The 136930-nt window shown below is 53.4% G+C and overlaps 9 protein-coding genes across 12 annotated transcripts in view; 2 read left to right on the top strand and 7 right to left on the bottom strand.

The window, feature by feature from the left end:
- The window catches only part of KAZN (kazrin, periplakin interacting protein), a 39913-nt gene extending 2205 nt beyond the window's left edge, over positions 1-37708 (bottom strand). Inside the window, exons 1-6 of the mRNA XM_070956088.1 lie at positions 37510-37708; positions 6077-6268; positions 2840-2976; positions 2224-2394; positions 1348-1537; positions 453-583 (exon numbers count right to left, since the gene is read on the bottom strand). Of these exons, the coding sequence (XP_070812189.1) occupies positions 453-583; positions 1348-1537; positions 2224-2394; positions 2840-2976; positions 6077-6268; positions 37510-37708 (1020 nt within the window). The remainder of the gene's footprint in view (positions 1-452; positions 584-1347; positions 1538-2223; positions 2395-2839; positions 2977-6076; positions 6269-37509) is intronic.
- Positions 37709-37771: 63 nt separating this feature from the next.
- On the top strand, positions 37772-38425 carry LOC139326133 (nematocyst expressed protein 3-like). Its single transcript, XM_070956267.1, has one exon. The coding sequence runs from the start codon at positions 37772-37774 to the stop codon at positions 38423-38425; it is 654 nt and encodes a 217-aa protein (XP_070812368.1).
- A 24870-nt stretch (positions 38426-63295) lies between these two features.
- Positions 63296-84727, bottom strand: PRDM2 (PR/SET domain 2). 3 transcript variants are annotated; one of them, XM_070955952.1, is made up of 9 exons: positions 84674-84727; positions 83494-83564; positions 79635-79752; positions 78856-78959; positions 78511-78663; positions 75331-75463; positions 71374-71490; positions 65544-69936; positions 63296-64760 (listed from the first exon to the last, which is right to left on the bottom strand). In XM_070955952.1, exons 2-9 carry the CDS (start codon positions 83500-83502, stop codon positions 64748-64750), a joined length of 5040 nt encoding a protein of 1679 aa, XP_070812053.1. In that variant the 5' UTR covers positions 83503-83564; positions 84674-84727; the 3' UTR covers positions 63296-64747. The 3 variants fall into 3 exon arrangements, with proteins under 3 accessions (XP_070812053.1, XP_070812052.1, XP_070812054.1); XM_070955951.1 differs by lacking the exon at positions 84674-84727 and adding an exon at positions 83899-84038; XM_070955953.1 differs by lacking the exons at positions 78511-78663; positions 78856-78959; positions 79635-79752.
- A 2501-nt stretch (positions 84728-87228) lies between these two features.
- On the bottom strand, positions 87229-99469 carry PDPN (podoplanin). 2 transcript variants are annotated; one of them, XM_070956128.1, is made up of 5 exons: positions 99384-99469; positions 95487-95584; positions 93860-93944; positions 89183-89294; positions 87229-88900 (listed from the first exon to the last, which is right to left on the bottom strand). In XM_070956128.1, the coding sequence occupies exons 1-5, from the start codon at positions 99451-99453 to the stop codon at positions 88894-88896; spliced, it is 372 nt and encodes a 123-aa protein (XP_070812229.1). In that variant the 5' UTR covers positions 99454-99469; the 3' UTR covers positions 87229-88893. The 2 variants fall into 2 exon arrangements, with proteins under 2 accessions (XP_070812229.1, XP_070812230.1); XM_070956129.1 differs by having other exon boundaries at positions 89189-89294.
- Positions 99470-102446: 2977 nt separating this feature from the next.
- On the top strand, positions 102447-105062 carry LRRC38 (leucine rich repeat containing 38). The gene is made up of 2 exons (XM_070956213.1): positions 102447-103056; positions 104806-105062. Exons 1-2 carry the CDS (start codon positions 102447-102449, stop codon positions 105060-105062), a joined length of 867 nt encoding a protein of 288 aa, XP_070812314.1.
- Positions 105063-108732: 3670 nt separating this feature from the next.
- CFAP107 (cilia and flagella associated protein 107) lies at positions 108733-110930 on the bottom strand. Its single transcript, XM_070956187.1, has 4 exons — positions 110604-110930; positions 110351-110464; positions 109332-109509; positions 108733-108938 (listed from the first exon to the last, which is right to left on the bottom strand). Exons 1-4 carry the CDS (start codon positions 110712-110714, stop codon positions 108733-108735), a joined length of 609 nt encoding a protein of 202 aa, XP_070812288.1. The 5' UTR covers positions 110715-110930.
- A 306-nt stretch (positions 110931-111236) lies between these two features.
- Positions 111237-114899, bottom strand: LOC139325995 (arylacetamide deacetylase-like 4). Its single transcript, XM_070956069.1, has 4 exons — positions 114723-114899; positions 113912-114131; positions 113081-113144; positions 111237-112429 (listed from the first exon to the last, which is right to left on the bottom strand). Exons 1-4 carry the CDS (start codon positions 114897-114899, stop codon positions 111655-111657), a joined length of 1236 nt encoding a protein of 411 aa, XP_070812170.1. The 3' UTR covers positions 111237-111654.
- Positions 114900-118360: 3461 nt separating this feature from the next.
- LOC139326073 (arylacetamide deacetylase-like 4) lies at positions 118361-123569 on the bottom strand. Its single transcript, XM_070956172.1, has 4 exons — positions 123396-123569; positions 122550-122766; positions 119730-119793; positions 118361-119141 (listed from the first exon to the last, which is right to left on the bottom strand). Exons 1-4 carry the CDS (start codon positions 123567-123569, stop codon positions 118361-118363), a joined length of 1236 nt encoding a protein of 411 aa, XP_070812273.1.
- Positions 123570-131286: 7717 nt separating this feature from the next.
- LOC139326078 (arylacetamide deacetylase-like 4) overlaps positions 131287-136930 on the bottom strand; it is a 6098-nt gene continuing 454 nt past the window's right edge. The window contains exons 2-4 of the mRNA XM_070956183.1: positions 134883-135099; positions 133709-133772; positions 131287-132061 (exon numbers count right to left, since the gene is read on the bottom strand). Coding sequence (XP_070812284.1) covers positions 131287-132061; positions 133709-133772; positions 134883-135099 — 1056 coding nt within the window. The remainder of the gene's footprint in view (positions 132062-133708; positions 133773-134882; positions 135100-136930) is intronic.

Here is a 136930-nt window from a genome sequence, read left to right as displayed (position 1 = left end):
TACCGATTCTGTGAGTTTGCTACCGAGTGTGCGCTTTGCACGCGCCCGCACAACACTAAAAAACAAACATTTTGAAGCCTTCCGAGTCTGCAAAGGTTAAGTAGAACAGCGGGGGGGGGGGGGGGAATCTGCTGTGCCACGCAAATTAGGTTAGTTAGAAAGCAGGAAATCCGATGATTCTAGTTAATATAAATCTCGCGTTACAACTGATTGTCGCCCAGCTGATTGCCTGAACCAGTAGCATTTCACCCCTGATGCCCGCCTCCTCCCGCTTCCGAAGAGAGTGTGCAAGATTCGGGGTCCTCCTTTTAGCTCTGTGTCCCTTTAAAGCAGCTGCCTCCCACCAAACCTCCCACCCAGCCCGCCAAGGGCAGCAGAGGGGGCCCCCCTCCCCCCAATGGGCTGGAAAAACAAGAGTTAGGAACAGCCAATGACCTGCAGACGCGTCTTACATTGCAGAGGGAATGTGTTCTGTGCCGAGGCGAGTTGATGTCACTCGGCGTGGATGATCGGTCCCCTTCGGCCGCCGAAGCATCGGAGATGATGGAAGGCTGCCGCGAGTGGCACGGGCTGACTCGGACCCCTGAAATGCAAGGGAGGAGTGGGGGGGGGGAGGGGGGAGGGTTAGAGGATGTACACGGCTTTGCTTGTGACCAAGAACCGGAGCCTGGAATTCACACTGAAACTCAGAATCTCGGAGGGGTGGGGGTGGGGGATTATTCTGTTTCCTTACTTATAAAAACAATGTACTTTCCTTGGCATGTTATTCACTGTAAAACTTCAGGAACTCTCTGTCCACTTATTGGTGTTATTGTTTTTCTGAAAACCTGCCTTTGCTTTAAATAAACCAGATGAGGAACGAGGGCCTAAGGGCTGGGCTGGGACTGCGGCTTCTGCAGAACTGGGGACACCAATTTTCTGCACCCAAATGGCCCCTCGGTCTGCAGGGTCCCGTCTACAGCTTGTGTCACTTAACGACCATCCTGTTTAGCAACTGTTCAAGGGTGGTGAAAAAATAAATTGACAACTAGCGCTGATTACTCTTCAGGGTCCCAGGCTGTCCAAATCACAAGTTGCAATGATGCAATGCCTCGCTTAGCGACGGAGCCGCTGGTCCTACCTGTGGCTAAGCGAGGACTGTCTCCACCTGTGGGTGACGCCTGGCAGCACCTGCTCTTCCTCTTCGGGCAGGGAGATTGAAAGGGGCAGTCGCTCGCCTCTTTCTCCGTCCCAGACGGTGTTTGTCAAACTTGAGAGCCCTCGCTAACTTCACCTCCCTCTTCTCACGAAAGGGTCTGTTTTGGGACTGACCTGGGGGTGGGTGGTGGGTGGTGGGGTGCCTCTCACCTTGCCGGTCCACCGTGTGCTGGGGATGGGCGTGGTAGAGTGTCTGCTGGCTCTGCCGGATGGCAGCTGTGAGTGGCAGGTCGGCTTGCATCACCCACTCCTGGTTGCCGTTCAGCACTGTCTCGCCGGGCATGGCCAGCGAGTGCCGCTTGGGAACGTCCTTGGTCAGGGTAGCTAAGGACTGCTTGGCCTGCGTGGGAGGAGAGGGCAGCAGGACAGTGTCATCGCCTGGCACAGCCAGAGATGCCCAGTGTTGAAGACAGCACCCCCCTCCCCCAAAACAGGCCTGCAGCCCACCAGACTCTCCCGGGCTCTTTGCCATTCCTTCCAAGAGGCCCTCCAGATGTGGATTGGCGGATTCCAACTCGGGACTGGCAACATCTGGAGGGGAGCGGCTCTGGCAAATCCATGTCAAGTTAACCCGGTTGGTTTAATCCCAGTTTGGGAAACAAAATTAGGGATGGCGGGAGATCGTTTGTGAAAGGAGAGGCCAAATATTCTCTCTTTGCCAACGATTTTCTCTCTGTCTGTTTGGGGCCAAAGGCAAATGCAACGAACTGCAAAGGCCATCATCCTGTGCGGTTCAGCCTTGTTTTTCCCAAGAGCGATCAGCCCCCCCCTTTCCCTCTCCCCCCACGACTGGCACTCTCAGAGTCATAGAGACAAAGCCCTCATGAACCAAAATCAGAGCCTTGGGCTCTGTGCAGCATTTACTGCTTCCGAGAAGGCTGGATTAAATGACCTCATGGAGCCCTTCCAAGGATCCCTGGCGGGGGTGGGGGCAAAGGGCCTCCCTTCTGTGAGGGAGGGCTTCACCTGGGCCACCTCCAGAGAGCCTCAGCAGGAAAAAGGGCCTGGGGTGGGGGATGGCCTCACCATGGCCAGCTCGGCCTCCAGCTCCTTCATGCGGTTGTCCTTCAGGTCCAGCTGTGAGCGGAGGGCGCTGGCGTGGTCCGTGGCCTCCTTGGCCTGCCGCCTCAGCTCCCACTTCTCCCGCTCCAGAAGGTCTTTCTCTTTGGCCAGGGCCTTCACCGCATCCTCACTCTCCTGGGGGGGGAGGAGGCGCAAGGAGGGGGGAGTGGGCTTTAGAAGATTTGAATGCACCACTCTGGGCGGGGGGGGGGGTGAGCACTTCTCTGTGGGCCTTGGGGTGCCTCCCTCTGAGGCACAGCCCTCCCCAGGGCAGAGCTCCCTCCCACAGCCAGCTTCCTGCCAGGCAGACCCCCCAACCCCGAACGAATGCCCCATATTTAGCCCCTCCACCGTCCCAGGGCCGGGGTGGGGGGCTGAGAGAGGCCCAAGTGAGGCGCAGGGGTGGGGTTTTACAGGGAGACCCCGCAAGCCTCAGGGCGGCATAGCAGGTTCAGCCCCCAGACAAAGAGCCCTGTGGAGTCTGTAGGCCGGCAACTCAGAGGACCTGCTGGTTCTCCCTGCCTGTTAGTCCCCATTGCTTCCCCCACCCGATGGGGTGTGCCCCTTCCCCGCCCCCAACCTTCCGGTGCTGCTCGTAGTTGCGGATAAAGTCCCTCAGCTGCTCCTCGCGGCTCTCCAGGGTGCTGTAGAGCTGCTGCATCTGACTGGCCAGGTCGCTCTTCTCGCCCTTCAGGCGCTTCCGGTCCGCCTTCATGGCTGCCAGAGGAAAAAACGCAGTTTTAGTCATAATAGATAAATAAAATGGCTCAGCTGCACCCGTGTCTCTCTCTCTCCCCCCGCCCCCCCCCCCCGTCCTTTCATTCTCTTCACCTGGTTTTAATTCTGATTTTGATGGGGCTTTTCAGTGCTAGGTGACCTAGCCCAAGTCTTGGACATGAACCCAGGGCTCAGCAGGCAGGATTGACGGGGCTCAGAGGGGTGGGGGTGGGGGCAGAAGGAAGGAAGGAAGGAAGGAAGGAAGGAAGGAAGGAAGGAAGGAAGGAAGGAAGGAAGGAAAGATCTAAGCAGGAAGGCAGAAGAGGGCAGGCCCTCCCCAGGATCCCAGCAGGGCCCTGTCACCTGGAAGGGGCCGACCTTTTCTTAAGGAAGCGTCTGGTGGGTGCACGGAGGGCCCTGGGGTCCACACGGTGGCCCCTAGAGAGGCGGGGAGGCAGAAGGGGCTCTGGATTCAGCCGCCTGTGCCAGTCTGCCTGCCAGGAACGAGGAGGGGGAGCTCAGGCCTCCCCTGCCCCATCCTGCCCCCAGGGCTGCTGCCCAGAGGGCCCATCCACACCTCCCTGGCTTCCCTTACAGGGACCCCCACCTGCAGTGGTGAAATCCAATTTTTTTTACTACCGGTTCTGTGGGTGTGGCTTGGTGGGCGTGGCAAGGGAAGGATACTGCAAAATCTCCATTCCCTCCCCACTCTGGGGCCAGCCAGAGGCGGCAGTTGCCGGTTCTCCAAACTATTCAAAATTTCCGCTACTGGTTCTCCAGAACCTGTCTGAACCTGCTGGATTTCACCCCTGCCCATCTGGGCACTGCCCGGCCACAGCAGAGCCCTGGGCCATCACTTGAGCCCCTCCAAGCTGTGGGGGCCACAAATGGCTTCAAGGAAGGCAGCACTTCCCAGTGAGACCCCTGCCCTCCGTCTGCAAGGTCTTGAGTGAGCAGGGGTGGGGTGGGGGTGCGGTGGGTGGAGTGACCGAGCAGGGACACAGCTTTACCTTCAGCACCCCCCCCCCACATCTCCATGGGGCCTCCCCAGAGAGGGAGGGGAAGGGGCTTTTCCTTCTTATTTGCAGTGGGAGGGATCCCTGCAGAAACTTCTTAATGAGGAAGGGCAGCCAAGAGGAGGAGGAGGAGGAGGCATTTGGGAAAAGCCACCCCCCCCCAGGGCAAGGCTTGGTGGCAGAGCCCCAGAGGGGCTGAGACAAAGGAGGGAGGGGTGTCCTTTCAATCCACCGCCTGGAAGCTGTCCGGCTCCCAAGGGAAGGGAGAATGTGGCCATGGTTGCCATGGAAATGGGGGGGGGGGGCGCTCTGCGAAAATGCTTCCATTTCACTTTGTGGAAGCCAAGCAGCAAAGTGGGGAGGGGAGAGGAAGTTGGCAGTGGCCTCTTGGGGGTGGGGGGAGGTGGGCAGCATTTCATCCCCGGGGGAGGTGGGGATGTGCCAGCTTCCACCCAGAGCTGGATGGCCCTTAGTAGATTCTGGGCTGCCCAGGCTCCCTCCAGTCTCCAGCCATTGCGGGGGGGGGGGTCACCTTTTGGAGCGCTGCTGGGGCCCTTTGAGCCTTTGGTCTCCGGCTGGCAATTTTGGTTCCTTTTTTCTTTTCCAGGGGAAAAACTTCTCCCCCAAATCCCAAAGTCTGGGAGCAAAATCTTGTTTGCATGCAGGTCCTGGAGTCTGCCCAAGCCCCCCCTCCCCCCCCAGCCACTGGCAAAGGATCAGAGGGCACCTCTGCCAACTCGCCCATCCTTCCGCTCTGCGAAGAATGGGCACAATCCAATGCCAACATCCAAGGGGGGGGAGCCTGGAGAAAACAGGGGGGCTGGGGGGGGCTTGCATCAGGGAGTTTTCTGCCCCAGCCCCCCAAGAGGGAGGGGGAATGCGGCGGCTTCAGGAAGGATACTCCCCCCCACAAGCAAATTTTAGCTCTGTGCTTCCAAAATCTCAAGGATGGAAAAAGGGGAGCCGAACTCTTACAAGCTGGGTCATAAGGAGGGGGTCCCCAAAAGGCTGTGAAATGCTTCTCCCCCCCAGCTAAAACAGAAAAGCATTTGACAGCATTTAGAATTTCCTCCCAATTCTTGGGGTAGAAAGGGGGCTCAGGCCCCTCCTGATGAAAACATTCACCCCCAGAACTTCCCACCCAAGCAGGAAAATATGTGGCAGGGGAGGGTTGGGGGGGCTGGGAGGGGAAACGCTGGAGGTCTGTAACTGCTTTTCTGGATTTAGAGAGAAGCCATGGCTAAGAATGGGCCTCGTTAGTTTAATTTATTAAGATCTTTTACTGTTACAACTAATGGGCACACTTTATGGGGTGAGTTTTCACCATACTTTAATCTAAAACAAATTACTAATTACAAGAATTGAGAGGGGGGTCTTCTCCATCAGTTGGAAGGGGCGCCCAGAAGAAACACAACTGCTTCTCATTTTTCATTCAAGGGGGGGGGGAAGCCCCCACATTAATGGATTTCCTCCCTCCAAGAAAACAAAAAGCCAAACACAAAGCAGCCTCCGGGAGAGTCAACAGAGGATCTCCGCTTGGTCTCAACTCCATCGGTCCCAGGCAGGGATTTACCAAAGGTTACAAGCGGACTTGGGCAGAGTCCTCCCCTTGGCCTAAATGCCCCCTTTTAACCCCCTGCTCAGGTGTGGGGGCCCCTTTGATCTGAAGCGGCCTGGCCCCCAAAATCTGACTTTTGGTTTCTCAAGGGCTTCTCCTCCTCTTTCTGCCTTAGGCAGGTAGTCCTTGACTTACAGCCACTTGTTTAGTGACCGTTTGAAGTTACAAGGGCGGCACCTGTAGTCAGAATGTGGGCACTGGGCAACCAGAATGTCTGTATGACGGCTGCAGCATACTGGGGTGGGAAGATGGGCTATGGGCCCAGAACTGCCCTTTCGGGCCCCCTTCCCTGAGCCTGGCCAACTGGCACTGGGGCAACTACTCACTGGCTTCCCTGAAGGCTCCGTTGGGATGGCAGAGCCTGCCTGGCCCCAGGGCCTTTTAAGCGGGTGAGGCAGGGAGGGCCGAGGAGGGCGGAGGCAGGGAAGGGGGGGGCTGGTGGCAGGAAGGGGCGAGGGGCTCTTACCCTGGAGGGCCTCCTTGGCCCTGGCCAGCTCCTGCTCCTTCTGGGCCAGCTGGACCTTGAGCTCTGTGGCCGGGAGGATCTCGGAGGCCTTGTCCCCCTGAGTCTCCTCCAGGTCCTTGGTCAGCATGTCCTTCATTTGACGGAGCATATGGATCTCCTCCTGCAGCTGGCTGACCTCTTCCCGCAGGAGGACTGGGGGGGGGGAGGGGGAAAGAGAGAGAGAGAGAGAGAGACAATGTGGGCCAGTGGTGAGAGCAGACCTCCAATGGAACAAAGACCGGCTCCCTCTGAGCCACCGGGAAAGCATTTTGCCACAGGCATCCCCCTCCCCACCGGCTGCCCCCTCCCTTTACTGAGAAACCACCTGGCATGTTGGGGGCCTCAATTTGCCCACCTGTCTGCCAAGCGGAGCGTCTGAGGCGACCCCGAGAGCACATCATGCACAACTGTGGTTTTCAAACTGGCCACCTTGCGATGAATGGACTTCAACTCCCAGAATTCCCTAGCCAGTTTGGTTGTATTTTGAAGGAGACATTCAAAAAACGGAGCCCACCCTCCCTGGGAACAGCCCCACTCTCGAGCCCGTTTTGCTGCCTGAGCTGAGAGGGGTGGGCGCCAGCTTAACTGAGCCCCCAATTACAGGTACATCCCATAGCCCAGCCATTATGCACCACGGGCTCATTTAGAGTGACTTAGTTTTATTGTATAGCGCTATAAATGACACTAGTCCATATTGTCTGTATGTATAAAACAGGTGTCAAATAAAGGCTAACTTGCCCAGATCTGTAAATGTCACAGCAAATTTATCTGATTACAACTTCCAGATTTTATTTAACCGGATTTTTTTTTTTTTTTTAAAGAAAAAGGCTCCTTTCTCCCTAAGCCAGTTCAGAGACCCAGTTGGTGACTTAAAAAAAGCAAATAAATCAAAGAGGATTTTTTCCCCTGCTTCTTTTACTTTCTGGCGGACTAGAAACCTCCAATGGCCAATTCTTCCAAAACTCTTTTCTGCATTAATTATACACAGAGAGAGACACACACACACACATACGCACTCACGGGCAAACGCCTCACAAAGGCATGACTTCACCTCTTTCTCATTAATTGCATCTTGGGGATAACTGCTTCCTGCCCCCCCTCCCTCCCCACCAGAAAAGAGGCCGAGGCCAACCGACAGCAACGCCCGGCTGGGAAAACACACCTGGGGGAGGGGGGGGGGGGTTGGCAGCTCTTCTGCCCCGTCCTGGTGGGGCGAGATGCCCCACAGCTAGAAGGGACTGTGGACTTTGAAGGGTGTGAAATTAAAGGCAGGGGGGACGGGAGAAGCCCCCCCCCGCCCCCCCAGGTGAAAGGGCTCTCCTCTCTGGCTCAGGGCTGGCAGCGCAGCAGGAAGGCGGGGCTTTGCAGAAAATTCAGCATTTCTGGCATGAGCAATGCTGCAATTATTACGGGCTGTGGGGCTGCCTTAATTACACACCACCATCTTGCTACTGGAAAAATAGGGGAGAGGATCTGATAGAGAGCCAGTTCCTTGGGGGCCAGCCCCACTGGGCTCAACGGGGCCGCTCTCGGGCTGAGCAGGCAGCTGCCTCCGCCGCCCGGGGCCCCTCAGAACGGGTGGGATTCCAACTCCTATCGTCCCCAGCCTGCCTGCCTGCCGCTGGGCACGCGGGCTGAGTGTTGGGACATGTTTGGGCTTTTTAATCCCTGCTCTCCAATCCCCGGCAAAGCCACCCGGGTTGCAAAGCAGCCCAAGTCTGGTCTTTCCCCCCCCCACCTCACCCCACCCCAAACGCTGGAGAATTGGGCACTGCTCCCCGTGCCAAGCGGCCACCCGTGCCAACTCCTGTCCCTTCCTCTTCAGGGGAAGGAAAGAAGATCTGCTTTGGGAAGACCAGGATCCCACTCCTGTTTTTGTGCTGTGTGTGTGTGTGTGTGTGTGTGTGTGTGTGTGTGTGTCTCAATCAGAATCAGATCCGTTTCCTTTTCTTTTCAAACACTTGGGGTTTTTTTCCCTCCAGAAAAAAGAAACTCGCTCTGCATTCCTTCCGCCCCCCCATGCCCCCCCCATCCAGGGACTCGAATCCACCGGCGGAATTTCCTTGGACGGAGCAGGACAGGAAGGGCAGTGTGTGTGTGGGGTGGTGGGAGGAGGGGCTGTGTGTCTCTCCTGGCTGCTCTCCATTCCCATCCACAGCAGCGTCCAAGAAACAATAAACTCTCCCTCGCATTTTTGAGATGCTTCCCTGATGAAGAAGGCCTGGGTCCCTTTCGCTTCTTCCCCCACCCCATGGGGAACATCTGAGATCTGGGGAGGGGAGGGGGCAGGATTCAGGAGGGCTTGTCAAAGAGGGCAGGCCAGCCCTTAAGCGCAGGGCTAAGGGGGGTTCAGGAAGGCGTCAGCTCTCCAAGGACGGACACCCCCCACCCAGTTCCTGGCTCTGCCTTTTTAATGATGCTCTGCTGAGCCCCCCCAAAGACCGCCCCTCCTCACCCTCGGATCCAAAGCCCAGGATTCTCCCCTGGAAGCCAATCCCTGGGCGAATGCCAGATCACAGGGATGGGGGGGGGTCTCTCCCACGTTTTCCCACGCTGCCTGGGATGCAGGAGAATTCCCAAGCAGGGGGCGGTTTATTCATCCGTTCCCTCCCCACCCCACAAGGAAAGGCAGGCAGGTGGGGGGAGGAGGGCAGGATCTGGGGGAGGAAGCATGGCTTGGGAGGTGCCCCATGGCAACGTCCCTTCTCTGCCATCCAGACAACCTTCTCCTGGAGAGGGACCAGTATCCCTGCAAGCACTTTGGTGCCTTGTGCACTGAAGATCCTGGATTCAAGGCTGGGATAGCGCAGCGGGCTGCCCAGACCCTGCTCTCCACCAGCCTAGTGCAGGGGTCAGCAACCTGCGGCTCTGGAGCCGCATGTGGCTCTTTCATCCCCTCTGCTGCGGCTTTCTGCCACTCAAAATATGCGTCACAACCACCAATGTGCGACACCCACCAGCACATAATTTATTGAGCGAGCGTTTCAACCTCCGGTAGGCCAGCCATGGATAAATCAAAGAAAAGAAAAGTTTCAGAAGAAAGCAGAAGGTTTAATTCAACTACATATGCTAGTTTTGTGGCCGCTCAAGAAACAGTCAGGCACGGGAAGGGTTTTGTGGCTCCCGGTGTTTTCTTTTCTGTGGGCAACGGGTCCAAATGGCTCTTTGAGTGTATAAGGTTGCAGACCCCTCAAGCCCCCTCCCTCTCTGGCCCTCCTGGCAGAAGCCGAACCTAGGCTGGAAGACCTCTTGGGGGGGGGGGCAGATGGAGGAGATGGACCTATGGGCAGCCCCCCTTCTCCGGCAGCCAGGACCATGCATGGCATCCTCTGGCCAGCAGCACCCTCAGCCAAAAGCAGCCTTCTGCCGGACAGTTCGGGTGTCCTGCCAATCCGGAGATTCAACTGGGCCCCGATGCAGGGGTCTCTGTGCCCAAGGAGGTGGGTCAGGTCTGTGCAGGAGGCCAAAAGCCACTGGGTGGAGGCCACGGGAGGAGCCGCTGAGAGACACCAAGGAGGAGGAGGAGGAGGAGGCCAGAGTCAAGATGAGTAACCCAGGAGCAGCCCAGGACGCCTTCAGGTCCACCCAACCTGAAAGGGACGTCCCAGGAATCCATCTGTGGTGTCAGGACGCCTTTGCCTGAGTTCCACCCGTAAGCCAAGTTTCTGCCAGCAGATGTCGGCTTGTGAGTTGCCGCCTCTTGCTTCCTTGAGCTTTGGCTGCCCTCTCAGCCTCGCACGGCCCCAGAACCCCCACCCCCACCCCCCCAGGCTGGGTCCCCTGAAGTCCAGGGATCAAGGCGACATCTTGGCTCCTGGAGCCAAATGACCAGCCTCCCTTTCCGTTTTCTTTCCCTATCTGGCTCTCTAGGAGCTCCCTTTTCTCTTCAGCTTCATCAAAATGACAGGACTTTATGCCCGTTTCTTTGAAAACAAAGTCCGGCCCAAATTGCAGCCCTGATCTTGGGAGAAACTCCGGAGGGCCAAGCCTGGTTCGTGCACGGAAGCAGCAACAAGCCCACATTTAACTGCTGCCGAGGACGGGGAGCCTTTCCTGCGGGGGGGGGGGGGAGGGGGGCGAGGGGAGGGGGGAAACCAGGCCATTTGGCTGGCCAGGCAAGCCAACAGAGAAGCCGAGGAGGCATTTCCCGTCAACAAGGGGGCGGAGGGCTTGTGGGCCGGCCTGGAGACCGTTCAGGGAAGTAGCTGCGGGCACCTGCCTGGGACGGCCCCTCCCCCCGGGCATTTCTGCCAGGTACCCGGCCTTCTTTGCCAACAGGCTTGGCCGCATCCATGCAAGGCCAACGTCTTCCCCTTCCTCTGCGCCCCTGTGGCCCCTACAGCAGCAGAGACATCACCCCCGTCTCAATCGGGGGTGCAAGCCGAACGCAGCGAGGGGGGAGGGGGTCAATTCTGGCAGTCCCGTTCAGCAACTGCATTCGCTTTTCATGGCACCACCAGCAAAGTCCAGCTCACGCTTGCCCAGACCCACACATTTAGCCCTGGCCCCCCTGAGAACGTAACTCCTCCCTATATATTTCCAAGGGGAACCCCCCCACCCATTTCTCACCACGAGGAAAAAGAAGCCTTCCCTTACCAGCCCACTTCATTCACCCTAAGACAGCAATTTAGGTTTTTAAATAGATATTTGACACTAAGTTAAGCACACAAGGCACTGAGCCCAGTCTTTGGCCAAGCCAACGAAACTGTCGGACAATCAAATCAGACCAGCCTCCCAGCGCACCTGCTGAACTGGTGGCTGGGCTGATCCCAGGGGAGCAATGTGGGCTTCTGAACACATCCTTGACCGAGTGAAGCACACCGTCAGAGATCCTGGGCCAAGCAAACCAATTGCCCCACGTGGAAAGTTAAAACAGACCAGGGAGACATGCGTGTCTGGGACGGTTATCTGGGTGTGGCGCACAAAGAGACACGAAGGCTGGCCAGGTGCAAAGTGCAGGCTGAATAACGCAACCTCCCCGAGCGACACCAGGGAAGCAGGCGGGCGCCCTGCCCCCAAAGCCCCCAGCAAAGCTTGGACAGGCCAGCCAGCCAGCCAAAGGGGCGCCCTCCGCCTGGCTCCTGACCCGACTAGGCCGGCTCTGGGTGGGTGGGGAGGGTGGCCAGCGGGAGGCCAGTGCGGGCCCCTAACTCTGGGGGGCAGTGGGCCTTTGGGAAGGGGGGCAATGGAGGGCTCACCAGACAGGGTGACGTTCTTGCACAAGGGCGCAGCTGCAATCTTCCCTTCAAAGAGGGCCCCGATTCTCTCGAATTTTAAATGCAATCAACACGATGAGGTCACCAAAGTTTTCATACGTTCTGATCCCAGCAAATGAAAATAAATTCTGAGTTTAATGGGTTAAACAGCCCAGGGGAGTCCCTGGCGCTCGGAGGATGTTCCCTAGTTGGGTCACAAAATGTCCAGGACAACCCAGCTCAGCCGGGACAAGCAGAGGTTCCCCTCTACTGTTAATACATCAGCCCAGGACCGAGTTCGAAAGCCGTCTGGCCAAGCAGTTCTGTCCTCCCTTGTCCCCTCGACTTCAGAAGGTGCTTGTGAGTGTAAAGATCGGGAGGGACTAAGCGCTCCTCCGGCCACCGCAGGAGAGTTCAAGAGTGGACTTGCAGCTTCCAGACCGTTCCCGCCCCCCCCCTCCATCCCCGACTCATCCCTCCTGAAGGGGGGGGGAGAGACCCAGATAAACACTCAGGTCAAAAGGGAGGCCAGCTCCACCTGACCAGCCCTGGCTACAGGTGTCTTCCCAGGTCAGAAAGAGAGCCCACCCAGGGAAAGCGTGGAGCGAGCCCAGCGCCTGAATCCTGGACCGCAAGTCCCCCCCCTCCCCAATCGTAACTACACAGCAACATCCTAAACAATGCAGCTCCAGGCTTTTCCCACAAGGCACCATTTCTGCCAAAGAGGGTCAAGCCAGGAAAGTGAGTTATATCTCGGGAGGGGCAAGGGGGGAGCTGAAAATAAGGACCTTTTTCCAGGAGGGCCTGGAGAAGTCCTCCTTTGAGGGGCCTTCCTATTCCCCCCCCCTCAACGTAGAACCCAGGACTTTGCTATTCAGCCCAGCAAATTCCAGAAAGGCCTTTTTCCTTCAGTCCCAAAACTTCCTGCAGGGACCCCAAGTCGTCCTTGGGCTAAAGTCCAGCCTCTCCCAGTTAAACTATAACTTTTCTGGAGGTGGGGTGCAAGCAGGGGAGGGGGTGGGCGAAAATATTGTTGCAGCATTTTTTTAAGACACAGTGGCTTTGCAGGAGAGAAAGAAACTCTCCCTCAATGTAGAACAGCCCCCACTCTCTGTGTGTGTGTGTGTGTGTGTGTGTGTGTGTGTGTGCGCGCGCGCGCGCTTGCTTCTCACAAAGGCATGAAATAATGGTTTGCAAGCAGGAGGCTGGTTTCAAATGAGAACCAGACCAGTTTTCTGACACAAAACAAACAAGTCCTCTTTGTTTCCCTGTCCTCCAATGCAGTAGCTCTCCTGGCCTCCTTCTAAGCACCTAGTCCTCATGGATCCATTGACAGAGGCCTTGGGTGGCTGTGTGCCATTGCAGGGAGCCTGAATTTCAGCTTGGCTGGGCTGAAGGAAACGGGGCAGCCGGGATCCAAGGAGAAATGAGGCACGGAGGGGGCTGTTGCCTCCCCCAGGCAGCTGAAGGAGATTACGCTGCCCTCCCTGATGATTTTACTTTTATTCATCAAACACCTCAGTGGGTTGCTTTTATTGCTAGAGTAGCTTCCTTACTCTCCCCTCAGGCATTTCTGCAGCCCCCTTGGTGGGCAGGGAGACCCACAGCTTCCCTTCCACCCCATTTCTCTGGGAGAACTGCAGGTGGCCCCTAAGTCCTAGCAATTTCTCCAGTTCCTCTGGAAAGGCACTGGCCAGGGCGACCTTAAGTGGCAGAGAGTTCCACAGGCCACTCCCCGGCAGCATGAATGGACCTCCCGAAAGAGACACCCAATTCTATGGCGCGCCAGAGAGAGAAGCCGCGGCACAAACAATACCGCAACATCGGGGCCTTTGGGGGGCCTGCTGGGTGCCAAAACCCAAGTCAGACCCTGGCACAAGGCAGCTGACGTGGCCCTGCGCTTAGCAGTCTGAAGTCAAAGCCTCCCTGGGCCCTCTGTGCCGATGCTCACGTCGCAAAAGCCATGCCGTTCTATGCCAGGCTCCTGCCGCCTTCGAAAATGATCTGCAGGAGGGGACTCCGGTACCCATCACTACTGGCCAGCGGGAAGGCCGCCCAGATTCCGGGAGGGCACACCTGGCCTTCCTCAACCCTGAGCCAAAGAGAGGCCAGCAAGGACCCACCTCAGAGGGCTTCTGCCCCACGCAGGGTCCCCCAGGGACCCCCGCGGCTCCCGGCCACAACGCAGCCAGCTGACATGGCGAAAGCTAATTAGCCGTCAAAGGCAGGCACCATCCCACAAACCCATCAGGTTTGGCACTCACCGCAGGAGCCCTGCCGCAAACCACACCTCCCTCTCGGCTACCGATTTGGAAACTCCCTGCAGGGCACCTTCTCCTGCCCGCCAGCTGCCCAGAAGACACCCCCTCCCCCCCGTCCCGAAGGGGCTTCCTGGTCCTCCGAGGCCTGAGAGAAGCCTACAAGGTGGGAGTGCCCAGGGCCATCTCCCCCTTCCCCCCATCCCCGGGACCTGCTGCTGCCACGGGGCTCTGCCCCTCCCCAAGCTCCCCTCCCCCGGCACCCTCTCCCCACGCCAAGCCCCCTCCGACTGCCAGCAGAGCCCAAAGAAGAGCCCACCAAGTGTGGGAAGAACCGGAGGCTGAGAGGCAGCCCGGAGACCGGCCCAGCCCCCTCGCCCCCACCTACCCGGCCTGCTCTCCTCGCTCTCCGATTTCATGCTGGGGGGGGGCGGAGGGGCTGCTCTGAAGGCCAGTCGGTCCTTCCCTGCCTGCCTGCTGCGGTGGCTGCTGCTACTGCTGTTTTCCCCTCTCTTCCGCCCGACTCCTCCCCAAACCAGCCGGAAGGAAGGAAGGAAGGAAGGAAGCACCGGTTGCGCTACCTGGAGCCCCGGCCTGCCTGGGCTCAACAGGTGCTGCTGCTGCTGCTGCTCTGCCTGTGCCAGCCGGAAGCTCTGCCGGGCAGTGGCAGGGAGGCGGCTGCCCGGCAGGCTGGGCCATGGGCCGTTTACCTGCCCAGCAGGCCTCCATGGGAAGTGGGCGGAGAGCAACAGAGCCACCAACGGCGGCGGATTCTGCCTGCCTGCCTGGTCTCCTCTCCACGAGGGAGGGAGGGAGGGATGCAGCGGTCATCAGGAGATTTGCCTCCTTCCCTTTTTTTGAGGGGGTTCCCACCTGCATGGCCCCTTGGCTGTCTGCACTCCAGAAGGGCAAAAGAAAGAAGAAGGCTGGCCAGGGTCTCGCTCTGGCTCAAAGGACAAGCTGCGTCCTTCTCAGGCTGCAGTGCGGGGAGGGGGGAAACCCCAAAATCCCTGGGTCTGTGAAACATGTTGGGCTAAAAACCTGCAGAGTTGGCGGGGGTGGGGGTGGGGGAGTATTCCTGGGCAACCGCGCCGAGAGGCAAGGATCGTCCCATTCGGACTAAAACATGACCTGTTCTAATAGGTCCTTTCACCAACACCATGAGGACTAGGACCTTGCTCTCTGTGCAGGAAGACGCCTGCACTAGACAGGTGGCAATGCTCTGCTTTGCCAACCAAAATTTCCAGGCGTGACCCCAGGTGGACCATGGATGGCGCCAGCCCTCTGGGCAAGGAAAGCAACGCTCGGACGGAGCCCCGCTTTGCCCTTGAGAGGGACGCCTCACACTTATGACTGCTGCAGCTCCCCTTTCCCCGCGGTCGCACACTTTGAAAGTGGCGTGGATGTACCACCGTGGCAGCATCCCAGACAAGCAAAGGGTCTGCTTAACGACTGCCTGGTTCACTTAACAACTCAACTGCAATGACCCACTTAACCTGCAATGACCCAGGGCAAAAAAGGTCGTAAAATTGGCCGTGACTCACTTAACAACTGCTTAGGCTTAGCAACAGAAATTTCAGACCCACTTGTGGTCATAAACTCTGTGCTCCAAGCGAGACAGCCTCACAAAACTGAGCTGGGCTGGAAGATGAAAAGGGCCAGGTGGGAGACCCCCTTTGACACACACACACACCCGCTGCAGGTTGGGGACCCTGCCCTAAAACCTCCCGCTGAGCTCCCCCCCTTCCTTCCCTTTGGCAAGGAGCCACCTGGGGGGGGGGGGAGAGGCAGAGAAGAAAGCCGGGCCCCTTCAGGGACTGCAGAGCCGGCAGCAGGCCAGAAACATTTTAGGCTGTGGGAATTCCAGACTGAAAGAGCCCGGATGAGAGAGTCGAAGGCACAAGAGACAAGAAGGGAGAGGCGCAGGGCCAGTTCGGGCTCCGTTGGGGAAACTCTCCGCTCTGCGCCCCCCCCTCTCCCCCCCCCCCCCCCCCGCTGATAAGAGGGCGCAGAGGAGGAAAGCAGCTGTGCCTTTTCCAGGCCCAATAAAGGCCCAAGTTTTGGCTTGGCTCCACCCGGTCAGTGATGCTGAGCAGCCCCTTCCTCTGCCAAGGAAAAGGGACGGGAAGGGAGGAGAGCTGCACGAGTGAAAACCTGGGGCTAAGGGATCTGCCTTCACGGAGACCCAAATGGTACATCAGAACCCTCCTTCAACCTGAAGGAAGTCAGAGCCCCCCCCCAATCTATCTCATTTTGGGGGAGATGCGCTGAGCTCAGCTGCTCCCCTTTTACCTGCCTGGCTCTTTAGATTTGAAACTGCTTAGGCAGACGCACAAAGGGGCTGAGGGAGGCGGAAAAAATCCCTCCTTTGGCTGCTGGCCTTTTTATTTTTCTTGTGTGGCGTTTACTCCGACACAAACCCGAATTCTTTTGTCTGTTCCTAACATCCAATCTATATGTTGGCCTACAGAGCCATCCCCACTCATCTCCACCCCCACCCCCACCCCGTCGCCTGCTTGAGCAAGGGGTTGGGCTACAAGACCTCTGAGGTCCCTTCCCGCTCTATTCGGCCTGTCTGCAGTTCTTTCGGAGTGTTTTCCTTCCCTCGGTGCTGTTTCCCTGCTGACGTTTCTCTCTCTATGTGTGTCACACCTTCTGCAGTCTGGTGGGTGGCAATGAGGAAACGTGTTTGTTGCTAAACCACTAAAACCTGGATTATTTCCTCCCCTCCCGGGTATCAGGGAGCCGTTAGTTCAGCATAATTCAGGTGCTTTTCCTGGTCGGTCTTGAGGCTGCTGTGTGGTCCTTGTCTTGTTTCCAGAGTCTTCACTGGACTAGTCTAAAGCTCACAGGCAATATTTAATTTCAGAGGATTATTTCAGAGGCACTTTTTCACGTTGATCTGGACTGCCAAACCACTCCAGTTGAAAACTGAGTCAGCTCTATTTTCCCAGTTGATTTGAACCATTGGATCAAACCAAACACAATTTTAATCTTCTCGCTTTAATCATTTCCTCAATCCTGGGAAGAGGTGTCCTTTTCTAATGTGGAAGGAAGGGCTCGTTCAGGGTGAGGGGCTGCTGACTGCTGTTCTCCAGGGAAGATGTTTAGGGGCATCGGTATCAACGGGTGATGAGGGGAGGGGGCTCTACAATCTGGAAGAGGAAACCTTGGACCCCTCAAGCTCAGCCTCTGGGCTTAAGGATCACGCTCTCCCCCCCCATCAGGACTCAGGGATGGATCCTTCCCTCCTTCAGAACCACACACACACACACACCCCAGGCTGGGCGGGAAGAGGGCGCTCAGTGGGCCTGCGGAGAAAACATTTTCTCCTGGGGCCGAATATTATTCCTGCACTGGCTCCCACAGTATCTATTTCCGTTCTCCTTCATCCCTCCTGTTTTATTTACCATGGGAATATTTCATTTTTAGCTTAACAGCCTCCTGCTTTTATGGTGGTCGCCTGCCAAAGGTGGGGCCACGGTAAGAAAACATAAATAAACCAGAGGTCAAAGAAGATAAAAATAGGGGGGGGAGGGTGTCAGGGCTGGGCTGCAGAGGCCAATTCTCTATTCTGCATTAAATTCTGCTTCCCGGGCTACTTTTTGAAGAAGGAACCGCAGGCTTAAATTTAACCCAAGGACATTTCTACACAAGCACCAGGATAACAACAATAACAATAATAATAGGGCCACCACAACAACAGCAACACAACTTCCTGCAGCTACAGGTAAAGCTTCGCAGGGGAAGTGGAGTTAATCAGGGGGCATAAGCCCCTTCCTCGGCAGCAGCACGCCAGACTCACTGCTTTCTCCCAGGGTGCATCTTTGTGTATGTGGGTCTGTGTGTGTGTGGTTGTGACTTCTCAGTCTAGCCGACAGCTGGCCTCATCAGAGCCAACCACCGCTCTGCTCAGCCCAGCCCACACTGGCACCTTGGCCATTCCTGCTTGCAAGCCCCCCCCCCACCCCCAGGCTCCCCATCAGCTCTGGAACGTCTCTGACCAGGACACAACTCTCATGGGTGGGGTGGAGGGTATACTTGCATCCCCATCTGGAGCAAGAAGGCCAGGGGGGACAGGCTCTCCCCGATGGCTCCAGTTCCTCCGTTGACCAAAACTTCCAGAATCCACCTTAATTTGGAGAGACTTGGCGGTGGACAGGGATGGCCTAATGCTTGTATTACTGCAGTTTTCATTTTAATTAGCCATGCACAGTTTAATGGTTGTAACCTATTTTTTGTTCTGAGCCACCCATACCCCAAAGTTGTGACAATATATAAATGTAAAAACAAGCCCCGTTTACCAACAAAGAAGCAGAAATTATCCACACATTTCATATTAATTAAAAGAGTAAGCATCTATCTCAGGGTAGAACAACGTTACCTAGAATAAATACCAATTTTCGGAGGCGCCTCCTAGCCCGCGAGGTTAACCTGAGGTGGAGAGATGGCTAATTAAAGGACGAGAGGGCAGGAAAGGTGCTGGTCTCACCACAGGGGAAGGTGATCACAGGGCCAGCCCTGCCCTTCTTGGCTCAGCCGACCTCACAGGAAGAAACAGAAGGAAGGAAGGAAGGAATCCAGGGCCCAATCCCTGGAGTTAGCCAGAAGGAAAGGTACCATAGGAATCAAACAAACAAATCACCACATTTACATCCTGTGGTGGAGAACATATTCATTTCTGGCAAAATAAATAAATAAATAAAACCTAGCTTCCAAAGGTGCTTTTTCAAAAGGCAGCTAGACTTTCTGTGCTTTTTTCCCCCCTCTCTCTTGAAAGCATTTTGCTTCTCATCTAAGAAGCATCTTCAGTTCTGCCTCAGCCATGACTTGGAAGACTGAGAATCTCCACAGACATAAAGCTGGCGTCCATTTACTGGACCCCTGAAGAAGAGTCGCAATATGCCTACTTTGGAAGAGATCACTTCATGTCTGAGCGCAAATCCTTGATTGACCACAAGCCGATAGTGGTCATTATTATTATTGCCACTTTTCAATGATGGTCCAAAAGAGTGCCCGGGTCAGGGGAGGGCTGTTTCAGCACCATGGAGAGCTGCCCGCCTGTCCTGGGCTCCCACCAGGGGCCAAAGGTCAGCTGAGACCCGGCACTCTGTAGTGGCAGCACTACAGTTCCCAGCAGCCCCAGCCAATCAATCATGGTAAAAGATGCTGCAGGTGTGTTCAGCCACACCTGGTAGGCTGCACACCTGCTCAGGGAATAAAAAGACAACATGGCATTCACACAGCTCCCTGCTCATTTCAATAAGCTGCACATTCTGTCTCCAAGAAAGCCGCTGAAATTCTCTTGCTTTGACCAAACTGAAGGAAAACTGATGAGGAAAGGTGCCGGAGAAATTTCGTGCAAGGTTCTCCCCCAAATACCCAGCTAAGGATTGGGCCTTGGAAATCAAAGGGCGGTAGATATTTTGCAAGGCTGCCTTTGGCTTGTTCATCAGAGAGAGCAACCAATGCCGAGTTCTTGCAAATGTTCAGACGCTCAACTGATGATGGAAGGAAACATGCCCAGATCTGAATTTTGCACCTCTTTGTTCACCTCACTGAAAAATCCTCTTGGCTCCCCGAATGAAAGCTAAGACATTTTACTCATTCATATGACATTCTCTGATATCAGATGCAGCTGCAGGAACAATCCCCCATTTTGTCATCCTTAATTCAAACACTGGCCTCTCTTTCTAAAAATGGGGATTTTTCAGGTCAAGTTCCTTTCAAGCTCACTCACACAGAGATGGATTTTAGCCTTTCATAAAGAGTTTCTGTCTTCCCTCCGAAGGGACAGAAAGCTACACGGTAGTAAAGGAACATCCACCACACAACGTCAATTCCAGCCCCAGGAAGCTTTTCGGCTGATTTATGGCCTTACATTTCAGAAGGATTTGCTCGACATGCATTGCGGAGAAAACCAATTTCCCAAACCTTTCCACCGAGAGAAACACCGGCCCTGGCGCTCCTCTGAAGCTGGGCGGGGGTGCGGTGGGTGGGTGGGTGGGTGTTCCTCACAGGGCTGAAGAGCACCATCGTCTGCAGGAAGCAGAGCCAGAATTGCCACTGAGCAGGGGCACCTCAGGAGAAACTGTGTGCGAAGAAGATGCAAAGTTTCTTTTTTTACTTTTTAAAATCACCAAGTGGCAAAATGACCTAAACAGTGAAAAGGGAGAAACGAAGAGACACCAAACCTGAGAGCTCCAGATGTGCCCTTCAGAAAAAGCTGGAGGAGGAAATCAGGGTCCTAGGAGGCTTAAGGAGTCCTTGCCGAAGGATGTGGGGCTATCACAGAGGAATATTCTGCACCCTGCTTCCATCTCCCCAAAGTTCTCTTGGGTTGGGGGGGTTAGAAACTATCAGCTATCCACAAGAGAACCAACCTATAAGGAATTGTTCATTAATGGGATTTTTAAATTTCCTTCCTGTATTTTATAGATCAGCATAATACATCAGTTGCCCATAGCTTTCAAAGATGACTTTACCAAAAGAGGGAGGAGGAGTTGGAGTTGGAGTTGTGAAATCCCAGGGTTGAGAAAAGAGACCTGGGGGATCTTCTGGTCCAGTGCAAGATTCCTTCTATCATGTTGGACAAATGACATGTTTTCTTGGGAACCTCCAGTGATGGAACTGCCTGAACTTCAGGAGGAAGACTGCTTAATAGCTGAGGAGGAGGAGGAGGAGGAGGAAGAGAAAGAGGAGAAACAGGAGGAGATTTTGTCAACAGGTGGCAGCACACAGCTGACCTTGAAAAAGGGAAGCCAGGTCAGAGCCCATTAGGCAGGGGGTGGGGTAGGGTGAAGAGGCTACCAGGGAAGGAGAGGGGCTCAGCCCACCTTGGGAATTAAAGGTGCTTCCACCCAAGGCAATGATGGCAAACCACTTCTGCACTCTTGCTAGGCGAACGGGACGGAAGCGGTCAAGAAGCCCCTTGTGCGGGGTTCAGCTCTTGCCTCCTTCAGCCCTTATGTGGCACCATCGGGAAATCCAAGGATGTGGGGCTTGGAAGTGGATTTGGGGTGGGGGAGGGGGCAAGCTGCTTCTGTACTGCGGCTGGAGTTGAGCCCAGCTTGAGAAGTTCTAGATCCCTGAAAAACATTCCACTTCCAGAAGGCCGAAAGCAAAGGGCCCATGGGTGGGGAAGATTGCCAGACGTGTTAAAAATCTCCTCTGCAGATTTTAACCTCTGCTGTTTCAGAGCTGGGAATTTGGAAGAGGGCGGCAGAATCTCTCAACCCCAGAGCAATAACCTCAATGAATCTGGAGTTTGACTTGGCTGCCTCGCTGGGTGAAGGACGACGCAGGAATAAAATTGTATCAGGAAATCTCTTTTGACATCCAGGAGCAAGAAAAATTAATAAGAGGGCTAATTCTCCGTGCGGCTTAATCAAATCAACCGATCCAGCACCCCGTTCCTGACTTGACTGCTAATTTAATCCCCACGCGTGTTTTCTTCATTAAAACTATGGCATTCGTCAAAAGGAAGACGACTGGATTGATTAATCCAATTTGCTGGGTTTCAATCGCTGAGTGACATCCCACTCCCCACCCCAAAATAAAAATGGGGATCTGGGACCGAAGGGACCTGGGAGCCAACAGATGCTCCCAGGTAAAGACAGTAGTGTGCTTTTACGATCTGGGTGTTACGCTTCCCATTTGTCAAGCAAGGAGGATGGGCTCTGAAGTTCCCTCCCACCCCCCAGCCAGTCCAACCAGGGGAACTTCATCCTCCCAGGGCCGCTGGAGAGATGCCCGGGAAAAATCTTGCCTGTCTTGGCTTTCTGGTTTCTGGGTGAACGCTCAGAGGTTATTTGGGGGCCCAGGAAGGGCAAAGGGTTGGTGATGGAGCTTAAAAAAGGCAGGAGGGAAGAGAAAGGGACCCCTGTCCCTTCTGGAAGAGCAAGGAAGACGCTTAACCCCAAACAGAGCACCCCATTTCTGTAGAGTAGCCGAAGGCTGGGCAAGGGAAGGAAGGGCCTCTCGCCTACTCGCAGGCTGGCCTCTGGAAAAACTAAGCAAGGAGGCAGCCAACCTAGGAGACATTTCTTGAGGGAACAATTAAGCAGCGGAAGGCTTCCCTCCAGAAGTTGTGGGTACTCGATCACTAGAGGTCTTCTGGAATGGTGCAGGGTCTCCTGCTTGAGCTGGGGGTTGGACTAGAAGACCTCCAAGGTCCCTTCCAACTCCATTATTCTGCTACTGAAACCAGCACCTTTTTCCACGTCTTGTGGCAGCCACGCATTGCAAAATGCAACTTGGCCTCGGCTGAAAGGTTTCCTGGAGCTGCGCAAGGAGGATCGATTGTCCCTCGCCCAGTTTGGTACTCAGGGGAGAAAAAGTTATTTCCCCTAGTTGTTTTTGTTCCGAGCTGAGAGGGGCCTCTGTGCTTCTCTCAGCCGTGCTTAGAAAGCATCCTGGCAGATTTGCAGCTCAGTGGCCGGTCGGGCTTTTCAGAAGACCTCAGCTGAATTGACACTCCGACCAGAATATTCTCTCCGCAGGTGCATTTGTGGGCTGACGGGGAGGGCGAAGGTTTGCTACCGAAAGGGGGAAAAAACCGAAGGAGGCAGAAGCCATGATCAGTCTTCACCCTTGAGCCCCAGATTTGAAGACGTCCAAACCGACTCAGCTGCAAAGCTTCCTCCTCCACCGGCCCCTGCGTGGTCCAGGGGGCGACTGCTGACACCCCCAGCAGCATCCCCATACTGATTCGGACCACGGGCCTTTTTGGGGCCAAGGAGCTTCAGCCATGGAAAAAGAAAGATGAAAAGCAACCAAGCAGAACAGAAAGGGACACCAGAAGGGACGGCAACCGAGGCGCCAGGCTAGAAAGCGGGGAGATGGGGAGTTCCGGTCCCGCCTTCGCCATGAAAGTCGGCTGGGTGACCTTCGGCCAGTCATACACTCTCAAGCCCAGCCCACCTCACAGGGTTGCTGTGAAAAGGGGAGGAGGAGGAGGAGGAGGAAGGAATATTGCTTTTTGTTCACTGCCAGATTCACCGAGGACAAGGGAGCCCCTGCAACCCCATGGAGTTCTTATTTTGGCCATGATTAAGTCAAGCTTGAAAGGAAAAGCATTCACACACCCCCATGAGACACAAGGACACACACACAGAAACACGGCCAGTTCAAAACAGTGTCGTTGGGGGTGGGGCGGCCTATACATAAATAAAAACAAGGTCGAGGGATTTACTGGTCCCGCTGGCCTAAGAACCAGATGCCATAAAAAAAAAGACCTTCCCCCAAAGCCTCACATATTTTGCTTCCTCCAGGCGGCCCCCTGGGGGACTTTCACTCCGGGAGCTCCAGGCGGACAGAGAAATGGGGCACATCAAAGTTTTTAATTACTTGCCCCCCCCCGGCCCCAATCCTTGGCCCGTTCTCAGGTGTGGATGGCAGCAGTGCCGGGGTGGTTTATCAGTGCTAAACACAGGATCCTCCTGGGGGCCATTCAGGCGACAAGGACTGCCAGGGAAACGGGCAAGAAATTAATTTATCCGACAGCAGCACCGCTCTCACCCCCCCCATAAATAAGTAAAAAGAGAAGGCAAGGGAGATGGGGGGGGGAGAACAAAGCCTTGGTTCAGCCAGAGCCAGGATCTAGCAGGGGGGGGGGGGCTTGCAAAGGGGTCATTATCTGCCATTGGAGGGAGGCGGAGAGTGGAGAAACAAAGCTTATTAGGAAGCCCCCCGAAGGTTAAATCATCCAGAGGAGGAAGGTGAGAAAGGAAGACACGGTTTGTGGGAAAATAACAGCCACATTTGGTGGTGGTGCAGTGTCAAGGCAACCATGGGCAACTTTCCTCCTGCAGGGGCTAGTTGTGACTACCTGGTATGTTCCAGGGGGAGCCAGGAGGGGGTGGAGGAGGCTTTCCCTCCAGCCCCATTTCAGGGGGAGCTGAACCCTATCCCTGGGCTGTCCCTAAAGCAGGGATCCCCTGAGTTGGCAAAACAGCTCAGTTCAAATTGGATCTGACCGAGAGGGAGGCTCAGTAGAAGCACCTCACTGAGGACTAGGAGCATAGGCTTTCCAAGCAGAGGGAAGACCTGTGGGAGTGCAAGGTCAGGTACTGGCGCCTGGAGGCTCAGCGGGCTGAGATGGCCAGCCAGTTCCAGGCCATGATGCAGTCCCACTGGAAAAAGGCCCTCCGGCTCTTCGCCACCAGCGGTGCTTCCCTCCAGCCTTCACCCAAAGCCTCACACCAGGAGGCTGAAGCAGACCCCGAGTTAGAATTTCTGCCCCCCCCTCCGACCTGAACAAAAAGACCCCGAAGGGGGAGACTCTCTGAGGCAACACAAACGTTCATTGCACGTATCTGTCCCAAGGGCCGTAGTTTGAGTACCCCTGATTTAATGCAATATAAAAAATGCAAATATTTTTCTATCTCGTGGACCACCAGTTGGTGACCACTGCCCTAAAGAGTCTGCCCTCCACCCTGGCAGTGAGCGCTTGGGGCTGGGAGGTCCCAAAAGCAGCCAATGTGGTCTAAGGAGGGCCCAGGAAATGGGACTGGCCAGTCAATGGTTTCACAAGCGCCCGGCCTTCCTTCCTCTCCTCACTTCAGCCGGCTTACTGGCAGGGACCGACTCCAAATCCGTCTTGCTCTGCATCCGTGCTGACAGCCGCCGGGCCGGGCCTGCTTAGTGAGGACAAAGGGCCGTCAGGAGTCGGAGATGCTCCTTAAGAGGCACAGAAGCCCTGGAGCCTGTCAGAGGAATAACCTTCGTCTCTGACACCCACGTGGGAGAAGTCGCTGATACGCAATGGCCCCTTGCCTCACACGGTTGTTCTCCACAGTTGTAGAAGCAGCCACAGGAATGGGAAGAGGTGAAAACGGCTTTCCATTTATAAACTCACTCGCTCGCTCGCTCACGCAAAGTATGATTTCTCACCCCAAAATCAATCCCATTAGGTGCGTCTTATCCACCACCAACACATCCAAGACATTTCACCTGTGGAAATAACAGGAAACCGGAGGCCGCGTATTGCATCGTTCCTGTTTCTCATCCTGCAACTATAAGACAGGCAACTGAATGCTGGCTGCTACCCACCCACGTGGGAGTAGAATTGGATTATTTGGGGAGGAAAAGGTGAAGTCCAAGCGAAGATGAGGAGGGTGGTAAGAAGGGAAGGCCAGAAGGGACCAGAGCTGCTCCACTTATATAATTCACTCTGCTAAAAAGTCACCGATTCCTGGCTGACTTTGGGTGGCAGAATACAGAGTTAAAAAAAAAAAAAAACAAGGCACAAAACCTGAGAACGAGGAACAAACATCTTTTCAAATCCAAGAAACAGCCAAGCCTTTGAGAAACTTTTGTGAAAGACGGCAGGCTGCGGAGGGGGCTGTGAATGCGCAGGGGATGCTGTTCCAGAGGGCAGGCCCCAAAACTCAATTAGCACCCAGAAGTCAGGTTGGGTACCAGCAGGGGCAGACACCCCCCCCCCAAGTGCTTGGATTGCCGCACTTCAGACCAGTCTACAAAATTACAGAATAACAGAGTTGGAAGGGGACCTTGGAGGTCCTCTAGTCTAGTCCAACCACCTCTCAAGCTACCATTCTGGAGAAATGGCTGTCCAATCTCTTCTGGAAGGCCTCCAGTGACGGAGGACCCACAACCTCTGGTGGCAAGTTGTTCCACCGACTAATTGTTCTTAGAACTTAGAATAACATTGTCGCTTTGAATGTACACTGATCGGCATGCATTAAAATGAAATTTCATTGCATCTCAAAGGGTCTCCACCTCTAGTTGTTCTGACAACTGTCGGCTGAAGCATCCATGCAGCTTTCAAGGTCAAAAACACCCCCCAACTCAACGCCCCTTGTGATTCCTTCTCCAGCACAGCCAGGGGCTGCTAATGGGATGTGCCAGTTGTATGAACAATAGTCTCCCGTCCCCTGGTGGGGGGGGGCGGGGGAGTTTCCTTCCCTTTTCATCTACTGCTCCTGTGTGGCCCCGCCCACTTTTCCTCCACAATCCCCTTGAAAACTGGATGGGGTGGGCCGCATGGCAGCTGAAGGGGACAGGAGACTATCGTTGCATGGAAGGGAGCGCAGGCTGGCAGCGCTGGGCACAGGAGATGAAATGCTGGAGGGGGGAGGAAGGAGACCCAGTTCAGCTGCCAGTCCAGAGGGAGACCCCCTCCCCACCCACCCTCAAATTCAATTCTTCCCTGCAGAGCTGCTGCCAGTCAGAACTGAGAACAGACAACTGACTCCCTTGGAAAGGGAGGCCAAAGGCATGGAGCTTGATAAATCCATGATCTGCCTTGCTTTGGTGCTGCTTTGAGGAAGCCTTTCATGAGGACTAGAGCTTTCCTTGGCTTTAAAGGCGGGCTCAGAGCTTCGTGGCTTGAAGGTAAGAGCGGACGGCCGGTGTGGCAATTCACAGCAGCTCTTCCTTTTCCAGAATAAAGCTCGACAAGAGATGTCCATCCAATTCCTGACCATGGACGAGCCTTGAGGTGCCCTGATTGGGCGAAGAGTGCCAGAAGAGACCGCTTTATGCACCAAACAAGCAGGGATTTGTCACCCAGACACACAAGGCCTTTGCAGATCAGCTCATTTTGGGGAGAGGGGGGGAAGAGCCCACCAACGCTATGTACTGAAGCAGAGCCCCAAAGCATCCGAGGGTCCTTGGCACTGGGGAGGGGGAAGCTGTTCATTACCCACACCCAGAGCAACAACGCTCCCCCCCTCCCGCTCCCTTCACCTGGAGGCTGTTGACGCCTCATCAACTCGGAGGCTCAACCAAGCTTGCTCCAATTAATCTCTGTCTGCTGTTGGCCAACTCAGACCTCTATCTGGGTTTATTCCGGTCACCTCCCTGCTGGCAGCCCCCCTCCTTTACAGATCTGATGGCCAGAAACACCCCAACAATCCAACTGCTGCAGACTTCCCCCCCGCCCCCCCCGCCACCAAAAAAAAAAAAAAAAGTCAAATGGGACCAGGGAATCCAAAGGATGCTGGAATGGTGGGATTAAACCAAATGAAAAAGCCAGGAAAAATTTTAAAAAACGAAAACCCAAAACCAGCAGAAATTCATTGCCGTTAAATGACTGAGCACACTTGCATGGCAATCCAACCCTCTCTTGCTTCTGTTCTGCCTGGTGGGTCAGCCTCCTGCCCCCCTGCGCTGGGCTCTCATTCACCTCCAGCTCACATGCAGGGTCTTGACCGACCGGCCGGCTGTCCAAGAGTGTGCGGGGAAGGCAGCCTGCTCCGAACCCTGAAGCTTCTTCTCAAGAGGAAGAGGCAAAGTTTCCTCCTCAAAGAGCAGCTGCAAACAGCTGGAAAGGACCTTGCCAGTCCCTCTTTGCCCTGCCCTGAACTAATTCTGCAGTGGGCGCTCCTTCACTCTTCACTCAAGGGGAACTTGACCCTGGCCAGGAGGGCTACGTTCCTCTGAAAAGGTCAGCCGGCCACAGCTTGGGACCGAGTGCCTCTCCTCCTAGGCTGGATCCGGCATTCTCAGGCAGACCTGGCTGCCCTGGGACCCTTCCCCTCAGCTGCCACCTCTGGCTGCCCCCCAGATTCTTCCCTTATGAGGTCTCCTGCACCTCGGCCCTATTCTTCCCCTCCCCTCCATGCATCCCCTCTCCCCCCCAAAAGCCTTCAGGCTCCTGGAAGCAAGAGGGGGAAGGAAAAAGGCGAGCCTGGGTCCTCCTCCATGGCGGGGCTCTCCTCATGGGGCTGCCGATAAAGAGGGCAGCAGGCAATGAGGCCATCTGTTCTAGCAGTAATGTGGGCTGGGGGGGGCGCGGGGGAGTCCTGTGCTCCCTCCTGGGCACAAGGGAGGAGGATGTGCTGACCATAGCTCATTGTTCACCTGTCATCACATCCCGAGTGGCTGAGGGGGGACCAGTATGGCAGGGCCAGGGTGGGGGAGGACCCCGCCCCCGCCCCCATTAGGAAGGCCACTAACTTTCCAAAGCAGGACAGAGAGCAGCCCCCCAGCCTCGGATGCTTCCCTTGGCTCACCTGTGCAGATCACGGCTGGGAGGGGGCCGGGGTGAGTCCCAGATCCCTGGAGAGAGGCTCTTGTTTCTCTGCTGGCAAAGCCCAAGCTCAGCGCTCACCACGGCTGAGCTCTGGGGAGCCAGTTTGGACCCATGGTTTCAGGGTCTTCAGGACCTGCCCAACCCAGGTCAACCCCTTAATTCTGGTCAGTCTGTCAGTCTGGTGCTCCTCCCCAACCTGGGAAGGGCCAGATGTGGCTCACTGACCTCCTGATCCTGCAAAGACACAGAGCTTCGGTGGGGTGTCTCTCCCCACACCCACACCCCGAAAATGGGAACCGGGTTCAATGGGTAGTTTAACAAAATGGGACTTGGGAGAGCCCAGGCTTCACTCCTTCCGTGACCTCCCTGTGACCAGGGAGGGGGGACATCTTTGGCACAGGAATGTAACCGGAGCCACCAAGTTTCCAAGGTGAAATGGACTAAGAGCAACCAGGGGCTGCGGGAGAGGTGGGGGGAGGGCATGCGAGGTCAGGAAAGGGTCACACTCTGACCCTCTGAGCACCCGAGACGATGGGGAGGTTGATGGGGCGAGCGAAGACCTAGCCGCTCTCTCCACAGGCACCTGGAGAGCCAAGGGCACAAAGCCACTAAGCCACAGTGTAAGTGTGTGCCACACGCCACAAATGGCTCCTTCCCTTGAAGGACAGGCTGGGGATACCCAGAAGATGGCAGTGATTTCCTGCTGACCTCTGAAAGGGAAGGCAAGGGGGGATCTCCCTTGGCTGGACCTCCACCATCCCACTCCCCCACCCTGAAGAAAAAAAGATCCCCTAGAAACCGTTCACATCACATCATAAAGACACCCGCACTGGGCTCTCCTCGACACACACGGGACCTGCCCATGGCTTCTACCGGAGCTTCCTTGTGTTGTCTCCGCAAGCTGGCCAGAACTGGCTGCCTCGTGTGAGGGGTCTCCCCCGCCCTGTCTCCCCCATGCTGGGGGAGGGTACCCAGGCCCTGCAGGCTACAATCTGGAGCCCGAGGAAGGCTGCCTCAAGGTATCCCTGGATTTTGCACAACAGAAACAGGCTGGGCTCAGCCGGATGCTGAAATCAGAAGCCAGAGCTATGGGTTAACGGGCGCCCTTGCCCATCGAACGGAGCAAAGGAGGAGATTGCTCAGGCAAGGATTTCTCTCTGGGAACCAGGGGGAGAAAGGAACCGGCTGGGAAACATCTGTGAGGAAAAGCATCTGGAAGAGGCCCCCAGGGAGAAGCGGAGGCAGAGACCCTCCCTGGCTTTTGATTAGAGATTAGGTGGCTTCACTGCAGGCAGAGAGACAAGAGACAGAGGGAGGGAGGGAGGGAGGGAGAGGGGGGAGAGACAGAGAGAGAGGGAGGGAGAGAGAGAGAGAGAGGGAGGGAGGAAGGGAGAACCAGGATCCTTTGTTTCCCTTCAATGAAGGCAGAAAGGCTGTTTCCTTTCCAAATCCTTACCCGGGGACCGTCATGCTTCTTTAAGCTCCCATTGGGTTCTGCCGTCGCAGCCCAGAGTGGCAGCGCATGCCTGGTGCCGGTGCCAAGGCTGAGCAGCCAGCCTTGCCTGCGCTTCAGGGCTGCCTCCCTCGTGCTTCAAGTAAGGGTCTCCACGGAGGAGGCTCGGCGGGAGAGGCCTGGGCCCGGCCTTCGCCCATCGCCCTGCTGCCCAAGCAAATGTGGGAAGGAAGGCCGAGGGGAACCAGACCTGGCTGCACAGGCTGCATGTCTCGGCACACCTGGGTTGCGGCTGCAGGTGCAAAAGACGTTGACGGCCCTGCTGGCTGGACTCTTAGGGAGAATCGCTCCCAGGGAGTCGTTTTTCTAATTCAGACAGGCAAACGACAGCAAAATGTAGCACGCCTGAATCTAGAGGAGGGTGCCAGGAGTGGCATTTAGCACAGAAAATATGTGTGTGTGTGGGGGGGGGGGGGGCTCTTGCAGAAGCAGGGAGGGAGACCAGAGGCAAAGAGAGCTCAAAAGACCTCCTCCCCACCACCCCCAAGTACCTCAGATGACTCTCAGGAAGAGGCTGGGCCCCGGAAGTCCTCCCCCCCCCCAATTCGATCCAGAAGACAGGGGCACATTTTCTTTCAAAGCACCAAACGTGGGCACTGTGCAGCTGGTATTTACTGCCACTCAGCTGAACCGTGAGGCCCTACCATAATTACCCTGGTGAGTCTTGTTCAGCACATTAACTGGTACCAGGGGAGGAGAGACAGGAGTGGCACTGAAGGCAGCATGGCTGGCCGGCTGGCTGGAGAAATGGAGGCTGGAGAGCCCTGGACATCTCCAGCAGGACAACAAACTGGGTGGCATGCACCCCTTTCCCTGGGGGTGAGGAGGAGGAGGAGGAGGGGGGGGATAGAGTCCTGTTTGGGTCCCATCCATTGAGCACCGCCGTCTCAAAGGGGCCCTCTGCACTGCGGTGGCCTCTGAAGCAGGTCTAGGTGGGCCCTGGTTCAGGCACTCTCGGAGGGCTGGAGTGGCCATGGGCTTTTTTCCCCCCACTCTCCACTTGTTTCTAAGCATCGCCCAGAGTTGTTATGCAGTCGGACAGCCTCGCAAATGTGACAAACAAGCAAGGAAATAAATAAATAAACAGTTTGAAACAGCTTTGCAATCTGTTCAGAGAACTCAGACTTTGGGGGTAAGCTAGAAATAAAAGCATATGGCCTCAGGATTCCTTTTCTTGGGCTTCTTTTTATCATGCAACATGCGGGAGTGTGCGCACATACCGAGAAAACCCTCCCTCCCCCGAATTGGACCTTCAAAGCATGGGACACCTTCAAAGGGAGGATTCTGTCCAGTAGGAAGGACTCTCCTTTCGGCTCTTGGGCCCAGAGAAACTTGCAAACACCGCAGCAAAGAACTCCAGAAAGTCTGAAGTGCAATCAGAAGAGAGAAATAATTCTGTACGGCCTGAAAAATGTAAGGTATGGGCTAGGCCTCTGAACACAATGCAAACCGAGCTGATAAACCTAGTAAACCATTCCTGCAAAGGTCTGTGCTTTGTCTAGATGTCTTTCCATCACCACAGGAGGCTAGCTAACCTCAGCCAGAGGTTGAAAAAAAAATGGCCCGGAGTGTTGGACTTGGTTAGGACTTCAACGAAAAACCACCAGGAGGTTGGAGGCTGAGCTTGGGGGTCCAAGAGCATCCCGAAAGCCACACCTTTCCCCATCATGGCCCAGAAAGCATCACCGATACATTCCAAAGACACCAATGACTTAAAGGAGTCCCTTGTTGAGATGGGAGGAAGGAAGGAAGGAAGGAAGGAAGGAAGGAAGGGAGGGAGGGAGGGAGGGAGGGAGAGAGAAAGAAAGAAAGAAAGAAAGAAAGAAAGAAAGAAAGAAAGAAAGAAAGAAAGAAAGAAAGAAAGAAAGAAAGAGCTTTACCTGCCATAATTTCTAATATGCTCAATAATAATAAGCACAATTTCCTTTTAAAAGTTTAAAATGGTTGCCCTTTCTATCAGTGCTTCACAAAAATCAAGGAAATCATGATGGGAAAAGCGCTGTGAAATCCCACTTCATTTGGCCTTGACTAGGAGGAAAGAATGAGAAATCTGATATATATAGGCATTAACTCCCTTTCTGACATGTTCCCAGTGGGCAGATCCTGTTTTCCCTCCCCTTGCCTGGTCTGTTTTCAGATCCTCAGAGGTCCGAAGGGGCAGTTTCTTTTCAACAACAGAAAGGGGTTTCTCAACCTCAGAAACTTTACTGGTGTGTGGATCCCAACTCCCAGAACCCCTCCCCCCGCCAACTGGTCCATTTCCCCAAAGGGTCCTTTGCAGAGAGCAAATATTCCCTTTCTCTCCCTTACCTGGCAAAGGGCCCCCGTGGTTCCCAGAGGATGGCAGCCCGTGTGTGCAAGCAGCAAAAGGGGGGCTGAGCACGGGGGTGGGGGTGGGTCAAAAGGGTTCCTACCCAGGCCAGCCAACCTGTGGGGGGGGGAGGGGGCTCTTTTCTTTTTCTGTTTTTGAATCAAGTTCTATTGATTTTTTTCTTTCACACCCACCCATATAATTTATGAGCAGAGTATTGACCATATCATATCTTATATAACTTGTCATCTTCCAATACATTTTATTACATAGTTACAATTTCTGCCAAAATATTTTTCCCATACTTTATCTTAATACTTCTATGCTTATTGTACAAACAATATCTTCTGCCCTTAAATTCTAATTTCTCCATTATTAATCATATATATTCTTTTCACTTTCATATTAAATCATTCTTCATCCTAATAAATTTAAACATGTTTGGGGTAGCTTTTCTCCCATTTCATCTTTTTTATTTTACAACAATCCTTCTTCTCTCTTTCCCTCCCCTCCCTTCTTTTATCCTTTCCTACTTTCTTCTTCCCTCCTCTCCTACTCCTTCTCTACTTCCCCTTCCTTCCTCCCCCTCCTCCTTTCTTCATCCCTTTCTAACCTTCTCTCCTACTCTTATTTCCCCTCCCTTTCTTCCTCTCCTTTCCCCTTTCTTCTATTTCTCTCTCTCCTTCCTCTCTTCTCCGGGGAGGGGGCTCTTTCAAGAGACACACCAGGCTGCTGGTCCATGGACACATGCAAGGTTTACAGAGAGCACAACAGTGGCACACACGCAGCCAAAGAGCTCGCTCTGCACCACCGAGACAGGCAGCAATGAGACCCCTACTTGGCCCCTTTAAACTGTCACCCGAAAAGAGCTGATCCGCCTTCACTTTAGAAGCTCTTTATTAACTTTCTGATTGTTCTGGGCCTTTGTCCGGGATCTCTGTGGATCTGTTTGGGCTGAAGATCCCAGATCCACAGCAGTGGGCCGAGCTGGTCCAGGCAGCGGGGATGCCCAAAGGCAACTCCCCCCCCCATCTGCTTTCGTTCTGGGCAGGGCACAGTGTGGGGGCCTTCCTTCCTCTGCTTCTCCCTCGGTCATCACCACCACCAAACCGGTCAGGCCCCTGGAACCGCCGTCCAGAGCTCCAGGGCAGTTGCAGCAGGAAGCCCTCCATGGCCACCATGGGTCAGCCACGTCCTGAGGCACAAACAGGGATGGCTCGGTTCCCAGCTTTTGGCCACGGATCAAGGACGTGCACCTCTTCCTTGCAAGTTTCCATGACCCGCTGGACACCTCCTTCCCGAGGGTCCCACGTGCTGTTTGAGCCTGGCTGGGAAAACCACAGAGAGCTGCCCCTAACAGCCCCCTCTCCAACCCTCAATGCCCTGATGTCCGTGGCCACCCTGGCAGGAGACTCGGTTCCCGGGCAAGAGGTGGGCAGGAAGGAGGGACTTCCCTGATCTCACAGCCAAACATCCAGACTGTTTTGGACCTCAAGTCTCCCAGCCCGTCTGGCTGCTGCTCCTCTTTGGACCAAATAGGCAAAGGGAGGAAGGCAGGAATCCCCCCACCTGCCCCCCACTTCCAAAGCCTAGCCCAACCTACCTTGGGGAGTCCCTTCCCTATCTGCTATTCACAGCCCCTGCCTGAAGAAAATGGATTTGCCCTCCCCCCCCAAGGAACCCACCATTGCTGAGCAGGATCTTCACTGGAATCCTCCCCCCATAATTATTCTTCAGGATGAAACGCCTCAAACCCCCCCCCCCCGCCCCGCCTCCCCTCAGGTGGCTGTGGAGGATTTTTATGAGAAAAAGGGGAGAGTAGATTCAGGGCAACCCAAAGGAAATATGTCAAGTTTAGTTACTGATTAAAACTAAATACAAAACATTTCTTTTTTCTCTCTCCCCTCCCACCCACCCCCCATTTCTTTTTCATAATCATGTTGATTTTAGTTCAGCCTCCTCAAAGGAAATAAATCACCGTGTGGTATCTTTTCCGTGCACTCTTCCCTTTTAGTGGGGTATCTCCTCAGAAGACATAAACGCTTCCTTCCCTCAGAGCCCTCCCTGAGAGGGAGAGAGAGAACACACACCCGTTTAATTACAGGCTGGCGTGCCAGGTTTCTATTACACTTCAAAAAAGGGAAGGGGTTCAAAGAGGAACAGTTTTAGATTGGAACAAAAAACGCTCTTGGCTTTTTTGACGTTTCGATACACAGATGTGTTCTTTCCTGGAAAACAGGACTCTGCAGGGTGGATTTTTGAGACAACCGGAAAATGCAGGCTGGCCTCTAAATTAAACCAATGGCAGCAAGAATAGGCTGGAATCAAGGTCTGTCCTAGGAGAACAGCTCAATCCTGTATTAATGCATCACCCCTGCCTCCCCCAGCCAAATATCTCAAAGCAGACAGACTACAGATCCCATCGTCCTCCAATGAACTGCTCTCTGCCCTGATTCCCATCGGGGCAAAAAAGGAATTTGCAGGATCAACACAACCCTAACAGACGCCACACCAGGCTGACCTCTCCATGCTGAACTTCCCCTTCCCATATTTGCAACTGCTTCCAATTTAATCATGGCCTGCAAATTTAATTAACAGGCTGTGTTTACCCCTTCAAAGTATCTTGTTAGCGAAGTCGCTGCGCCAGAGTGCCAGGCTTTCCCAGAGACACAAGATGCCAACGCCGAGATGTCCCCCTCCCCCCCCCTCAAAAAAAGCCACAATAGGAAGAGCGGCAATAAAACAGGAACGGCAATACAGGCATCCCCTGGAAAAGCCCGTTTCAATTGTCTCCCTCCCTCCAAGTCAGAAGAGCCACTTCAGACATTACAGAGGAGACCCCTGTGCGAAGGTCCTGGCACAAGCTTTGGTTGTGTTGAATGCAGTCGCTGCAACCCAGAAGTGAAGGTTAAGGGCTCTGCAGGGTCCACAAACCACGATGGTCACAACCTGTGAAACGGCTAAGCCGTTCAAGTTGAACTCTTGGCCCAAAAGCTTGAAACGCATCCTAGCAGACATGGGCTACATACCCATGAAAGCAGCAGTCACCAAGTGGTGATCCATGGACCACTGGTGGTCTCTGAGAAAATTTTGGTGGTTCCCAGAAAAATTATTTGCATTTTTTTATATTGCACTAAATACTATTTATCTTTTTTTAAACATTCGTATTAGTGGTCCACGGGACTTAAAATTATGAATTTAGTGGTCCCTGAGATCCGAAAGGTTGGTGACCCCTGCTTTAAAGCAGCCTCATCTTTCTTTAGGCCTGGCTCCTGACACTCCTGAGCCCCCCTCCAGATCACCACAGCCTTACGCACCCAGGAAGAAAGGAAGTCAAAGCAGCAAGGATCCAAATGTAATTGCCCACTCCCGTTGTGCTGGATCGGGGGGTGGATGGGTGAGGAGGAGTGGATTGAGGGCAGCCACTTGGGACTGGTGCAGGTGCACCTCTCAGGCCAGGAGTGGTCAAGAGCTCAGCTGGGCCACCTGAGACCACCTGTAATTGGCCTTGAAAGAGCCTCTGTTGCAGCTTCCAGAGACCCCCAACCGTTGGTGCCCAGCTACAGTTCAATGCCCAGCTTGGCCCAGCTTTTAGGAAAAACAGCAATTCCCCAGACTCAAATTCTAGGGGGGGGGAACCTTTTCTTGCACAAGACGGGCGCTTCCCTACAGGGGCTGGCAAAGGCCTTAGTGCCCAGGCCAGGGTCACACAGCAGGCTAAGTCCACCCCTCACAAACCAAACGGCAGCTTGACCGGAAGTCAGGCTGTCTCAAGGTGCCCATGCCAGGGAAGCCTGGCTCACCAAGGAAGGGCAAGAAGAGGCACAGGGCAGCCCCTGCCACAGGAGTGTCCCTGGGCCCCAGGAAGGGGGAGGGGTCTGGGAGACACCTGCCCCCTCCCTGCCTGCCAGTCACCAATCCTTTCTCCCTCCTTCCCTGCAAAGCAGAAACCTCTCTTCACAGGCAGGCAGACTTCCTCTCCGTAACAGAGGCCGGAATGGAGGAAGACGCTTCTGAGCGGTCAGAACGCAGCTTCCCTTCAGATATCCAGCGGAAGGGAAGGGTGGAATTCCGGGCGGATGGTTTTGTGCCGAGTGGCAGGATATTCTTGGCCACCTGATCATTCCCGAGAGCCAACCCCTCCCCTCCCCCACCCCAAAATGCCCTTCTCCCTGGAAAGAGGTTGACAGAGCTACTTCTCCATTTTCCTTACACCAAATGGAAACATGCAAGAAAAAAGGCAGATAATGGAGCTCATCCTACCTCGCAAGGCTGGAAGGGTGAGTTTCTAGGCCTCCTCTTGGTCAGTTCTGGCCCCCAAACTTCAGAGCAGGGACCTGAAGAGCTGCCAATTGGCAACATGTGGGCCTTTGCCCGTGACTCCCAAGGGCAGTAGATTTGAACCTCTTTCCAGATTCAACCTTTAACCAGGAGTCTCTGCCTTGGTTGGGGGGAGGGGGGGCACATGCGATACCTTTCCCTTTAAAAAAGCACTGGGAAAAAGTGAGGGCCCCCATCCCTTGGGAGGCAGCCTGTCCGATTTTGAACAGGCAATTAAGAAAAGATAAAGAGTGCATCCGTACTAAAATGCTTCAGTCTTTTCTGCAGCAAATGATGGAGGTTAAGGAGGAAGAGGCTTCCTGGGTTGCTGTGGTGGAAAAGCCCCCTCCAGTGCTTGGAACAGGAAGAGACCGGTACCCTTTTTGGCAAAGGCAGCAGCAGACAACTTCCTTCCAAGATTGCTGGCAACCCCCTGGGGGAAGGTCCGAGACCCCCGCAGAGGGCTGGACCTGCAAAGACCACCCCTTTCCCAGGCCTGCTGAACCTCCCCTCCCACCAACTGTGCACCACAGGCTCAGTGGAGGGACTGGAGCCCCTGAAGGCCATGCCTGGCCTGCCCCACCACCTCCCTCCCACAGGTGCCCACTGCAGTTTTCTGGGTGCTGACGGGCCCTGGCACAGAGCAGCAGACCTCAGGAATGGTCGGGTGATGCCAGCCTGCAGGGGGTCAGACCCTCCTTAACCCCCTTCAGCGGCACTAGGGAGTCTCCCCCAGCAGAGAGCCCCTTCTCCTGCTTCGGCTGATTTCTGAGCTGGATCCCCATCTTGTGCGAGGGGTCTCAGCCTCTTCTTCCCCCTTCCGTTAGCTCCACAACCATTTCCTTGGTTTGCTTTCCATGGACACCAATCACTCTCCCACACACATTTTTTTTACAACGCTGCCGCCAAGCTTCCCCGAGAAGCCCCAGCCGAGACGCCCTCATGGCTCCATCTGCCAAGTCCTCCCACCCGCCTGCAAATCCCAGGAAGAGGCGATTTCCTAAGCAGATTCAGACTTGTTACTAGAAAGATAAACAGCGGAGAGACAGATCCTTGAATTCGGTTCCAAGCAAGAACGCCTCACAATTCAGCGGGCGGGCCCTTCCCGGTTCTGGGCGGGGAAGGGGGCCACCCTGCACCTCCCAACCGCTTCCCCAGCGGCTCCTCTCTGCACGTTGGTCACTTATACCCCACGGGCATTGGGGGGGGGGAAGCAAGTAGCCAGATGCTGCCGCCGCTTCCACCAGAGCCTCGCGCCCCATGACGTCATCGCTTCAACCCTTCTCTGCACAATTCCCGGCCTTCCCCCACCCGCGGAGGGCTCCTGGCTCTCCCTCCGAAGAGCCCCCCCGCCTTGGAGGCCGCTCCGATGCCGCCCTCCCGGGCACCCCTAGGCAAAGGGGCTCCGCGGCCCCCGCAAGCCCGGCCGCTCTGCCGGAACACCCGAGGTCCAGGAGCGGCCCCGGCGGGATCTCTCCCACCAGCCCGGCGGAGCCCGCGCGCCCCCGCCGCCGCCTCTCTCGGCCAACGGCCAGGTTAGCGGGGAAGAGCCGCTAGCCAGGAAGGAAGGAGGGAGGGAGGCAGCCCGAGCAGCGAACCCGCAGCTCGCCAGGCCGAGGGGAGCCGCCCGCGAGCAGAGTCCCCGCCCGGTTGCAGGTCGCCCGCAGCTCCTCTCGAGAGCGCGGCGCAGAGACGGGCGCCCGCCGGACAGCCTGTCCAGGAGGCCCCGCGCACAGAGCAGCCCCCGTGCCCGCCCGCCTCCCCCTGTTCCCGTCCATTCCGTAGGGACGGCGCTTACCTTGCAAGCTGGGCTGCGCGGGGTCCGGGCCGCCTCCTCCCGCGGCCATCTCGACGGCGCAGGGGGGCCCGTCGGCGCTGAGCTCGGCCAGTCTGCGGCTGGCGGCGCCCAGCTCGGCTCGCAGGGCGCTCACCTCCTGCCCGGCTGCCTGGAGCGCTCCGTCGATGCGCAGCGCCAGCTGCTGGTTCCCCTCCATCATGCCGGCGATCTTGGCCTGCGGGGGGGACAAGGCGGCAGGCTTAGCCGCTGCAGCAGCCGCCGCATGGCGCGCCGGGCCCCGCCGTCTCCGCCCGCCGCTCCCGGGGCCGCGACGCCCGCCCGCCCGGCGGCTGGGGCTGCTCCCGAGGCCGGCGGCGCGGCTGGCAGAAGCGCGGCCGGGGCGGGAGGCGGCGGCGGGAGAGGAAGCGCGGCGGGAGGGGAGGAGCTGCCCGGCCGCCCCGCCCCCGGCTCCTCCCGCCCCGCCGCGGCTCCTCCTCCCGCCTGGCCAGAGCAGCGGCCGCCACTCCCCCCCCCCCCCACGCTCCGAGGCTGGGCTCCCCTCGCGGCTCGACCTCACCGGCCAGGGGTGGCGCTGCGCCCCGAGCGGGCGCCGGAGGAGTCCGCGGGAAAGGCGGCAGGCGCAGCAGCGGCCGGTCGGGGTCGGGCCGGATGCTCGGAACAGCCGCGCGGTGCGCCCGGAGCTCGGGGCCGCGGAGGGGAGCGAGAGCGCGGCTGGCCGGTTCGGACTCGGAGCTCCTCCGCTTCTCCGAAGCCTCGTCGGGAGCAGCGAAGGGAAGCTGCCGCGGCCATTCCCGACGATGACGCAGCAGAGACCCCCCCTCGTTTGCCCGTAGCGAAGCCCTTGCGGCCCCTCCAGGCCGGAGCCCAGCCCCCGGCGCCGGGCAGGGAAGTCTCCACGTCGGTGGCAGCCCCGTGAATTTCCGGGGTGCCCGTTCGGTAGGGCCTGCATGAGCACATCGCGACGGTCCCCGGTGCGCTGGTGAGCTTCGGTTGGCTGAATTCACACAACGCGCTAAACCAAATCCTCCGTTTCCAGAATTCTCTGAACAAAAGTTAACCGGCCTTGATTCCACCGGGGTTAGAAACCTGGGTTGCTGGGTTCACACAGCATAAGGGTTGCGTCGCACAGCCCGAGGCTGGGTCCTGAAATTAAGACATTGGAGACCCCACCCCTTCAGGAAGGTTCTCTGGCTGCAGAGGCAGGGCAGGGGGTCCTCTACATATGACCATAGTTGGGTGCAGAGTTTCCACTGCTAAGCAAGGTAAGTGAGCCATGCCCGATTTTAGGACCTTTTTTCCATGGTGGTTAAGTGAATCACACAATCGTTGAGTGACCCCCAGACTTTGCCTGTTGCAAGCTGGCTGGGAAGGTCACAAATGGTGATCACCTGACCTGGAATCCTCCTTCCACCCCCACCCCGTGAAATGCAAATTTTTTTACTACCGGTTCTGTGGGCGTGGCTTGGTGGGTGTGCAAGATCTCCATTCCCACCCCACTCTGGGACCAGCCAGAGGCGGTATTTGCCAGTTCTTCGAACTACTCAAAACTTCCGCTATTGGTTCTCCAGAACCTGTCTGAACCTGCTGGATTTCACCCGTGCTGCCGCCCCCTCGGATTCCTCCCCTCTCCCCTTGGAGCAGAATCCATTCAGAACAGGTTGCCCCAAACCTCGAGGTTACTGTGAGGCCGGATTAGACCAGAGTGAAATGCAGCAACTCAGACGAGGACTTCACTGCCATAAAAATGCAAAGAAGCCACAAACCACAATTCCTCATCTATTGAGGCCGAATTCACACATCGCACAAAGTCACAGCAAAACAACAACATTCAAAGATTGCAATCAGTTAAAAGTTCACTGAACTACGGTTTCTGAACTTTGCACAATTGGTCAAAACCTAAGTTGAGGAATGCTACACCACCACCACCACCACCAACCCCTCTCACACCTGTCAGCCCACTCGACTGACCCACGTGGGCCCAGGCCACGTGATGAAAACCTGCCTTTGAATTCCAACCATCTTAATCCCAATATAATTAATCATAATAATTCATACCATAAACGCTTGGCATTTGTAGCAGCCAGCTAGCATAGGGCCGGTCAATGGTTGGCAGCAAGATGCCCACACCATGGAGTTGGCAGCGGGTTCCCTGCCCTGGGGCCATAGGCTGGCAGAGGAAGAGCCACAGCTAGCCCTGGAAGGGGCTCCGCCTCAAGGAGCAGCTACTGCTGCAAAGAATCCTCCCGGCCTTTAAAGGGGGTCTTTTTGCATGGGGCAGAAGAAACCCCCCCTCCCCCACTTAGGAGGCCTACGCTATTAAACAGCATCATGTGAGACCCTGTTAAATGTAACCCTGATCTGCATTTTCCGAGACTCGAGCAAGGTTGCTAAATCTCACCCACGGCTTCGATAAGCCAGGCTGAGTTCAAGGTGGGACTAACGGTTACAGTTCTTATGCCTGAGAAAGCATTTCTCCCAGTCTGGGCTCACACCACCATAACACTGAACTTCAGTCAGGAAAGTATTCACACAACACGCTGAACCCAGTCACAAAAGACCCACCGGTTGCGCTCGAATAATGTGCAAAGGTTGGGGTTTTGTGGAAATGCAGCCTTGCACCAACACAAAAAGTTATGCAAGGAAAGTGTGTCGCGGCTGATGGAAACGGCCCACATCACACAATGCATGACAACAGTGGCCCTCAACCTTTTGGGCACCGGGGATGGGCTGGCTGGGTGGAGGGAGGCTTTTCCGTGGACCGGAGGAGGCGTGGTTCCACGTGCTGCCTGCATTCCACTGATGGGGCTTCGCTTGTTTGCATAGCCCGGTTTTTGGCATGCCGCGGCCCAGTGGCAATCCACAGACCAGGGCTTGGGGATCCTGCACTACAAGGAGGGCACATCCCTTGGCTCCATTTTCTCTTGGTCTTCTGTTGGGCGCCGTGAGCTTTACCACCCCTTTGCTCACTGGCTGGCAGGGTCCCTAGCCCCCCCCCCCCAGTGCGTGCAACCCCTGCAAGGGTGACACAAACAGCAGCACTTAATGGGATACAAGAGTGAAAATTATCGAATGCACAGGGGAGTAATCACATCAACTGCCTAATTCCATTTTAATTAAGCTTACATGAGATTAAATGAAAATACATCAAGTTCAGGTTTTGTCCAGGCTCTCCCCATTGAAGGATGCCAGGGACGGGCGAGACAAGGTGGGTGTAACTGGCACGAGGCCGGATCGGCTCTTTTCCCAACCTGCGCGTTTCCCCCTCTGTGGGCAATACACAGAACGTGCGTTTAGATGTAATTTATCAATTGACCAATTGCTTAAAATGCTAACAATAAATCAGGTGGGTATTCCTGGCAGGCAGTTGGCAGGGGGCTGCCCTTCTCCCCACACCTTGCAAAGACGGACAGGGCAGCCACCTCGTGCACCTCTTAACCAGCTTCTGCTGAAGCCCCAGAGATGCCAGCCCTGTCCTCTTCCCCAAGAGTGGAGCTGTGCCAGAGTCATCTTGCTCCGGAAAGCCCGCCGTCTGGATCGGGGCCAGTCTGGCACTTGGTTCGCTCTGTAGTGCTGCTTGGCTCGCTTATGCTTGGAAGTTGTGGGAAACCGGCAGTTTGGTAGAGGGGGAGTGAGGTGTGCTGAACCCCCAGTCAGAGGAGGAGACCCATACTCAGCCCAGTCCAACCCACAACGCCCCCCCCAAGCCTCTGTCGGCTGCCCTCAGCCAAGGTGGGTCCCACCTGGAGCCAGACTCGTGCATTTGGCGATGCAAGACTTGGTTCGGGGTGCCCTTCTGCTGCTTTCTGGCCAGCATCCCATCTCATGGCCAAAAACATGGGGGAGCCAATGACCATTCCCCCCCCCAAAAAAACTCTGCCTGCATAACCTGCAGATCTCATTCAGGTTGTCCTCCAGAGGAGATGGAGCCCCAGGCGCATCTGGGTGCCCGTGGGGCTGCCCCTCGCCTCCTCCATGGCGACTCAGAGCTTCACCGCCTTCCTGCTGAGCGGGGGCTGAAGAGATACCTGCGGTTACCCTGACAACGGCCATCTTCCCATCTCTTGAGGAGCGCTGGCATTGGGGGACCTTCTCTTCCCCCCTGCAGGAGTAACCCAGTCCTGCCACCCACCTCAGGAGGAGAGGGATGGCATCCGAGTTAGCCATCCGGGAGGGCTTCTGCCCCATAACCGGGCAAAAGGCTTTCTGCTGCTCTCTTCAAGAGGCTTTAGCGGCCTTTAGCAGTCCTGGGAGTCCTGGGCCGGGGGGGGGGGAGGGGCTTTCACACCTCACTCCCTCCGCCACAGTGTAGTTGACCGCACTTCCAGAGGGGACCCCTCCTTCCCACCTCTTGGCCGTCTCATCACTAAATCAAGGCAAGAGCCCCCCCACCCCCACCCCAAGTCTCTTTCCTGAAAGCCTTGCAAAGCAAATTCTCCTTCCTTGACTCGGATCAGGACAGGGGGGTGGGGGGGGGATGCTGTTTTTTCCAGCCGGTGGGGGAGGGGGCTCCCTGGCTCCCTTAACCGGCTGGCTTTGTGTCTGCACTGCAACTCCGGCCAATGACTCCTCCTCCTCCTCTAAGCAGAGTTAATGGATTCTCCCCCTTCTGGGACCCAAGGAGCCTCCCCTCCCCCTCCCCTCCGGCTCCCCTGCCAATCTAACAAAGCTCATGTCAGGGGATTGTTTTATGCATTCAAAATATTTGCTGGGGATCCAATGGCAGCCGTACATGGTATGGCACCAATGGCTGATGGTGGCTGCAGGAAGCCAGAGCGGCTTCTGCTCGCAGGCAGCTCAATGGCCACGTTTGCTGGAGGGAGGGGGGGAAGAGGGGGGGTGCTGGGTTCCCTTCCTCTGACCTTCAATCCAGCTGGAATGCTTTTAGGAGGCTTCCCACCCCCCCTCCCCGCTTGGCCAGAGCCACCCATCCCCTGATGACATCAAGGCTGGACTGCCGTCATGCAGTATTTCTGGGGCTGGCCTTGGAGGCTATTCTAAAAAAAAGCAAGAACTCCTGCCAAAACCACAGGTTGGATGTTCCTCGGTTGGGCCCTTGACCAGGACCGGCCCCTTAAGACAAAGCAACTGCCACATTCCCATTGCTGACATGGCCAGGAGCGACACCCCCTCCCCCACCATGGTGTTAATGTAAGAACCTAAGAGAAGGGCGAACTGGGACCCCCCACCGCTCCGCATGTGCGATCCACAAAACCCCCAGCTTTCCCCTTGCCCATCCTCTCCATCCTCGCCTTTCCGCAGGCCCCGGTCAAGGGAGGTACAATGGCAACACCTCTGTGTGTTTGCCCGGACAGAACCTGGCGTGTTTGTAAACCCTGGTTATGGCTTAGTTGTTCGGTCTCCTGCCACAGGCCCATAGACAACTAGCCGTGTGTGGCGTTCAGGTGCCCTGTGGCACCTGCAGCTGACCTCCCGCATGGGCCAACCTCTCCGTCTGCAGCTACTCTCTCCCCCTCCAGCTTGGCCAGCCCAGCTTGGGAGCTGTTCCGCTCACACACACACACACACACACACACACACACACACACACACACACTTTCTCTCTGAAAGGCCTAACAGCTTCCCTGTATTCTGCAGGGAATACTCTCTCCCCCTCCCCAGGCCAGCCCAGCTTGGGAGCTGTTCCGCTCTCTCTCTCTCTCTCTCTCTCTCTCTCTCTCTCTCTCTCTCTCTCTCTCTCTCTCTCTCTCTCTCTCCCTCCCTCCCTCCCTCCCTCCCTCCCTCCCTCCCTCTCTCTCTCTCTCTCTCTCTCTCTCACACACACACACACACACACACACACACACACTTTCTCTCTGAAAGGCCTAACAGCTTCCCTGTATTCTGCAGCAGAGCGAGCAAAGCCCCCCCCCCCAGTCCTCTGCTCTCTGGCGTTTCCATAGAAATAAATGTTTGTTTCCATCTGTTTCTGCCGGAGGTGGCTCCCCTTTGCCAAACAGCTGCCGGCTGCCCCCCAGCAGCCCCAGGCAGCCTGCAGAGGGGCCTAAGGCCTGGCCCCAGAAGAGCTCTATGCTGGCCTGAGGGGCGGCCCAGAGTGTAGGAGCTGGGCTGCACCCACAGGGGCGGGTGGGCATTCGGCCTGACAGCAGGAGGCATCGGGGCCATTTCCTAGGCTTGGACCCCGGGGGGGAGGGTTCGGGTTGCCCCCAGGGTGGACCTCTTGCATTATTTATCAAGATAGCAAAACTGGAAAAAGTGGCCACTCCCTCCGAAACATCCCACCTGAAGACATGACCAGACTGATGGGGAGGGAGGGAGGGAGGCAATTCCCTCCCTGGGTGGTGCAATGGGGCGCTTTCTGGGTACACAGAGGCCTTGGGAAAACAGCCCCTCTTTTGGACTTTAGCATCCGCAGGGCTTCAGCTCACCAGAAGGCTGAAGAAGAAAATGTTCCTACCGGCCTGGCCAAGATGGCCCCGGGGAACCAAGCCCGTTTCGAGTTGCCTGACATGTGCCCAGCGCCCTCTGCTTTGGACCCCGTCTGGCTCTTCCTTCACAAACCTCCTTCCTCTCCTTTCACGTTGGGGCCTGATTCCCGAAGGAGGCGGACAGATCATCGGGGGGCGGGGGGGGGCGGGGAGGGGCTTTCTCTCTCTCTCTCTCTCTCTCTCCCTGAAGAAATTTGGGCTGCAGCCACGCTTCTCCCACAAAAACATCACAAAGCCACCTCTCTAACCAAGCGCTGTGCTCCTGTGTTGCGTTCTGCAAACGACACACACTGCTGGGGCCCCCTGTTCCTTGTGGTGGGGTGAGCAGCGGGCGGATGTATTAGCGGTGTCTCAGTGCAAAATTATGTGGCTTGTTTTGGGAAAGAAAAGAGGCAATTTGGCTGTAACAATTTTCACTGCTGTCAACGGAGCCCATCTTCAGCTAGCCCAGGGGTTAGCGACCTACGGCTCCGGAGCCGGATGTGGCTCTTTCACCCCCTCTGCTGCGGCTCCGTCACTCAAAATATGCGTCACCGCCAATGTGCGACACCCACCAGCACATAATTTATTGAGCGAGCGTTTCAACCTCTGGTAGGCCAACCATGGATAAATCCAAGAAAAGAAAAGTTTCAGAAGAAAGCAGAAGGTTTAATTCAACTACATATGCTAGATTTGTGGCCGCTCAAGAAATAGTCAGGCACGGGAAGGGTTTTGTGGTTCCCGGTATTTTCTGTGGGAAACGGGTCCAAATGATTCTTTTGAGTGTTTAAGGTTGCAGACCCCTGAGCTACCCATAATACCACTAATTCATCCAGGACACGTGTTCCTCGCCGAGAGTGTGACTGCAGACTTGTATCCTGCCTGTCTGCACTCAAGGTAGGGAGCCAAGACCTCAGACCGAGGGTCCAACAATGCCCACCTAGTGCCCTAGAGGCGTGATGGCAAACCTATGGCACGTGTGCCACAGGTGGCACGCAGAGCCATATCTGTGGGCACGCGAGCGTTGCCCTAGCTCAGCTCCAGCGCACATGTGCATGCAGGCCAGCTGATTCCAGGCCCAGCAGAAGTCAGGAAATGGGCTGTTTCCGGCCTCCGGAGAGCCTCCAGCGGGGTTGGGGGAGGCTGTTTTTGCCCTCCTCAGGCTCCTAGAAAGGCTCTGGAGCGTGGGGAGGCGAAAAACAGGCCTTCCGGTCCCATTGTGCCATTGCGTGCCAATAGCAGGGAGAGCGCAGGGGGTCGCATGCACATGCACGGTGGGGTGGGGTGCACTGAATTATGGGTGTGGGCACATGCATATGCGACACCCCTGCGCTCCCCCCGCTTTTGCCATGCGATGGCAAAAAGGTTAGCCATCACTGCCCTAGAGGCTCTTCTGATCCGGCTGTCTTAGATCTGGGGGAGGGGGGGATTGGAAGGGGACCCAGCAGCTGCTCTATCCTGCAGAATGCCGTGGGGCGAGTGGGCCAGCAGCAGCTCTCCAGGGAAGAGGGAGGGAGGCAGTTTTTTCAGCAGCCCCCTCCACAACATCTCGGACTGAATCCGGACACTGCCGAGGGGGGGGGGTCTATGCTGCACCATGGGGGCCCCTAAAACAAGTAGGGGCCTTCCCCCCCTCCCAAGTCCCCCGTCAGTCTGCCTGAAGCATTAACACACGTGGCATCAGTCATCATTCAAAGTCTATACAACACAGGAGCTGATTTTATCTACTCTGCTCAAACCTGACTCTTTGTTCTCCTGGTCCACCCCCCAAGTGTGGAGCCCTTTGGACATAATTTCCTGTTGTCTGTCAAATGGACGCCGATGACCGATTGATTCGGAAGCCATCCCAGATGTAACTGTGGCCTAAAACTTGGCCCCTCCCTCTCGCTTCATCCTGCAAACCGGGCAGGTTTTTGCAGGGAACTGTGCAAACCTTCATTGTGTTGTTTTCTTGCAGTGTTTTCCCAATGTGGAGATGGAACAGTGCAACGCAGGGGGAAAAACAGAACTGCAATCAGATACCAGAATGATCACAGCCAGATTTTGTTTTTCTCACAGCATAAATGTGGACTAAGATTGTCAGAGGGGGAAAATGCTGCACCAGAGTGGAAAGAACCACAAATGTTGGAAAGCTGCAAATCAGCCACAGTGAAATTAGTGGCCTTTAGCACGTGTGCTAATTAAACACGAATTTGGGAAAACTGGAAGCTGGGAAGGAGCCAAACGCCTGAAATAGAACCATGCCTAATTCAGAACAAACGAAGGTGCTGGAGAGCTCTCCTCCGATCTGGCTAATGGGGAGAGTTCTATAATGTAGACAAACAGATCAAAGGGTCGTCTCCACCCGCCCCACGTCAGCCTTTTCTCCCTTCAATTCTACTGACAGGCAAAAAATCCGCTAAGTGTACCAAGAAGCCCAGATGGTCCCCCTCTGCCTTCCTTGCTTGTACTGGCACCTTTAATAATTAAAAGTCTCAAAAATAGAGAACAAAACCGTTTTTGTTCTGGTCTCCAGCAACAGAAAGGAAGCAAAAACTCACAGAGGACTGAATATAAACCACGATGCAAATAAACCACTCCTAAACCAAGCCCACGGCAGGTTTTGCAGCCTGCTTCATTTATAATAAAACTCTTTTAATCAATTTATTTATTTATGGGATTAAATAGGGATTTATTTATTGGGATTAAATTAATCAGGATTAAAGCAGGCTCTTGAGCCCCCGATGATTTAGACCATGTGGTTTGCAAATATTTGTATGTCTCTGAAATATAAATGTGATACTTTGTACCAGGACATGATCACTAATATATCGTATTTGCTTAATAAAGCCCTCCACCCACCCAACAGTTGGCATGTGTCCCTGGCCTTCTGCCTGAGAGGCCTTGCTGGGCAAATGCCCCCTTTTGATTCTGCAATCCAGGCTTGCCTGAACCTCCAGGCAGAGAGGGCTTCGCGGAAGACCCAATTTGGAAGACAATAGAATAAGACGGAGAACTCCGTTAATGAGCCACGCACAGCAGGGGCACCCAGCACCATGGGGGGCGGGGATGCTCACGAACTGAGGTTCAGGGCACTCCGGGATCTGGGGAGGACTAGGCCTTGGCGCTCTCTCACACAGAGAGATGCCCCAGATGCTGGTAACCAGGAAACCAGAACCCAAATCCCGGTTGTACTGAGCCGCAATGCCAAAACAGAGCACTGGCCTATTACACCTGCCACGTCCTCCTTTCCGGAACTCTTTCCCGTTTGCAACTTCATCCAGCCCGGAAAGTCTGAGGTGAAGGACAGAAAGAAAGAGATCTTAAGAGCTACACACACATTTATGGAATGACTTCTCTGAGGCGGTTTTTTTCCCCCTTTTCTTTTTCTTCACCTAAAATATTTTCACTGCTATTGTCTGGACAGCCAGCAAGACGATCTGGGCTTTTGTACCAAAGACATAGACAGCGCACAAGGAGAAAAAGGAAGAGAGGAGGGAGAATAAAGGGCTCTGCAAAGACGGCCTTCCGTGAGAACGAACAGATTGGGTGCCAGTTCGATATTTATCCCGGGGGAGCGCAGTAAATTGAGGACTGCGGCAGCAAAAATTTGCTTAACTGCAAAAAAGAAAAAGAAAGAAAAGAAAAAGGCTAATTATTTCCACAGCAAACCACCGGGCCACAATGTGCATGTTAAGCAGGCAGTGGGTTTCCTGCTTCCTTTTGGGTCGTGTGGAGCCTCAACCCCTCTAAACCCAGGTTGAGGTCACCTGGCCCGAGGAGTTCCTGCCAAGGCCACCCCTTGGGGTCTCAGTCCCGGACCCAGAGAAAGCACAGCAGGCGGATGCTCCCCTCATGGACTAGCACCTCCCCTGGGGGTGGGGAGGGAAATCTTCCTCTGCCTCCTCTTTCTCCTGCCCCCACCCTCCATTCTGCCACACACACACATTCACACACACACACAAACAAACAACTCTGCCATATTCTCTTTCATCAGCTGGCTGGGAGAAAGACTGGTACTAGTTCTAGTACCGTTTTACAAAGCCTTAGAAAGACCACAATTGGAATATTGCATCCCGTTCCCTAAAAAGAGTGCAGAGAAGAGTAACTAAGATGATCAGGGGATTGGAGGCTAAAGCATATGGAGGAAAGTTGCAGGAACTGGGTATGTCTAGTCTAACGAAAAGAAGGACGGGGTGGGGTAGACATGATAGCAGTCTTCCAATATTTGAAGGGCTCCTACAAAGACGATGGGTCAAACTGTTTTCCAAAGCACCTGAAGGCAGGACAAGAAACAATGGTTGGAAACTACCCAAGGAGAGAAGCACTAGAACTAAGGAGAAATTTCCTAGCCGTGAGAGCAATTAACCACTGGAACACCTGGCCTTCAGAAGTTGTGGGTGCTCCAGTGGTGGGTTGGCTTGAGTTTGGACCGGTTTGCAAGAACCGGTAGTAAAACTGGCAGGAAGCCCTGCTCACTGCCCCGGATGTTGTCATCGGCGATCTGAGCATGCACAGAAGCAAGGCATGCATCCGAGTGAGCCGAGCGCGCGTGATCCCGTTGCGAACTGGTAGTAAAGATAAGTAGAACCCACCCCTGGGGTGCTCCATCACTGGAGGTTTAGAGATTGGACAAGCATTTGTCCAGGATGATATATAGGGTCTCTTGCTTGAGCGGAGGGGATTGACTAGAAGACCTCCAAAGTCCCTTCCAACTCTGTTATTCTATGTTCTTGTAGGAAAACTAAGGGAAACTTCAGCATTCATCCCAAAGCATTCCTATCATCATCATCGTCATCATCATCGTCATCATCATCATCGTCATAGTTTGTCACAGTCACCCAGATGTTCAGACTGGATTTGGCATTTTTATCTACTTGGTATCCAAGGACCTGGGATAGGTAGATGCAGATATGTTACAGATATCATTGCAGGGTTGTTGTTATTATTATTATTTGTTAACTTTATTTGCCGCCTCTCTCATGGCTTTTTCTATATTCTTTGGCACAACCCTGACTGGTGGCTTGTTCAGCAGCAAGAAACACTTGGCAGAGGTGAGGAGAAGTGGTGGACCCCGAAAGAAAGCTACGACTCCCACTTTCAAACCAGAGAATGTTTTTACACCGGCTTCCAAGAATGTGGCCTTCTTTTGTCCAGAAACAGTGCAGAGAAGTTGGCTGATCAGTCTGGAGAGACTTCCTCACAAACTGCAGAAGACAAAGAAATATTTGTCTCCCGGCAATCCCGAATGACATCCAATAAATAATCAGGGAGGGAGGGATGATGGGGAGGGAGAAGAGCCCTGTGAAAATAATTGAAGAGCTTCAAGAGTAATCAATGTTGGGAAAGGGGCAAGGGAGACCCATAAACCCACCAGATAAAAGCTCTCTGTTTGGAGGCCAGCAAAGGGAAGAAAAACTCAAAAGAAAAACTCAAGGCAAAGATAAGCAGGAAAATTTAATTATTTCAATAGTTGTTTGGTCTCTGGCTAGCCAAAAAAATTGCAATTTCAAAACCACACAGGCACACACAAACATGGAGGCACAGAGAGCAGCAACAGCTGCTTAACCACAGAGAGGAGGGGCCAGCTGGGTGGGCAACCAAGCACCAGAAGGACCAGGGAGAGGACAGGGGCCATTTTGCAGCCCCTGCTTCAAGGGCTGGTTGGACAGCAGGGAGGCTCACGGCTTGGCGACCTTCCCCACGTCTCCTTCTAGAGAGCACCCCGGATTTCTGGGCTGACCTAGGTCTGGAGACCTGACCCCGAGTTTTGATCCAACACTGTTGGAGGGCATCCTGACAGGGGCAGAAACGGGCATCGGGGAGGCCCATCCATCCATCCCTCGCGTTCAGCCGCCTGTTTAAGGCTGACCCCCGACTCAGGCAGGCCCCTCACGGGCCCCCTCCCTGGATCAGCGGCAGGTGAAAGAGAGAGATTTGATGGTGCAGAAGGCAGGAATTGCCTCAGAGAAGCCTCGGTTTTTCTCTTCCCAGCCGGCAGGCACAGCGGGCAGTCAGGCTGTCTTAAGCATGTCAGTGCCCTCCCAGTGGCTGCCGGAAAAAAAAATCCCATTCACTCTGGATCAGGCAGAGCGACCCAGAAAGCACCACCTGGAGGCCTCCAGCCCAGACTCAGCCAGCCGCAGACCGCACACCCATCTCTGAGCGAGACAGAGAGAGCCCAAGGGACGTTTTCTGAGCCACCCTTAAAGCCAGGACCTGGGCGAGCAGGTGCTTTCGTTTGGGCTCTGCCAAGGTGCCACAGAAACCGAAATGAAAAGCATGAAATGGTCTTCCCACGTGCCAGCAAGCCTGGCCGGGGAATAAGTCCCAGAGGGAAAACTCTGGTGCTCAAAGCATTGCTCTCAAGGAGCCCTTTCAGCTGCCCCATCACTGGAACCCTGAGGTGAGACCTACGGCTGTGTTTCTCCTTTAACGGGCTAGGTGGCAGCATTACGGTGACGGTACGCCATTCAACAGGGTGAGTCATCGTCATAATGATAACCAATGGTTATGGCTCCACCTGAGGGGGCCAAGCTGCTCACAGCTCCCACAGGGTTTTGGGCAGCCGTACAATGTGCAGGAAAAGGGAGGTGGTGGTTCAGTGGCTAAGACGCTGAGCTTGTCAATCGAAAGGTCGGCAGTTCAGTGGTTTGAATCCCCTAGTGCCGCATAACGGGGGGAGTTCCCGTTACTTGTCCCAGCTTCTGCCAACCTAGCAGTTCGAAAGCACATAAAAAATGCAAGTAGAAAAATAGGGACCACCTTTGGTGGGAAGGGAACAGCGTTCCGTGCGCCTTTGGCATTGAGTCATGCTGGCCACATCTCCACAGAGACGTCTTCGGACAGCGCTGGCTCTTCGGCTTTGAAACAGAGATGAGCACCACCCCCTAGAGTCGGGAATGACTAGCACATATGTGCGAGGAGAATCTTTACCTTTACAATGTGCAGGAGCCTCTTACTAAACAGTCCCTTGAATGCAACACAGGGATGGTTGTGCGTCTGGTTGCATATTTTTTGTACGTGTGTGGGTGTGAAAGAGAGCGCACCTAAGTAAAAACATTGCACAACCGAGTCAGTTGCTATCCTTTCACAGGGGCTGCTTCTGCTCCCACCCCCACCAGGCCAAGGCTGCTTGGTCTGAAGTAAACCAAACTGCGGTAACACCTTCCTTGCTGTCAAATGGCCACCTAGAGCAATGTGGCGAGTTAAATAATACCAGCCAGAGTCCTATGACATGGAGGCCGAATCCGCATGGACCACAGGATGGGCAAAATGCTCGGCTCTTCATCAGCTGTGGCCCTTGTTGGCTGGCCAGCCGGCAATGAGGCTCAGAAGTGACACCAAAGAAACGTGGAAGTGCCACAGAAGAAAAACAGAAGCCGCCTCTTGAGGAAGCTCCTTCCGGAGCCCAAAGCCGGAGACCTGCTCAGGCCTGGGGGGGGGGCCCGAGTGAGTGTAAAGGAGAGGCAGCCCTGAGGGGCAGAGCAGATGAGGGGCGATTCGGCCACCAGCCTCAGAAGTTCCCTTGCTGGTTCCAGGACCATGGAGAGCAGGCCGATGCCCAGAGGGTCTCTCAGAGCTGTTCTTGGCTTCTGACAGAGGAATGGGAGATCCACTCTTGGGGCAGGCAACATGGGATCTGGTGCTGGCTAGAGGCCTCCATCCTGCTCCTTGACCTTTGTGAGGGAGGTTTCAAAGCATCTGCTGCTGCACCAAGAAACAGCTAAATGTCTGCTAAGGGGCCGTAATTCCTGCACAAAATTAATAACAAATCTTCCTTGCCTCTCTTCAGCCTCCATGCCCATTTTCAGAGCCCCAACCTCTGCTAAACATTTCTCTCCATTTTTTTTCCTGCTCGGGAAACACAGCCTGAAAAGGACGAATTTGCATTTCAAATCATTGTTTGTTGTTATGACAACAGCAGGATAGATTCCCCCCCCCCACCGCTCCATGTTTTCCCTTTCTGGGCTTTTGAACTACTCATCATCATCATCATCATCCACATTATGGTGTACAAGTAAAAATTTAAGATCTGACCTTGCCCAGAGAACGCCTACTTTCATTTGCCTACAACCGTGGAAAGCAGAGGACAGGAAAATAAAGGAGAGACAGGTCGGTGGGCAGGGGACGTGAGGTGGGAAATGGCCCAGGAATAATAAGCCAGGCATCCCCTCCTCTCTGGCCAGAGAAGAAAAGGCCTCTTTCTGGGCAGCCGAACCACAGCAGAGCTGTGCCGAAGCCCCTCTTGCTCTCTCCCTTGTGCTCTTTTTAAAGGGAGGGATGGGCTGTGGATCCTCAGGGCAGGTGGGTTCTCGCCCTGAGAGCCACATAAAGCTGTGATCTCTTGTGGATTTAGTAAGAGCAAAGCCTCATTCCGTCAGACTGAGCAGCCCCAGTGATGGTTCCAGCTCGAGTCCTCCAGTTCTCAGGCAGATGGATCCTCGCAAGGAATGGAGAAGGAGCGAGACACCCAAAGGCTTCTTCCATGAGGCTGGATCTCAAGGTGAGGCCTGCAGACCAGTTGCCTCCCTCACCCGGTAGCAGTGTGGCTGCCCATTAGCTTATCCTTATCCTTGGGTCAAAGGAACAGGTGCCACCCCGGCACAGAAAATCAGAGCTCCTGCTTACTGGACACCTGGCTTTCCCAAAGGTGCTTTTTCAGGTGAAAGAAAGCAGAACTGGAGGTCACTGAGGCCTCAACGTGTAACCCCAACTCCCCTAATTACATGCTATGGATGCCCCTTCTCCCTCTGGAAATGCTCCCCATCCCAGGTGCTACAAGGAGTATTTTCCAAAGAGTGGGGAAAGCAGCCACAATGGTGCCACTCTGCTCGGCAGGAAGGTGGGCAGGTGCTGGACAAAGACTGGCTGAAGCCTGTAGGAACTCTTGGGGTGACTCTCCCTCCAACCCTGTGCTGTGGCTGTCCTGTGAGTGAAATGGGGTGGGGGTGGGGGGCAGATTTCCCTATGAGACAGTCAGAGTCCATTTGTCTACTTGGTGTTGCAGTTTTTTGGTCAAACCCATCCCAGTTATGCAAATATACGTATCTTCCTAATGTATAGCATAATGCATTTATGTACATGGCTTTTATAAATATTTGCATTGCTGTGCAGATATTTTAACACACACACACAGTATGCTGTACACATTGATATTGTACACATCAGTGGTGGGTTTCAATTTTTTTTTACTACCGGTTCTGTGGGCATGGCTTGGTGGGCGTGGCATGGCTTGGTGGGCGTGGCTTGGTGGATGTGGCAGGGGAAGGATACTGTAAAATCTCCATTCCCACCCCACTCCAGGGGAAGGATACTGCAAAATCCTCATTTCCTCTAGATCAGCTGGGACTTGAGAGGCCAAGAATAGATGGGGTGGGGCCAGTCAGAATTTTTACTACCAATTCTCCAAACTATTCAAAATTTCTGCTACTGGTTCTCCAGAACTGATCAGAACCTGCTGAAACCCACCTCTGGTACACATGTAATTTTACGAATGTTGGACTGGTGAAGTTGGGTCTTTTAAACTCATCTCTGAGGATTTTATTGACATTTCAGTTTTTGTTGCAATTTCTTTTACATTAAATTGAATGATTAAAAACACAAAAAGTACGTTTCAGCACAATATTAACCTAAAAATCTTACATAAATCTACCCAGGAACCAGCCCTGCCCTCAAGGCATCATTTTATTATTTATTTATTTATTAATTTAATTTGTATACCGTATTTGTATATATCAGAGTCCCAGATTCCCCCCACCCCCCAGGGCAGCTGCAGAAAGAGCCACTGGAAAGGAATTCTGCTCCACCCACCTCTTGGAAGCCATGGGGAAATGCAGCCTGACCGGCCTTTCACTGCAAGTACCTCCCTCCAAAATTCACAGGTAAATTGCCCCCTTTGGTGCCACAATTTGCTTTGCTTCCTTTATTAAAAAGAAACCAAACAGTCAGAAAGTTTCACTGAAACTAAACACATTACTACCTGTATCAAGTCTTTTCTATCTGAAAAATTACAGGAGTTGAGATTCCCTCTTTTTTTTAATTAAGGTGGCAAATGTCTCTGGCAAATTAATCAAGGTAATTGCTCTCCAAACACTGTGATTTATTCTAGTGGCCTTAATTAGATCTTGATGGCCAACTGTGAAAATTAGGGCCTGTAATTCACAAGTTGTGGCAAGACGCTGATGTTTATTAACCTCGTGGCTTCAAACCCAGAACATTTCAGGTTTTCAAGCACCTTCAGAAAAATCTGCCCATTATATCCAATTCCCAGATTATATTTTCTGCGTTCCAGAAGAAAAATATCCAGGCGTAGAACAAGTCAAGCCAAAAGGACGACCCTTATGCAGGTGGGCCCCACCTTGAAAAGGTCTCCAAATCCCAGAAGACAAATTTGAAAACATCTCAGCCAGCACAGAGGGACAGGGAGTGGGGGCGATGGGGAGTGTTTCTGTTCCTTTCAGCTGAAGAAGAGGGAAGGGGAGGAGACCTCCACCCTAGGAAACTGCTCCCCTCCTGTCCTCAGGTAAAACCTGGCCAGGAAGGTGAACAGGAAATGAAACTGCAGTTCACTGGTGCTCAAAGGTGAGAACATGGCCCTTCCCTTTTGAAACTAATGGTTAGTGCTCACAACACCCCCTGCATGTAGGCCAATAAAACGGATCACTCCCCTCCTCCTCCTTTCCAGAAACACACAGGTTAACTAACCAGAGCTGAGCAAAACTACAACCTGTGCCAAAATTAACTGCAACGATGGGGGGGGGGTGTCCGTGGGGTCAACCTCACTTCCCAATACCAGCATTCCCTGCCAGGGGATGGTTGGGGGGGGGGGCTGAACAGGTCCTGGAGCTCTGTGGGAACCCTGTGCCCTGTGTGTGTGTGTGTGTGTGTGTGTGTGTGTGTGTGTGTGTTTCTGCAGAGCTGGAAATCAACACCCACACCAAAGGAACTCCTCTCAGGCTGAAGGAGATAAATAAAACTGCAGCTCAGAGAGAGATAAGGCAGCAAGACGCTCTTCATGCCATTTACAAGAATTCCTGGCTGCCAACCATATATTGGAGAATCTAAGTAGGTTTCTCCTGAACTCGGGGCAGGAGTGGGGTTTGGGCAGAGTGCTTTCTGGCCCTCCAGAGGCAGCGGAGGTGGGTCTCAATGCCTGGGTCTCTGGCAGAATTCATGTTGCCACACCCAGGTGTGTCTTTTGCAAGGAGGACTCTTCAAGGGGAGACCCTCGGCCACTTACGGGAGATGCCCACGGAGGGCAGAGGCAGAAGAGGCCACAGAACATCTGGAGTCCCATCTGTAAGGATTTCTCAAATTGCGCTTGCATGGAAAGGAGGGCTGGGCTATGCCGTCCTTCAGGCTAGGCCATGGGGGAGGGTGGGACACCGGACGGCTTCAGCTTAGCCATGTGTGAACCCAGCCAGTCCGGTTTCAAAACCATGGTTTAGCGTGTTGTGAGAAGCGAGCCGATTGTGGCTTATTCGGAGAGAACTGGACTTAGCAGGGTGAGTGGATCCCGCATATGGAGTGGAGGGACCTGACACACAGCTCTCAGGAGATCCGCTGGCTCCTCCGTCCTGGGGCGGGAGGGGGCTTACCTGGGCGTCCATCAGGAGCTGGGTCATGAGGGACATGGACCTCCTCAGGGTGCTGCTCTCGCTGGGCAGGAAGGCCTGCTGGGGGTGGCCGCCGTCCTCCTCCTCCTCCAGCGCCTTGGCCTTGTGGACAATGAAGTCGGAGATCTGGTCGTTCAGTGTGCGAAGCGACTGCACGGCTGAGGAGAAGGAGGGCAGGAAAGAGGGGTCACCTCCAGGCAGCGGCAGCTGGGAGAAGGGGGGGGCTCCCGTCCACCTCCCACCAGGAAGGCGGAGAAACAGAGAGGAAAGGCAGCGGAGCCATCCTTACCGCACCCCCCGCGGCTGCGGGAACGGGGCAAGGGGGCACAAGGGTGGCTGTGCCTGGGAGGCGCCGCCTGCCCCTCTTCATCCCTGCGCTGAACCTGGCTTGAAAAAGGTAATCGGGATGCGAGCCCCCCCCCCCCCCCCCCGGCCCGGCCAGTCAGTTCCCCAGGGAGCGGAGGGAAGGCCTGGCGGGCTGTCAGCGCCACCCGCCCACTCCTTCAGGGCCGGTCCTGGCCGAGCAGCGGGCGAAGGTCCCTTCCTTGCGGAGAGAAGGCCGGCCCGACCCCTTCCGAAGTGCCGAGGGCGGCGGCCAGGGAAAGGGTTCCCCTCAGACGCCCTCGCCAAGAAGACCGCCCCCCCGCCTCTCCGACGGCATCCCAGGGGGTCTCGGGAGGGGGGGGGAAGGGCGGCGGCGGGGCTCACCGGCTGCGCGGCGGGATGGTTCCTTGAGGCCGCCGGGTAACCCCCGCCGATTGTGCTTTACTTTGCCCATGAGGACGGGAGCTGGACGGATTCGACTCGGTCTCTTCCCCGACTGCCCTCAGGCGCGCGAGGCTGACCTGCGAGCCAAGGCCCGAGCGGGGAAGCGGCCGGGCGGCTCCCTCAGGCTTTTCCCGGCCGGCGACTTTGAGGCTTCCCCCCAGGGGCTCCTCCGCTCCCACCACGCCGGATCTGTCCTGGGAACAGGTCTCTCCGCACAGCCTCACCGAAGCCCCCCCACAAGACCGTGGCTTTCGGGGGGGAACGTCTGGTGAGTCTCGCACAAGGTTCATGTTTAGCAGACAATATTGTTGCACTTGCGCCCCACCGCAAGGCCCTACGGGAGCCCCCCCTCCCCCCACCGGGCGGTAGCCAAGTGATCCTGAGGGAGGGAAGGAGGGAAACCCAGTCGCCTGGCCAATGTCCAGGGAGGCTCTGGCCTGGCCCTGGAGGGAGGCGGTGCATCCTGTGGGGGGACAAAGGGCCCAGAGCTGAATGCTTTCTGGCCTCTTCTGGAGGTTACCGACTTCCCAGACCTGGGCTGAATGTGGTCAAAGGAGCCCTGGGGGTGGATCAGCAGGGGCCTCAAAGAGACCCTTTTCCACCCTAGAGAATGAAGAGAAGAGGAGAAGAGAAGAGAATTCTTTATTGGCCAAGTGTGATTGGACACACAAGGAATTTGTCTTTGGTGCATACGCTTTCGGTGTACATAAAGAAAAAATAAAATACGTTCATCAAGAATCATAAGATACAACACTTAATGATAGTCATAGGGTACAAATAAGCAATCAGAAAACAATATCAATAAAAATCGTAAGGATCCAAGCAACAAAGTTACAGTCATACAGTCATAAGCGGAAGGAGATGGGTGATAGGAACGATGAGAAGATTAATAGTAGTGCAGACTTAGTAACTAGTTTGACAATGTTGAAGGAATTATTTGTTTAGCAGAGTGATGGCGTTCGGGGAAAAAACTGTTCTTGCGTCTATTTGTTCTGGTGTGCAGTGCCCTATAGCGTTGTTTTGAGGGTAGGAGTTGAAACTGTTAAGGACCCAGTTTGTGGGGGCAATTAGCTGACTTTGTATAAAATATACAAACGTATGAAGGCTATTGCTTAATGCACTGTAAGCTGTCCTGAGTCTCCGGAGAAGGGTGGCATATAAATCAAATTTAAAAAAAAAACAAAAAACAGTTTATGTCCAGGATGCGAGGGGTCTGTAAATATTTTCACAGCCTTCTTTTTGACTTGTGCAATATACAGATCCTCAGTGGAAGGCAGGTTGGTAGCCATTGTTTTTTCTGCAGTTCTAATGATCCTCTGAAGTCTGGGTCTGTCTTGTTGGGTTTCAGAACCAAACTATATAGGTGCACATGACAGAGAAGCAAGAGGGTCCGCCATAAAGACCTTGAGCAGAAGAAGGCTGGCCTTTCTCCTCTTGGACAAACCCCCAGAATGGTGCTGGCTTCCAAGCGAAGGCTGCCTTCTCTTGCCGTCCCCCTTCCCGGCCCGGTGATGGGCTGGAAGGGAAGGAGCCTTGTTGGCCTAGAGGCAAGATTGAGATTCTGCAGGGGCCGTTCCAGACGCCTAGCAACGAGACAAAGCCACCTTCTTCTCCCCTCCAGCGGTATCTCCCAGAGGGCCTGCAGGGGAATGCGGAAACCCGGAATTCTCTTCCTCAGCCAAGGCAGCGCATAATGCACCCTCTCCAAAGCTGACCCACAAAGGAAGGGGGGCAGGAGAGCTGCAAGCACCCTGCTGGGGAATGGGACTCAAGCATGTGTCAAGGAGTCAGAAGCTAATGCCCCCAAAGAGGGTCCCCCCACACCACAGACACCCCAGGAAATGCGAGATTAACCATCATGAGGATTGAAAGGAGGGTCTTCTCCCCTCCTTTCAATCCTCTGTGACAGCAACAGCCAAGAGCACTAGAGCTCTATGTGTGTGTGTCAGAAGGCTTAATGGTCCTATCCAAGGGAAAGAGCACAGAAGGCAGGTGACAGCTTCAGATCTCAGCTTTAATCCTTCATCTCGACAGTCCTACCAGTGGAGAACTTTCCTCCTTAAAAGAGGAAGAAGAGCCCTTTGTGAAGGATCTTGCCACGTCCCCTATAAATGACCCTCAACTTTCCTGAAGCTTGACCCCCTGGAGTGAAGGCTCAACTTTAACAACTGTCTTGCTGTAGCCTGAGCATCCTGCAGAGAAGGAGTGAATTTCAGGCCACCACCTGAATTCAGAAAAAAACCAAGAATTCCACCTGGCAGGTGGACAGATTGTTCCTTCAAACCAGAAGCACTTTTCTTCCTCTTTAAGGTCAGAAAGGTTAAGGTCTTTTGGCTTCTTCCAAGCAGCCTCTGTCTCCCTCTTCTGGTGCTCCCTGGCTCTCACACGCCCACTGGATAAAAACACCTTCCAGACCTTATCGATATCCAGGAGATAATCCTTGCAGAAGAGTTGTCCGTGGTTCTGATCAGCGCTTCACCTCCAGAGTTCAGCCCCTATCGGTCAGTTCTTGAAGGGGGCATCCAGAGTCTCTTGGGAAAGTTGTCTGATCAACAGCAAACCTCTGCTTTTCCTTCAAGGGCGCACGAGGGTCTTTCCCTCTGATCCTGGCTGGTTCTTTTGACTGCAAGTATATCCAATCCTATTATTCTACGTTCTAAATATAGCCTACTCAAAGCTCCCTGCAAGATTGCAAAGCAGGACGCCTTGATCTTTATAGGCAAAGGCAGGTGTCAACTAGTCAAAATTCACTGCTGCAGCAACTGGTAACCCCACAGCTCTCCTGTGCCTGTTCAGCACATATGAATCAAAGCCTTGAAACCTTTTGTCTCTCACAGGAACAGGAAGGAAGGCAAAGGACTTTCCCAAAAGCTTGTATTGGCAAAAGTAACTCTCATTCATCTAGGAATCTATGCTGGTTAAAAACAATTCCATTGTCAAGTATTTTTAATGGATTTGTGTCATGATGTAGCCAGAGATAAGGTAGACTGCTTTTAAACAAAGCAGGAGAAATGTGAGATTTTGTCTAAGTCCTTGAATAAATCTGCTAATTCTGTTTTTTCAAATAACAGCACAGGGCCCCGGAAAACCCTTTTTCTTCCGCCGTCTGTTTTTGGTATCGTCTGCCTGCCATGAAAGACCAGGGACAGCAAAGAGCCCTTCCAACCACTGCCTTCTGAGCTGACTTGCTTCCTCTTCCAGGCCAGCAACCCCGTCTGGCACAGTGGCTGGACTGCATGAAGAGAGCCAGGAAAGCAGCTAGCTCCAAAGGGGCCTCTTCTGAATTGGTACACACTGGGTGGGCGGGCAGCTTTCTGTTCCACCAACTCACAATCGCCCTCACGAAAATAAAACGGCATAAAAAAGCCGAATCCTCTGCTGCGTCTTGAGTCACCCCCCCCCAGCACTTTTACTGCAGCTGGCAAGAGGGAGGGTGGCCCTTGCTGGGGCTCTTCCTCGGAGTGTCCTTCTCCGGCCTCCCTGAGAAAGAGCTTCCTCTGCGGGCCGAGCGGTTGCATGGCCAGCTAAGGAGGAGGTGCCAAAGCCTGCAAAGAAAAGCCATGGTGGGCACCAGCCTGACTCAGGGAGGAGAGGCTTGAATGGCCTGCAGGGACAGGCGTGGAGCCCACTGCCCTCCGGCTGGTCTGATTAACCCCACAAAAGTGGCACCAGAAACACCCTTTCCATGTCCGGGAAATGAAAATGCCCCCTCGAGACAACAACTGCCTTGCGTCAATTCCTCTCCAGCAAGGGGCAGGGAGAAGCTCCCTTTCGGGTCCACGGGGCCAGCCGCCTGCTTAGCGAGGCAACACGTGGCTGTCTCCTGTCTGAGCCAATCCAGCTGCCGTGGAGCGGGCTGCATTGGAACAGGAGCTGCGAACGAATAGAAGACAGCCGAGCGTTTTGCCTCTGTCGGGGCCAAAGCGCAGAGGGACCTCCCTGCCAGATGTGACAGCTGGCCTCCCTTTTTCCTTCATTCCTCCTTGGCCGGGCCACATTGGCAGCAGGGCTCCCTATTTGGATGATGCTAGAGAAACGGAGAAAAGACCCTTCGCTACCCGGCCACCCTAACCCTAACCTCCACTCCCATTTAATTACCTCCCTTAAGGACTGTAGCCCTGCAGCATGCAACCAAAAGGCTGACCGTACGGGACTCCCAGTTGCCTCTCTCAGATCCTCCTGAAGAGATTGGCTCAGCTTAGACCAGTAGCACCCCAGCACCTGCTGGGTCGCCCAGGAAACTGTCCCCGTTATCACCCCTGGATCAACTGGGAGAAGATGAGCAGGGAGGGACTTGAACTAGCCCAAATCCTCTTTAGTTCCCATCAGCCTACATGCCCAGCAGTATGGGATGGGGGATCCGTAACATCCTTCCGACCTAGGACAGAACCCACAACTCTCCTGGTTGTTCAGGGCCCTCGGCTCATAGCAAGGACAGAGAAGGAGCTGGAACAACAGCTACAACAACATCAGCTGCCACCACTCCTTTTGGCTCAGATCCAGTCCCTCATAACACAACCCATCTTCCTTAAACAAAGCCAGTTTCCATTTCTGAGTAGTCACACGGGTGAAGCTGCAGTTCTTGTGTCCAACGGCAGTCCTGATTTTGAACGTGCCTCAGGGTGAAATCCTGCACAACAAGGCAGGGGCACAAGAGTATTTATGGATATTGTTCATCTCATCCCTGTGTTGGTGGAGAATGTTTTGATTGGCCCATCTCTGCATCTTATCCCTTACGGCCGCTGAACCAGCATTTCCTCCCTCTGCATCACTGGCTGTCAAACCTGGGACATATAGAAAGCTCTCTTGGATAGCTCATTCCTTTTCCAGGGATATGTAGCAGGAGAAGCATGTCACCCTCCCCCCCCTTCATTGCCCCACTCCTCTTACCTGCCTCCAGAAGTTGACACTGATGGCCAAACACCTGCGAGAAGGTGACTGGACTGCTGGTGTCCACAGACGAGGCCTCCATAGCTTTAGCAGGTCTCCCAGCTTAGTTGTGCAGACTCTCCCAAGGGTCTTCAGTCATCCCTCCTCCTCCTCCTCTCTGGTGAAGCAAATGGGCAGGAAATAAATCACCCTGGCAGCGGGGGTGGGGTGGGGTGGGGTGGTAGTGGCAATCTCACCTCTGCCTTGATGTGGCCAAACTCCCTCCCTCCCTTCCTCCCCCTTCTTCATCTTCAGTGAGAGGCCTCTGAAGTCCCTTGACCCCGGGGTCAATTTCAGAAGCTCGTGGATGACCCAGTCAAACTCTTGCTTTTCCTTCCTGGGGAAATTTGGCAATTCCCCTGGCAGGAGATCAACTCTTTTGGTGAGGCAGCCTCATAGGACACTTCCCTCCTTGGCTTTGGCAAACCTTCCACAGCCAGAGCAAACCAACCCCTCCCCCCCCCCCCCCCGCATCCAGACAGCAACATCGGTGCCTTGTCAAGTAGCCAGCTAGCGTCCATCTCGGTCTGGCTCTGGCTCCCAGAAACCAGTTTTAGGAATCCTTGCTGAAACCATACGATGCTCAGGATGATGGTGGTGGATGGCGCTTTGGGATGGTGTCTGATACAAGGGGGAGGGGGAAGCCTCCTCTTCCTCCTCTCCCCTCCCAGCCCCTGCTTACCTAATGCATCTCTCTGGTCCTCTCGTTCCCCCTTTCAAGCCCTGCAGCTGAGCCCTTCGCCCGGCACCAGCATCTCCTCCTACAGCGGTCTGCTGCCCTCCCTCCCTCCCTCCCTGGGCTGAAAGTGGGGAGGGGGAGGAGCTAAGGAGCATCACTGATGACGTCGCCTTCCTGCAGTCTCTCCTCCTAGGCCGGTCATGCAAAACACCCTCCTGAAAACAGGGAAGGGGAGGGAAAGTAGTCCCCGGGCCCCTAAGATCCCCATCGTGCCCATGACGGGGGTCATTCCCTGATGCAGAGGCCAGTCTCTAGCCTCCTGCCTCTATTGGGCTTCCTTAATCAGCCCCTCCCCCCTTAAACTGGAGGGGAGAGAGCACTTAAAGCATAGGTATAATTAGCTAGTTTGTGTATATAGTTCTAGCAGCAGGTTGGAGCTCAGCATCTCAGATTGTCCAAAGAAAAGATAAATCTTTTGGTAGTGAGCACAGTAAAGCCCGGAATCATTGGACCAAAGGTGTTGAGCCCCCCCCGCCCCCCCCCCCCCCAAAAAAAAAAAAAACTCATCAGACCCAGCCTTTGCTGGATGCATAAGCCGAAATCAGAGAAGGGCTGTCTGGTCTCTTCTGCCCTTAGGGATCGTCTCCAGAAGCCCCCATCTGGAATCTGCCCCCCAAGACTCCCCATCCTGACATCCAAGATGACGAGATGGAGCACTTCCATTTATTCTACTCCTACCCGGGTCAGCGCATCTGGCATCTTCTCTTTCCTTGCCAGAGCCGGCCTCTCCTGACCATCCGTTGTCTGTGCCTGGTTTCTTTGGCAGGGGAGATCTGGATTGAGAACTACAAGTGACTTGGAAACCACGGTTCTCCTGATACACATCTGGACTTGCAGGCATCCAGATGCTTTTCTGTGGATCTCCAGTCCCTCCTGCAGATTAAATCTGCCTGCGCCTCTTTTTCACTCTGGCCCTTGTGTTCCCCTTAGGATCAGCGCAATGTCAACTTCACTGTGAGACTTAGCCATGAGGAAGCGAAGCTACCCCCCCACCTCAGTTTTCTCCAGAGGAACCATCTTGCACTGAGGTTGGGGGTGGGTGGGAGCTCAGATCCCTGGAGGAAGAGCCTCAGCTGTCTGGAATGGAAGGCCGGTTCGCCCCTCCCTGCAAAGAAACCTACAGCATCACACACATACACACACCCCGTAGTGTTTTGTTGGTGCTCCAAGATGTTCCCAACAGCAGCAGCTCTGGACGGAGGGTGCAGAGGGTGATGGCTAAGTGCGAGGGACTGCAGGGACCCTCCACTCCTTTTAAGTGGGCAATGGCCAACCCCCACCTCCTTTCCGCAGACCGGCTGCAAATTTGCAAGCAATGACAAACTGGGTTTTGTATGGCAAATTGGAAATTTTAATGTTTTTAATAGAATAGTCTTTGCATCACTCTCCAACAAGAAAGAAAGAAAAAGAAAAGGGGGGAAATGAACTACAGAACAGCAAACTTTAATACAAGAGCCATCTTCAGACAAAAGACCCTCTCTTATCTCCCACATAAACAAATTAATGTAAAATGTAAATCACATATAATACAACTGAAGTGTCAAAAACAATTTAAATAATTTTAAATATTTTATCCCCCCCCCAATTTCCAAACTTGCTACGAATGCTTTATACAACTGTTGGGTGTAGATGTCCCCCGTGAATCGGAAGAAACGCAACCAAAAGACAAAAGGGAATGATAGCGAGAGGTGGTTCAAGTGGCATGAAGTTGCCAAAGCAATATCAAAACTTCAGATTTTAAGAGGTAGATCACTTTTCTTTTTTAAGTCAAGGACAAGTAACTTTAAAATATGGGCAGGGGGGGGGAAGAAAAGTCAAATGAAGTCATTGTTGTTCATCCAAATGGAAAGGCAAGGTTGGGGGGGGAAAAGGAACCGCCTCTCTTTGCGAAAAAAAATAATAAATTGTGGGCAAGATTCAGTTCTGCTTTACAACAAGGGGGGAAAAGAGGGGGCTCTTGCCCACTCTGCTGTCGCCCCCCCCGATGGACGGCCTCTCCTGGGGGCTGCACCGTCTTCTGCGGGGAGCTGGTCATCCACCACCAAACCGCGGACGTCTCTCATCCAGCCCAAGGGAATTTGGGACAGGGAAACGTTTCGCCCACTAGCGTCCCTCCTGCTCCCCCCCCCCAAGGGGTGAAAAGCAGCGGCTGGGACCAAAGCCAGCAGGGAAGAGGCGGTGAGGAGGTTGAGGAAGGAAGGGGGTCCCTGGCAGTCTTTTCCCACCAGCTGGCCTGACACCAAGGCCTTTCAGAGTGGTGGACCGAAACTTATTTTGGGTGCCATGCGAACACTTTGTCATCCCTGATACTTGCCCGGGGCCTTCTGACGAGCGTTGCTCCCAGCATGTTTGGCAAAACTCCTCCCTCCTCTCGCTGAGTTTTTAATCTGCTTCCCTCTTACTGTGCCAGGGGAAAGCCAGGTGCCCAAGCAAGAAGTCCAAAGGTGGCATTTGCTCCTGTGGAACTTGACCGAGTCCTTTGTAAAAACCCCAGGGCTGCCAGGGGAGAAGAGGGGCAACCTCATTCCATAGAAAGGTCTTTTCTCTGCAGCTAAGAATCGCCAGGCTTGGCTGATGGTGGTGGTGGTGGCAACTGAGGCCGGCTCTGCGGTGAGCAACTGCCCCAGCATCCTCGGCTCTGCCTGGTGGGAGGATGGAGCCTCCGCTTTCCTCCTCCTTCGCCTCCTCCTCCTGCTGCTGTTCCAGACGTCAGGCGGGCCGAGCCCCTGACCAGGAAAAACTCATTTACACATTTGGAGGGTTCGTCTGTCGAGGTCTCCTCAAGGGAGGCTCCTGGAGGGGAGAAAGCAAAAGCCATGATGTGGGAAAAGGGTGAAAGAAAGGGGAGACGTTGGAGGAAGAGGAGAACAAACTTTATTTCCCCCCTCCCCCCACTGCTTGGCAGTTGGACGGTACCCTCCTTGGATCAGGAGAGCCACGGACGGCTCGTGCCAAGCCTAGTATCTACAAGAACAGGAACTCACTGAAGACAGGCAGCTACGGGCCTGAGAAATAAGCTTTTTAAGGCTGCCGTTTGTGATGGCTGCATCGGCCAAGGACCCACAATGGGAGAAGGCGAGGCCTCGGGCATGGCAGGACGGGGGAAGGCCAGGGAGAAACAAACAGCCATGGGTGACGCCAGAGAAAGGACCATTGAGGTGGCACGATGCTTGGCATGGCCTCTGTCGCATACCTTGGCCAGGTCTGCAGACGAGCCATCGCGGGATTCGAGCTTTGGCCTAACGTCATGTGTGAACCAGTCCACTTCAAGGCAAACTGGGCTAAGCCCCCACCAACTAGGGGAACCCCGGACAGGCTGTGTATGAGAGAACCAGAACAGGGAGGCCAGCCCTGCCAAGTGGGATCTGCCCAAGGGCCTGATTGGCCAGAGGGCCCCTCCCTGACTGCAGAGCTGCCCATGTCCCAGCCGCTCCCAAGAAACAGCTCTATGGGCTGGAGCAGGACCTGAGGGGGGGGGGCTTTTTGGTACTCCCCTCCTCCCCCAGTCAAGGCAGAACCCCACCTTCCCCTCTGGAGGAGCCCCTGGCCCGTCTGGAACACTATGTAAGAGCTCACCTGGAGTCCTTAAGCTCTGGCCGGGCGGTGCTCTCCTCCCTTCGGGCCTCCGTGGCCTCTGCAGAGGTGGCCTGCTGCTGCTGCAGGCTCCGGGTGATGGGCCCCCCCACCCTCTCCCGTGACTTGGCACTGAACCGGTTGGCAGCCTTCCTTTGGCCAGCCAGGGCTGCCTTGCCGCGCTGGATGCGGATGTGCAGCTTGCGTGAGGCTTTGCCCAGCAATCCGGGGGAGGGTCCCCCGCTCTTGGCGGCCCCCTTGCTCCGCTTCCCCTCTGGCAGGACCGCCTTGCCCACTCTCGCCGGGCCCACGCTTCTGGACGCAGGTGGAGGAGGGTGGCCCTTTTTGGGGAACTTGACACCCTGCTTCAACTTGAAGGAGGCGGAAGGCAGCTGGACGGCCGCAGGCCCTGAGGTGCGGGCGCGAGTCTTGCCCAGCTGAGCGGCAGAGCCCTGCATTTTGATCTCGGTGTCGGCTGTTCGCCGACGGGGGTTGGCGCCACTCTTGCCACTGCCAGGAGACGAGCCCCCCCCTTTCTTCTTGGCCTTCTTCTTTGAGGAGGAGGAGGAGGGGGGGGGCTTCTTGGGGCAGCTGTAGGAGGCATGCTTGTTCAGGCTCCCAATGTAGGTGAACTCCCGGCTGCAGTAGGGGCAGATGTGGGCACTGGGCTCTGCGCTGCCAGTCCTGAGCTCTGCCCGCTGCTGCTGCTGCTGCGACTTCTTCTTCTGCAGGATGGCCTTCTGGACCAGCTGCTGCTTCTTCTTCAGGGCGCTGAGCTTCAGCTTGTTGGAGGCTGCCCGGCTGGCCTCCACACCGAAGTCGAGCTGCTTGGGCTGGCCCACACGGCGGAAGGTGTTACCGGCCAGGCCGGGCAAAACCACCCCGTTTTTAGGGCGGATGGCCTGCTTCAGGGGCACAGGGTTCTTTTTCGGCGTGTACCGCTTTTTGTCACTGGCAGAGGCACAAGCCAAGATGTGCTTGTGCAGTTCGGGCATGTTGTCCACACTCTTCCCACACTTGGTACAGCGGATGGCGGTGGAGAAGGTCTGGGGGATGTTGTGGGTGGTGAAGTTTGTGGCCGTGGCCCCGATGCCATTGGGGTTCCGGTGGTGATACTGGAATGGGGGTGGCTTAAAGCTGGGGTAGTGCTGGTTTAGGCCCATGCGGACGTCAGGGTCCTTCTGCTTGACCCCGGCCGCCATGATTTTGATGGTGGTGTAGAGCTCTTCAGAGGAGTCGTTCAGCTCCTCCTCCTCCTCCTCCTTGGAGGGCTGCAGGGTGGCAGCATTGGGCAGGCTCTGCATCTGCTCCACGCTGGCTTTGCTAGGATCGGTGAAATTCTGCAGGCGCAGAGTCCCGCTCTCGAACTGGTGGTGGCTGCATTCTTTGTCAGGGTGCAGGTCTCTCTGGTGCTGCTGGAGGTTGCATAGAAAAGCAAATTCCTTCTTGCAGACGGAGCAGGCGAAGATGCTCCCCACCCCATGGAGCAGGAACCGGTGCTCCGACAAGGCCGCCTTCTCCCTGAAGAGCTGGACGCAGAACTCGCACTTGAAGGGCCACTCCCCGGCATGAACGGACAGGTGCCGGGTGAGGTCCTTGATGGCGAGGAAGGGGGCCTGGCAGACGTTGCACACAAAGCTCTTGCTGAAGGTTTCCTGGACGGCCTCTGCCGCGCTGGAGGGGTGGGGGTCCTCCCTCAGCCTCTGACCCACGGCCTCTCCCTCTTCTTGCTTGAAAGTCACCAGGGGGGCTGAATTCTCCAGCTGGTCGCCAGGAGAGAGGATGGAAGAGACCACTGAGAGGGGAGGCGGGGAAGGAGAGGAGGATGGTGATGCAGAAGAGGAAGAGGAAGAGAAAGAGGAGGAGGAGGAAGAGGAGGGGGAAGGGGAAGAGGAAGAGGAGGAGGAAGACAGAGTGGGTGGCCCGGGTGAAGCGCAGCCGAGAGGCTCTAGAGAATGAAGAGGGGAGGCCGAGACAGTTGGGGAAAGGATGGGCAGTGGGGAGTGAGCTGTGGCATTGGACAGGGGAGAGGGGCAGGAGCTTGGGGGGCTGCTGCTGGGGTCTTCTGGGAGTGGTGAAGGAACAGTGGGGAGGAGAGGAGGGGGAGGCGTGGGGGCCTGGAGCATGGGAGGGCATGGAGGATGGGAGGGAGAGGCCGATGGTGCCGGGCAGGTCGAGGATGGCAGCAAAGGCACCTCAGCGGCGGTGAGGCCAGAGCAGCCCAATTCTGCCCCAGGGGCTGGGGGAGCCGGGCCAGGCTGTGGCTCTGGGGCTTCGGCTACTTTGCAGGCATTTGGCCTTGGGCTCGTGTCCGGGGAGGGGTTTTCCGGCCCCAAGCCCGTCCCATTGTATTCATTGAGCAGAACCTTCTGCAACATGGAGGTGGTGGGCTTCTTCTTGACAGCGCCCCCTGCTGGCAGAGTCACCTCCTTGCCCTCACCATCGCTGCACGGCTTCCTCTGCATGCTGAGGTCCAGCACGGACTCCCAGGGCGCCTGGGCCCGGTTCTTTCCATTCGACCGCTGCTTCACGCTGCTGGATAGGTCCAAGGGCTGCTGATTGCACACATTCCCGAAGGGGGGGCTTGGCGCCCACTCCCTGGAGACCTTGTATTCTTCTGGATTCAGCACTTCCCTCTCTTCTCTCCCAGACAGGCTCCATGTGGGGGAGTTGCTCCGTCTCTCCAGCTTGGGAGGCTTCGCACTCAGGGCCGCCTCAGTCCAAGAGGGCTTGCCCTCGCCAGCTTTGCCGGGGTCGCGAAGGCCCGGACTGTGCTGTGGGGAGCTGGTGCGCCGCTTGAACCTGCTCGAGGTGGCCGGGAGGAGAGGGGAGGAGGTCGCAGGGAGCCCCAGCTTTGGGATCTCCCCCGCTGGCAATGGGGGGGATGGGGCCACCTTATTGTTGTCCTGCGTCTGAAGAAGCTGCTTCAGCTTGGAGGATAAATAAACACTTTTCTCTCTGGGGAAGGGCAGGCTCTCCACGGTCGATATGGTGAGGGGAATCGTCAAGGAACACAGTGAGGTGATGGGTTCCGGATCCATTTCCGTCTTCACCTTGGCCAGCAGTGGGGGGCTCGCTGTTCTTCTCTTTTTGGCCTCGGGGGTCCCGCCGACAGGGGGCTCCTTCGACTCCTCCACCAGATGTACTGGCACCGCCTTGATGTTGGGAGAGATCTCCACTGTCACGGGACTCAGCAGGCAGTTGATGCCGTAGACTTCAGTGGTGCTGGGCTCTACCTCAATCACCTCACAGTTGCTGGTGCTGCTATTGGACGGGATCTTGCCGTCAATGTAGTAGTTGAGATTCTCTGAGATGTTGCTGGAGACGTCCATGACGTCGTCGGCCTCACCCTCTTCCTCCTCCTCCTCCTCCAGATCTGTGCTGGCCAGGTACGTGCTGGGGGTTTGCTGGGCTGGGCACACAGAAGCCTGGGGCTCCTCTGGTTTTCTCCTGACACCTTTGGGGATGAGGTGCCGCTCGTGGACCCTCCGCTGATGCCTACGCATGTTGGTGTGGGTGCCAAAGACCTTCCTGCAGTACTGGCACGGATGCGATTCCTTGGGCTCCTTGCTCTCCTCCAAAGGCAGTGAAGGGGGCGGTGTTTTGGAAGTGGCTCTCTCGGCCTCTGGGGCAGGGCCCTCCTGCCTGGCCTTGGCTTCATTCTGAATGCCCCCGTCGGCAAACAAAGGGCTGGCCCCGGGCAGCTGGGCAGAGGCCAAGGGTGAGAGCAGCTTCCGTTTGGGCCCAGCCTCATGGCGCCGCTCGTGGCGCCGACGGTTGATCTGCGTGCCGAAGGCCTTGCCACAGTAGCGGCACTTGAAGGCATGGCTGATGGCCGAAATGTGGATGTGTACATGGCGCTCCAGGCCCTGCTTGGTGGTGAACTTCCTTTCGCAGTGTTGGCAGGGAAACATGGGCACCCCCTGGGTGCTGGGCTCCCCCCTTGTCTTGGGACATTTCCCTGAAGGCTTTTTCTTGGGGGAGCTTTCGGGGGAGTCTTCGGAGAGACTGCTTTGCTCCTCCACAGACTCCACCAGCCTGTCCCCACACACTGATCCCGATTCCACATCTGGATTTTCTTTCAATAAGCTTTCCTCGTCCTCCTCTTCCTCCTCCTGAGGCTCTTCCTCGTCTTCTTCCTCTCCCGCTTCTTCCAGTGGCTCCTGCTCTTCTTCTTCATCCTGCTCTTCCCGCCGCTCAGGATCCTCTTCTGAAACTTTTGATCCACATAGGAGGACTTCCGGCTGGTCCTCAGGTGTGGTGGGAAGCTCACAGGCCACGCTGGAGATGAGTAGGCTGGGGAGTACATCTTGATTCACCATCTCCTGGATGATGGCGGCCTGGTCAAGGGGCAACACCACGGAAACAGTTGGGGCTTCATCCTCCAGCTTTTGGCCTGAGAAATGAGGAAAACAGAGTTACCCTGAGGTCAGATGAGCAAGCCAATATATTTTACAAATGAATAAAATAGATAATATGAAGGCAGCATCCTAGAACACTCCCTGTGTTTTGCCCCCAAAGTCTGGGGGTAATTTGCTTTTGCAAGCCACAAAGACCGTATTTTTCGGACTATAAGACACACTTTTCCATCCCAAAAAAGTGGGTGGAAATGTCTGTGCATCTTATAGAGCGAATGTTGCCGAAGCCCCGCCCACCTGAACCCTTCAGCCTCTGCCTCCCAGCAATTTTCCTTCTTGCAGCAAACAACCTGGTCAACTTCAGCACAGCCTGATTTAACACGAGCAGCTGATTAGCAGTGGATCTGCCTCCTGGAATACCACCAATCAGCTGTTCCAGGCTGCGGGGATCACCACCGCCCATCGCCACTGTCACCCATTGCTGCCTCTGCATGCCCCATTTTCGGCCTACATGCATCCCATTTTCAGCCTCCGTGCGTCCCATTTTTGGTCCCCGCTGCCTGGAACAGGCCAAAAATGGGATGCGCAGAGGCTGAAAACAGGATGCATGGAGGTGGCAATAGGTGGCAATGGTGATGGGCGATGGCAATCCCCGCAGCCTGGAACAGCTGATCAGCGGTATTCTGGGATCCCATTTTCAGCCTGGAATGGGCCAAAAACGGGACGCACGGAGGCTGAAAATAGGGCGTGGGGAGGTTGAAAATGGGAGGTGCTGAAAATAGGGCATATGGAGGAGGCAATAGGTGGCAGTGGCGATGGGCGGTGATGGTGCCAATTGGCCTCAGCGATCCCTGCAGCCTGGAACAGCTAATTGGTGGTATTCCGGGAGGCAGATCCAACCGCCAATCAGCTGCTCATGCTAAATCAGGCTGTGCTAAAGCTGACCAGGTTGTTTGCTACAAGGAGGCAAATTGCTGGGAGGCAGAGGCAGATTTTTTTTCTTCATTTCCTCCCCAAAAGTAAGATGGGCCTTATAGTCCAGAACGTCTTATAGTCTGAAAAATATGGTACTTTATGTGCAATGCATTGCTCCTTTAAAGCAAAACTCAACCAATACAATTATTTAATTACAAAAATACATTTCTAGGTTCAATTCCCATAAGAGCCTGCTCTCCCAACCACCACCAAATGCAGCAGCCCATGGCCCCAACCTCCCCCCTCCCCCTTTCTGAGAGGATCCAATTTCCTCCATGGCCCCTTTTAATCCTGCGGGGCTCATACTATGGCCAAGCATTCTGGGCTGCTTGGGGTGCATTTTCTTTTCTTTCACATTTCAAAGAACGGGGTGCTTTGCAAACCTTGAGATGCTGATCCTGTCTTGTGCTTAGCGATTCTTCAACCCACCCACCCCATTTCACACCCCTCTCCTCGGTCCCTTAAGGAGAACAGCAGGAGACAGACACCCCCTTCCTTACCTTCCTTGGTCTCCCTCATGTCGAAAGGGGTCAAATCCAGACCTTCCAAAGGAGGCTTCCGCTTTTTATCCCTGGCTTTCTTTCCTTTGTTTTTAGTCTCCTGGGTTTTTTTCTTTGCTAAGAAGGAAAGGAAGAACTTGATGTTTAAATGTAGCACTTCTTTCTAGACACTTCCCCCCTCCCCCCTCTGGCAAGCAACCAAATGTGGCCATGTTCGGTTAAGCAAGGAGGATGCCGATGCTGACTGGAGGGGCGGCTGGCAAGAGCGCAGGAGGCACTTCTCAAGGCTCTGCCGGAGCTTCTTCAGCGCTTCACCTCTGGGAGGGCAGGACACTCAGCCCCATGGACAGGAGTCTCCACACCTCCCAAACCCCGGGAGTCTCTTGTCATCCTTCAAATCTCTTTGGATAGCCGTCTCCTGCTTCGGGGTAGCTGCCCAGCTGGTGAGCAAAGCACCAGGAAAGTTTGCTGGGGGTTCCTGGGCACCTCTCACTGAACCATTCCCACTTGGGCTCAGCTCTGCCAGGGGCCCAGACCCACCCAGAGGCTATGCTGAGGGCTGCCCAGCACAGTGCGGCTCGTTCAAGGAACCATAATTAACCATTCCGGGGTTCAGTGCGACGCGCAGGCTCAATCTTCCCCAGAGTTCCTAGAGCGTAGGATAGGATGAAGGCTCTATAGCTCCCTCGACACCCTGCCCCCCCACCCCTGGCCCTTCAAGCAGCCATCCTGGCATTTGGCGCGGGTGACCTTAATGGAGGTTTAACCCTCACCGCGTCGATTCAGCCAGCAGCTGCTCTGCTTACTAAAAACAGCCAGGATGACAACTTGAGAGCAACTGTAACTTTAGATCCACTCAATCAGAGTCCAAGGAGCAGGCAGCAAGTCTCTCTCTCTCTCTCTTTCTTTTCCTCTCTCTCTTTTTCTCGTCGCAGCATCTCTAGCCGGGCTGCACAAATTGTGTCAATGTGACCACAAAGATGCAACCACAAGCATCTCCTCAGCCAGGCTAGCATCAGAAGCACTAGTTGTGACGATGAAGAAGATGGGATTGCTATATCAACTGTGGTTCCTGCCTGCCGTGGTCCAATATACTGCCCGAGGTAGAAAGAAGATACACTCCGGCCAGCCTTGTACCTTTGAGCTGGAGGAAGGCAAAAGGCCCTCCTGCCTTCCAAAAAGGCCGGTGGCTTCCGTGACTGGATACACTCACAACAGTGGCAGCCATCTTCCCCAAGTGGGCCCAGTAGCACACCTGGGGATCCCTCCCTGGGTGCTCTCAGCAGAAGCCTTGCAGGAGGAGCCACAAGGGGGCACGCCCCCTGCCCCCACCCGGCTGGGTCAGGTGAAGCTCCACCGGCTTGCATCTCTTGCTGTCCTGCAGAGCAGCCACTTGGGACACCTCCCAGAAGCAGAGGGGAGGGGGGATGGCTTAGGGTTACCCCCTTCTCCTTTCTCCCTTCCCCTTCAAGGGGGGCTCAGCAGTGCACAACCATCAGCCAAGGAGAAGCCTCAGTCCAGAGCTGTCCAGAGCCATTTGGGTCTTTCCTCTTTCCCCTTTCCTCACTGTTCTCCTTAGCCTGGACTTTTAAAATATTGAGCAAATGACGTGGGGGAAGCTATGGAATTAATGAAGGCCACTGATTTGAAAAACTCTGCAAGCAATGAAAAAAAAAAAACATGTGAAAGAATTATCCATGAGTAAATTACTTTTTGATTCTCTTAAATTTTATTTCCTAATTTCTGTGAAATTCCCACATCCTTACTTGGAACCATTCACTTCAGACTGAAGACTCAAAAAATATGGAAGAGCAGCAGAACAGGGGGTTATTTACTTACTTACTTAGTGTCATTCTGGGATTCCCTCCTGGGTTATGCTGCCCAAGAGAGTCAAAACCCTGCATGAAAAAGTGAACGAGAGGCAGGGCTTCCCTTTTTTTTTTCTTCCTACACAACAAAATTCCACTAAATAATGGATTTAGAAGATTTGAATTCCCTTCCAAAAAGACATTCCTCATAAAACAAGCCCTTGGCTTTGACGTGTGCCACCCAGGAGGGGTGAAAGCACCAGCTGGGAGATGCCCGCTCAGTTTTCTCTGGCAACTGACGCTCGGCGTTACGGTCTTTCGGCTCCCCTCCTGCCTTGTTTTGGTCTGGGGGCTTTTTTATCAAGGCTGCCCTTTCTAAGGCCACCCATTCTGCAGTGAATCAATGAAATGAAAACTCTGACCTCGCACTCAGGTCCTAAGTTACAACAGCACAAAGGCTCCTCTGAGACCAAGTCCCACTTACTCATGAGGAAACAGGGATGGACTCAGCCTATCCCACTCAGATAAAACCATGGACTCCAGGCCAGTCACAACCGACCAGCTCTTCTGGATACGGTTATGTTAGGCTGGTTGCATAGCTGAGTCCAGAGGAACAGAAGGCGTTCCTTCCCTTACGCTGAAACAACCACTTCACTCTTCGAATCAGCCTCCGCTTGAGCCCGATCCAGCGTGGTTATCTCAAAAATCACGGAGCAGCCTGGCCTGGGTTTCAATTCACCCACCGAGGTTAGACGGGAGGCATCTGAGGCAGCCGAGAGATTCAGCTGCGTCTCTTCACAGGACGAGTCAGCCCAATCCTGCCAACTTTTACCAGCTAAATGTCGTCTATTATTTTATATTCGACTGGGCTGTTTTGTTTCTCCTATAAAGGACCTTGAAAACTGCCTTAGAAAGGCTGGGATGTTGCTAAGAAAATCCCCCCCCCTCCCGCGCTTATCTGAAGGTCTAAGGCAGCCTCTCCAGATTCACCAGATATGGGTAAATGCAGAAGCTGCTAGGCACAGGCTTAGGCATTACAATACCGATGTGCTGGACCCCTTGTCAGAACAGCCAGCAACCCTGAGATTTCAACCACTGCACAAAACAAAGTCTGAAAATGAACGAGAACAAGGATATCTCAAGAATGTTGACTTCTGTTTCTCTATCAAGATTTAAGAAAAGTTCTTACAAAAACAATACCCTGCAGTTTCATTCTTCTTGCCTTCCCTTTTAAAATAATAATAATAATAATAATAATAATAATAATAATAATAATAATAATAATAATAATAATAAACTACACCATGTCCTCAACATTATGCCCCCCCCTTTTTTTTTTGCACTTCCCCCATAAAGGCTTGCAATAGGATCCCTGGCAGCCTGGCGGGGCAGCCTTTCAAACCCTACAAAAAGAACCTCAGAAGAAACGTAGAAGTGATTTTCTTGAGGGCAGCACTATGAGCAGCTCCACTGTGATCACGGGATGAAAGGCCGATGATTCACTGCCCAAATTTCAACACTCTCCTGAAATGGGATCCTCACCACACAACCTGTGCAATTCCAGCCCTTGGAGTTTGCCGGGCACTGAATTCTTATTTGCATCCTGAATCTGGGATCCTTAACAGGGCCTAGGGAAGGAGGGCCCTTTTGCTCCTGGGGAAAAATGTCAGCCCAGCTTCCCAGAAAAGCCACGGAATACCTGAAACTCTCTCCCCGTGGGCGGCATTTCCTTCTGGGCCCAGGAACCCACTCCTTGTTTTAAGGGTGCCGGAAGCGAAGGGATGGGGTGGGGATGCAGCATCCTGAGGGTCCAGGGAGGGGCAGATGGGGCTGGGAAGCCAGTGGGTGGGGACGGAGCCCAGTTGGGAAGGCAAACCCAGAGGCAGCCGAACCCAGGAGCCAGCTGAACAGGAAGCAGCATCGAGTGAGTGAGCGAGCGGAGCCATTCTTGATCTCACAAGCAGGAACAGGCAGGCAGAAGGCGGAGGCACACACACACACACACACAGACACACTCATTTCACCCCTCTCCTGCTTGGCTGTCTTTTCTTGCTGGCAGGGAGGGAGGCGGAGAGTGCCAGCCAGCCAGCCCACCCACCCAGCCAGCCGGGGGGGGGGGGGTGTCAGAGGAAGAGGAGGAGGGCCTTACCTTTCTTGGCTTTGGGGGAGTGCCTCCTCTTGCTGCGGTGGTGGCTGGCCCTCTCTTCCTCCAGGGCAGCTGCTATCTCCGCGTTCTCCTCCCCATTGTACCAGACCAGGAGCTCATCCCCGGGCTCAATTGGCTGCCGAGAGGAAAGAGACAAAAGCGGGACACCAATCACACCGGAGGTTGTTCGCCAGCCGCCCACCCACGACCGGGCCGACCCACGCAGAGGCAGGAGGAGGAAGCAAGCGGGCAGCGGCCAGAAGGATCACACACAGCTGCTGCCCCTGCCGCTCTCTCGGCCGCCGGGAAGAGGCTGCCTGCCGAGGAGGGCCCAGCCGGCCAAACAGGAAGGACTCTTTAACCCTGGGGGACTTGGCTTCGTCGCAAACAAGCAAGCAAGCGGGCTGGCAGGCCGTGCTGCATCAGCGTCAGAGAGGGAGGCCGAGCCAGGCGGGAGGGCTGCACCCAGCCCCTCTGCTGGAAGGAGGACCGCAGCACAAGGCTGCAATTTGCATACCGAGGAAAGCCCAAATGTTTCCCGGCTGAGTCATCCCAGCAGCAGCAGCAGCAGGAGGAGGAGGAGGAGGGAGCCTGGCACTTGCTTGCTTGCTTCTTCCCTTCGTCTGCCCAACTCAAGGAAGGAGCTGAACTCCTGCCCTGGCAGCTGCCTACTCTGAAAAGGCAGCCACGGATGCTGGGCCTGTCATCTAAGCCCACTGATCGCTGATCCATCTTTCAACCGACCACGGCTGGTTTGAGCCCAGTCGGCAGAGCCCAGCGCTCTAGGCAACGAACGCTCCACCTTCCCCAAGGGAGGAACTGCTGGATCAAAGGCTGCACCCCCCCCCCCGCCACTCTCAGGCTCAGAAGTCCTCCTGCCAATCAGAAGCAGCCCCAGCCCCTGCCCCCAAAAGGCTTGCAGGACCCTCTTAAAGCAAGGTCAGCCCCACCCCATCCCTCCAGCCTTTCCCCAACACAACTGACAGGACGACATCTGAGCCAGAAAATCTCCTTCCACCACGTATAGAAGCCCAGCCTTCTATTTTGCCCCCAAAAATCAGAATGAAACAAAATTGCCCTTCAGATTGCCAGTCTGAAAACACTCAGGAAGGAAGAGAAGGCGATGGAAGAATAGTGGCTACCACTCAAATGCCATTTTTTCCACTCCAAAGCCACTTTCTTTAGTTTTCAAGATTGCCTTAAATCTGGCCATGAAATGTTTGGAAACTTTCACAGAGTTTGTAACTATCGAGTTCGTTTTTATTTGTACGGCCTAAACAATCTTGAAAACACGCAAATACACACACATCACTTTCAATAAGCATTCAAAAGGAAACATTAATGCCATAGTCACATTTTTCCACAAATCTGATTATAAGCATACTATTCAAACCCACTCAGCTACTTGTTAGAGACCATGTTTGCATGAAGAAGTGAAATATTTAGATTGTTTTAATACACAAACATTGGGGCACCTGGGGTCACAGAGTGAGGAAAGCAGCATCAGCATTCCTGCAAACTAACACTTGTAAAAAGAAAAGAAACGTTGTCAGGACAGGAATTACCAAGAGGCCGAATAGTGGCTATGTGGCAGGGAAAGCGTGAAGCAGACCAAAGAGCCTGTGGCTTCATCAGACGGTTTCTGAAAAATCACCCTCCGCTCCCCTTGGACCGAGAGCGCTTCTCCCCACGAGGGAATGATTGCAGACGGCAATTTTACAAAAAGTTGTGACTTTAGAAACCAAATGAGAAACTGCAGAACTAGACGGAGGCCACAAAAATGACATCAAGGAAGTTAATCGTGAATGGCAACCCCACCTTTTAAAAAGTTCAAGGTAGTCCTTGCTTACCAACTGTCTCATTCAGCGACCATTCAGTTATGACAGTGTTGAAAAAGTCACGTTAGGGCCAGTGACTGGATCACTCAGTCATGTGATTGCCATCGCTTGTCAGTAGAGGTGATTGTCCTGCGCCTGACCAATTGATTTTTCCCCCTCCCCTCCCTCCTAGCAGAGTGATTGGAGAGGAAGGGATTACAAGAGAGTAAGCAGGGTATTATCATGGGGAGCACACCGGATTGCCTGCATAGCATCCTCACATCTGTCAGTGTTAACACATTGCTTTCGATGTGTATCCTCACTGTGCGCCTGCTTACGCTCTTGAAATCCCTTCCTCTCCAGTGAATGTAAATAAAACGTCCGTTGTTAATTATCCCAGGCCAATGAGCCTTCCAAGGTAGAGGGAATGGTTAGGAGGCCAGCAAAAGCCAAAGATGTGAAACTGATTGTCACCTTGTCCATTTCAAACCGGCTACCCAGAATGGAGGGGGGTGAACAAAGGCTTAGCCACGGAGCTGCTGCTAAACGGGGCTGCCACTTCTACTGCCAAGCTAGGCCAAAGGTCAGAGAAGACACTCTGCAAAAAAAAGGTTTCCCCAATCTAGCCGTGTTGTGATACCTGAAGCAGCTTTTGTCTGGATGCCTGTCCTTATGCCCTGACAGCTGAGGCTTTTTTCAAAAGGCTGCCATTCTTGGAATCCTTTTCGGAAAAATCTCTAACATTTTTTGTTTTGACCCATCCCTCTGAAAATACACACTGAATTTTGTAGCAGAATCGGGTTTCCCAGTGAAAATCACCGGTGGCCGAGTGGGCCTTCCCCTGTTTTCATCCAAGTTGGGGAAATCAAAGGCACCGCTTCCTGACAGGGAACCCCCCAGCCCTCCCTCTCTGAGGCAAGAAATGTCCTTGTTTTGGATTAAGGACAGACAGGATTCCTGAAACCTTTCATAAAATGAATGTGCCAAAGATGCAGCCTAAAAGCCTGGTCAATGATCAGAACGATCCTTTCCCTGTGAGGGAGATTCTAAAGGACAAAACTGGAGCCTGAAAAGTTTTGAAAGGCAACCGTGTTGGCCCATTAAAATCCTTTCTGAGAACCAAAGATGTGAAATGCACTTTTAAGAAAATGCTTTCTGGTGACAACATTCCCGGCTGAGGCCTCCTGGTAGGGAAGAAGACGGGAAATGCCGCCCACCAGCTGAAAAAGACTGGACCCGAGGGTGGGCTCTTCCCACCCTCCTTCAATGGAAACAGCTATTTCTCACAGGAATTCAAGGCCAGATAATCTATATCACACACAGAGAGAGAGAGGGAGGGAGGAAGGGAGAGAAAAGCAACCGCTACCTTTAACGTTTTGTAGTAAATGGTCCGATTGATTTCTAACGGGAAAAGATTCTGCTCCTTTCCTGATCGAGCCCAGTTCACATAACGCAACCAGTTCCCCTTCGCCGGGTCCGTGGCGTCCACACACATCCACCCCAAGTTTGGGTAATAGACCTGCAAGTATTGCAGCAGGGGAAGATTGGAGGAGAGAGAGAGAAAGAGGGATGGTCAGAGCCTCAGCCTGGGATCAAGGAAGAGGAGAGACAGCCCCCTCCCCCGAGGACTCTTCCCCCCCATTCCTTCCCTGGGCTCCCTCTTTACTCCCCTGTAGACCCTGCCCCTCCGGGAAGGGAGGGGCCGCTTTACCTCCCACATGTACACATTGCTTTTGACTTGGGACCTTTTCTTCTTGTCGCCAACGAAGGGGCCAAACTTCCTGCCTCTGAAAATGGGCTTTGTGGCCCAGACACCTGAAGACCAAAGAGAGAAAAAAGAGTGGTGAGCCCCCCACGGCCTCGGCTGGCTGACATGGTGAAGGGGGCCGAGCCCCTAGAGCGTTATAAGGTCTTTCCTCCCTGCCGAAGCCCACAGCAAGAAAGCAGGCCCCCGTCCATGGCCTTCAGCCCACTGATCTGGAGCTCGTGGAAGGAGGGAGGAAAATGCCACAAGGCACAATAACTTTGGATATACTGACACGGCTACAGGATGGACCACAGGAACGAGTGCTGGTGTGGGTCAAAGACCCGTCGTGACAGAAACCTCCCACTCCAAGGCTTTCTTGGGGCTGCTGCGGGTCTCCCTGGAGACGGTCTTCCCAGGCTGTTCTTTCACTGTTCCAACCCCCCCCCCCTCTGCCTGAGGGTTGCACCTGCCATCATAAAAGGTCAGGCATCCCTTGGTTGCTCTGAGAGCAACATCCTCCCGCCAGGGCCCACCACCCACCAAGTGGATGGGACTGTGTCGATTTAATTTTAAATTAATTAAGTACAGGCTGACAATCATTTGCGCGCTCTTTAATCATTGCCCAGTCGTGTCACAGGAGGAATTACACCCGCTGGCAGAAAGAAACCCCGCCAAGGACCTGACTTGTCGTCCCCCCCCCCTCCCGCCCCCCCGCTCTGGGCACTTGTTCTCGGCTCACCCACCAAGCCGGGCCTTGTCCACAGTGGACGGGAGGAGCCTCACTTCCTCCGGGAGCCCTTTGAGGATGTGTTGGGGGACATCAGCCAAAGTCTCAACTGATCCTGAAGGTCCGATTGAGTTCTAGAAAGGGAACCGGAACAGAAAAGAAAAGAAGTCGGCCCAGGTGAGCACAGGAGACAGCGGCAGGAGGCCACCCACGCTGCAGCCAGCGACGCCATGCCCAGAGCCTCTCAGGCAGGCCTCTCCCTTTTGTATCGGCCCTTGAATCCCTGGCAAGGTAACCCTGGCTCTGGGTTCCCAAACAGAAAGGACACCTTCCTTTTCGCATGTTCCTCCAGCAGGAGGGGACAGATACCCCACTTCCTCCTTCCCCCCTCCCCCCCATGGGGCTGTTGCAAAGAGGTTGTTACTCTGACAAGGCACACATCGGCCCCACGTCTGTGGCACGGGCAGCTGTGTAAAAGAACAGCAATAGGGTCCTTGACCTTATATCCTCACAGTCAAATGGCTGCCCAGTCTCTTCTTGAAGACCTTCAGTGATGGCGCATCCACAGCGTCCACCCATTCCACTGATTAACTGTCCTCACTGTCAGGAAATTCCTCCCAAGTTCTAGGCTGGGTCTCTCTTGGATGATCTTGCACCCTTCTCGTCCTGCCCTCAGGTGCTCTGGAGAATAGCCGACCTCTCTACTTTTTCTGCCTCTCTGGGCCTCATTGCCAAAACCACATCCTTGAACATTGTCTTTCAAACATGAGCTCCGTGCAAATGTCGTAAGGAATGCCAGCAGGAAGAAAAGGCGGGGATTGAGCTAAGCGGGTCCTCCTGACAGTTGTCCCGCTTGCATGCACCGCTCTTCCATCCCCAGCTTGGCCCACAAAGACACCTGCCGTTTAGACTCCACACATTCTCAAAAACACCTGAAACACCGCAAGTGCGGCCTTCGGATTTAATGCCACAGCTCCTGCAAGCCTCCTTCTCCAGACATGAACGTGTGCGCCCTTAAATAAACTGTATCACCCATTCAACACCAAAGCAAAATTTCAGGAGTGTATTTAAAAATGATTATGAAGTTTACCAATTAATGTAAACCAACCAGTCTACACCAGTCTACTGGCACCCGTGAGCTGGATCCCACATTCTGTTTAGCCACAATCCCTGGGTGCTAAGAACAAAGGCACATTCTGACTCAAATCATTTGTCAGTTAACAAGTGGTCTGTTCTGAGCCTGAGTCAGACACTGTGGGAAGGAGGGCAGGATTTTTTTGAGATGGTGAAGGCAGGCAATTTCTCACTTTCAGAGAAAGGGGTCTTCTTTGAAAAGGACTGTATGCCACCTGCAGGCTTCGGGAACACCTGCCTCCATAGCAGAAGAACCTCACTGTATGTAAAGAGGAAGACGGGCCGAGACGGGCCACAAGGATCGACTACCAGGTCCCCTGAAGAAATATTTGCATCTCGCAGAGGCTGGATGGTTTTGTGAGAGTCCAACCCTTCTGTTTTTATTGTAATTTAATCTGGGGGGGGGGGTTTTCCATTAGGAACTGTCAGGGATGCTACTTTGCCTATTTGTGTCCCAGGCAATTACATGGAAGCATCTTCAGCTGAGTAAAATGTTTTAAATTAATATAGTCAATCAGCAACTAAGAATCGTGGCGCCTACTTGTTAATTAATTAACAAGTAATTAAGCTGTTAATTAAGCTGTTTTCCAAGGCTCCTCCAAGAAAGTTGTGGAGTAAGAAATTAACAAGCCTCCTTTGAATGAACCAGGATAACAGCAAAGCTGAATTGTAAGTCAGCACTTAAAAGCAAAGAAAGAAAGAACGAAAGAAGAAGGGCATTCTGGGGTATTTCAGAAGAAGCAGGAGGTTACTGTATACAGACCTGGCATTACAAGTTGTCAACAAAGGGCACTGAAAAAGGAGAAAAGAAGAACACGATGTAGTTGATGCTAAACAACAGAACATATTTACTTTCTAACTCCAGCAAAACGAACATGCTCTGAGGCCAAAGCTGGGTGCGAATGCAAAGGCAGTTCTGCCTCCCGAACGCCAAGGGGACTCTATGCGCGGTCAGGGCATTCCTGAGCTTCATAGAAAGGTCTCTGGGATTGGCTGAAGAGCGGCCGACTGGCACAGGGGGCAGAGAGGTGACACCAAGAGCGACGCAGCAGAGGCACGAAGGAAAAAAAAACGGCAAGGAAGAAGGGGAGAGCGTGAAGGAAGAGGGGCCAAGAAGGGCTCCGACGCCTGGGGGAGTCTGGAAACAGGAGGGCCTTGGGGCACACCAACCTTGGGGACCCTTTGGATTTCAAGCCAGCTCCAAGTCACAGTGTGGCTTCTTCAGAAAGTTCATGCAATTACCCAGCAGCAGGCAAAGCAAAGTGACATCGCGCTGGCTTGTAAACCGCCGTGACTGGCTGACTTGTTTCATGACTGGCCAAACCTGAACAAATCTGAGCAGCTACACCTGCTGTTGGGACTAACTTTCCAAGCAGGGACAGGAGAGCTCTGTGGCGGTCACCCGGTGCTTTGCTGAAGGCTGTCTGAAGTTTTACAAGGTCAAGAAAAGGGATGACCCTGCACGGTCATTGCCAGAGGAGGCTTCTTCCCTGCAGCATCCCACAGCTGCCCCCCCCCCCGGCTCCCCATGCCCAAACCCTGCCGGGGCCCGTTTATTTCTACCTTGCAGGGAAGAGTTATAAAAAGACCTTCCCTGGGTGGCTTTAAAAACATGGTACTTGCTTCCTCCCCACAGCCCCATCTTCTTCTGCACAAACGTATCCTATTTTTTTGTAAGTCAGAAACGGCCACCCCAGTTACCTAAGTTGATTTGAAAGCAGCTGTTATCCCCAGAAACAAGCCTCCTACCACACAGGCCAAGCAAAAACATCAATCCGAGAACCCTGGTCAGCTATCCTTTGGGGCACATCACTGCTCACTCCTTGAAGTGCTGGCCAATGACATGTAATCCAGCTCTTACGTAATCCAGCTACCTTGAATTATTCCAGGGGAAGATTTCTCCCACAAGCAGTTTTAAGTAATCCAAAGGTTCCCCAATACCTGTACAGATATCACCTGGGAGACCAATACTGCCCAAACTCCCCCCAAAACCCCCATTCTCTCCACTCCCAAACTGCACCAGTGAGGCCATGTGGGAAGGCAGAACCCCCCCCCCCCCAGTTCAGAAAAGGACAGGGGGGGGGGGGAATGGTCAGCTGTAGCATTCACACAAACATACACAAGTTTTCTTTTCAAAAAGAGGGAGCATCTTAGAACAGCAGCCTTTCCTTTGGTCCTCCAGACACTTGCTGGGGTATTGGGGAGGGAGGGGAGAAGTCCACAGACCGGGATTTGCAGAACAAGCAGCCTCACCACTCATCAGAGTCCTGGCAAAAGTAGCCGCACAAGGGGCAAGCAAGCGGGAGACTTAATCAAGGCTGCATTCCTAAGCCGAGTGGCTGAAGGCGGCTTCCTCCAATGGAAATGAATGGCTTCCCCAGAAAGAGAGGAAGGGGCTGGATCCTCGTCACCATCTCCTTCAGGAACCTGTAGCTAAAGAACTGTTTTTATTGCAGGACGGTGTCTGCACTGAAGCTCACACAGACCTATTTTTTAAAATATATGCATTTTACCTCACGGGATTGACATTGTAGAAGCTCAAGGGCCTGCAGGCCGCTGTTACCTCTCTATCATAAAGGAAGCCTTTGTGGTCCTTGAAAAAGGGCCCATTGGAATGGATCTAGATGCAGATTAGAAGGAGTGAGCCAGCGCGTGTCTACACACAATCAAGTGAAAATCAGTCAATGCTACATTTCTAGCAGGTAGAAATAATTTTGAGAAAGTCTTACATTTTAACTTACCTGATTCATTCTGGAATCCTGACGTGCTCCGAGAAGTTAAGTAGAAAGAATCTCCTGCGATTACACGAAACCTAGAACAGAAAACAGTCGTACCTTAAGCATCTAAATACATAATTCAAAGTAATTTTAATAAGTAATTGTAAAAGCCCATAGCCCCATTATTTCATATACACCTAATTCATTTTTTTTCAAGATCATTTGCTTATTGCTATGAAGGAATCAAACATGTGCCACGGGACGATGATGATGATGATTATTATAATAGAGCATGAAACCCTCCGTAGAGCCCGAGACAAAGTCTCTCTCTCTCTCTCTCTCTCTCTGTTTGTTTTTATTTGGTGTCTACCCTGCACTACAGGCACCCATTTGCTGGATAAATCCATTTGCTGCCACCACCGTCCTTACCGCAACACGCCCGCCTTGTAAGGGAGGCCATGAGGAGCTGCCCATCTCCTGAAGCCAGAGAGCAGGAGAGAGAAGCCACTTCACCAGCCACCAAGTCCCGGCAAAGGCAGAGCAGAGCATTTGGAGCCGGAGTTATTTGTTCAGTAATTCCTCCCTCCCCCCACCAAACCCTTCCTTCCTCCCTTCCCCTTCCTTCCTTCTTTCCTCTCTTCCCTTCCCCTTCCTTCCTTTCCTTCTTTTTTTCCTTCCTTCCTTCCCTTCCCTTCCCCTTCCTCCCTCTCTTCTTTCCTTCCTTCCCCCCTCTTCCCTTTCCTCCTTTCTTTCTTTCTCTCTCTCTCTCTCTCTCTCTATCCCTACCTCCCTCCAGTGGCTCTTATTCCGGGGGGCGGGGAGTCGCTGCCCCCTCCCCCCGCGCCGGAGTCCTCCCTGCCACGGGGTCTCTCCCTCTGGGGGTGGGGAGGAGGGGCTGCGAAGGCGATGGGGTCCGCCGTGCCCTCCCCCCACCCACCCCCAAGGCCTCCCTCCGGCCCGGGCTGGGAGTTCTCTCTCTCTCTCTCTCAGCCACTCCCCCGGGGGGCCCCCTGGCAGCGCAGCCCCCGAGGCCGCCCCGCCTGCACCCCCCCGCCCGCGGGACTCGGAGGGAGCAGCTGAGCCTCCCCACCCGGCCAGAGCCCCCCTCCCCTCCCCTCCCCTCCCACAGGGATCCCCTCCCCCGGGAGGCCCCTCCAGGCCCGCGGGGGGGGAGGGGAGAGGAGTGGGGGGGCGGGGCGCTCACCTGCGCGGCTCTCCCGGCCCCGGCCGGCCCCTCCGGTCGCCATCTTGGCCGCCACGGTCCGGAAGTGACGTCGGCGCCAGGGCATGGATAAGTCCCTCCCTCTCTCCCGCCTCACCTCACGACGCCCCCGCGAGGATGGACGGCGCCGGTGAGTCCCCCGCGACCCTCCCCCCACTTAAGCCCCCTCTCTCTTCTCCGCCTCTGTTTCGCCCCCCTGAGCTCGGCCCGGCCCACCTCGCGGGGTTGTTGTGGGGTAGGACGGCCCCTCATGGGGGGGCAGCCTTTGTCCCACTCTCCTCCTCCCCCCACCCCCGGAGGCCCCTCCCTCCCTCCCTCCCTCCCTCCCCGAGAGCCCTGGCACCTCCCTCCCCTCCCCTCCCCTCCCCTCCCCTCTGAGTTGGCGCTCCCCCACCCGCCCCCTCCTCCTCCCACCTCTGGTGCCCTCCTTGCTTATTTGTATCCATTTGCCTTTGATACATTTGTATTGAGGCATTTGATAAGATTATATCCGTTGGTTCTGTGCAGGATGGATACTTGTTTGTTTATTTGTTTATTTCTATCTGGCCTTTATCATTTTTCATAAATAACTCGAAGCTGCGAAGAGACTCACCCCTTCCTCCTCCTCCTCCTCCTCCTCTTTTGCCCCTCCCACCACCACCACCACCACCACCACCACAGCCCCGTGAGGCGGGCTCAGCGAGAGGAACTGGCCCAGAGTCACCCAGCCGGCTTTCCTCCGTAAGGCGGGAGAGAGACGCTGCTTTTTTTAGACGGGTGCCTATTTGCCCCCTTAATCTACATCATTGCCCCTTCTCCCGTTTCCCACCCCAGGGGACCGAGAAGAGGATCTGGCCGTCTCCTTGTCCAGGACCTTCATGTCTCTTGGATGGGGGGGGCGTGGCCAGGGTCCCCCAGGGGCTTCCTTGGACCCTCCGAGCGTCCCCATGGCTAGAGCGCCCGGGGTCTCAAAGGGTGTCATTATTATCCCTAGAGGAGCCATCATAGGGGCGCAGTCAATCTGTCGCCCATCTCTGGTTTGGCTACTTGAAGTTCCCGCAGACAGATTTTCAGCAACAGGAAGAAAATTGCTGATCTTAGTCTGCTCCTGCCGTGACTTTATTGCTCAGGTGAGGCCTGTCAGCTGCCGTTGCAACGCCAGTTTTGCCCAAAGTTTGTTCTTTCATTTTGCAAATTAGGATTTCTAATTCAGCAATTGTACATCCACACACACACACACACACACACACACACACACACCAACTAGGCCGCCCCTGGAATGAAGTTCTGCAATTTGTGATATTTTGGAATAAATTGCATCGAACTGGTCATTGAGAGGAGAGGAATGTACGTAGATCGAATCCAAACCAGGATAGTATGGAAGGAGGCCGGAGAAGAAAGTCTCCGCTCCTCAGTTGCTGACAGCTGCATCCTCAGGGGAGGGGGGAGGGGGGGAGGGGTTCGTCTCCCTCCGAGATGATGAAATAAAGAGCGAGGGGACATGAAGTGGGAGAAACATACCAAAGCGTTTCAAAAATATGTTTTTGGACAGAGTGGGAGATAACAGGAAACGTGTGATTTGAATCAAAGCCCAGACCGTAGTTCCAGGGCTGCCAGATGGTGACACTGTTTTCCTATTTACCATTCCTGTGGGCTGCTGCATTACGTCCAGATCCCATCTTTCAGTGGGAGCCCCAGTCGTCCCCCCCCCCCCGCCTTTATTGTCTGCCCTCCCTTCCTGGCAGGACTAACCCAGCTGCCTCTGCCAAAGGCACTTAACCTGCCTGCAGGATCTAATCTGTTTTCCTGGCATAACTGGAAAGGGAAGGTTTACACCAAGGGTGAAATCCTACCAGTTTGGACCGGTTCGGGCGAACCTCTAGGGATTATTGGTATCAGTTCGCTGAACCGGTAGTAATCACCCCTTGTTGGCCCCACCCACGGCCGGCCAGTTGCTGCTCAGCTCTTGATTTTCCACAGAATTCAATGTTAAATGCAGCAGAGAGAATGCTAACTTTTCTCCCTCCATTCACAACGGAGCTGCTGCAGCCTGTCCCTTTTAAGATAGTCCCCAGGAAAGAGGGGGCCAGGAGGGAACCATAAAGGGACCAGCAGCTCATTGTGAATGGAGGGAGAAAAGTTAGCATTCTCTCTGCCACAGAATTCAATGTTAAATGCAGCAGAGAGAATGCTGACTTTTCTCCCCCCATTCAGAACAGAGCAGCTGCAGCCTGTCCCTTTTAAGGTAGTCCTCAGGAGGGAGGGGGATGGTGGGGGGGAGCCGCTGAAATGGAGCCATTTTTGTGAAAGGCAGGCAAATGGGGAAGGGGATTTTCCTGCCTGTCATCCATTCCTCAATCTCAGCACAGACTGAGGGAAGGATGGTAGGCAGGAATATTCCCCTTCCCATTTTCCTGCATTTGCAACAAGGAGTGGCTGGGAGGGGAGGGGCCAGTGAGGAGCCCCTCGATGTGAGTGATGTCGAATTGGCAATGCCCACCCAATCACATGACCTCCCTCCAACAAGCCAGGCCCACGGAACTGGTAGGGGAATTTTTTTAATTTCACCACTGGTTCACACACCCATGTTAAATCACACCAGAGCTCACTCAGGTTAATACTGAGCTGTGTATTGTACAGGAACAGCTGCCCACTGAAGGCTCGCTCTGATGCCTTGAAAGATTAACCAGCTTATCTAGGGATCACAGTCCACTCCGCTGGATGCCTGGAATCGGTTTCTGGCAAGAAGTGCAGATTTTTTTTGCTTTGCTGGGGAGATTTCTCAGGCGAGGAGGCCAGCTGTGTGCCCAAAGGATCGGGACAATGGGTCCCCTTGGGGATTCTGCGTGGACGTCTGTCCCACAAGAAATGCTGTTGATGAATCTGGACTTAAGGAGAAACTGAATCAAGACAGCTGAGCAGAAAAGCAGTGAAAACGTTTGAATGGGGACAACTTTTCTGTGAATTTTTCTAATCCCCTCAGTTGCTTTTAAGACAATGTCACAAATGGATGTCAGTTGGCATGCTTCTCACCTACACAACGTTAGCTGTTCCATTGTCTCAGGTGCCTTTTTTCCATCTTGCATTTGGGACCCAGTTACAGTACATCCCCAGGTTTTCCAAAAACTGCCTTTGGAAGGGGCTGCATCCCAGACCTTTCCAAATGAGATTTATGCCAGTTGCCGCCCACTGGTTGGCTCATTGCATTTTCACGGGCATGCGTGCAGCAGCCACCGCTTTGTCTGACCAGGGTGGCCTCCTCTCAGAGCCATTTCTACAAAGTGGGAGGACTGAATTATGCACACAGCGCCAATTCTGGGTCTGCAGAATTATCCCCCTTTCTACATGGGAAAAATGAGAAGCGTTGGAGGCAGAGTTGACGGTTGCGCACTGGAGTTTGCTTTTTCCTTCTTCCCCTTGTCTCACCGAGATCTTCCAAATACCCCTGTCCTCTTCTAAGTAATGTGATGGGGAAGGTGGCAAGGGGCACTTGGGTTGCACCAGGACTCCCCCAGCAGAAAGGAAGCAGTGGAGAGAGCCTACCAGCACCTCCCCCCCCCCAAGTTCTTCGCCATCCCCAATGCTGGGTAACCAAAATGTGCGCTTCTCGCTTTATGGCAGCCGTAACATCGGGAGCTCAGTTATAGCTCACTATAACTGGCCAGCCCTGATTCTTTGCAATTGAGAAGAAAGTGGCCTCTTTAGGCAAGGAAGAGATGCAACGGAGTCAAGGGCCACCCTTGGAGTTGTGGTGTGTCTTTTTGGGTTTGAAATTCTCGAAGGGCGGGATGTCCAGGTGGCTGAAGTGCGTCCCAGGTGTGTGTACGAGAGGCACTCCGATCTCTTGCCCAAACGGCAGCAGACGGGTTGAAGAGCAATCCCAAACAACGAGAACCGAGAGAGGAGAACATGGCGTGCGGGGGCCCATCTCGCTCTAGGAGTCCTGCAATGTGTCACTTGGGTATTATCTGTAAACAGGATCAAAAAGATAAACAGCTGGGCTTTTTGTTGTTGTTGTTGTTGAAAAGACCTTTCTCCTTTTTCCTTGGCAGTGGGCTTGACTGGGCAAAGTTCTTCCTTGTGAGGAAACCCTGTGGAATCTAATCAGCTAATCAAACATCCAGTCTCTCTTCCCAAGGACCAGAGTCTGGGGCTAATGCAAGTGGTTTCCCCTGAAATCAAAGTGGTTTTACGAAGCAAAGGTTCACCGTCCTCAGTGAGGTTTAAGGCCTGGAAAAAAAAAAAAGAAGGAGGGAAGAGAGGGGAAAAAAACGAATGTCTGTTTGTTTTCATCCCAGGTGGCTGAGGGAGCTGAGAAGGAAGAAGAGCCAAACCACAGGTGGCCACTGAGAAGGGGAAGAGAAGAGGGTCTTCCATCCCACGGAGATGTTTAAGTTGAAATCAGCAGAGCTGCTTCTCGGAAAACTCCCCCCCCCCCCACACACATGAGTTTGGCAGAACTGAGCCAGGGGACCATCGGGCACCCCAATCCCCTCCCAGCTGAGCACTTACGAGTACCTGCCCGACATTTTCTTTGCGAGGACGATCACGATCCCTGTGGCCACTCCAATAGCTGCAATGGTGCCCAGGATGATGCCAACCAGGGTGACTGTTTCCAGGGGGTCTGAGGGAGAAAGCAGAGAGACCAGCAGCGTCACCTGGAAGAAGCGTGGCTACTGTGCGGGCCAAGGCCGGGTCTGCTTGGAAGTGAGACCATTCATCCCCATCGCCTGGCAGTTCACAAGGTAAGCTCTTGCTGCTGCTGCTGCTGCTGCTGCTGCTTTTTAAAAGTTCCTGTGGGGATGTTAGTGCAGGCTTTTTTTCTGAAGAAAAACGGTCCTTTCTGCATGCGTGGGCAACATTGCGCTTGAGTTCCCCCATGAGGGCTATCAATGCAAGAAGAAGCTGCATGGGCTGGCTTGGTGGCCTTGGTGCTTAGGGGCCTGTCTGTCCTGCTGGCTCCTGTTGTGTGGCATACTTAAAGTTAATACAGTAAACGCCACGGTCAGTGGGGGACCCCTCCGCGCCTGCTCTTGAGCCTGGCGGAGGTTGAGATCCAGACTTCTACGGTCTGAAAGGTCAGCAGGAAGCGGCCCCCACTCGTCTGAACTCAGCAGACCGCCATCAACTGTGTTGTTCTATTGTTGCCTCCTCCCTGCGTGTGTCTGTGCCTGCCTGGTGCCTTTGACCTTCTAGACTTGGCATTGTTCATTCCCCTTTGCGTGTCGCAGGCTGCGGTGGCTTTTTGTCCGAATGGAGACCTTGAGTGTATTAACAAATCTAAAACTGCACTGCTGGGCCTGCTAAGCTTAGGGGTGGTGGTGGTGCATGTGTGTGTTTGGGCTATTGCCTGTGTTTTTGCTGCAGCGGTGTGTTTGCACGTATTGCCTTCTGACCTGCTTGCTGCAGTTCCACTTTCCACTGTGCCCAAAGAGCTCAAAGAAACCTGGATTTGCCAGGGAGGGTGTGTGGGCGACCCTGCCCTAACCGTTCCTTACGTCTCCCCCCAAGTTCCCCAGGGTGACGTATGGGCCGGTGAGCAGGGCTTCTGGGTAGTGGCTGCTAGATCTTGAAATGCGTTGCCTCCACTCCCTTCACGTCCCTTAAGAGCCTGAAAACCATTCCGTCGGGGCCTTTCCTGAAAGAGGGAGATCTCAGAAAGGAGAAGGAAAGTGATGCCTTTGGCTCTCCTGCTAGATGGAACACACCAGAGAGGGAGAGAGGGGGGCATAAATTTATTTATTTATTTATTTTATTAGGCTTATATGCCGCCCTATCTCCAAAGGACTCAGGGCGGCACACAACAATAAAACCACAATAATCCATCATGCAAAGTTAAAATGCCTAATTAGATCAAATACTATTAAAAACCCGTAAAAAACCCCATCAGTCCAGGCCGGGGGACTCGAATAACCAAGTTTTTAATTCGCAGCGAAAGGTGCGAAGATCAGGGGCCAATTGGAGCCCCAAGGGGAGTTGATTCCAGAGGGTGGGCATGCCCACAGAGAAGGCTCTACCCCTGGGGACTGCCAGCTGACATTGTCTTGCCGACGGCACCCTGAGCAGGCCCTCCCTATGGGCGCGAACCGGGCGATGGGATGTTGTTGCTGGCTGCAGGTGGTCCGCCAAATATCCTGGGCCTAAGCCATGTAGGACTTTATAGGTCATCACCAGCACCTTGAATCTCACCCGGAGGGCAACCAGCAACCAATGCAGGTCGCGCAGGAGGGTGTTACATGGGAGTATCGGGATTCTCCCATCACAACCCGTGCGGCCGCATTTTGCAACAGCTGAAGCCTTCGAGTGGTCCTCAAGGGCAGCCCCATGTAGAGAGCGTTACAGTAGTCAATACGGGAGGTGACTAGCGCATGAGTAACTGTGTGTAGGGCATCCCAGTCCAAGTAGGGGCACAACTGGCGTACCAGACGAATCTGGGCGTATGCCCCCCTGGTCACAGTCGTTATATGAACTTCTAAACTCAACTGTGAATCCAGGAGGACACCCAAGTTGCGTGCCCTGTCTACAGGGGGTAAAACTTCACCCCCTATAGACAGCGATGGAACCTCTCCTGTGGACCGAGATGCCGATACCCACAGCCACTCGGTCTTGGCCGGATTGAGTCGAAGTCTGTTCCTTTCCAGCCAGACCCGTACCGCTTCCAGGCACCGGGCCATCATGTCGAAGGCATCACTGGGCTGGTTCGGGGTGGGTAAATGGGTAGAAAGCCAATGAAAATGACGGACCAGTTCGGAGCCTTGTCGGGCTGGGCCTGGGTTTGTTCACAAATTAGCTTGTTAAATCCTCCAAAGGTAATTTCTCACAACAACGCTGTGCATGCCCTGGTATGGATGACTAAATCCCCCTTGCTGGTGGTCTGCCAGCAGCCTGCGGAGCTGGCAGTGGAGTTGGACAGTGAGGAGGCTGGGGAGGACAATGGGCCAGTCCTGGAGGCTGGGAAAGGCCTGGATGAGGGCTCTGCGTCAGAGGCAGAGATGGGGCCAGGACCATCTGGGTGCGAGGCGTGGACTCCGTAGCCTCCAGAGGCTGATAGAGAGGCAGAGGAACAGGAGGAGCCTTTTCCTAGTGCATGCATGCGAAGAGCTGGCAGAAGGCAAGAGCAGCTAAAGCAAAAAGGACGACTCGGAAGTAAAGCCAGGAGATGATTGGCCCCTCCCAGAAGGCTTAAAATAGCAGCAACTGCTCTTGGGATCTTGGTAGGAAAGCAACGTTGCTGCATTTGCATCTCTTGCTTCTGAACTTCGTGGGGCTTTGCCAAGAAAAGCCTTTGGCAGGGTGCCAAAGATGACATAGGTTTGTGATAAGGACTTGTTTTGGAATTAATTTGGACTAAGCTGAGAATGAAGTAATTCTCAGCTGTTATAATAAAATATGTTTGTTTAGGACTGTGTGTGTCTGGTAATAACTACTTGGGCCTAGGTCACAACACCTCTGAAGTCCAAAGGCTTTGCGCAACCTTTTACTCTGTCAATTTCATCAATTTTTGGGGGGGCGGAGGGGCGGGCGGTGTTTCACCTGTTTTTATTTTTAAATAAAGAAAATAAAGTTACTGATATTATAGATAGGTATACATATTCTTGCTTAGAAATGGGAGTTTGGAGAATCTGCCTTCTTTGCTGGCTCCAAATCCCGGTGGATCCTTCTGCCTTTAACATAAGGAGCCGGAGATTTATTTATCGGGAGCAGTTTGCTCACTTTGAGCCTCTTTTCTGCTTTTGACTGCAACTTTGGGGCCATAAAATGCTTCACCGACAAGTTTGTAACCTCTTGTATAAATAGTTCTATGTGAGGCCTTCCATTGCTGAGCTGGTGCAATAGCAGGCTACAGGAGGCTTTTATAGAAGGAAGCCCAGTCAAGCATTCTATTGCAAATACCACATTATTAGTTAGCTAAGGTTCATGAGATTATACTATTGTTATATTCTCTCATCCTCAAAGATGAAAAAGTAGCCCCCTTTTGGAAACCACAAGTTCCAAACTTCCTACTTAGAAACCCCACAACAAGATCTGTAAGTTTAGCCCTTCGGATAAGAGTTGTGCCCCTTTGGTGAGAGTCCTGAGCTTTTCCAAAGGGTGTTCTCTGCCCATCTTCAGGGAAGGAGGGGGAGGGGGAGGAGGAGGAGGAGGCCCAGCCCTTTGGCTGACCTCTAATAGAAAACCAGCTGTGCCTGGAAAAATCCAGTCAACTTTTTACTAAGATCCACACCCTTTCTTCTTGGCATAAGCTCTTAAAAAAATATGCAAAAATACCACTTTAAGCAATTGACATAAATCGAGAAAGCTAGCTTTTCTCAATTGCCTCTCAAACTCAGACCCAGACCGTTCATCCTAGAACAATTCATGGTGCTTATTTATTAAGCGGGTTCCTGGGACGGGACGGGGGGGTTGCTTTGACTTCCTTTGGATGGCTGTGGGGTGCTGCCTTAAGTCTGTTGCAGTGGTGGGTTGCTAGCGGTTCGCCCCGAATTGGGCATACAGGTAGCAGTGGCGGGAGGCTCCGCCCACCCACCCACCTGGATGTCTCTGCGCATGCACACCCACGAGCGAACCGGTAGCGAATGAAATTGAAACCCACTACTGGTCTGTTGGCTGTCCCCTCTGCAGTCAGGGGCTGCCTTGCTGGGTCACGGCCTTAAAGAATCGAGGAGGGGGAGGGGGAGGAGGAGGAGGAGGAGGTTTTGCCCGGCCTCTGAGGGAGGGGGAGGGAGGAGAAAAAGGAAGCTACATCAAGGAACCAGAGGAGACGCTGCTGGTTTTCTGTTTCCGGAGGGGAGCAGCGCTGGTTAGGGTGGCACCAGGTTCACGTAAGGATTGTGGTAATCCAAGAAAGCAACTTGATCATCTCTTAGCGCATTCCTTGAGATTCAGCCCATGCCCTCATTCTGGTTTCTATAGGCAGACCACTTTTGACCTCGGTGCCAGGGCTGGCACAGGACCGGCTTGTCCCAAGGACGGGACGGAGGAAGGCCGGCTAATCTGGGCGTTACCTGATCTGGCCTGTTCATTATGTAACCCTTAACTCGGGTCGTCTTGTCAACAGGATCTCACAGAGCATCAGCAAGAGAGGCTATTGGTGGCAGGTGGCTTCTTTTTTTTTTTTTTAAAGAAAAATAATGTTTTCAAGTCTTATGAATCCCCACAATGACCCCCACATGCAGACCCACACCATACCCTCAGAGGCTGTGGGTGGCTCTGTGTCCGTTGTGTTCTCCCCAAGGTCGCTGGAAGACGTGATGCTGTCCGTGGTCATCAGTTCCTGGAAGAGACAGCTGTCTGTTAACGTGGCCACACTGGAGGTGGGGGTGGCCTCGGTGGCTTATTTATTTTACAGCCTGCCCAAATCAAGAGGGTTGCAGCAGATTAAAATTATCGGCAGCAACCATCATAAATCAACCTTCCCCCAGGATAGACCCCCCCGTGACAGATCTGGGGATCTAAAACCATCTTTGGTGATCTCCCAAAGGGCCGTGAGGGAGGGGGCTTCACAGGCGCAGAGGCCACCGCGGAGAGGACCCGCGGTCTTGCCCAGGTCCATAAAGTCAGGGGAAGGAGGGGCTTATAATGGGCTTGTTACCGGATGGGCGGATGCTGCAGAAGATTAAATAAATTTAATCGGTTACTTTCGTGGTGTGGAGACAGTAACTTGGTCCTTAACACCAATAAGACCAAGGAGCTTAGAGTGGACTATAGAAGGAATAGACCAGACATCCAGCCTTTGCTTATCAATGGAGACCGAGTGGAGCAAGTGGCCAGTTTTAAGTTTCTGGGTGTTATCATAAAAGAGGACCTGACCAGGGGTGCTCATATTGAAGCACTGGTCAAAAGGGCCCAGCAGAGATGATACTACCTGAGACTTCTCAGGAAACAACAACTGAATGAAAAACTGCTGGTGGCCTTCTACCGCTGCACCATAGAGAGTATTTTAACTTACTGCATCTGTGTCTGGTTTGCCAATTGCACAGTGGCAGATAGGACAGCGCTCCAGAGGGTCAATGTCATTGCCCAGAGGATCATGGGTTGCCCTCTCCCCTCTTTGGAAGAGCTTTATAGTTCCCGCTGCCTTCAGAAAGTTCAAAACATTCTTAAAGATCCATCTCATCGTGGGCACCCTTTTTTTTTGGAACTATTACCGTCTGGCAGACAGTACAGGATAATAAAAAGAAGGACAAATAGGCTGAAAAACAGCTTCTATCCCAGGGCAGTAACTATATTGAATTCTACGGTATAGTGCAATATCGGGTTTTCAATTTCAATTATATACAATGTAAAGGATGTATATTTGCATTTTTATTTTTATAGTTACAATGTAGACTGAAGACGGCATTTAATTTCATTGTACCATGTGCAATGACAATAAAGTAAACTAAAGTAAACTAAATAATAAATCCAGGATGTATCTGCAGTTGTTGAGTGAATTTGGCTTCCCCTCTTGACTTTGCTTGTTGGCAGCCAGTTGGGCGACCGCCAAGCCCCTGAATTCCCATCACGTGACCGTGGGGAGGTTGCAGGTGTGACAACCACAGTGCCCTTGTAACTAAACGAGTGGGCGACCTGATGCGGTGCCATGGCCGATCGACAGCAAGGCCCCGGAGTGCTGGGCTGGCCACTGGGGAAGCCTTTGCATGGAGTGAGTGGTGGGTTTCCTGAGGGACCTCTGCCAAGAGGAGAGGGAGGGGCTTGCGCTCTAAGGGAGGGAGCCCTGTTGGAGTTTGTGCCCCCTGCCCACCTCACCCGCTGTTACTGCTGCCACTGGATGAGCGAGCAGGCCCAGGCTGTGCCAAAGGGGAGGGGAACTCACCAGAGTGGGCACTTCGGAATAGTCTGGACCCTCGCTGGCTCCCAGAAGGGCTGTGGCCAGTTCCTCCTCCTCCTCCTCCTCCGCTGGTGCTGTGGTTGCTGAAGGGGAGACAAGAGGGGTGGGTGGCTGGGTGGGCAGGACAGGCGACAGGCCCTTTCATGCCCTGTAGGGGCTGTGGGTCCCTTGTCCAGGGAGGAGCCTCTCCCAGTGTGCTTTTTTTTCTCCCTAGTGCAGCCATGCGGCCTGGGGGGGGGGCGGAGCAGGGGGGGGGCTTTAGGGCTGTCACAAGCAGCGGGCTCCGTGCAACCCAGAAGCCAAGCTTTGGGGAGAGGCTTAAGCAGCCCTGCCTCTTTTCACAGCGCTTGGCAGGGAGAGGCTGTGCCAGGCACACCCTTCCCATTGTTTCTGAAGGGGGCCCCAGTCCTGAGAGATGCCTCTTCCCCCGTCTGGTGTTCCTCTTCTTCCTGGCTGTTTTTGCAGAAGGAGTGAGGGATGGCCCTGGGAGTGGGCATTTCCGAGAGAAGACCTAAAAGAAACCGGCTACTTTGTTTGACAGGCAGTGCATTTTAATTAGTAGCTAATTGGCAGTTTCATATTATATATCGTGTGTTGCAGGCATGGAGCCTTTTCTTGGAGGGCTCCTCTTGTGTCCCGAGGCCAGAGCAGGTGAGCCTCGGCCTGGGCTGCCCTCGGAGCTCCTGTGGCTTCCCAGATTTTCTCAGAGGAAGGCGTCCCTGCCCAGCTGTCATCGCTTGGCCCCAGCCAGACGGGGAGCCAGTTTTCCGGCCTCTCTTTGGGAAGAAAAGGTGACCCAGCAGAGCAGCCTTGAGGGGGGGGGCTTCCTGGTGCAGGGGGGCTTCGGGACAGGCAGCGCTCATCAGGCCCAGCCCCGACTTGCTCATCTAGATGGAGGTTTAAAAGATGGAAACAGCCAGGGAAGGAAGTGGCTTTTAAAATGATTCTTTTTCACTGTCGGCAGAGCCCAAGGCTTGGTGAGGAAGCTTTTCTCTGGGTGAGTTGGAGAACTTGCAGACTAATTCGGCCCTGGCACTACCACACAGGGCAATTTGTGGCGTGGCCAGCTGGATCCTAAAGGTCCCCCCCCCCCCCGGCTGATGTGATGCAGATTAATTTCTGTCATAAGACTAATTCTTTTTCTCTGGAAAACAGATGCAGAGGTGGGTGACTCACTAACCTCCGCAGTGCCAGAAACTGACCGAGCACATTCCTTCTCTCAGCCTCCCGCCAAGGAGCGTCTGCCTCGTCAGGGACTGGCCTGCAACTAATGACCTGACCTTTAAGAAGGACGGACCTTGGGCCTTACGCACAGAGCTGAGTCAAACTTCGTCTTAGGACTGGAGTTGGTGGGGAGGAAGGCAAAGTTCACATATTAAAAAGCACCATGTTTTCCAGGTTCATGATAGCAGCTGCCACCGAGACCCCTTCGGATCTGGTTGCGTAAGGACAACCCACGTTGGCGCCTGGGACCGAATCGGAGTGGAAGCCACTTTTTCTATAATCACCAAAGCGCCCAGTTGCTCCCCTGGTTCAGCATAATTAATTCACCCAGTTTTCTGGACTTGCCAACTCATGGTGGTAGAAGCTGACTTCCTGAGGTTGGCACACGACACAGCCACGTGGTCTGCAATCACAGCGGTCCGAAGACTCCAGAAGTGACCAAACACCACTGGGCAGTTTTCTGAACCCAAAGCCTGAATATGCAGCGTCCCCAACATTTGGTGGCAAAACGGACGATGTGTGGCTGGCGTCATTACCCTTCAGATGCGAACTTTACACACTCGGCTTCTGACTTCGGATGATAAGTTGCAACCTCATCCTCCCTGCAGACCCCACCTCCACCCCTGTCCGCAGGACCTCTGAAGCTGAGTCCTAGAGGCTGACTGACCCATTGTTTACGTATGTCCTGCAGGCCCAGCCGATGCCAGTGGAACTTCCTAGCTGTTTACAGGCACAGGAGCCGTTTGGATAGCTTAGGGTGACTTGCAGGGGGTCTCATTCTTCCTCAGCAAAAAGCTTCCCCGGGAGCGTGGGGAGAGAGAGTTCCAGCTGTGGCCAAGGGTGGGCCTGAACCCGGGGCTGCCCCATCCTGTCAAATGGAACCTTTGCTGGGATCACGGAGCACCAGAGAGCCCAGACCACTCAAGGCTCTTGATGGACATGGGAACTTGCTGAGCTGCTTTGTTCGCAGAGCCAGCCTGCCTCAGAATGAACTCACACAACCCGTAGTCTCATAAACAGACCCACAATCTGGTGCATCGTGAATCTGGGAGGTGGTTTGAGGTGGGGGCTAGCAGAAGCCCAAACTCTCAGCGTTGCCTTCCAGAGATGCCCGCTGGCTGCCCCAACAACCTCCTCTGTCCAAACCAAGGCTTCCAGAACCTCTGAAGGGAGAAACTCCCAGGCCACTTCGGGCTGTGCGTGCCGGAGCCGAGTCTCTCCTTTGAGTGGAAGAGCCTCATGCAGGCTTAGAAACCCCAGCCTCTGCATTCACATCTTGGGCATCACCACAACAGACCAGCTACCTTATGCCTCAGGGCAATGTGTGAACCCCACCAAAACATGCGGGATGGATGAATCGTGACAATTTAGGAGAAAAACGTTTTGAAGCATAGAAGTTGTGTGTTTGTGTGTAACATTTCTGCAGGCATCTGCTGAAATGCTTGGTTAATGCCAGAGGTGCCTGGCTGGCATGGGCAGCATTATCCGTTTGGTGTCCTGCCCCCACCCCCTCCTGCCCTCTGGGGCAAGTGCCAGTCTGCCATCTGCGAGAGCTTTTCAGGCCTTCCCTTGGCCAGAGCCAGTGGGGGCACCTGGCTGGCCCTGGCAGGTCTTCAGCTGAGTCAAACCTGGCTGGCGCTTGGAAAGGGAACACACGGGAAAACTACAGGCACGAGAGCCCCTGTCCCTGTCTTTCAGCCCATTCCACCTCACAAGGCTGTTGTTGTAGGGAAAATAGGAGGAAGGAGGAAGAGGTATGTTTGCCACCTTGATTTATTTATAAAAAATAAGAAAGGGATTTTTGTAAAAAAAATATATCTAAAAAATAAAATGCATCAGCAGAAAAAAAGAGACTGCAAAGGCCACCCCCCCCTCCCCAAGGAGAGGGCTTGAAGGGTGTTCAGCAGCTGTCAGCCCCACCAGGGAGGAGCCCCCCTTCCTGCCCCCTTCCTGCCCTATCTCGGTCTTTTGCCTTGCAGTGGTTGCCGCTCTTCTCAAAGGGAGGCTAAAGGGGGCTTTCCGTTGCCTCTGTGTTTTATGAGCAGCGACGCATATAAAACGTGTGTGTGTGGGTGGTGGTGGTCTGGGGGAGCGTAGCCACAGCCACAGCCGTCTCTGCTTTGTCCTGTCTCTGAAATGGCCAGGCCAGGCGGCTGAGTCCGTTCCTCTCCCCCATTGGTCTGGCTACAGGAAGGTTTTCAAAAAATGAAAATTCTTTTATGGGGGATGAAGGCAACATTGTTCTTCCAAAACCTCCCTCTTTGCTTGCTTGCCCATTCCCCCTTTCTTTCTCCCACAAAAAAGAAAGGCAGGTGGGGGGGGGGGGCTCTCCCTGTTCTGGGGTCTTTATAGAGGGAAGAACTTTAGGGGCCTCTGCAGAAAAGCAGGGCATTTCCCCGCCTACACTCGCTCGCTTGACGGAGCCCTCGGGAGACGGTCACAAAGCAAAACTTCTACGTGCAACTCTTTCCCTGATTAAACTCTACGTTGCTGGGACACTTACTCCATTTGGGCTTCTTTAAAAACTCGCATTTACAATTTGAATCTATAACGCTTAGCAGCCCTGAATGTTCATGGAGGGATGAACTAAAATAAACATACGTTTTGCCCAAAACACTGATTTCCCCAGCCAGAACCATGCCTCTGCACTGTTCTTACCTTCCGTGGCAAAGATGCAGACGGTCACTCCGGCCACGAGGAAAACTAGGAGCCATATTTTAAGGGTCATTTTGGGATTCTTTTTCCAAAAGAAGCGAAGAAACAGGCCCCTGTCCGGCCCTGAGGAATCGCAGCCCTGGGTTGATCCGGTTCTCCCACAGGCTTCCTGGTCTGGCCAAAGTATTTTGGGCTTGACTGTCCCTCCGATGAGGCTGCAGCTGCCGCTCTTCTGCTGTCCCGGTGGCCTTGACCGAGTGATGGATGCAGCCGAGAAGGGATCTTACCCCTGGCCCTGCAACTGGGTGGGATTCAGGGGGGTTCCAAGGGGTGGGCCTTGCTTGCGCCCTCCGCGCGTCTCAGGTTTAATGTTACAGGAAATTCAGAAGATCCTCCCTGATGAGGCATGAAGACGAGGCAAGGCAACAAGCAGAGCGGGTGCTGAAAGGAGACCCCTCCCTCCCTGGCAGGCAGGACGGCTGGGGATTTTCCGGGGGATAAAAAGCAGCTCCAGAGCAACCTCTTGGCAGCAACTTTCCTGGCATTCTCTCTTTTTGGCAAGAGGGGAGGGGCTCAGGAATGGGGCAACAGGGACTATGTGGGGGAACACAAAGATATCCGGCTTATCCGGACCCTCTCTCCCCCCTCCATGAGCCCCTAGCTCAGCGGGTTCTTCACTGTAAACTCAAGGAAACCCTGGGACGAGGTGGGGGGGAGAAGCTGCCTTGTGAACTTATTTATTAGTCATATTTCTATGCTACCCACCCTCCGAGGACTCTGGGTGGCTTACACCAAAGACAGTATACTAAATAGCATATTGCCCCCAACAATCTGGGTCCTCATTTTACCCACCTCGGAAGGATGGAAGGCTGAGCCCGTGAGATTTGATCTGCTGAACTAGCAGTCAGCTGAAGTAGCTGCAGTACTGCACTCTAACCACTGTGCCACCTCAACTGGGAATATGCCCAGGTTTTAACTGGTTGGAAGGGATGAGTAGGGGGAAGGATTGTAATCAGGGGAACCTTGGCCAGATACCCGGACTTTTGTCATTTTTTCACCCAGAAATCTAAAGGAGCCCCTCCACCCCCAAACTCTTCAGCTTTCTGACCCTGAAGTTTCAGGTTGTTCAGGTTGTGACCTAGGCCCAAGTAGTTATTACCAGACACAATCAGTCCTAAACAAACATATTTTATTAGAACAGCTGAGAATTACTTCATTCTCAGGTTAGTTCAAATTAATTCCAAAACCTTCAAAAACAGTCCTTTGGCCTTATCACCAACCTTTGTCTTATTTGGCACCCTGCCAAAGGCTTTTCTTGGCAAAACCCCACGAGCATTGCTGTTCTTTTAAGCGTTATGGGAGGGGCCAATCGTCTGGCCTTACTCCCGAGTCACCCTTTTTGCTTCAGCTGCTCTTGCCTTCTGGCAGCTCTTTGCATGCGTGCACTAGGAAAAGGCTCCTCCTGTTCCTCTGCCTCTCTGCTGTCTGCCTCTGGAGGCTCGGGAGTCTGCGCATCACTCCCAGATGGCCCTGGCCCCATCTCTGCCTCCGACGCAAAGCCCTTGTCCGGGCTTTCCCCTGACTCCAGGACTGGCCCATTGTCCTCCCCAGCCTCCTCACTGTCTGACTCCGCTGCCAGCTACTCAGGCTGCTGGCGGACCACAACAGTTCATTGACCCCTTCTTACAAGCAAAACAGAAAGGCAGTTCCCCTTTCTGGGGTGGAGGGCTGATGAGTACCCCAGTCTGGCACTAGGGCAGGAATAGGGAGAAGGGTTTGAAGTTGTCTCCCAGCAGCCCAGCCACAGTGGTCAGCCTGGACTCTATTTTTTCACCGACCAAAAAGGGCAGATAAAAAAAACCCAAAACACTTAAGGGAGAAAACAGTGTTGTGTGTGCTTCCCTCTAGTGAACACTTTGGCATGTACAGCTTTCAGAATGCATCCCCCCCCTTTTTTTTTTTTGCAAGGAGTTTGGGATCAAGGACCCTTTCTTATGCTATACGGTGCTCAGAGTCAGGAAAGGGGAAGGGAAAAGGAAAAGGGAAGAGGGAACGAAAGACAGGAAAGGGGGAAGGATGGCATTGCAAACATAGGAAAGTTTGGAAAGCATAGATTCTTTGGTTCTGGATTGTGCATTCATTAAAATGTAAGCTGAACAGATTTCACACCCAATTTTGTCGAATGCATGGTTGCTTTATTTTGTTGTTTCAGTTTTTGGGTTTGTAACTGCGTGCATTGAGCTCCTCCCGCTGCCTTCCGAGGGGTCTCCTGGTCTAGGGAAGCCCCTTTTGCCTCAGGGTCTAGGTAGTCTCCACGCACAGATCACTGATGCAGGCAATTGCAGTGGTCAGGCTCAGTATTTCCAGGAAAGAAGGGAGAAAAGACTCGAGGCAGCCCATAAGCAGGAAACGTGGCCATTGGCGGGATGTTCCTCGGCTTAGGCCGGGGCTCCCAGTGATAACCCACTCAGGACCAGCCCACGAACGTCACATGACACGTTCGCCTGGGCTGAAACAGCTCAAATGAATTATGACTCGGTGTGATGTGGGATCCTCGGCCATCGTCTCTGCTCCCGTTTCATCCTTGAAACCATTGTGTGGCATAATTGCTTGTGCTTGCGTGTCGTGTAAACACAGCCCTTGGATTTGGCTGATCGCAGTTGTGTGAATTCAGGTGAAAGAAGCAAAAATGGTTTGCATCTGCCGGTCTGGTCCCAGCATGAGGCGTACTTCCTTCTTTTTCTTGAACCCGGGGCCTTCCTGGCTAGTAGCCACCCTGCTCCTGGCATGGCTTTCGGGGGCAGCTCAGCCAGCCTTCCCCAGCTGCCCCACTCTCCACTCGCCCCCTTCTCCCATCTCCCCCCGGCTCCCCCTCCCCCTTACATGGGCTGCCTTCCCACCTCCTCTCGCGCGTCTGCTATCTGATACAGGATACGTGATCTGCCGGCTCGACCACACGCTTCCAACCAGACTCTGCTCGCCTGCCTCACACACAGACGCCAAGGCTGCCACTCTGCCAAGATGCCGATGGCAGTGGCTCTCCTGTGGCCTCGCTGAGCTCCCAGGATGCTGCCAGGCGTGCCACCCTTGGTCTTGCTTTGCCTGGCCTTCTCCTTGGGGCACCCCTGCCCTGCCACCTGCAGCTGCACAGACTCTCACACGGTCGACTGCCGGGGACGGGGGCTGCCTGGTGTGCCCACCCAGTTCCCCCTGGATGTACGGAAGCTCCTGATGGGCAACAACAGCATCCAGAGGGTCCCAGAGGACTTCTTTATCTTCCACAGTGACCTGGTCTACTTGGAATTCAGGAACAATGCTATCGCTGCCCTGCCGGATGGAACCTTCAGCAGCTCTGGCAAGCTGGTCTACTTGGATTTGAGCTACAACAACTTGAGTCGGCTGGGTGCCGGCCTCTTCCGGTCAGCAGAGCGTCTGGTCAAGCTCTGCCTGGGGAATAACCGCCTAGCCGAGGTGGACGAGGCGGCTTTTGCCAGCCTCGAGCATCTCCAGGTGCTGGAGCTGAACCACAACCGCTTGCAGAGGCTGAGCGTGGCCGCCCTGGCCGCCCTGCCTAACCTCCGGGTCCTCCGCCTGGAGGGCAACCCCTGGCCATGCGACTGTGACTTTGCCGGCCTTTTCAGCTGGCTACAGGAGAATGCTTTCCGGCTGCCCCAAGGTAACAATGCCCCCCTCCCTTCATCCTCCCCAGGCGCTGCCTGCTGCTCTCCCCATGTCTTGTTCTCCTCAGCACGTGGTCTCTCTCCCTCTCCCTCTCCCTCCCTCCCTCTCTTCTTTTCTCTCCCTCTCTCTCTCCCTCTCCATCCCTTCCTCCCTCTCTCTCCCTCTCCCTCCCCCTCCCTCTCTCCCTCTCCCTCCCTCCTTCTCTCCCCTCCCCTTCCCTTTTTCTCCCTCCCTCCCTCTCCCTCCTTCCTTCTCTCTCCCTCTCTCCGTGTCCCTCTCCCCTCCCACTCTCTCCCTCTCCCTCCCTCCTTCTCTCCTCCTCCCTCCCTTTCTCTCCCTCCCTCCCTCCCTCCCTCCCTCTCCCTCTCCCTCCGTCGGTCTTGCCCCATCTTCGGCTTGGCCTAGGGGAGTTTCTTTGTAGTTGTTCATTGCTAGATTCATAAGGCTGCCCTTTTCCTTTGATGGTCCCAAACCACAGCATCTCCCTGACAAGCTCTTGTGGAAAGGAGGGCCCAGCCTGGGCTCCCTTATGCCAGGTGGTGTAAGAGACCATGGGGCCCCTCAGGAGGGGGGCTGAGCCGCTTTCAGCAGGGGTCTCTTTGAGCCCTTGGGGTTGGAGCAGGTCAGGCCCCACAGGTGGGTTGGGAGGCTTTTGCAGCTGCTTCCGAGCAGATGGGTTGCTGGGAGGGTTTCGGGGGAGAGGGGTCCTTCCGCAAGTGGTTGACTCAGGGTCTTCATAGGAATGGGATCTCCCCCGTGAGGCAGAAGCTGATTCCATCCAGTCTAAAGAACAGATTTCTGGAGCAAAGGGGCATTGATGGGCCTAGGTGCCCCACTCCTCCCCAATGATCCGCCTGCTCTGGTCACTGGGCGGAGTGGCCAGGCTGGGTCAAGCTGGCAAATGGGCTTCCTTGTCCTTGCCTCAGCCTCCCTGCTATCAGAGGCTGCCAATGTATTTCAAAATGTATTTTGAGGGAGGGCTGATGTAGGCGGGGGAGCTGCAGATCAGTTCCTCTGGGCAGGCAGTTCTGTGCCAGCCGGATGCCAGGCAGAACGGAAAGTGCCAGCAATCTGGCTTAGGCAGCCACTTCATGGTGGACTTCCTTCTCCCCTCCTGTCTCCTCTTCACACACGCACACGCACACCCCCCCCCCAGTGTTGAGGATGCCAGCTGGCAGCCTGGAACCCACAAGGAGCTATGGCTGCTCTTCTGCCAGAGTGAGAAGCTGGGGAGGTAGCACAATCACACAGGGTTGTGAGTCTGTCTAGGCAGCCTTGCGTTGATTCAAACAGGAAAACCCACAATCACTAAATGGTCTCGAAATGATCAAAACCTCACCTGGCAACTTCCTAGGGCCTAGCACTGAGAGAAGAAAAAGGCATTGCCTGGAGACTCTGCCTGAGGGGGGAATCTCACAGCTTGCCCACCTCTCCCCTCCCTCTTCCCCCGCCCCCTTCCCCCCCCAGGAGACCAGACCCAAGTAGGGATTTCTTTGGTCCGTTGCTTCATCTGCATCTCACCATTTGCCAGAAGCTCAGAGAGCTTCAGATGCTGGACTGCAGTGCTTGGAAGCCCTGCTGAATAACTTGGGAAAGAGGCAGGAGCACCTGACTTTATCCAGTTTTGGGCTCTGCCGAGTGGTATTTTGGGTAGGTGAGTTGTGAATGCTACTCCTAAGAGTAAAACCCACCCTGCTTTGTGCCCCTCCTTCCCCCTCCCTCTCTGCCTCCTCCTGTGCTGCAGGTCTGGGTGAGATCCGGTGCACCCCTCCCACAGAGGGGAGCTCCGTCCCGCTCAGTGAACTGACAGAAGCCAGTTTCCGGGACTGCAAGTTCCGTCTGTCCCTGGTGGACCTCCTGATCATTGTCTTCTCTGGGGCGGCAGTCTCCATCGCGGCCATCATCTCTAGCTTTGTTCTGGCGCTACTGGTGAACTGTTTCCAGCGATGCACGCCCAGAAAAGATGAGGAAGAAGAGGAGGAGGAGGAGGAGGAAGGCTAAACTCCCTTCTCTTTCCCTGCGCCCGCCTGCCTTGTTCAACGGAAGCCAAGGGCTGCCTCCGCTTGCTGAAAAGGGCAGCTGAGGGCCGAACAGTCCCTCTCCCATGGACTGACCAGGAGTTTCCCACTGGGATTGACAGGATGAGCTACTTTGGGATCCTCTCCAGTGACCGTCTCTCAGGGGGCAAGAAGGGGCCCAGAAGCAGGAGGCCGATTGGCACTTTCGGTGGCATTTCATTTTAAAACTTCTCTCTGTGGACAGCGGCAAATCAGCAGGAAATCCATCTGTACAAATCTCCTTTGATTCCAAGGAGCGGCCCCATGTAACTCCAGATGTGGATCTCCTACCTGCGGCTGCCTTCACTTCTGCAGCTGCCCTCAGTGCCCATTGCCACTTGGCTGGCTCCCTCCCTGCCCAAGGTTCCAAGCCACTCAGGTGTTGCCTCGTCACGCTTGGCTTGGCTTGCCATCCCCTGGCTGAGCAAAGGCAGCCCTTGCCCACTGCCTGGCCTGGGACGTCTCCCGTTGTGTAGATGGAAGGATTGCTCGGCTTCTCCCCCATGTGGCTCCGTCAAAAGGAGGAGCAGGAGGCTAGCCCAACTTCCTCACCACCACCACCCCAGTCTCTCAAGCACAGCACCTGGATAGCTGCCCTTTTCTTCTTCTCTGTAGGTGGAGTTTCCTTCATTTTCACGGAAAAGGAATGGCCCCTGGCTCTTTGTTTTTCCAAAAGGTCGAATGGTATGATCTTTGCCCTCCCCTCTGCTCTGAGTGTCTCCGAGGGGCTCCTTGCAGAAGCTTTGCTACTGCTTGGCTTCCCATGTTCCCCCTTCTCCATCATTTGATCCCAAACACTTGGTTGGGAAGGTTCTGGAGCTTTGAAACGTAACTAAGCATCAGGCTAAACCTGCCAATGTGGGGAATCAGGGCAGGCGCACAGATTGAAATGCAAGGCTGATAAATCCGAGGGCAGCCAGGTACTTTGGTCATTTTTATTTTTTTTTAATTTGATTTATATGCCGCCCTTCTCCGAAGACTCAGGGCGGCTTACAATGTGCTCAGCAATAGCCTTCATCCTTTTGTATATTTATACAAAGTCAGCTTATTGCCCCCACAAACTGGGTCCTCATTTCACCTACCTTAGAAAGGATGGAAGGCTGAGTCAACCTTGAGCCTTGGCGAGATTCGAACCCTGCAGTAATTGCAGGCAGCTGGTCTTAAGCAGCTTAATAACAGGGTGCCTTAAACCCTTGTACTACCAAGGCTCTTCATTGCTGGGCAAGTGGCGATGGGGATCGCGGTGAGGCTGCCCGGTCTGCTGAGAGCAGCAGGATCCCAGGGGGCCTTCTGGGACCCAGGCCTCGATGGAAAATCCTCATTTCCACATTTGGAAACCTGCAATGTGGGAGGATCTACTGTGGACATTTCTGGAGATGTTAAATGGATCCCAGCGATCCACTGCTGGGAGTGTCCAGGCTGTTGGCTTTCTCCCATCCTGACCCTCTTAGAAAAGTACATTTTGTGCTCCAGCTTGCATGCATGCGTTTCCTTATAAACAGCTTCCGTGCCATTTTCTTGGCAACAGTGTGTAAGTGGGAAGGGATTTTTTTAAAAATTCCCAGAGTAGCCCCCAGCCCCCTTCCTCCCTTATGGATCCCCCCCCCAAATATTATCTGCACGTCTTAATCCTCCTCTCCCTGCCTGACATGCCCCCCTGCCCCACCCACCCCCCCACCCCCATGCTCACCAGAGGGAGGGTCTGGGCCTGGCTTCCCCGGAGGGATTCTTGGTGCCCTGCAAACCGGGAATCTGGGCCTCCAAGGACCAGTGATGAGGGGGTAGGGGTGGGTGGTATGGATATTTCAGCACCTCCCTTCGCTTTTAACAGTAGCTGGTGCGAGAGCCTTCCAGGCAGGGTGGATTTGATTTAAATCAAGTCAATTTAAATCACAATTTAAATCACTAGCAAAATGCCTTGATTTAAATCAACTCGATTTAATCATAATTTTTAAAGAGCAACTGTCATCTCAGTCCCAATATTGCAGAATATACAGCCTCATGTTTACATAACTAAGCTCCATTTCATGCTGAATAAACTTAAGTTATGAATGTATCTTAAGTAGAAAACTATCTTTAGATAGATTTTTTACTCCAAAAGCATTTTATTAAAATAAAGTTGATAAAAAATAAATAAAAAAAATTGATTTAAATTTTTTAAAATCTGTTTTTTTTAGAAAAAAAAAAAACCATAGATTTTTATCCACCCTGCTTCTGGGGCTCAGTCCGGGCAGAGTGGGTTCCAAGCGAGACCTCCTGGCTCAAGGCCATCTCTCACACTGACTCGCCCGGCTGCAGGTGGGAGTTTCAATCCCCTCCTTGCAGCAGAGGGACCTTCCCTGGAGGAAAGCCGGGTCAAGTGGTGGTGGTGGTGGTGGATGTGGGCGACTGTGACAATTCAGATTCTAAAAGAGTATTTTCCTCTGAAGCTAAAGTTTTTCTTCGCCCCCAAATGTAGCTCCATAACTGTGACCAATGGAGCATGTGTCTAACCTACGAAAAATTGCATCCTGTGATCTTTGGGTGTTGCGAAAGTTAACTATGTTGGGGGGAGGGGGGCACTGAAGTCAAATTCCAGGGGTTGGGGTAGTCTTTGTTCCGCCTATTTATTTTTCCTTGCCCTGTTCCCCCACCTCCCAACAGATGGAAAATATTTTCAGCATTCTGCTCCCACATCAGAGCTGTCAGCTTTGGAAGCCATATTAGGCCGGAAGCTTCCATGTTGCTACCTTCCCCTGTGTGGGAAAGTAGGAGGGGGGATTTAGTAGAGGGGTTGTCTGTAGACATAATAGCATTCTTCCTGTCGATCAAGGTCAGGGCGATCCTGCATCTGAAGGAGGAGTGGTGGGAGAGCTGTCTCGAGATGGGATGGCGGTTGATTGGAGCATGTGGTCGACTGAGGAGTGAGGGGATGGTTTTGGGGGTTTTGATTTACTGAGGGGAAACACGGACCTCTCAGATTCGGGTTTTCCCAGATGTGCCAGTTTACCTATTCTAGTATATAGAACTTTGAAAAATGCTTGCTTCAGAGTCTTTACTTGGAGTTGGGGTTTTTCTGGAACGCTGACACTAGCAGCCTTTCCTTTCTGTCCTAATCCAACTGCTGTGTCCCCCCCTCCCCCCCAGAAAGAGAACCGTGGAGTCTCCCGGGTGCCCCCAGCAGCTTTATTTGGCCCAGGTGCCAAGGAAGGAAAGCAAGAGAGAGAAAGAGAGAGAGAGAGAGCTCAAAGCCAGGTGGCCTCAAGAGTCCCTGAAGCCGTTCTCAGTGGCAATCCATGCAAGTTTCTCTCCGTTTTCTACATCCCTGGACTTGCGGTTGAGCTAGGAAAGCATTACATCCGGAACTGGAGCAGGATGCTGTCCGGTTCTTTAAACTCCTCCTGGTCTCTTCCTCTGTCTATCGGGTGACTTGTGGAAAAGCTGTGCTGAGGCAATTCAATGCGCAAAGGCAACACGGCTTCGATTTGTGCTTTATGGCGCCAGTTCCCTCACCGTAAAGCTTCCAACTCTCTTTATTCCTGCAAAGAGCTGGAGCTTCTCCTCAGGAGAATGCCCTCCGCCGCCTGGCTGGGCAAACCGACACCCCCGCCCCCCCCGGGAGGCTTCTGCTCTTCTCAGGCAGGGGCATCTAGGCTTCTGAGCAGCCACTGCTTGCGGCTCTGCTCCAGGATGCGCCTCGTGTCCGGCCGCTGGCGAGGGGCGTATGCCGAGGCGAGAGGCTTGGGGTAGGAACTGTGGTAGATGCTCTTGCCCACTTCCGGCTCTTTACCATGCCAGGTTTTCATCAAGTGCTCCAAAAGTCCGTAGTTGGTTGGGGGCTCTGAAAAGAACGTTATTTCAGGGGGTGGGGGGAAATGAAATAAAGGGGAGGACGGAATGGGAAAGGAGGCTGTAACTGTCCCCAGATTTTTACCAGGGACCTGAGCAGTGATAGAGGAGCTGAGGCAGCAAAGCTTAAGGCCTCTGAGGCTGAACCAAGGCAGGTGGACCTTTCCTCCTGCATGCTGGAGGGGGCCCTGGGGATGAGGGGATTCCTCCCTCATTTCTCTGGAGACCTGCTTCAATTCCCACTTGTCCCATCGCAGCTGGCAAGCAAACGTCAAGCTGCTGCTCTTGCAGACTCCACAGGTATTCCTGGAGACCCCTGCCCAGCCTTCTAGCACAGGAGCCCACCAGCCCACCCCTCACTGCCCTCCGTCCTCCCGGGACCTACCAACAAGGGGGTAGTCTGATTTCTCTGGTGTCCAGGCCAGTTTGTGCCTGTCCCATGTGCGGAGTGGAGGCAGGTGGGGGTTGTGGCCATGTCTGTTGTATTGATCGTCGTACTGCGAGACCAGATGCTGATGCCTGGCTTCTTCACAGTGGGTCAAGATATACTTCCTTGGCAGGCCCTAAAAGGCAACGAGTGGCATTTGAAGATGGTGAGCCTGACAGAAGAACAGGCTGAAGATGCCCCTCCCGTCATGGGGGGGGGGCTGGCTGGCTAGGTGAACTGGGATTGGTGGGCCTGGACTGGGGAGGGCAGAATCCAGAGTCAGACCTGTGGTGACAGTTTGGGAAAGCCGAAATGTAGCCCAAAATGTCATGGCTTGGCTGAATGGAGCCACGGTGGGATGAAGCCCAGGCTTGGAGGCAGGGGACCTGGGAGGGAAGAGCTCCAGAGTTCTACTTACCTTTACTACCGGTTTGCAATGGGATCGTACGCGCTTGCTTGCTTCGCTCGTGCGTGCATTCGCCAAGCTTCTGCACATATCGCCTATGATGACATTTGGGGCGGTGGGCGGAGCCTCCTGCCGGTTTTACTACTGGTTCTTGCGAACCGGTCCAAACCGGAGGCAACTCACCACTGAAGAGCACCCAGAGGCTGGCCTGCAGGGCACAGGGCGGGTGCACGTGCTCGGGGCCAAACATAAAAGGGGGCTTTTGAGTCGCCTGCCAAGTTCGGTTTGCTTTAACCTCGATTGGTTTTCGGTGGGTTTTCTTGGCATGTAGCTCAGCCCTCTGGTTAGTGTTTGGTTTGGTGTCTTGTGCACACTCAGGAAACGCCTCTGTTCTCTGCCACAGTTAAGTGCAATGCGTGAATGCAGCCCATATGTGGCTCAGTGTGAAAGAAGGGGTGACAGCAGGGGTGGTCCCCTTCTCAACTGTGGCTGGAATTGCACAGCCTTCCCAGTCCAGGCAGGACATGGATCTGAAAGGCCCCAAGTTTGGATCAGGACTCCGGTAACTCACCTCCAGCCGCTTCATAAGCCTCCGCATCACGGTTCGGTCTGGGGTCCCAGTGGGGAAAGGGATAAAATCTTGTTTGAAGGTACTTTGACCGGTCCCCTCATTATCACGGACAAACTAAAAGAACCCAGGTAAACAGCCATCACTGAAACAAAGCTGAGATCACCCTTTGGGAAACCACGGTTTCTGATTTCCTGTGCTAACTAGCTTGGTGCGCCCCCTCTCCCCCCCCCCCCCGGGAGGGGATCTTCCTTACCCTTCTTCTCTCCTCTCCCCAGTTTCCAATCAGCACTTTGGTTGAGTACTTTGGCTCCACCTTCCAGCTGGGGACGGTGCATTCCTGGACATCTCTGCATAGATTGATCATGTTCACCTTCCTTTCTCCGTCTCTGGCCAAGAGCTTTTAGGGGTTCCTTTGTGGCCTTCCTTCATCTCAGGTTCTCCATTGTTGCCCATCGCCTTGGTTACCCTCCTGTGACACGGGTAATGGGGGATTCTGTTGTGATGCAATCCCTGGGCTTGTTCTATGGGGGTTCAGGGCTATGGGGCCAGATGCCCAGGGGACGCTTCTAGCTCCATGGCAAGCCTGGATGACGATCAGGAGGATAAACGGGAGAATATCTCTGGTGTTGGGGGAGCCTCTTTTATCTGCACGTGGGATGCAACTCAAAGCTGTAGCCTTTCATGTGCAGAAGCTGAAGGCGTCAGCCTCCCCGCAGGTTCTTTTTTTCCAGCTCCTCCCCCCTTTTTTTGGTTTTGCCTGAACCTGGTCAATTACACCTGCCTGGCAAACGGGTTATATACAAGACTAAGTTGCCATGTTCATATAACAGAGCAAGTCAGCTGTATTTTATTCCTGAATTGCAAGCACACAAATCTACATGGCCATTTCAAAAATGTTGTTTCTAACATTTATTATTCAGTCTCCAAATAATCTTGAGTCTCAGTGTGCAAATAAAACAAAATGAATGCCCGGACGTCTATGTGAAATACCACAATGAGCCAATCATTTGGAATAGCCCGTTAAAACAGCAGACACCAAGTCCAGTACCATCGGATGGTATGACGTGGCTGTGTTTCGTGGCCAGCCATGCCACCATGAAGCCGGCATGGAAAACTCCCTTCTGGCCGAGAGAGTCTCATTGGGTTCTCTTGTCTGTGATGGGAAGCATAGGCAGAATCTGCTAGGCCACTGTTTAAATTCCAGAGCGATTCAGCTTTTGTGCTCAGGCTAGTCCTAACTGGACTGAATTTGTGACAAGTACAAGTTTTCTACTTCCTGACCGAATATTGTTATTCTTGTTGGTTCACAAGCCTTTAATGAAGCTGACAATATCATCCACTCCCTTTTTCCCGGATGGGAAACCGAGCCAGCCTCTCTCAAAAAAGTCTATAATCCCGTGGAATCCGTTCGCAAGATGGCACCAGGTCACCGGGACCTGCTGGTCTTCCAGGCGCTTCTTGTAGAGCAGGCCATCGTCTCTCAGGACGTCATATTCACAGGTCAGAATGAAGGTCTCGGGAAGCAGCGAGAGGACGGCCTCTTCCTCCAGAAGCGGTGAGCATTCAGGTAAAGTCAGGCTCTGAAGGGCCCCGTAGACATCCTCTTTGGGAGAAAGGCAGGAGGTGGGCTTATAGCCCCTGGCCTTAAACTCCTTCTGGAGGTGGTCCGCACTCAGCCACTTCCTGTACTGCACTCTTAGCTTCATCGGGACGTGCGACCCTTCCAAGATGTCTCCCAGGTGTGAAGCATCTCCCATCGAGCGCTGCAGCAGGTAGAAAGCGGCCCGTTCTCGGAACAGAAGCGGCACAGCCCGGTTCTGCTGGTAGGAAGGCAGGTTGAAGTCTACCGCTTGGAGCACAGGACAAAGGAGGATCTGAGCGCGCACTTTGGTGGGGCCCAATCTACTTGCTAAGATTTGGCAGACCCTGGCAGCGAGATTCCCGCCTGCCTCATTTCCAGCAAGGACGACCTGGCTGCTGTCCACCCCGTAGTCCTCCGCGAACTTCAGAAAGTGAGTGCAGGCAGCAAGGCAGTCGTTGAGCTGGGCAGGGTGTCTGTGCTCAGGAGCCAAGCGGTACCTGTAGGGAAGGAGGTGCACATGAACCGGAGGAAGACTTTGACCTGCTCCCTCAAGACGGGGTGAGGGTGGGGAAAGATGAGAAGCAGAAACCCTGGGCAATAAGATGAGAAGCCCCCCCCCCCCGGTTGCCTCCCCCCAACGATTGAGAAGAGCGCTGGGAAAGCCTTCCCTTCCAGAAGGACTGTCTGCACTAGGAATATCTGCCTGGCAGCTCTTAGTTGGCCAGGCCCAGCCCCTCTTGCTTTGGGTGACCTCCCGGTCTGGCCCTTAGGCTTTATTTGCCAGGTACAAGGGGGCCCCACCCAAGGCCCACGCACCCACCCACTCAGCCATCCACACGGGTCCTTTCACTTCCGCCCTCCCCAGCCATGGCGCAAGGGGTTCAGGTGCCCAGCCCATCTCTGGAAGGGGACGGCTGCTGGTTTAGGACCCCTGATTTTCATTTCTCCTTCAGGGGGGAGTCTTGCTCCATTTGCTTATATCAATGAAGGGACATGGCGGTGACTGTTGGGGAGATCCAGCTAAGATTTCTGGGGATGTTGGTTGGGTACCCTGGCCTCGCAAAGCTGGTGGCTCGTTCTCTTGGGCTGTCTTCTCTGCACTCCCAGGATCTGGGGTAAGAATACAAACCCCACTTTGGATGACTTACGCCACGGACACAACCACCGAATCGCTTTCTCGGGCCAAGTAACAGCAGAGGTGCTCCTGGCTCCCTGAAAGAAAAGATCACTGGCATGACTGACTGGAAAGACAGCGCTTGAGCCTCCCTTCATTGGGTAGAAACCGCCCAAAAATATTTCGTCAAGTTCCTCTGAGAAACAAGTCCTGAAGGGCAAATGGTCCACCAGTGCCTTGTAGGCACGAAGGCAGCAAAGTCCTTCCCTTGGATCCCTTCCTTTCAATCAACTGGTTGCTTCCAAATAGATCCAGTAGTTCATGTACAGAAATCTACCTTTTTCTTTCTTTCCTGATTTGGATCAGTTTAGTTTGGCAATTCAGTTCTGAAATCCAACTACCCTCAGTTTAGGGAGCTGATCTGAATTATTCAGTACACTCAACATGAAGGATCCCAATGGGGTCAGATCAGCAAAGAATTAAACATTCTCTCTCTCTCTCCCCCCCTCCCCCTCTGAATACCGCTAATGTGTGGGAGTTGAATACAATGTTGGGCCAAATCAGAGTTGAAATCCAACAGGTTCTGATAGGTTCTGGAGAACCGGTAGCGGAAATTTTGAGCAGTTTGTAGAACCGGCAAATACCACCTCTGGCTGGTCCCAGAGTGGGGTGGGAATGGGGATTTTGTAGTATCCTTCCCCTGCCTTGCCCACCAAGCTAACACCACGCCCACAGAACCGGTAGTAAAAAAAATTGGATTTCACCACTGGACTGCGCTTTCTCTGTGGGGACAGCCTTCCGCGTGAGCAAAGCCCCGCGTTCCTCTTTCCTTTGGAGGCGGCGGACCTCCGGCGACGGGACTCACCCAGGCTGCCGAAGAGCCAGCCCCCTCCGTGGAAGTACACGATGCCCTTCCTGGGGCCGGCGGCGGAGGGCGCTTTGGGCAGGTAGAACCGGACAGGGATGCCCTCGAAGGCGGCGTCCTGGATGCAGAGGGCGGCGTCTCTCCTCCTCGTCCAGGCGTTGCGCACAAACCGGACGAACTGGATCTGGCTGCAGAGATGCAGGTTCTCCAAGATCCGTCCCTTTCAAGGGGGAGCAAAGCAGGTGCTTCAGCGGTTGGGCCGCCTCGGAGCGCCCTGGAGCAGGGAAGCGGCCAGCCACCCGCGGAAAGCCCAGCTTGGCCCCGTGGGGGTCCTCGGCCTTCCCTCCCCCCCTTCAGGGGTCTGGCCGGGGCCCTTAAAGCGTGGGGGCTGCCTCGGCCGCCTCCCTCGCTGCCAGGCAGCGCGCTACTTTCCTCGGGCTTCCGAAGCCCGGAGATTTTAGCGAGGGGTTCTCCAGGAGGGGCGGTGCCCGCTCGCCCCGGGCTGCCCTTGGAGACGCGCCTCAGGCGCGGCTGTCCCGAGGGCGGCCGGTTTCTTGGGCGCGCCCCGGGACCCCCAGCTTAGGTCGCTCCACCGAGGGAACTCCAGACCGGCTTCATCGGCCCGGGGAGGGGCGCAGGCGGGATCCTCTCGACTCCCCGCCAGGCTATGCCCTCTTTCCGCGCATCGGCAGCACCGCGGCTCTTCGGCAGAGCCTCCCCGGCCCCAGAAGCCTTTCCTCCCGTGGAGCACGGGCTGCGGCCGGCCGCCTGCCTGCCTGCCTCCCTCGGAGCCGCCTGCTCGCCTTCTCACCAGGACCGCGACCCCGATGCGGCAGGCGTGGATGACGCGGAGCCTGGCCGGCTGCTCCAGCCCGGCCGGCAGCTCAGAGTTGGTGGCCTCGAAATAGATGCTGCCCAGCACCAGCAGGATCAGGGCGGCCAGCCCCGCCGCGCCCACCAGCGCCAGCAGCGCCTGCGGGAAGCCCATCGCCGAAGGAGGGAGAGCCGCCGCCGCCGCCGCCGCAGCGCTGGGCCTCAAGCTTTGCGGGCGGAGCGGAGCGCCCTCGGACCACACCTCCCATCCTGCTCGGCCCCTTTTCCGGATTCAGGCGGGGCTTGTTGCTCTTAGGACGGGAAGTCGCCCCTGCAGCCCCTCCGACGAGGACCAGGTGACCCCTGAATCTGACCCCTTCCACCCCCCCCCCGCAGAAGCCAGCCCAAAAGGAGCCCTTCATCCTGGCCTCGAGGGAGGGTCAGCAACTGGACAAGCAGCCGTTCCCACCCCATAGGATTGGAGTGCTGCTTCTGCTGGAGGAAGAGAGGACCTCCATGAGGGGGGCAGCACCCTTAAGAATGCCTGCCGGCCATTGGAGGGGGGGGGAGCTCATTTCAGACCTCCAGCTCTGTCCCAAAGAAGGCAGACCTAGCCTTCTCTAGTTGGTGCTTGGCATGAAAGGATCTTCCAGCATCATCCGAGCCCCGGGCCATGATTTGCTCAACCACACTGCCCTGGTTGCTGCTTCTGTGCTTTGTAGTAAATGGTGAAATCCAATTTTTTTTATTACCAGTTCTGTGGGTGTGGCTTGGTGGTGGATATTGCAAATCTCTATTCCCACCTGACTCCTGGGACAAGGATATTGCAAAATCTCCATTCCCATCCCACTCTGGGGCCAGCCAGAGGTAGTATTTGCTCCGAACGACTCAAAATTTCCGCTACCGGTTCTCTAGAACCTGCTGGATTTCACCCCTGTTTGTAGTTCTGAACTGATATGGATCTCAGAATTGGGGGCTGGCAAGGTCTTGTTGGATGAAAGCTCCTGCCCTGGCATTGTCCTCCCCTGCATAAATCTAAAGTAGGAACAGGAAGGAGATTACAGTAGTAAATCCAGCCCTTCTGCTCAAGGGAGCCTGTCCAGGTTTACCGGAGGATGGAGAGTCTCGGCCTTCACAGTTTCATCAGGAGGCAAGTGATGGTAAATCTGTCCTAAAACTGGGACAGATATTTCTGCTCAGGTTCTGATAGGCACCTGGCATATTACGGGGGTGATGGTGCCAGGTGACTCTGTGCCAGGAGAGTCTCTCTCTTCCTCTTCCTTTTCCTTTCTTTTCCCTAAGAAAGATGTGCTGACCTCCTTGTGGCCCCGGAAGTGCCCAGCGAGAGGCTTGGCACGAGGCCTCAAGATCTCTGCAGTGCAAAGAGGGAGGCAGGGCTGCCAAAAATCCCCCCCATCGTTTTATCGGGGACGCCATATGGAAACGAAGGCTGTGTTTTTAGCCAAGTATCTTAGCCAAGGCATCATTTTTCTTGGAGCTCTTGTCTACACGGGTGACCCTTGGGATCTAGGGTGAAATACGTGGGTGCATTTGGCATTAGGGAGTGCCGCGAATACGAGCAGCCGGGCTAGGTTTGAATCCACCAGCGTCAGAAAGGCAGAAGAAAAACCCTCCTTGGAGACTTGGAGTGGGACTTTTTTTGTCCTTTCAGGTCAAGTGAAGGTTCTCAGGTTCCCTGGTTCAGGGAACCTGAGCCTATGCCTATGTTCCTATGCGAGGAGGGAACAAACAGAGCAGGAAAACACTGATAAAACACTGATAAGGTGTTTCGGTGTTTGCTTTGCTCCGTCTGGTGGTTTTCCAGCCACCTTGAAGCAGAAGAACAAGAAGAGAAGGGGAAGAAGGGGAATTCTCAACGCCGGTATAAAATAAGGCAAGATTTTTTATTAAACCAGAGAAGGCTTTCCAGAAAGACAAGCATTTGAGTTTCCAAGAATTTGGGTCAGAACAAGCTTGACCCAGGCTGTAGTGTTTCTTCCGGCCTCTTGGCTTCCATTCCCACTAGACCTACTTGCAACAACCACAGAAAACCAAAGGCATCATAAGAGAACACTTTGCAAGGCTCTGCTGAGATTCCTTTTGCCTTTTGTTTTATTGGTGCAGAGAAGGGCACGGACCACCATAAACCCTCACCCAAGAGAGTCCATCCAACTAGCACCTGCATAGACATGGAGGGGGGGGGGAAAGAGATACTTCCAACCCCTCCCAGAGAGGGAGAGGTCATGATCTTCCAATGAAGGAAGGAGAGATGCACAGGCTGGTCAGTCCCCGGAGGAATCTCTGTCAGGGGCAGGTCTTCATAACTGGCCCAGGCCAAGAGCAGGAAGGTCCATAACAGCCTTGACTGACTTGACTGCTGGCATTTGGTCAGTCCTCAGACATGAATATCCTCTGGGAGTCTGGAGGTCAAGAGAGCGTCTCTCCTTGACATGGCTGTGGTTGGGTTCCCCGAGCCGTAGGGCCCTTCGGTATACTGTGGAATAGGTGAGCTGATATTCCTGGTTGTTGAAACAGTGCAGTCTGACTCCATCCTTTCCTGAATTGGCTGCGATCCAAACATTGGTTGCTATCGATACGTGGCACCTCAGATGCTGAGCCTCGACATATGTTTTGGTGGGCAGGGGAGCAGAAGGAGTGTTGGGTGAGCCGAGAAGAGCCGCGGCTGATCAGGGGAACCCTTCCCTTGTGAGCAGGGTGAACAGAGTGTCTTCTCAGGGAAGGCCAAAGGTTCCCTATGGAGTTGTTTGTTTACCTCCATGAGGTCTCAGAGAGGCCATCTCTTCTCTAAGCCAATCTGCTTCCTGGCATGCTCTCTCCCAGCTGAGTCACTGCAGAGACAGGCCACAAGCATCTGATGCTGGCAGAGAAGCAGAGGCCGTGCCCTGATCAGCATAATTACAATGCTCCCGGGCTGAGAAGTCAGCACCAGGCCTCTCGCATTTCTGCAGTTGCTCAACGTGGCCTACTGGAGCCCCGCCTTGATAAGCCAGGGTGGACCCCTTGCTCAGCAGCCCTGGATGCAAGAGAGGTAGATTTGCTCTGCGGGTCTCTAGGAGGTTACACTGAAAAGAATGAATTCACACACACACACACACACACACACACACACACACACACACACCGAGAGGACTTTCTTTGATTCTCAATCTGAAATTGCTCCTGGGAGGAGTTGGTCTTCCTGTGCTTCTTATGTCAGGAGTGGCTGAGGGGCCCAGGTGTGAAGATCCTTTTTTTCCAGGCATAGTCCCTCTCCGACCCTCCCTGGCTGGCGCACACACACACACACACACACACACACACACACACACACACACACACACCAGATCAGGGTGGCAATGGTGGGGATCATCACACAACCTCTATCACTATTATAGAGGACCTCTGTCTTGAGAAGCAGCTGGGTGGCCATCTTCTTCAAGAGTTCTTCTGAGCCGGGGAGTCCCTTTGATGTTAAGAGCTGCATTCCGGTGAAGAGGAACCCCCCTCCCTCTGGGGTTGATTGACCAGCACTTGAGCAGTTTTTCCTAAGGGGAGCACAAGTCTGAGTCCCTGAATTCTCTGCGTTTTAGGACTAAGATGAAAAGGTAATGCCTCACTCTTGGTTTCATTTTGGCCTCACAAGCGTCTGATAAAATCGGTGACATCATGGACAACCCTTTTTGCTGAAGGAAAGGACAGGATGCCATAGCCAAAAAGGGGCATTATTCCATGCATGCCATTCTCAACATGGCTCCAGGTTACTGGCACACCATTGTCCATCAGCCGCTTCATGTACAGCAGCCCGTCATCTCGAAGGACATCAAACTCGCAGGTCAAAAGGAAGGTCTGAGGGAGCTTGCAGACGACCTCATCTTCAGCCAGCAAAGGGGAAAAAGTCTCTGACAGCATCTCTTTCAGTTCTTCATACAGCTGAGGGTTAAAATTAGACAAAGAGTGGTCTTGTTCTGTGTAGCCCCTGACTTTGAACTGTTCGGGGATGTTGTTGGCATTCACCCACTTCTGGTACTTCAGTCGGGTGGCCTTGGGGACATGGCTGCTCTTCAGAAGATCATTTATAAAGGAAGTTGGCTTGTTAAGGTAGCGGCAGCAAAAGTAGGCAACCATTTTTCTCCACAAGAGGGGACTTCTGCAGTTCTGCTGATAGGATGGCAAAGACAAATCCATGGCCTGAAGTCCTGGGTAGATCAGCGCTTGAGCACGGACCTTGGGAAGGTCTCTGCGGTCTACCAGTAACTGGCAAACGCGTGTGGCAAAATTAGCTCCACAACTGTCTCCGGAAATGATAATACGGGAACCGTCTATGCCATAATCTTCTGCGTGTTTCATGAGGTAGACAGCAGCCTTCAGACATTCAGTATACTGGTTTGGATAAGGATTCTCTGGCGCAAGTCCATACCTAAAAGGAGCAGAAAATGACTTGTTATGGATTCTTGGAGCATTTATGAATTCAATCTTCACTTTCTTTTGTAACAGTTTGTTTTAAAAAAATGTAAGATGGAACCACACTCTTGCAATTATAGTGAGCTTTTATAAAAGCAATGATTCAAGATAGTACTAAGTAACTTTTGTTTTTAAGGAGTGGAATCTAAAAATGTCCATGAGAAATTATGAAAGTTATCCAATAAACATAAGGACTAGGTGAATTAATTCTGAGTAAAACTCAACAAAATTGTTGGACACCCAATTCCAAGGATATGTCAGGGAATTGCGCAGCAAGCGTCCAAATGAAGTCAGAGACGCTTAAACAAATTTATATTTTTATATAAATAACTATTTTTCATCTACATTTACAGCAAACAAGGTAGTCAGGCCACCAGGGGCACCGTGAGGTAAATCACTTATGTGTTGTGGAGAGCAGTCGGATGGACCGGTGCCTTACCTTTGCTTACTTATACAAGGCTGTCAGCCTGGACCATAATTTTAGAGCCCTCCCCCCCCACCCCCCCATTGCTGCAGGTTAGAGAGGGAAAGAGGCGACACTCACCCAACCGCCACCACGGTTGCATCCCCCTCTTTGGCCATGTGGCGCAGGATTCTTTCGTAGGCATCTGAAACAAGCAGCGGAAAGTTGCACTGGATAAAAACTCACTCCTGCAAACCCCTTTCTTTCCCTGCCTGAAGCCTCGGGGGAAGATTTGCTGAAGGCAAGCGGTCACACAAAGGATGGCCACGTTCACTGCTCAGCTCTCCTGCTTTTGGGATACTTTGTCAGAGGGCAGCTATGGGGGGAATCCCCCAGGTGGATTGTGGTGAAGGGGAGCAGAGAGCAAAGCAAACTGAGGTTTTAATACAGTTGGGCCTCTCGGCTTTCATCCTCAGAACAACTCAGATACGCTCAGGAAACAGGGAATCCCGTGTTTAGGTGAGTTTGCTCTTTTCAGCTGTTCGGTTAAGGTAGTTTGGTGACCCTTTGTCTAGAAAAAGCTCTGTTTGTTTCACTTACACTAGTGGAAGCCTCCAGGTCTACACAAGGCGAAGGAAGACATATGAATCTGACAGGGAGACCTGGTTGGATGGCCAAAGTGCCAAAGTAATAATGGGTTAGTATCATTTTTGTTATTGTTTACAGATGATATAGCCATAATAACTAAAACTGACAAGGAAGCCATAGATATTGTTAAACGGTTACAAACCAAATTTAAGATCAGATCAGAAATTTAGGAAATATTAGGCATTATTTGGGTCTAGATATCAATCAAACAGGTAGAGGTTATAAAATATCTCAATCTAGCAAAATAAGCCAAATGTTGAAACTTTATGGCATGGAGCTATGTAAGCCAGCTAAAATGCCTATGCCACAGGATTTTCAACAAGGAGAAATCCAAAGTCCTAAATTTAGTAAGGAGATCTACCAGTCTCCTATAGGTAGTCTATCTTATATAAGCAATTGGTCGAGACCTGATATTTCATTTGGAGTAAACCAATTAGCGAGATATAATGCAGAGCCAACTGATAGGCATTGGGAGGCCGCAAAGCGTATATTCTGAAGATGACGATGCATTATGCATTGTATCTAGAACCTAGCAATGATTTAGTATTGAGCGCATATGCTGATGCCAGTTTTGCTACTGATTTGACCACCAGAAAATCCACATCGGGTATAGCTATCATGTTAGACAATTGTTTGATTGGCTGGAAATCAATTCGTCAAAAACATATTAGTCTATCTACTATGGAGGCAGAATTCTCATGTTTGTCACTAGTTTGTACTGATCTGATTTATTACAAACAACTAATGATGAATATTGGTTGGATTATCCAATTGTAATACATGAAGACAATCAAGCTGCTATAAAAATGGCAACAAATTTTGCAGTTAAAACTAGATCTAAGTATACTGACATTCGGTATCTGAATGTTCGGCAGTGTATCCAAAGCAACATGGTTAAGTTGGAATATTGTATGTCGGAAGACAATATTGTTGATAATTTTACCAAAGCGCAAGGTGATATCAAACATAAAACGTGTTGTGAAAGCTATGCATTAAGAATCTAAACTGTATATATTGACCTGTCCAAAGGGGAGAACGTTAGGATATGGTTTGAGCCTAACAAGTTGTCCAGGCAATATATGTGTTCTGTGACTTTAATATGAATATGTATTGTGTGACTTTAAAGTTTTAATGCTGATTCATTGTAATGCTGAGTCATGCTGTAATTAGATAATTACTGATTGTAAGCATACTTAAGAAAGGTACTATAAAGTATTCAGTTGATGATATGCTACCATAGTGTGTGGAGTTGCTACCATTGTGCTATCATCGTTGGATGGATCTGCTACTATCGTGGTTTGTGAACCAGAGTGAGTTTGTTATTCTAACCAACTACTGTTTGTGCGGTAAGAAGATTTTGTATCGCTGGACTGATTTAACTGGCAAAGACTTGGATTGATTTAAAGACTATGAGATTGTTTTTTCCCTATAAAGTAAACTTTTGATAAACCAGTTTGGACATCTCTTATTCATTGCTGTCAGCAACATTTCTCTGTGCTCTACTCTGCTGGTTGGTAACACAACAACAATATCCTTAACAGCCTTTGCATTGCATTTAGGGAAGTAGGATCACTAGAGAGCTCTTGGTTTAGTGTGAACAGTTGTATCTGTTTCTGTGTGTGTGTGTGAGAGAGAGAGGGAGACAGAGAGAGAGAGAAAGAGAGAGAGAGAGACGGAGAGAGAGAGAAAAAAAAAAAACAAAGAGGGAGAAACATTGAATGAGGTGGAATGCCAGGCGACTTCATGAAATCTCCATGGTTTGTTTCAACCCAGGGGTGAAATGCTACTGGTTCATTCCAGTTCAAGCGAACCAGTAGTGCTAAAAACTACAGTTTTGGGAAAACCGATAGTAAAAAAAAAAGCTCCTGGTTTGGTTGAACCGGTAGATAGCTCCTGGTTCAGTTGAACTGGCAGTTTAAAAAGCTACCGGTTCCTCCGAACCGGTATTTTTGATGAACAGTTGTGCAGGGTTTAATTTGCTAGAAAGCAGGAAATCCTGCTTTCTAGTGAAGCTAAATCACAGGGCACAGCTGATCCCCCCCCTCGCTATTCTACTTATCTCCCCAAGCCTCCTTTTGGCGCGTATTGTGTATATGGATGCGCACACAGCATGCATTTGGTGCGTGGCGTGGATAAGCGGCCAGCGAACTGTTAGCAAACTGGTTTGGATTTCACCACTGCGCCAACCTGAAAAGTTTTTGCCATTACGTGGGAAGTGTTTAGGGTTCCAGCTATCATTGCCCTGAGATTGCCTAACCTTCTTGGCTTTGCTGTCCGAGGTTGGCTTGGAATTTTGGCCTTTTTTGGCCTTACCGATGCTTCCGAAAACGCCCGCTCCTCCATGGAAGTAAAGCACAGCTTTTCTTTTCCTAGTTGGCACCGTTCTGGACGAGTAGGTCCTCACTGGCACCCCATCAAATTTCTGGTTCTGAATGACAAGGGACGGATCCCTACACGGAGGTACTCCGGTAGTCCAAAGCCGTAAAACATCAAGGACGCTGCACAAACCCAGCTCCTCTAAAATAATTCCCTGTTGGCAAAGCACAGAAGAGGAGAATTTAATTTTGGGAGACCATCTTAATATTTTACTGCAGAGAGCTGGTATTCCTAAACCCGCATGGTACCCACAGCAGGTAGAGGGTCCTTCAGAATGAAAGAATGGGCATCGTGGTGTGACAACCCAGGCTCTGTGCCTTTTGTATGTGGATGTGAGGCAGAGTTTGCATTTCAGTGTTGTCATGCATCCTGTTGCTCTCCCTTCAACACATACCTGAAGTGCCCAAATTAAAGTGAGTTAGGCTGTAGTAGGTCGCAGTTATGGCAGACTAGATGTAGCAGGACATTAAACTTTGCAAACTGGAGTACCTCCATAAGCTAGAAGTGCCCTATCATACTGAAGGGAGCTGGCTGGGCATCATGGGACCTCCAGCTCAACCAGCTGGAGGACTTCAGTGGGGGAATGCTGCCTTTTACAGAGGGAAGTCCTCCTCCTTCAGGCTTCCAAATCTGGACAGCTGAACCAGTCACAACTTCAGGAAACTGTTTCTGTTCCATTGATGTGGATGTTCATAAATTCAGGTCAATTCTAATCTTTTAAGAAAAGGTTAAATCAATGCAATTCTTCTCTCCCAGTTCATGAAAAAAGAAATGAAACCTTACCAAAATTAACCCTGTGACAAACATCGTCTGGCAGATGCGGGCCTTCAGGGGTTGATCGATCCCAGGAGGAAACACGGTTCCAGCGTACTGGATAAGGACCGAGAGCAGAAAGACAGCTGGGTAGATGGCACCTGCAACAAGAAGGCAGGCCAGGAACTTCCTGTAGGATACCATTGTGCCTCTCCTGAGACAGGTTCTCCTCCTCTGCCAAGCTGCCCGTGGAGGCTGTGAAGAGCCCGTTGGCTGATCCATGGAGAAATAGATGGTCCAGGATTGATAAGGGGAGGTTGATCTTCTCTTCCCCGCCCATTCTGTGCTTCGCCTACAGGAAGAACAGAGCAGGGAGGAAGGTGTGATGGGAGGCAGCACTGGGTCCATCCCTGCAGTTGGCAGGAGGTCCAGGTGTCCAGGTAGACCCGTTAGTGCAGGGATTCTACAGGCTTCTCTTTGGGCCAATATCTTCTCAGCAGTTCTCCTGCCATCAGCTGGGCATCGAAATCCCACCTGGTCACCATGCAGATTTAATCCCCAACCTTCTGTTGATTTTTAAATCGATTGCTGCATCATCTCGCTCCTTTCCCATCAATTCTCGGGATTGTAGTGGTGTTAACGTTGTTAATTTAGCCATGGTTGTGGTCCTTATATGGATAATTTTTTGCCCATGAGCCATGACCATCCCACCCTACAAGGGATGTGCGGTGCCCCCAGTTCAGGGGCAGGTGTGCTAACCCCTGCCTGGATCCAGACTGGAAGAAAAATCCCAATCTGCATAGAAGACAACAGAGGACAACTGGTGTAGGGTCTCCTGCTTGGGTGGGGTTACAAGGTGCCTTCCAACTCTGTTAATCTGTTAAAAACACTGCTGGGTTCCCATTCTCTCATCCCTTGGCAAGGATGGAGGTCACGCACAGGCGGCTTCGTTTTCAAGATTCGGAAGCTCTGAGCAATCGGATGTCATTAGCAGACTGAACAATCTTGATTGCGATAATATGATGTTGCAGTAAAGTAGGTAGATAAGAGAAGTTTAACAAGGCCAGTGGGGTGTTGGTTGGCTGTTTCCTTGCAGACGTTTCATTACCCAACTAGGGTACATCATCAATTTTTCAAAGGCATTTCCAAGAAACGCTTTTCTGTCACTGCAGATGAGAAGTCCTGTTGTAGCCTTTCTGTCTCAACACGGACCGCCTTTTCTGGCAGAGTGACTGGGCAGAGGGAAGATGTTACTTTTTTTTTTTCAAAACTAGCATTTTTTTTGGCCATGAGCCATGAGCCATGACCATCCCACCCCACCATCCTCTTTATCACCGTTTAAGGAGGGACGGTCCTAAAAAAGCTTTCTTTACTGGGTTGAATTTATATTTACCAACAAAGAAATAAAGGGAGACTAGTATAGTATTTCAAGCTACTTAGCTCTAGTCAGCTAGCAATACCCTTCTGGGATTCGAACCTGGGCTACTTAAATATTACGTGGATGTATTAACCTCTAAGCCACGTGCTCTCCTCGCTTTGTTGGCTATACCAGGGGAGAGATTCAATGTTTTTCCCGGTGAGACCAGTCTATCAAGGCAACTTGGTCTACCCAAATATGGGACGGAGCAACTGCTTCTGCTTTCGCCTTTCAACCCCAATCCAGGAGCCTTTGCAGGCAGTCGCTTTCGCAACAAACTATTTTTGTATTGAATTTACCTGAATTAGGTAGAGGTTAATCCATCTACCTAATATGTAAGTAGCCCAGGTTTGAATCCCAGAAGGTTATGGCTAGCTGACAAGCTTGAAATAGATCTATACTAGTCTCCCTTTATTTCTTTGTCTGTATATATAAATTCAATTTTAAAAAAAAGTTTGTCACAAAAGCGACTGCCTGCAGACTCCTGGATTGGGGCTGAAAGGCGAAAGCAGAAGCAGTTGCTCCGTCCCATATTTGGGTTGCCCTGAAAGACCGTTCTCCCCAGGAAAAACACTTTCTTTGCTGAGAGATCTCTCCAGCTTCTGGCCCTTCCCTTGGCGGTCCCACTTCCCCTCTTGAGATGGGGGCCCTCTCCAAGGCGTCTTTCCCTCAGGGTTGCTTTTTCTCATAAATCGGTCAATCTCCCCTCCTCCTTGCCTAGTGAGACCCACAGATGGTCTCCGCTTGGGTGTGCAGGTGTGGCCTTGTTCTGCCTCACCTCAGGCGGAAGGATGGATCAGACTTGCAAACCACAAGAAGGCACACTAATCCCTTGTGGGAACTGCACATCCCCATTATTGTCTGCAGATCCGTGGGTTGATCCAGATTGGTGTTTTCACCCTCTGGTGCAAGAAGCAGGTTTGGGCAGCCTTCTGTAGGATGAGAGGAGGGGGCCACTCAGGTCTCGGGGGTGGGGATGGGTTGGCATCGGAGTTGAGAGTTTGCTTCCCAACTTAAACAGGGCCTGACCACTAGAATCAGACACAGCATCGCTTCGGTCCAGGGGCGGGGCAACAAAAAACGAGGACTGAGAATGGGGCCCTCTGCCTGCCCACCTTTAGCCGCTGAGCCCTGGGAAGATTGCTGCCAGGAAGAAGGCAGTGGGAGGCCACCGACTGGGGAACTAAACAACTTCCCCTGTGGCAGGTGCCCGTTCCCGTTGAACAGGTGCATCCTTTCTTGACAAGGCTGATCCGTGATGGGGGAGGATTTCAAGGACCTCCTGTACTGCAGAAGTGAGCCTCTTAGACTCTGCTGAGCCTCTTCTGTCCCAGAACCACAACAAGCAGACCACAAACCAGCAGGCAACTCCCGTTTTTAATGGTCCCGTTCTGTAGAATCCCGGCTTCCTCCCGTAGCTTGCAATACCTCCTCTATCCACCAGAGGACTCTCTTGTCTAGGAAATCATGGCGGGTGGTGGTGGTGACGCATTGGCTGTCTATCTTGTGGGACAAATCTTCAGTTGTAGGGATGGAGGAGCCATCAAGGGAATCAACAGCAGGATGCAAGGGTGGGGGGGAGGGGTGAAGGGGGGGCTGAGTGAAAAGTAATGTCTCTGCCTCCATAACTTTAGTCTAAATAGGGCTATCTTAATGAAGGTAAGAGGAAATTAGCAATTTTGCTCCCCGTCCTTAATTCTCTGCATCAGCCACATCGTGAAAATCCTCAATGCTTTGTCTCTTCAGCCAGGTCCTGACAGTTCTGTGTCTTGATCTGAGTCGAACGGAGGCCCTTCCATTTTGGGAGGAGGAAAAGGTCAAACTCACGTGTTGGCAGTCTGCACTACATGGGGGGTGGGGGCCAAGATGGTGAAATACAATTTGACATTTGCTTCTCGGTGAGGAAAGGCCGACACTCACAATATTTTCTCCATGTGCTTCTGGGCTTTGCTGGATCATAGTTTCAATCTTTGAAAGTTGCAGTCTAGTGCCGGGTTTAAGGAAATCTACGTGAATAACACCATCTGTATTCCCAAAAACTGTACAGACCGTCATCAGTTAACAACAGCATATAAATCAAATAAAAAAACAAACAAACACCCGTTCAGTGGCCATTTGAGGTTGTGACGGTGCTGAACAGGTGGTACCTATGATCGATCTCTGAGATTGTAGCCATCCCAAGACCCCCAGGTCAGGTGCTCTAATCTGGCCACTGGACAGTTGGCTCGCATTTACACCTGTTGCCATGTTCTACGGCTGTGCGATCCTTATTTGCAGGATCCCCTGCCAGCTGGTGATCTGGTATTTGTGGGGGGGAGTGTGATGGTTGTAAGTGAGAGTACAGGTTGTAAGTCACTTTTTCCAAGGTTGTCATAACTTCAAAAAAAGCATTGTTCAACGAATGGCTGTAAATTGAGGACTACTGCATGCCTCTTTAGGGTTTGAGCTGAAATGGGCATTGTGAGCTTGTATTCTGTGCCCTGCTACATTCCCCCAGTCTAGCGTAGGCGCATGACTCTGCCTCGTTGTTTATTCCTGCCTGAAAGATCAGGTGCCGAGCTGAAGCCTGCAGGATTCATATCCTGCCCCATTGTCTTCTCCTTGCAATCACATTCTTAATCTCGGTAATAAAATACTTAAGGCTCCTTCAGAATCTACTGACCTAATTTTGCCAGGGAATTTAATCTGTTGCGCATCGTGGCTGCTCTGCCTACCTAGGACTCCTTTCCTCCTACGTAAAAGAGCAGAGGGCTTTCTGGGTAACACATGGGATGCAGGCAGGGTCAAACATGAGGGAGATGTGCCACCGCAAGAGAGGCTGTGGGGAGACTGACTTTTGCTCAAGACAATGGAGATGAGCACATGGCAGCCACAGGGGTCTGCAGGCTGGGTGTCAAGAGTCCAGGGGGAGAACTCCAGATAAAGTTCCATCGTACTCTTAATCCTGTGCTTATTATCCGAGGCGTAATAAGAAGGGCTGGGCTGCTGGGAGTTCTTAGGGGTTCGGAAGAACCTCTAGCTGAGATTCTGTGCAGTTTGGAGAACCCCCAAACCCACTTCTGGCTGGATCCAACCACCCCACCCCTCCCCTCCCAGGAGTCCCCGTGCAGCCCGTTTTGGATGCAGGTAAGTGCAGGGCACGTATGGAGGCTCAGGGAGGGCGTTCTCTGTGGCCGCAACGACCCTCTGGAACGAGTTACCCACTGGGCTCCGGACGGCCCCTGACCTCCGCTCTTTCCGCAGTGACCTGAAGACATGGCTTTTTCAGCAAATCTTCTGATCTGTTTGGCAGCTATATTTTTAATTTGGGTATTTTAATTGGATTTTTAGCATTATTTATTGTTTTGTTTTATTGCTGTGAGCCGCCCCGAGTCCTTCGGGAGAAGGGCGGCATATTTATTTTATTAAATTTCTATACCGCCCTTCTCCCGAAGGACTCAGGGCGGTGAACAGCCACAAGATAAAACACATAAATACAAAAATTTAAAATAAGTTAAAAATTAATTAAATAATTTGGCTGAATTTAAAATACCCCATAATTTAAAACAAATGAAAATTTACATTTAAAAAGGGGAGAAGTTTTAGGCCAGGACAGCTTGATGAAATAAAAAAGTCTTAAGCACGCGACGGAAGGTGCGCAGATCCGGGATCCTCCGTATCTCCGGGGGGAGCTCGTTCCAGATCGTAGGTGCCCCCACAGAGAAGGCTCTCCCCCTAGGGGCCGCCGTATATACACATACATACATACATACATACATACATACATACATACATACATACATACCGGAGGTTTGGGCCTGTTTCCGGCCCCCAGAAGGCCTCTGGAGCATGAGGAGGCTGTTTCTGCCCTCCCAGAGGCTCAAGAAAAACCTCCGGAGCCCGGGGAGGGCATAAACGCCCCCTCCACCATGGTGCAGGAGGTTGACTAGGCCACACCCACCATGGCCACGCCCATTCAACTGACCCTGCCTGGATCGTGTCAGTTGTACCAGAGGGGATGTCTGGCTGTCTCTTGAGATCCCGTACGTGTGTCCCAGGAGCTCTGAGGACCATTCTGGAAACTCCCGGTAGTTTTCTGCCCCTTGATCTTGCTGTCCTTGTGAGGTGGCAAACGGCCATTATGGCCAAAGCCTGGAAGGGCCATTTAATGCTCTTCAGGAATCAAAGGTATTATGTATTCGGCACATTTTATTGTTTGTTTCTGCCTGATGCAATTGATAGATTGCAAAATCCTTTGCAGTGCAGCCGTGAACCTGTTGCAGTTTTACTGCTTTCTTTTTTGTGTCACCTTGGATTGTGCAATTTCATCCCTTGGGCAGGTTGCAAAATGTGTTATGTAGCCGGCTCAAAAGGAAAGGAATGTGCCCGTGTGCTGTGATACATGACCGGATGTTCTTGGGTTCGAATCCAAGGCAAACCATTCAACGTCACAATAATCCAAGTATTTTCCCCCAAATCCTGAGGCTGAAGAGCGAGGGGTGGGGGACAGAGAGGAAGAGGGGGAGGGAGAAAAAAAAAGATGCCCTTCTCATCATAGGGGATTGGAATGGTGATCAGGAAGTCAAGAGGAGGAGCAGAGAGTAAGATAGGAGGGGAAAAGGAGAGAGAGGAACAGAAGAAAGGGAAAAGGAGAGGAAGAAAGGGAGGGGAAAAAGAGTAGGAGAGAAGGTTAGAAAGGGGGGAAGAAGGGAGGAGTGAGGAAAAGAAAGAGGAAGGAGAGAAGAGGAAGGAGAGGAGGAAAAGAAAGAAAAGGATAGAAGAAGGGAGGGAAGGGAAAGAGAGAAGAAGGAGAAGAAGGATTGTTGTAAAACAAGGGAGAAGAAAAGGTAGAAGAGCAAACCCGAATATAATTTAAAAATATTTTTTTTTTCATTAGAAAATAGATGTATATGTGGGACTAACTATGGATAAGAGAATGTACATTTACAATATGTTTATAAGAAATAAAATTTAAAAAAAAATTCTAAAAAGGAAGTCAAGAAGCAATTGGAATAACAGGCAAATTTGGCCTTGGAATAGAAAAGGATGCAGGGCGAAGGCCAACCGAGTTTTGTCCAGGGAAGATTCAGAGCAAACACCCTTTGCCAACAACCGAGGACATGGACATCCCCAGAGGGTCGATACCGAAACCGGGTCAATGATCTACTTTGCAGTCAAAGACGCCGAAGCTCCTTACAGGCGGTAAAAACGAGCTGGGGCTGACTGCTCAGGCTCAGGTCACCAGCTTCCCATGGCAAAGGTCAGGCTTTGGGGGGGAGGGGCGGACACAATGACAGAGTGGGCTTCGGCCTCTTTCTTTTCGGATCACAGACTCATGGGAAGACTGAGGACCTCTGGTGTATTACTAGAGCTGGACGCAAAGCACTTTTGAGATATTCAGGACTTTCCTTCCCCTCCCCCCCAAGTGTGGGCATAGAAATGCAGTCCATCTGTCTTGGTGGATCTGTAGATCGGGGTGAAATCTACTTACCTTCCTTACCGGTTCGGAAGTGCACGTGCCCCGCACACACCTGTGCATGCGCAAAACCTTCTGTGCATGCGCAGAAGGTAAAAAAAACATTACTTCCTGGTTAAAACCAGGAAGTAATGACACCTGCGTGGCAATTGCTACCAGATCAGCGAACCACAGGGAAAAATTGCTATCAGATTGGGTGATCTGGTCCGATCCGGGAGCATTTCACCTCTGCTCTAGACCAAGGATCACCTTAGTCCACCTTGGGTGGATCTGGCGGTCCCTCAAAGGGTTTTGTGCCTGGCCACCACCTGTTAGGCAAACAGAGCTCATCTGTTCAGTTAACTCAAATTATTTTGGGGCATGAGGGAAGGCAGGCTAAGAAGTGGGGGGGGGCAGGATCAGGCCACCTCACGGGAAATGAAGCCGTCCGTTTCCCTGCTGCAGGTTTGCAGACCCCCGAAAAACCTTGGGAACTTTCCCATATGGTGAATATGCTGGTGGTCGAATGCAGGAGGATTTATACACATTGGTAAAAGAAATTTATTTAGCTCCTTGGCTTCTTTTACTTTCTTAGCCGCGTTCATCAGCCCGCAGGAGAGAAAACTGGAGTCGGGCCCAAAAGCGACAAGGTGAAATCCAGATGAGTCCAATCCTTTAGTTGCTTACCGAAAGGGACGGCATCTCCCCAGATGAAGCTGCAACCTTCCCACAGAGATTCCAGGGTGGGGCTCCCCTGAACCTCTCCCCCCCCTCCACTACCCACCTCAGGGTGCACACTGCACACACTCAGGCCTCTCCCTGGGAGGTGCCTCCTCTTTCTCCCTGGAAAACATTGGTGCTCCTGCCTTGGTCTCCCCGCCCAATATTATGGTTATAAGTTGCAGTGGTTAAAAGAGTCACCGCATGAGCTGCCTCGGTTCTACCACCATGAGAGATCACCCCCCCCCCAAGAGAGATCGCCTGCAGGGACACCCTGTCCTGGCAGTAGGGAGAAGAAGCTGTGGGGAGGGGGCAGGAGGTGGCGAGGGAAAGACCAGCCTGATGGATTTCTAAAACCGCTCTAGGAACTGGATTATGCTTTTCATGCTCTTCCTCGTACTGGGAAACTCCAGGGGCCCCAAACCGGTCAGCAGGCAGATCCCGTGGAATCCATCCTTCAGGTGACGCCAGGTGACAGGCACCCCGTTGTCTTCCAGCCGTTTCTTGTACAGCAGGCCATCGTCTCGGAAAATGTCGTATTCGCAGGTTAGAAGGAAAGTCTCTGGAAACCGTCGTAGGATGACGTCTTCCATCAGGAGCGGGGAAAGCGTGGGCTCAAATGCTTTTTTGCACGCTTGGTACAGATCTTCTGAAAACGGACCGGGTACAAACGGCTCGTGAGCCGAGACTTTGAACTCCTCCGGAATGAGTTCTGCGCTAATCCATTTCCGGTACTTTGCCCTGAACTCCTGGGGAACGTGGGCATTGCCCATAACTTCTTCGACCCTGGCATCGGTTCCCAACAGATAGAGCAAGCCGAGAGAAGCAGCCTGCTTTTTAACTAATAAGGGGAAGGAGTGGTTCTGCTGATAGGAAGGCAGATTGAAATCCAGAGCTTGGAGAAAAGGGTATAGTAGCACATGGCCCCGGGCACGCGGCAGGTCGGTTCTCATCACCAGTTGCTGGGAAATGGCAGCAATGATGCCAGCTCCGCTGCTGTCGCCAGCCAGCACAACCCGCTGGGGGTCCACCCCATAGTCCCCCGCATTCTTCAGAAAGTGCGACACGGCAGCGTAACAGCTGAGTTGCTGAGCTGGGTAGGGGTGCTCCGGTGCCAAGGGGTATCTAAACAACAGAGAAGCCAATATATATATATATCTTTCTTACAAAGGCATTGGCATCCCTGTTATTCCTGTTGTTGTTGTTGATTTATTATAGTTACCTGCTTGCAACTTCCCATACCGGCAGTCCTCAACTTGTGCCTGTAAGGGAGCTATCCTACTATGGGCCCAAGTGTCCATTAATCCAGACGGCCTTGCTTAAGGACCCCCGTCCCCTGCTTTCCCTGATGTGGCCATTAAATGAACGTGTGGGTCGTCAAGACGAACACACGCCTGTCCCGGGCCTCCCCCACCCCCGAAGCATCCCGTGCTCTGCTTCTGCCCTCGGGCTGCCCGCAGGCCTTGGCCTGCTGCCCACCCACCCACCCACCCAGGACTGGCAGGACTCGACTGCTGTTCAACCAGCTCCAGGGCCAGCAACCCCCGGCTGGACTTTCTGCTCCTTACTGTGGGGGGCCCAGGAGCTGCCACATGGGGCCGGGCTTTCCTGCAGAGGCTTCTCCAAGGCCGTTCTCACCATTCTGCACCATTCTTTGTTGGTAGAGCCTCCCTAAAGGCAGGGTGGGTGGCTGAGTGGCAAGCAGCCTCGCCTACCAGAGGCAGCAGCACTGGTGGATTTTGCTGGCAGTTTTAGGGCCTCTGGGAGACCGAGTGGGGCCATTGAGAGTGGGCCAAGGCCTGTGGGGACCCGAAGGAATGTTGGGGGAGGTGGGTTGGGGGCCTGCTGCAACACCCTTGTGCAGCCCATATATCTCTGAGGGAAGAGGGCAGGGGCTGCGGTAGGGGGGGAGGGGGCACCTTTCCTCGGTCCCCATCATGACCCGGTTTAATTGAGGGGCCCTGAACTGCCCACTTTCTGCCTGACCCTCCAGGGTGGATGGAAATGATTGAAGACAAAAAACCAGTGCAATCCAGACCAGCGGGAGCTTCTGCACCGTCTTCCAGAGCAGCCCCACATGGAACGCATTGCAGTGCCCCAGTAGCAAGGTGGCCAGGGCATGAGTAGCCATCTCAGGATGCATCTCGTGGTTGCAAGAGGACGGCCCCGCTGCTGGCTCCTGCCATCTGCTCATCAATCCCAGAGTGTGAGATACACTAACCTTCCTAACTGCAATTCCCCCTCCCCACTTCTAATGCTGGAACTGGCTCCAGATGGGCACCCGATCAACGGTGCCCAAAGCTGGTAAGAAATCCTGGAGCAGAAGGATGGGTGGGTGCCCCCCCCGCCCCCCATCCCCCAGGCTCCGTCCAAGGTCAAACGTGACCCAGGCCATCTCTGTGTTTTGCCCTGGTGTGAAAGTCACCCAAAATGGGTCCAGATAATCTGTTTCCTCCAAAAAGGCCTCAGTCCCTGTCCCCCAGCCCCCTTCTCCTCAGGGAATCTGAGCAGATGAATGAATGCAGAAGGGTCATCTTTTACACATGCCCCACCCAGCATGCCCAGTTCCTAAAAAGTTTAAATCGGGAGGTTCTCGAGGAGAGTCTAACTGGAAACATCCACAGGGCGTAGCCAGCCAGCTGGCTGACCGTTTGGGTGGCTGTAGATGTGGAACAGAGAGGGGCTGGCTGGTTGGCTGGAGGCCGAAGGTCAGAAGGCTACCCAGCAATGGAGGTCAGCCTTCTGTGAGGCAGCCAAGCTGAGTCCACTTACCGGATGCACACGACCACTGTGGCAACCTCCCGGGCAATGAGGCGGCACAACCGTTCGTAGGCTTCTGAAATACGACCAAAAAATGGTTGCACTGATGAGAATGTCTCACTATCTCAGCCCCTTAATTTATAGGCTAATGCATGCATTCCTGGAACAGGATGATGTTTTCTAGTGTGGAGGCACATATTTAGAAAAGAGATGAGGACTTTCGGTGATGTTTCAGCCTCTTAAAGGTAAATGCAAAAGAAACCTTCATTTGGCCCTGATATTACCCAGAATGGATTTTTAGTTCAACATCTGAGTATTAAAACATTTACGGTGTTATTTGGAAAAATAAATGGATGTTCATGCTAAGATCCAGCTGAAAGCCACAAACGACTGATAGCAAACTACCGTATTTTTCGGAGTATAAGATGCACTGGAGTATAAGACGGAGCTTATTTTTTTGGGAGGAAAAAAAGAAAAAAGCTGATTGGCAGGTGGATCTGCCTCCCGGAATACCCCCGATCAGCTGTTCCTCGAGGTGAATTTTAGCAACATGTTCCTTGGTTGTGAGCTCTGTGCCTTGCTTTTTTTGGCTTTTTTTTGCCTCTGAAAATTCTGAAACTCTGTTTCAGAAAAAAAAAAAAAAATCCTGCCTCTGAAAGCCTCCAAAACAGAGCTTCAGAAAAAAAAGCCTCTGAAGCTCTGTTTGGGGGCTTTTTTCTGAAGCTCTGTTTGGGGACTTCTTTTCTGAAGCTTCGTTTCTGATGCTTTTTTCAGCCTCTGAAACCTCCGTTTGAGAAGCTGGGTGGGGCTACATTCAGGGTATGAGACGCATCCAGATTTTCACCCTCTTTTTTGGGGGGAAATGGTGTGTCTTATACACTGAAAAATACAGTATTTCATTTATGCCATTATGTGGGCATGTGGGGGGACATACACAATTTATTTTATTTTTTAAGAGGAAAAAATTGTGAGGAAGACTTGCCAATGAAAACCTGAGAAGAACAGGGCCTCTTACGTTAACATCCTTCTAGACCTGTGAGAAACACGGACAGGAGATCTTTAACAATAGCCTTTGTAATCTGTCGATTGTTTGATGAGAGGATCGATTGTTTATTCAGGCACCACCCTTGGCCTGTTGCACGAGGACCCCACTCAGCCCCTCTTGCCAACCAGTGGTGCTACTCACGGGGGCTGCCAAAGAGGCCCACTCCTCCGTGAATCCAGACCAGTCCTCGCCTGGGCTCGAGACCTGCTCTCCTGGGCCAATAGACCCTTACTGGGACTGCCTCAAAAAGCATCTCCTTGATGGTCAGGTCAGGGGCTCTCCCTGGGGGGATCCCGTTGATGAGTAGCCTCCATACCACGTATTGGGGGCAGATGCCAACTTTCTCCAGAATCACAGCCTGCTCGGAGGAGAGAAACACAAGGAAGAAAAAAATCTAACTTGGCAATGTGTGAAGTGTGTATGCAGAGGCCAACCAAAGCGGCTTCCCTTTGACCTGCTCTGCTGGGAGGCAAATCCTTTCTCCATTGCAAGAGAAATTTGCCAGCTTCCTTGTGCGGAGGACAGAGGCACCTTGCCCTGTTTCACCACATAAGGATTTGATTCAATAAGATCCCCAAATCCAAGCACGGAAGCAAATGGAAGGATCCTATCAGACGCACCGAATAGCTTGGAAGATTCAGAGGGTCTTGGGGTTGGGCAAATGAACTTTGCCCCACAGTTTCAAACTGTCCCATTGAATAGTATTGTGGGCACCCAAACCGAATGGACTAATTACACAACTTGGGACCCTGCCTTTAATCAGATTTCTTTGGCAGTTCCAATTACATGGATATTTTGTATTGGGCTTACTTTGCACAGTGGTGGGGTTTCAAAATGTTTACTACCAGTTCTGTGGGTGTGGCTTGGTGGGCGTGGCATGGCATGGCTTGGTGGGCATGGCTTGATGGGCGTGGCAGGGGAAGGATACTGTAAAATCTCAATTCCCGCCCCAATCCAGGGGAAGGTTACAGCAAAATCCCCATTTCCTCCCGATCAGCTGGGACTCGGGAGGCAGAGAATAGATGGGGGCGGGGGCCAGTCAGAATTTTTACTACCGGTTCTCCGAACTACTCAAAATTTCCGCTACTGGTTCTCCAGAACTGGTCAGAACCTGCTGAAACCCACCTTTGGTTCCGCATAATCATAATTTACAATAGCTTTGCCAACTATCTGCAGTGTTTCCTCGGACACCATGCAGACTTGCATCCAAGCCAGCCAGCGGTCATAAATATTGGTCACCGTGGCCTTAACGGTAATTGCTTGCAAAGGCCATCTGCTGAGATACGCCTGGGCGGTTGTTTGGCCACTGCAAAAGCAGACTGCAGGGTCCAATCCAGCAGGGCACGGCTTGTGTTCTTCAGTTGGGAAAAAGACACAAGGACACCCAATGCCAAGGAAATGATAGAGCCTTGATAGTACAGTGGTCTACGCACCCTGTTATTAACACAGCTGCCTGCAATTTACTGCTGGTTCGAATCTCTCCAAGGCTCAAGGTTGACTCAGCCTTCCATCCTTTCTTAGGTAGGTGAAATGAGGACCCAGTTTGTGGGGGCAACAAGCTGATAAATATACAAAAGTATGAAGGCTATTGCTTAACGCATTGTAAGCCGCCCTGAGTCTCTGGAGAAGGGCGGCATATAAATCAAATTAAAAAAAAAAAAATGGGGCACGGGGGAAATGTCTGCAAGCAGCAGTCCAGGGATCTGTGGACGGGCAGTCTCCCTCGGGGCTCTGCACTGATCCCAGCCCTTTGGAGACCCAAGGAGGCCCTGCCAAGAGGAGCTCTCCAGGGGCGGCTGCTGCAAAGGAACACCCAGCAGGGAAGGAGGGAGGCATGGTTGGGATTCCTGGCTGGAGGTGGGGAAGGCAGCATCAAGCAAAACTCTTCCTGATTTTCTACAAATGCTGCAAATTGCCCCTTTGGAGTTCCAGTGGTGAAATTCAATTTTTTTTTACTACCGGTTCTGTGGGTGTGTCAGGGGAAGGATACTGCAAAATCTCCATTCCCTCCCCACTCCTGGGGGAAGGATATTGCAAAATCTCCATTCCCACCCCACTCCTGGGGGAAGGATACTGCAAAATCCCCATTCCCTCCCCACTCCTGGGGGAAGGATATTGCAAAATCTCCATTCCCTCCCCACTCCTGGGGGAAGGATATTGCAAAATCTCCATTCCCTCCCCACTCCTGG

The sequence above is a fragment of the Pituophis catenifer genome, unplaced genomic scaffold (assembly GCF_029215685.1).
Source record: "Pituophis catenifer annectens isolate HBS135680 unplaced genomic scaffold, rPitCat1.0.hap2 SCAF_18, whole genome shotgun sequence".
Taxonomy (NCBI): Eukaryota; Metazoa; Chordata; class Lepidosauria; order Squamata; family Colubridae; genus Pituophis; species Pituophis catenifer.
Note: the sequence above shows the minus strand (reverse complement) of the source record. Positions and strands in the feature narration are given on the sequence as shown.

Bases quoted from the DNA above. Each gene is read 5' to 3' on its own strand.
- LOC139325995 (XM_070956069.1), bottom strand. From the start codon at position 114,899: ATGGGCTTCCCGCAGGCGCTGCTGGCGCTGGTGGGCGCGGCGGGGCTG. The intron at 114,132-114,722 runs GTGAGAAGGCGA...CCCCCTTGAAAG, and splicing joins GCATCGGGGTCGCGGTCCTG to GGACGGATCTTGGAGAACCT. The intron at 112,430-113,080 runs GTAAGTCATCCA...CCTTCCCTACAG, and splicing joins TCGGTGGTTGTGTCCGTGGC to GTACCGCTTGGCTCCTGAGC.
- LOC139326133 (XM_070956267.1), top strand. From the start codon at position 37,772: ATGGCGCGCCGGGCCCCGCCGTCTCCGCCCGCCGCTCCCGGGGCCGCG.
- PRDM2 (XM_070955952.1), bottom strand. The intron at 78,664-78,855 runs GTAAAGCGGCCC...CAATACTTGCAG, and splicing joins GCAATGTGTACATGTGGGAG to GTCTATTACCCAAACTTGGG. The intron at 75,464-78,510 runs GTAGCGGTTGCT...TCCTCTCGGCAG, and splicing joins TTTACTACAAAACGTTAAAG to CCAATTGAGCCCGGGGATGA.
- PDPN (XM_070956128.1), bottom strand. From the start codon at position 99,453: ATGACCCTTAAAATATGGCTCCTAGTTTTCCTCGTGGCCGGAGTGACC. The intron at 95,585-99,383 runs GTAAGAACAGTG...TCTCCCCTTCAG, and splicing joins CTGCATCTTTGCCACGGAAG to CAACCACAGCACCAGCGGAG. The intron at 89,295-93,859 runs GTATGGTGTGGG...TTTCTCCCTCAG, and splicing joins GCCACCCACAGCCTCTGAGG to ACCCCCTGGAAACAGTCACC.
- LOC139326073 (XM_070956172.1), bottom strand. From the start codon at position 123,569: ATGGTATCCTACAGGAAGTTCCTGGCCTGCCTTCTTGTTGCAGGTGCC. The intron at 122,767-123,395 runs GTAAGGTTTCAT...CTTTGCCAACAG, and splicing joins TTGTCACAGGGTTAATTTTG to GGAATTATTTTAGAGGAGCT. The intron at 119,142-119,729 runs GTGAGTGTCGCC...TGCTCCTTTTAG, and splicing joins GCAACCGTGGTGGCGGTTGG to GTATGGACTTGCGCCAGAGA.
- CFAP107 (XM_070956187.1), bottom strand. From the start codon at position 110,714: ATGATCAATCTATGCAGAGATGTCCAGGAATGCACCGTCCCCAGCTGG. The intron at 110,465-110,603 runs GTAAGGAAGATC...GGGTTCTTTTAG, and splicing joins GGGGAGAGGAGAGAAGAAGG to TTTGTCCGTGATAATGAGGG. The intron at 109,510-110,350 runs GTGAGTTACCGG...GTTGCCTTTTAG, and splicing joins GGCTTATGAAGCGGCTGGAG to GGCCTGCCAAGGAAGTATAT.
- LRRC38 (XM_070956213.1), top strand. From the start codon at position 102,447: ATGCTGCCAGGCGTGCCACCCTTGGTCTTGCTTTGCCTGGCCTTCTCC. The intron at 103,057-104,805 runs GTAACAATGCCC...CCTGTGCTGCAG, and splicing joins TGCTTTCCGGCTGCCCCAAG to GTCTGGGTGAGATCCGGTGC.